Consider the following 143762-nt stretch of genomic DNA (forward strand, 5'->3'; position numbering starts at 1 on the left):
GTTTTCAAGAATTACAATGTAACTGTTATGTTGATGTGGAACCAGACTCACAGTAGACCCCAAGAATGATGAGTGCAACAACCAGGGAAACGCTCAGCAGAGTCAGAGAGAGAAGAACACCTGAATGGAAACTCCTCTTACAGCTCCTTGGATCTGAAAGAAAGAGAAATAAAGAGTTCAACAGTGACAGAAAAATATATATTATAAAAAAATATATTAAAATATTTCTGTTCCCGTTGTGTCACTTCCTCCTTACCTCGGCATTTTGTTGAAGGTATTGGGTTATTAGGTTTGACATGGTCAACGTTGACATAAATGTCCTCCATCATTCGTAAGAACCCAGTGTAATTATAACATGTTCAGCTCTGCAGCACAGAATATACTTGTGTCACAGTTTCTCCTTTTCTCAACTCTAGAGGAAGTCACATGACTAAGATGTTATTAATATAATAAGAGGAAATTACATAAAACTAAGAAATTAGTATGAAGTATGAAGTATAGCTTCTGTGTTCCTCCGGTAGCAATCTCCCCTCTCTGACCCCGGCCGCTACTGAAATAGGGAAGGCATGATTAGAAGATGTTCACCGTCTGTGCCAAACCAGCCTCTCCAACACCATGCCCTGAACCTGCTACTCCACTCCTCCCCTGCAGCTGAGCTGCCAATCACACCCCGTCACAGGACTACTGTGACTATGTCCTGGAGCTTAAAAATGTCAACAAATTGCAAATCCTACAAAAGGATGTTCATTCACTTTCTTTTAGTCGACCCAACTGGGGTTATCAAAACTAAAGTTAACGCCAAGTACCATAATCCAAATCTGACTGAGAGAGTTAGCAGGCAAGAATTTTTTTTAAAAAGCCGCAAGAAAGCACTGAGACACTGGCTGACACACAGATGAGGAATCTGAGACTAAGGAGAAAAGGGAAAATATATATGTGGCACAGGCAGAAATACAGACACCAGAAGAATATGCATTAAAACCATTTTTTCCTTAATGAATGCAAATGTCTGTCATACACCTGTAGAGAAAGATGTGTTTCAGTGAAAACGTGTTACTTTTAAAAAACAGAAAAAGTAAATTAGATTATTTTATGAATATAAAAAATTTAAAATAACACAGATAGTACCACATCCTTTTTTGCATCAGAAGGAGCTTTTGTCATTTTATGATTTTCATTCCATTTGTTCATTTAGCAGTGAAAATAGCAGAGGTGATAAGATTCATGCATGCACACAACTTGTGTCAGGAGTGATCTTGCTAAACTAAGTTGAGAAAGTGGTATTACTATTACTAAAGTGATATGATTAAAATATGTGATTATTGCATCAGAAAAGGAATCTGCCACCATACACCACACAGTGCAATGTCCAATATTAAACAGCGACTGGGTGATTTAGGTTCCTCACAGGAGTGTAACCTCAGAAATCTAGGTGTTATTTTTGATGAAGCTTTTTCTCTGGAGTGAAACTTAAATCAGATAGTAAGAACCTGCTTTTTTCATCCGAGGAATATCTCAAAACTTAGATCTATGGTGTCAACAACTGAACTTGAGATGATAATCCATGTTTTTGTCTCCACAAGACTCGACTATTGCAATAGTCTGTTTACCTGTCTAAACAAGAAAGGGCTAGCTCGTCTGTTGGTTGTTCAAAACTCTGCAGTGAAACTACTGACTCGCTCAAACAAAGGAGCTCATATTTAAGTCCTGTTTTAAATTCGCTACACTATCTACCAATCAGATTTAGGTTCCATTTTAAAATTCTAGTTTTAACCTTTAGAGCACTACAGGGACAGGCCCCTCCCTATATTGCTGATCTGATTTGTATACATACCTCTTCTTGTAACCTGAAGTCATCAAATCAAAACCTTTTAGTGGTCCCCCACACTCATTTTACAACTTGAGGGGACCGATCCTTCCAAGCTGTTGCACCCAGACTGTGGAATGCTCTATTTCTACGGTGCCTGGACTCGTTGGAGACCTTCAAAAAGCAGCTAAAGACAATTTTATTTCAAAAAGCTTTTAATGAGACCAGGGATTTTATGATGTATTTATGGTTGTATTGTGTTTTTGTTGCCTCCCTTGTTAAGCACTTTGTGACATCTATCTGTGAAAAGTGCTTTATGAATAAGCTTTTACTTCCTTACTTTGCGCATTGGTATTGCTACACAGGGCCGTGCAGACGTTTATAGGGGCGGGTGCTCAAAGCTAAAAAGGGGCACATTGAACCAGGCTGAATAACAACAACACACATTCATCAAGAATCTAATATGGAATCGCATCATACTATATCACTGTTGTGAGGCAAAGCAAACGTAGCCTATGTTTTACCTGATGGGTACAATGTTGCTGTTGAGGGGTTGCTGCTGCTCCTGCTGCTGATAGTGCTGGAGGGCAGGGCTGTGTTGATCTGAGACTGTAGACATTAAAAAGTCCATAGGAGAGATGGTAGCTGATTAAACAAGTGTCATGAGATAATAACAAAATGCAAAGATTGGTGACAGCGCTTGGAACCATAAGGCAACAAAAAACTGAGAAATAAACAAGGCTCTGCCTGTGATTCACTCTTTGCCTCTCTTCCTCCTTCTATTTCCTCATCTCATCTATCACTCTCCACTTGCTGTCCATCTGAGAACAAGGCACAACTTGCTATTGCAATAAACCATTATTTAATTATCCACACTTAACAACTCTTACACTTAATCTATAATAAAATGATGACAGAAAAATGTTATAGAAGCAAAACATTTCAGTTGTGCTTATTATTATTTTTATACTGGAATACCTCTCCAACAACTGGTACATGTGTTAATGTTACCTGTGCTCTTTGTAATCCAGCTGCTGAGGGATTCACTGCCTTTAGGGATTCACAGCTCCTACTGTTTCTTCCTCATGTCCTTACCAGCCATGTCTGGACAATGTTATATCATGAGTAATAATTTAAAAAATCCATATACATAAAACACACACATGCACGCACACACAGGGACATTTTAGACCTTCTTCAGAATACTGTATATACAGTGGGCACAAGTTTCCATCATGGTGCTGATCCAGAATCCCTCCCTTATTATTTATTACTAGAGCTACAATAATAATGCAATGAGGGGGAAAAAAGTAATAAATATGAAATAATGTATTTATGATGATTCCATTTGTTTCACTATCCACTCTGTGCAGGCAGAAAGCTTATTACATTTTTAAACTGTAGAGATACAATAATTTTGCTGCTGTAAAATCAGCATTTTGTCTTATTTAAAATATAAATCTAATATAATCCGTTTCTTAATGTATGTTCTTTAAAATACAGCGTGTTTTTAAATATTATAATTATAATAATCCATAATTATGTGGACATCCATATTAGATCGTTTTAAGTGAAATATAATCCCTCCAGAAAGGCAATATGTACCCTAAAACGGTGGACAGAGCTACAGACCCATGACAGCCTTACCCAGTGAGCCAGCAGCTATGACCAGCACTACTTGTGCAGTTAATAAAAGGACAGGTAATGTTTGTCGCGCTGTTACACACACAGCACGCTCATTTGTTTCAGTTCGTCAGTTGTCACAAGACAGCTTACCAACGTGTACATGATAAGCTAATACTCCTGTGTGCTATACACTACAGTGTACGCTGTACAGCTACTTACTGGTTTTGTCGCATCAGTCTGTGTGTCTGAGGTAATTTGTGTTCCCTTTCAGTCGATTCACTCGGTACAACACATAAGTATGGGATATCACGCCCTCGCGTGTCCTGGCTGAAGAAACCTTTATTCACGCCTTTAAGGCAGATGACGTGTGATGACACACGCACGGCCCCGCCCGCACATATAGCCGCTGTCATCACAGTCATCCCTCAGTTCTTACGCTCTTCACCTCGCTGAGAACACCTCTGCTGAGTTGGGCTAGCTAGCTGCTGCTAGTTAGCTCCGTTGTCTGCCAACTTGAACTTAGCTTAACTGCCCCTGTTGGTGTTAGCCTCCACCGCCCAGTTGGTGCGTAGGCTGCCCGCGGAGCGCTATTTTCAAGTTTTTCTTGTGCAGCGTTTCGCTTTGCGTTTTGGAATGGACTCCAAACCGAAGCGAGCAAAGCAGAAATCTTCTGTTCGCCCCTGTCCTCAGGGATGCGGTTTCTCTTTGCACGACAGCGACCAGCACGATGCCTGCCCTGTCTGCCTGGGGATCGTCCACGCTAGGAGAGCGTTGACGGAGCCCGAAGCCTGTGCGTTTTGTCGCCAGCTCCGGCGCTCGACCCTGGAAAGACGGGTGACGTTTGTGGAAAGAGTGCTGGGACGCTCGGCTGTCGCACGGCATGACCCTCTCCTTTCCGAGTCTGGAGCCCCGGCTTCGTCCGAGTCCGAAGACGAGGATTTTCCGGTCGATGTCCCCGCGATTAGCTGGGCTGACCACATGGAATATGTTGACGGGTTAGCCGATGACGAGCCGGAACCATGCAGGAGCGCTGACGGGCTTCAGCCTGGGTTGAAGCCCGCCAGCGCTCCCCAGGAAGACGATGACGTGCTGGACATCGGCCTGGACATCCATGGTTTGTCGGAGGATGAGCAGGAGAGCTCATTGTCGGCCCAATGTGCCGCCGCTGCTGCGCCGGTCGGCCACGATGACACCTCTCTTTTCTCCCTGTTTCGCCGTGCTGCTGAGAAGCTGCAGGTGGACTGGCCCTCTCCTCCACCAGCTCGGAAGCCGTCGCGGTTCGCGGGTTTTTTCCTCCCACCGGAGCCCGCAACGGCCAAAAACTGCCTTCCCATGTTCCCAGACTTTCTCTGCGAGCTAACAGCGTCATGGGACAAACCTCTGTCTACCCGCGTCACTGTGCCCGGCTATGGACAGTACATGGAATTGGACGGCGCCGAGGGGGCTGGCTTAGCTAACCCACCCCCTATGGAGCCGTCTCTGGCTGCTTATCTGGCCCCGTCCCATAACCATGGTGTCGGTGGCCCCGCAACTCTGCCGTCCAAGCACTGCAGATTCTCTGCCTCGCAGCTGGAGAAGATTTATCGGGCTCAGGCCGGCACTGCTCGCGCCATGAGCTCCGTCACCATGCTCCAGACGTACCAGGCAATGTGCCTGGCGGAGCTTGGATCGCTGGTTCCTGATGACAGCCCGCTGGCACCTCTTCTTAACGAGGTCAGAGTCACCACGGATTACATCCTCCGTGCGTCTCGCTGTGCAGCGCTCTCCCTGGGCAGAGGGATGGCTTCGACAGTAGTGGCGCAGAGGCACCTGTGGCTGACCCTCTCCGACGTCCCGGATAGGGACAGAGCTGTGTATCTGGACGCACCAGTGTCTGCGGCTGGGTTATTCGGACATTCACTTGAAGCCATTCAGGCTAGATTCGATCTGAGGAAGAAGCAGACGGAAGCTCTGCGCGACATCATCCCCAGACGTCAGCTCCAGCCCAAGCCCGCAGCTAGCTCTCACAGGCCCGCCGCTCCTCTGACGACTGGCCAAAGATCGGCGCCCACTGCTGGAGTGGGTGTGCCGCCGGCGAGAGCACGTCCTCCGGCCCGAGCTCCACGCCAGTCGGCCTGGGGCAAAGGCCCACCCTCGGGCCCCCGACGGGACCCGACGCCCAGGAGGAAGAAGCCTCAGCCCTCCTAGCTGTGGTTTCGAGTCGAGAAGGGGTCCAGCAGCAGGGAGACGCTGTTTTTACCCCTCTGTTGCCGCACAAGAGGTGCCGCTTAAGTTCTGTTCAGGTTGTCAGCCCCAGAAGGCGATGCACTTTCCTATCACCGTCTCCCAAGCACAAAACCCCTGCACACAAATTGCCTCAGGTAACTCCCTGTTCAGGTGTGTTAAATGTTCAAGTGACCACATCGAGTGTTCCCGCTGTTTTTCATTGTTGTGCCCCAGAAAAGGTGCATCCAACAAAATGTATGAATGTACATGTTTCCATGTTACAATCAATAAAGAGTGTTGTTTATTCTCAAACAATCACAAATGCTCAGCCTGCAGGCAAAATGAGCCAGGTCAGGCAGGTGATGCAGTCCCCTGCAGACACACTGGGGGGCGACGACGTCCCGCCGACGGTGCTGCAGGTCAGCCGGCTGGCTGCTCACTTCCCTCAGTGGCGCGCTTGCGCCCCCTCTCCGTGGGTGCTGCAAACCGTTGCCATGGGTTACCGGTTGCAGTTCCGGGTCAAGCCGCCTCGTTTCCAAAGAGTCGTAAACACGACTGTCAACACCGAGGCAGCCATGATACTCAGAGAGGAAATACAGGCGCTATTGCAGAAAAGAGCAATACGAGTGGTCCCTGCTTCGGAGACAGACAAAGGTTGGTACAGCCGTTATTTTGTCGTTCCGAAAAAAGGGGGAGGGCTTCGTCCCATCCTCGACCTGCGAGTCTTGAACACGTATCTACGAACGTACAGGTTCAAGATGCTAACACTCAGACAGCTCTTGAATGCAGTCGGCCCGAGAGATTGGTTTGCGACAATCGATCTAACAGATGCTTATTTTCATGTCGCTATACACCCGAAACACAGGCAGTTTCTGAGGTTTGCATTCGAGGGCGTAGCCTACGAATACCTAGTGCTGCCGTTCGGGCTGTCGCTCGCTCCCCGCACCTTTACGAAATGTGCCGAGGCAGCGCTAGCGCCCCTCAGAGAGAGAGGCATCCGCATCTTAGCCTACCTAGACGACTGGGCTCTCGTAGCTTGCTCCAGAGAGCAGGCGGAGACACAGCTGTCGCTGGTTCTGTCACACATTCAGACACTGGGGTTCTCTGTGAACTTTCAAAAGAGCTCGCTAATCCCGAGTCAACAGATTACTTTTCTCGGTCTGGAAATATGCTCTCTTTCCAGCCGCGCACGTTTGTCGGAGCACAGAGTGGCCGCGTTTCATCGCTGCCTCGCTCAGTTTCAGCTGGGACGCAGACTGCGTTTCCAGACGATATTGCGCTTGTTGGGCATGATGGCATCTATGATCGCCGTAGTGCCACTTGGACTGTTAAAAATGAGGGCGTTTCAACGCTGGACTCTCTCTCACCGTTTGTGTGCTTCGCGTCACCTCCGGAGGAGGCTGCCGGTAACCGCGTCTTGCATGCTAGCTCTCCGTCCTTGGAGTGAGCCCAGGCTGCTGCATCAGGGCTCTCGGATTGGGAGGGTGTTGTTTCGCAAGGTGGTGTCCACAGATGCTTCCCTAAGAGGGTGGGGAGCGCTGTGCGAGGGTGCGTCAGTGAGAGGGATCTGGTCCGCAGCTCAGCGCCAGCTGCACATCAACCACTTAGAGCTGTTAGCAGTGTTCTTAGCTCTAAAGCATTTCCGTCCAGTCCTGCAGGGCCAGCATGTCTTAGTCAGGACGGACAATTCAACAGTGGTGTCTTACATAAACAGGCAGGGAGGAACACGCTCTCTTCCCCTGTTGCAGCTGTCTCGCTCTCTGCTGTTATGGTGCAGTGTTCATTTTCTGACTCTAAGAGCCACCCATGTCCCGGGCCACCTGAACCTGGGGCCGGACCTTCTCTCCAGGGGGGGTCCTCTGGTGAGAGAATGGAGGTTACACCCTTCAATAGTGGCTCAGATTTGGGATCTATTTGGCGAGGCGCAAATAGATCTTTTTGCTTCCAGGGTAAATACTCACTGCCCCCTGTACTTCTCCATAATCGACCACGATGCACCCTTGGGCTTGGACGCGCTAGCGCACCAATGGCCAGACGTGCTCCTGTATGCATTTCCCCCAGTGGAAATGATATCTCCAGTTCTAGAGAGGGTGCGTCGGCATTCCCTCTCTCTGATCCTGGTGGCCCCTTGGTGGCCCGCGAGGTCGTGGTATGCAGAGATAATCAGCCTGCTAGCAGCGAGTCCTTGGCAGCTTCCTCTCCGCAGGGATCTCCTCTCTCAGGCGGGAGGAGAAGTGTTTCATCCGCGCCCGGATCTGTGGCGCCTTCATGCTTACCTGCTGAGAGGTTAAACTTGGTTGCTAAGGGTTTGCCACCTAGTGTGATAGTGACAATTCAGAGCGCTAGAGCCTCATCTACTAGAGGCTTGTACGCTTACAAATGGCGAGCCTTCGAGCAATGGTGCCAGGACCGCCATACTCTCCCATTTCAGTGCTCTATTGTGGATGTTTTGACATTCCTGCAGGAGCTGCTGTATAAAGGCCTTTCGTTTTCAACAATCAAGGTTTATTTAGCAGCTATATCTGCTTGTCATATTGGCTTTGACGGGGTGACACCAGGTGCTCATCCCCTCGCCATACGTTTTCTGAAAGGGGTTCGCCGGCTGAGGCCCGTGCTTAAGTCCAGTGTCCCTGCTTGGGACTTGTCTTTGGTGCTGGAGGCCCTTTGTAGCCCCCGTTTGAACCCATTGAGTCTGTGGATATGAAATTTCTTTCATATAAGACTGCATTACTTCTCGCTTTGGCTTCAGCGAAGCGAGTGGGTGACCTTCATGCGCTGTCTGTGCATCCCGCCTGCACACAGTTTTCTCCTGATGGCCACAAGGTCGTATTGCGTCCAAATGCTGCCTATTTTCCCAAGATCATGCCTGCATCTTATAGCTCAATGGAGTTTGAGTTGCTGAGCTTTTGCTCCCCTCCTTTTGAATCTGAGGAGCAGAGGAGGATGCATTCTCTTTGTCCAGTGCGTGTGCTACGCACCTACATTGAGCGCACTCAGGATGTGCGTTTATGTGACCAGCTGTTTGTCTGCTTCGCTAATCCAAATAGAGGTAGAGCTCTGTCCAAACAGAGGCTGTCCCACTGGATTATAGAAGCTATCTCACTGGCATACGGCACCAGAGGTCTTGCGTTGCCCCACGGGGTGGGAGCTCATTCCACCAGGGGGATGGCGACCTCATGGGCTCTTTTTAGAGGGGTGCCTGTAGCTGATATTTGTGCAGCAGCTAGTTGGGCATCGCCGCACACTTTGTGCGGTTTTATCGGTTGGACGTTACAGCCCCTTCGGTGGCTCATGCTGTCCTTTCTGCTGGGTCTACCACTCACTAAGGATGTGGTGGTCCCATTCCGGTTCGGTGGCTGCTCTGCGGGGCGTGTATATATGTCCCATACTTATGTGTTGTACCGAGTGAATTGACTGAAAGGGAACGAATAGTTATGTCTATAACTTCTGTTCCCTGAAGGAGAGGAACGAGGTACAACACAGGGTGGCCCCACTGAGCAGTTGGCTCGGTGAAGAGCGGCTATCGAACTGAGGGATGACTGTGATGACAGCGGCTATATGTGCGGGCGGGGCCGTGCGCGTGTCATCACACGTCATCTGCCTTAAAGGCGTGAATAAAGGTTTCTTCAGCCAGGACACGCGAGGGCGTGATATCCCATACTTATGTGTTGTACCTCGTTCCTCTCCTTCAGGGAACAGAAGTTATAGACATAACTATTCGTTTCTCCTACAGCTCCGGACCGCAAAAAATGCGCGTGCTCTTTGTGAGCTCGTTCCCGGCTCGTAACCAGCGCGTTCTGCCGTCAAGGGCGATCATTGGTTAATGTTGATCATGTGACTGATGCAAGTCAGATCCTTTTATTTACCAAAACTGTGATTAATAGTTAAATATTATTGTTGAGGGGCACAGACAGGACTCCGCACGCACACACACATTTAAAAAAAATAATTAAAAATTTAAAAAAAATTGCCTCAACAAAAGGGCACTTTGGGCACCCATCAGGAAAGGGGCGGGTGCTCAAGCCCCTCCCCCCCCCGCACGTGCCTGTTGCTACAGTTCTACCAGATATGGTTTACCTTGAAATCGAAATTATTAAACAGTATCTTTGCTATCTTGTAAAAATTAAGGTATGATGGTCAAAAGTTTTATGAATTAATTTAAAGGTACAAATGAGCAAAATAGATTATTTAGACAAAAACACGATTTTACAGTAATTACTAGCTTGTGATGTTTTGGTATTTTTAGCATATTTTGCAAAAAAATAAATGTTTTTGCAGTAAAAATTTTTAATATCTAAATATTATGCCAGAAATGAAAGTTATTTATTACTTCTTAATTCACGACAATTAATTGTTTCCAATACAGAGACATGCATTTTGGAGCTGGCGGTCTATTGCTGTTGCCATTTGGCAGTTTTTCATTGTAATTCTTACACACAAACAAAACAAATGGAAGAAAATCCATTAATTAAATCAATTTTATTATACTGGTTATACCAGTGTTTTTTCAAACCACTGGTATAACCTGCCTCTCGTCCTAAGACAGCTGGGATAGGCTCCAGCTCCCCCTGCGACCCTGAAAGGAGAAGCGGAAGCGAATGGATTGATGGTTTGAAAAATGTGTGCAGGTGGTAGAAGCAAAAGAACAAAAAAATAAAAATAGAAATAAAAAACTGAAATGTGTGAGTTTTGTTGTTGTGCGCTTCCCATTTTAAAATAGTTCATATTTTCAATTTCTGAGACTTTGTTAGAGCTAAACATCAGTTTAATTCAGTATTAATTATATACTGCCAAATCACAGCAACAATCTCCTCAAGGCACTTTATATTTATATTGTAAGGTAAAGACCTTACAAGAGCAAAGGTTTGCTGCGGATTCTTTTTTTGTCTTTCAACTTAAGCGGTGCGCTGTGTTGGTTTAATGCATGTGTGATGTGACATTAAGGTTCCAGCACAGAAGTGATGCAAGATAATGCTAAAATAATTTAAAAAAATGATTGATTATCAACATTGATTATCAAAGTATTCTAAACTATAAACACACACATATAGTATTGTGCAAAAATCTTGGGTGACCTCACATTTCTTTATATTTTGAAAGGAAAATGGAAAATCTGTTAATTTACTGAAACAAGTCCAAATATACATAGAAATACACCATGTAAAGCAAAACCAGAATCTGACTGATTATAATGATGTTGAAAAGTAACATTTGGCATGGCAATGATTGCTCTTTAAACAGCCCAAACTCTCTTAAACTTTCATGTAATTAATTTAAGTAGTCTTCAGGAATAGTTTAGATTACTTGAAGGATTTTCCTATTGTCTGTAACGATGATCCCACACTGTATTGTGCTCTGGGAGGCTAATCCATGACTGATATGGCATGTTTTTACTACAATAAAAGTGTGTTTGGGATCACTGTCAAAAAATAACTTGTCAAATGCTTTCCAAATGGCATTACCTGGTGGACAGAAATCTGACGGTACTTTACCATCTTCACAATTCCCTCAGTGTTGACAAATTCGCCAACACCACTGGCTGAAGTGTAGCCCCAATTCATGACAAAGCCTCCACCATGTTTTACAGATAGCTGTAGACATTCACTGTTGTGGCTCTCCCCTGAATTAAATTTGGTTTCATCACTCCACTATACATACCACCACATATTTTAACTACAAACAGTAGATAGTAGATAGATCAATGGAAGGGCCAGATATAAGCTATCTATATGTGACACATACTCCTTTGCATCTTTTGACCACATGACATTTTCCACTAATGTCAAGGAACAATAATTTTTTAAAAAGGAGGCATGAGTTAACTTTTTGGACTATTCAACCAAGAATGCCAGAACTATGTATGCACTGATGGCTGATCTGGGGAGTTGCAAACAGGAGGGAAACAAGACACTGGTGAAAGTAGCACAGATGTGAACAGTCTTAAAATCAGGTGAAAACAGAATCAAGAAGTAAAACTAATACAGGACGCAAATGGAAAAGAGGAAACATGCAAACGAGAAGTAACACAGGCATCAATATAAACACTCAATAACACAGAAATCAAATGGAGAAAGGAACAGAGAAAAACTGCAGGAAATAAAACTACCTCTCAAACTACCTAATAAAAATCAATATTTGAAACAAATGTGACACAACTGAAAGAATAAAGTAAAAAAAAATTTAAAGACTAAATAATAGTGTCAAAATAAAATAATTTACTGGCATAACAACGAAATCAAAACAGGATTTCTTTTAATAAATACAAAATTCAGAACTGCAAAGCTGGAATAAAAATACAAAAATAAACAGAAAACATAACCACCTATATTTAGCTCTGCTTGTTTTGTGTAATGATATCCCTCTGACAGTCTCCACTGAAAGGAAAAATGCACATCAGCACATCAGCTACAACAAAATACCTCATCATTACAGAATACAACTAACCGAAATTAAAATATAGATTTATAATCACAGCTTAAACACAAAAACATTTATGAATAGATGATCTTTAAGAAACTGTACAGTGGTTTGGTGTTTTTTCACATATCCACTTCAGAGAAGTTGAACAGCAAAGATCATTCCAGGACTTTTTCTCATCGTTTCTGACATGTACACAGTCCTCTTTTCCACCACCATCATCAGGTTGAGCTTCTGCCCAGTACCTACCAAGCCAAACCAATAACATCAGCTTATTTTTTATCAAGTTTAAATTCAGATGTTTGGTGTGGGTATGGAGGGTTTCATTATAGTGATGGGTCGTTCGCGAACGAAATGGCTCTTAGAGCCGGATCTTTGACGTGAACGATGCGATCCGGCTCCTTATCGCGAGCCGTGGGTTTTTTTTTTTTTCTCTCTCTCTCTCGCACTTTTTTTCCGCTTCACTCTGCACGCGAGCCTTGTGCTTGCGCTGGGGGGAGGGCAGTAGCACAGGAACAGAGCAGGAGGGAGAGACAGAGAAAGAGAGCCAGGGACAACAACGTCACATTAGAAAGGTATAGTAATCATCCACAACTATTTTCAGTTGCGGATGATAAAGGATTCAGAAAGTTTATTCATGCAGGCCTATATGACAGAGAATGTGCATCTTCTTTTTGTTTTCATATTTTAATTTATATTTAATTGTGTTGTGGTTTGCAGTGTTTTGTGTTGTTTCACTTTAAATTGGTTTAAAAGGAAAAAGCTGAAAATTTAAATAGTTAAAAGTTGAAATGTGAATAGTTGGTTTTTGTATTATATGATTTATTTATTACATTTTATGTGGAGTGAATAAATAAAAGTATATTTACGGTGGCCCCTAGAGACAAAGCACGTACAAACTTCAAAACACGTAAAAACTCAGAAGCACGTAAAAACTCCAAAACACGTACAAAAGACAACAGAAGTGCTCCAGGATGCTAGGCGCAGTGTTGAGCTTTTGTTACCTCGTGGCTACACACGCCAGCAAGTACCAATGACCGGATTTGGTGTGTGGTAGTAACAGGTAAATGAACATTTTTTTTGAATTATTTGAATATATATGAGTGCATGTGTATAAATACACAAATAATACACATATGCTTTCAACTGTGTAATTTAAGTGATCTAGGTAGCTCTGTTTTGGAAGTTCAGTTAACGCTAGAAATGTGTTTTGGAGTTTGTACGTGCTTTTTGGAGTTTTGTACGTGCTTTGTCTCTAGGGGCCACCGCATATATTTATATATAAACATATATAAATAAAACCACTTTTTTTTACATTAGTAATTCCTTTTGTGCATAATTTTATATTGTTGTTAATAATAAATTAATTAAAGCAACAAAACAACCTGAAGAGCCGGTTCGGAGCCGAAAGAGCCGGCTCTTTTTAGTGAGCCGAGCCGAAAGAGCCGGTTCTCTAAAAAGAGCCGGAAATCCCATCACTATTTCATTAGGAAAATTTCATATAATGATGGAGATGACAACCATTTTCTTTTAAGGACATAGCATTTGTTAAACAGGTCTGTACAAAGTATACAGGCAGACAAACCCAGCAGGACATCAGGTGTGATATAATATCTTCTTCTGACTAAGGTTGCCAAAACAAGTCATCATTTAGCGTACACCTTTAAGCGTTTGGCCTTGTAGTTTGGCTCAACCCACTAATATGTTGACTCACCAATGAGGCATTGATGTGTAGTTTATCAAATAGATGAAATTTACTTTGGTAATAACTTAACCAAAGTGAAGACTTACGTCAGACTTAGTGGAGTTCCATCTACCCATTTCCATGTTCCCTCCTGTTCTTTGTCATTCAAACCAATCCAAACTCCTTCTGTGGTGATTGTAGAGAGGAAGTTCTGTTTAACATGAAGAAAAAACATGCTATTTTAGTCTTGAACCACAATTTTAGCCTATGTAGTTTATTCCAATTTTATCAAGCATCTCTTTTAAAAATGCCAAACCAGCAATAATTAAAACTGAGTTTTCTCGCAACATGTTTCTTTTTTTTTTTTTTTTTTTTTTTTTTTTAACCTGTCCCGTTTGGTTCTTTTGCCATCAGAATTATTGTCTAAAGGCGAAGAAAGATGCCCAACGGATTTACTTTACCAAATGGACCATCCCAGCCTTGCCGTAATGGTCCATTTGATTCAACTTTTTATTGTTTATTTTATTTTCACTTGCTGAATACGGGACAGACTTGACTGGAGGAGAGAATGTGGAGAAAGAAAGAGGGAAAGAAAAAAACCTGAGAAGAGGGACGGGGAAAAAGGGCAAAAAACAAAAACCAACAGAATAAGCAGACAAAAAATACATATATCGATCACCTGGATCACCTGTTGAGAAAGAAAAAAGAAAGCAAGCAGAAGAAAACGAGAGTAATAAACAAGATCACAATGATATATGGGAATATGACAGTAAATACTAAATATTAAACATTATTGTGCAGCACGTGAGATCGACAGCGCACAGTGTGCTTTGAGGTAGGAGCCAAAAAGGGTGTAATTTGTGTGTGTGATCACCCGTGTGTACACCTGTGAGCATGAACGCGCTTGTTTTTAAAAGGTTCCTTCATGTAATGATCTGCTAGAGGGTGTGGGGGGCCACTGCCCTGACCTCCAGGGCATGAAGCAGGTATGGAGGAGATCAAGACTCCAGACATCCAGAGGCCCCCAGAACACAAGAGACCAAGGAAGACCAACAGAGGGGCAGCCGCGCCACTATCCCAGAAAGAGCTGAGGAGAGTCCCAGATGAGGGGTCACTCAGCAGCCGCGGAGCAGAAGCCAGGGGGGGTTGCAGTGACGTGCCCGTGAGTTCCGCCGGCAGCCAGCTGTGCCTGAGTGGCCGAGCCCCGGGCCGTGAGGCCGAGGGCACCCCATCCCCAAAGTGGCCCGAGCGAGCCCCAGGCTCCAGGCCCCAATAAGCAGCCGCCAAGGAGTGAGCCGGTGGGTACCTGGGCGCCCACCCCCGGAGACAGAGAACCACCAACGCACCGATGTCTGAGGGCGTCCGCCACCGGCAGGGGAAGTGGTGGGGGGAGATGGGCCTCCAAACCTTGGAGGGCCTGAGATGTCCTCAGAGAGGTGGCGTCTGATACCCAACCTGACATATAGACACAGACAAACAGGCACACACAGATACAAACATCTATTCCCACCCTCATGCTCTCATATACAATTGCTCAACACTCACCCAACGTGGAGACAGACATAGAGAGACGCTGTACACACGATCACACTCCCCAAGCGTACTCTAAGCCCCGAGTCTAGGTACCCTTGCCCCTGGAGGGGGAAACTGCACCCAGACTCAGGTGGTGTAACCCTTTTCCCTGCGGTGGGGAGAAGCAGACCGCCCCGACTCCGCAGCAGCAGGGAGGCCCCATACACCAGACCCCAGTCGGACGGCCAACTCCTCCTCCTAGCCCCCCTGCTCCAGCAGGCCACAGAGAACGGGGGTGTAGGAAGACTCCAAACCTCCCTCCACCCGCTCATATGTACTGTTGATGTATGTGTGTTCTAAGGTGCGCAACATGTTTCTTGCAACATTCTTCCTCAGCAATAAATATAAATTTTCTTAAAAGCTCATATATTAACAAAACATTAGTTATAATTGTTGGGGTTATCTCTGTTTCATCTGTAGGTAAAAACATGTATATTATTATAATATCACTCAAAGGGTTCTTACAGGTTACTCTGGCCTTAAAAATTAACAGATACTACAGCCAGCTATGGCAGAACAGACCCCACACCCAGCACAGGCCCGACAAAGACAGGGGAGCCAGGACCTGCCAATCAGCCACCGGGAGTGAACCAGTAAACACCCAAGCACCCAGACACAGAGAACCACCAATGCACCTGTGTTGATATGTGTTTTTCTAAAGTACATTTAAAACAGGGGAGGAGCATGGCATCAACAACCCTCTGCCAGATTACAGCTGGTGTCAGCATGAGAACCCTCAATGTCTACATGTAAAATTGAGAGGTGGGCACCAGCACCATTTCATTTTCTTATTGTTGCCCAACATTATACCGGTATTACCGTGAACGGTATGATATGGCCCAGCCCTAGTGCCCACCCCCAAGCAATATATGTAAGTGTCATGATAGTGTAAGTAATGTGAGTGTCTAAGTTGTGGAAAGAACTGAGGCATAAGCGGCCAGGAGGGGAAAAGTAATTTTTAAGGGTTTCATTCAATAGCAATATAATTTATTTATTTATTTTTTTACACTAAAATGCAATTATAGTTGTTTCAGGGTTTCCTGTGTAAATATGTGCTAAGTTGAAGACTGAAAGGTTGATAGAAATGCTTATTTTTTATTGAATACTGGGCAAAGCTATTTACATAAAATAATAGGAGTATTAACTTCAATATTCATTTACAAACACAATAACTCACACATACATAAAAACTGTACCTGTTCTTCAGGGAAGTCAATAACCACCAGATCTGTTCCTCTGTCTCTGCAGTCCTTTCTGGCTGCATCCCAGGAAGCAGAGCTTTCAGACAGGAGATAGCAGCTATGGTTGAACCTGGTCCATCCCGCAGGACATTTTTTATCTGGAAGAAATTACCAACAAGTAATTTTTCAGCAAGTTAGTGAATGATCTTTTAGGAACTTTATAACAATGCTTATTTGATCTCTGTTTAATAAACTGGAATCCTGCAGTCTATTCACTTACTGACTGTTATATTTGTTTGTTTGGTTTATTTAACATAACCACAGTTAGTATGTTATCTCTTTTATTTCAACAGAAAACAACACCAGAAAAGTGTGCGCACCCACCGCACCAAGACAAAGTGGATTATGTCAACTTTATGAAAACACTGTAGCTTGATCGTTTGTGTGATCACTTTGTTGATGAAAGCTGGACCAGATATAGTTGATCACTGATGTGCTTTTTCATTTGCCAGATAAGACTGCCCACAAATATAATGCCTGCATACTTGGAAGATAATTCTCCTGCCTCTTTGTAATGCTGTTTAAGTGCTGAAGCACACCAAAAGGCTGTGGCTAATTTCTAAGCCTAACTACTGTCTTTAAAGTGACACGTTTATGTTTATTTGATCAGAAATAATTTTTCTTTATGTCTAAAGCTGAGTGGGAGATCAATATGTTACTGCAGCCAAAATATGAAAAGCAACACTGAAAATACAGCTGAACTAAATCTAAATAATGGGGAAGCAAAACAAAATATAACACTAGATTTACTTGTTGTGGATTCTTTTTTCTTTTTTTCTTTCTTTTTTTTCTAATTTTTTTTTTTTTTAAATAAGGTTTATGTGTGTTTGTAAGGTTATTTTACAGACACACAACAGCTCATACAAGGACTCACTTTGGTTGAACAAAAAATGCAGTCCCTCCAATTCTTTAGTCTTTTCAGTGAGATTGGCTTGAAGCAGTTCTCTCTCCTCAGTCATGGAAGAAAGCCTGTGACATTTAGGTCTCTCTCCTCACTCATTGAGAAAAAGAAAAGCTTGTGATCATTAGAACTGATATCAATGACCAACACAACTCACAGAGGAAACCAAGAGTAATAAGTCCAGCCAACAGGAAAACACTCAGCAGGCTCAGAGACAGAATAATAACCAAATACAAACTGCTCTTAGAGCTCCTTTGACCTGAAAAGAAAGGAAAAATAAACAAAATAGGGAACCTAATAAAATGTGCAACAGTTAAAACACCTCTGCTTTTTCCGATTTCTGCCACTTCTTTCTTACCTGTGCGATTTGTTGAATGTGTTGGGTTGTCATGTTTGAGATATTCAGTATTGACATAAATTTCCTCCATTGCATGAAAGGATCTGGATCATTTATGAGAGCTCTGCAGTGCAGGACATGTAAAACGTGAAAGCCTCAAAGGTTTCAGTTATACTCTTATTTTAGAATCAGAGGAAGTAAGCTATTGAATATGTGGTTTTGCAGCTATGCTACCACTGAAACTGGATCTGTTCCTTAGCTGTGTATAGAATAGAATAGCATTCTTTTGTCATTGTTCATGCACAGTGAAATTATGGCTGCCCCATGCCAACTTTGCAGGAGTAAAAGAAAAAATAGTAAAGAGGTCAAGGGGTCACCAGTGATGGCCCTGGTTTTTCTGAGACAGGAAGATGGCCAATTATTTTTTGGGCACTGTTAATTACCTTCCGTGTAGCCTTCCTGTTCTCACTAGTGGCCCCTGCGTACCCCGACCTGTTCTGCAATGTGTGCCTTTTCTATTTTTTTTTTTTTTTGTATACTATATCCCTCTTGATTGTATATGTTTGTTATTTATTCCTGTTGTCTTACTATTTATTCCGGCCCAGTTGGTGTGGAGCACCCACAATTTTGTTGTACATGTACAATGGCAATCCGGTGTTGTGCCAAAAAGTGATTGCCTGCCAAAAACTGATTTCCAATGTTTCCATGTGGTTTTTATGTGTAATATTGTTGCGTATGCTGCTAAATAGACTTTGGTGAACAGGTATTATAAAGGAGTTATATATAAAATTAAAAAAATTACCTGTTTCTCAAGTATCTTTGTAACTGTGTTATTATTAGTGGTGCAACGGATCACGGTTGATCCGAAATCCGAACCGATCCCACTCCACGGTTCGGTATGATCCGAAGATTCGAAAAAGAAAAGAAAAGTATGTGTATGGTGCGCGTGGTCAGTCTGTCAAGCGGTAGTTATGGCCAGCGCTAGCGGTCCAAGTGGCGGAGCAGAGGAGTTTGCGGCATTTAAGCAGCCCTTTGCTGCCCAATCCGACCGGGCTAAAGCTATTACAAAAGCTATTGGGGTGTTTAGCTGCAGATGGGAGGCTGTATTCAGTTGTGCAAAACAAGGGGTTTAAACTGTGATGAACGTGCTTGAGCCACGCTATGATATCTCGTTGCGCGTCCACTTCAGTGTGACAAGATTGTTCCAAGTGACTTAAAACCGTGATCTGATCCGAACTGTGAGATTTTTGATCCATTGCACCACTAGTTATTATACTTACATTATAATCAATCAGCTCCCTATTGTCCACTTAAAATATGTTTACAGAACTATTTTTGCATTTGTTGCAATTTAAGCTGTCCTCTTGGCCAGATTACTCTTAAAAGAGACATTTTTAAAGTCAACAATAATTTTTTTAACTGCATAAATAAATAAATAAAAGCCACTGTCAAAAACTGATTGCGGCTTCTACCTTGTTACAGGAATGTTGTTTGTTGCTCAAGATGACGTGATATCATTCATGAGAGATACATGTGACATATGTCTCACATATTATAGACCAACAAGTTATTTATAACAGTTTAAATACAAGCAATCAGTTTTTGGCAGACAATGGGCGTGTCCAAATTCATGGGCTGCATCCTCCTGAGGACACATTTGTAGACCGATTACGTCACAGTGACGCGCCGAAGGCTGTCCAAATTCGGAGACTCCTCCGAATGCAGCCGACAAATGCGTCCTCCTTTTCCTCGAATTTGAAGGTTGGGTCGGGTGTGTCCTTCGTGGCCCACCATATCCCAGAATTCATAGCGCGGCCCAGCCAAACTCCAGTTTCTGGCTGCTACTAAGTTTTAAAATTACTCTTATTAATCTTTCTGGGTCACAAAATAAACTTTTAACATATTTTCAGGCAAGAATGTGGGTGTGTAAACTTCAAATATCTGCTCGGTTTATCAAGATATCGCATATTTGCAAAAGTGCTTCGACGTTTTCGGAGACGTCTGTTACCCACTAGCTCGATAGCTAGCCGGGAGCTCGAGGGTCACTGAAGCCGCCGAGAACGGCACAACTCCCGGCACATCATTTTCAGATCACCGCGGACTTTAGCTACTCAGGTTAAACGTAATATATAGTCACTTAGACAACCTAAAAATGTTATTGTTTGGCTTTTTTCAGTGTTTTATTTGTTCGTGAGTAAATCGGTTTGGCTGAGATTAAAATTATTAGATTAGATTAGATAAAATAAAACTTTATTAATCACCCAGGTGGGTTCCTCCTTGGTTTTCACAGAGCTGACTAAACGTCAAACAAAAAACTGATTAAACAGAAGTGTGAGATGGTCGAGAATTTACACCAGTGTCCTGTTATATTTTAGCTAGCACGGAGCAGACAGCCGAGTTTATTAAACTCCACCGAGACAGTGGTGACGCTGATCAGAAGGCTAGACTGTCCAATTCCACAGCCGTTTACTTCCGGCCTACCTGACCTTCTGAGGGCCGGCCCACATAGACCGCAAAGGCCGGGTCCTCAGGAGGGTGCAGCCCATGAATTTGGACACGACCAATCACTTTTTGGCACAACACCAGTCTTTAAGTGATGACGTGACAAATCCTGCTTCCGGGCCTAAACTACCCTGCGTTTAATAAGGCTTTTGTGTTTTTAACATATTTTAATGCTTTGTATCTTGTTATATTTAATCTCCAAAAGCCCGTAAAAACAGTCAGTGATCACTGTCAGCCTCACTGTCGGTTTTTATTACCGCTATTCATTTTAAAGCTCAGTTTTTAAACCCTTACGATGTAACTACAGCCCAGCCCATGCAGCAGTTTATAAATGACTAACCTCATATTGCGGATGAATTATCTCAGTTGTTCTACTGACTGAAGTTTGGTCTGTTTACAGCACCCTGTCAAGCGATTGCATTTGTCCCTGACCGTTGAGAATCCTCACGTTAACTTTTATCGAGTGAGAAAAAGTTAGCGTTCACCCTCCAGCTTCACTGTTTATATTATGCTGCTAACAAAGCTGTGTCGCTAGTAGGGTTGCCAACTCCCTGAAAAATAAATAAGGGACACCTCGTGGCCAGGGCCGGGCAACCCAGTTGTCTTCACCCTTCCCAGTGTGGTGAATTTTGTAGCTCTTTTTTTTTGTGTGTGAAATTATTTTTTTAACCATTTGACTTGAATTTGATTTAAGTAGATGCATATTCTTTGTGATATGACCATATGGGAAACAAATGATCATTTAGCCATTTATCTTTAGCTCAAAATGACAACATTAACACAATAAAACAGGTCTCTTTCTTAAACAGAAGCCTGTCATGCTTAACTTTTGAGAATATAAGTAAATCTTTCTTTAAAAGAACTCTGTCCTGCTTAACTTAAAATTATATAAATTAATAGAAAACAACAGAACGAAAAACATTCTTGTAACAGTGCACATATAGTGCTTTTAGTACAATTGGCTTCAGTTGAGGTATTATTTCAGCTTTTCTAATGCTAATCAGCTGCTGCCGTTTGTAAACCCGCTTGTTCCCATGATTACGCATCATAACTCATCATCATTATTCATCTATGTATTACTTTTATGTATTAGTCATCTATTTGTTGTAATCATCTATCCTTGCAGTTGTTTATTACACAAAATAAATTATATTATCACACTTCTGGCCACATAGCGCTGATATTCACTGCACATGCCTATATTAACCTTAACCAGAGGGTTTAAAAAAACAAACCAGTGTTTACATACCATATCTGCTTCTGCCGTGGCCTGGTGGACAAAAAATTGGTTAAGGGTTCCCTGAGCTTTCACGCCCCTCATGTTCTTCATGTGCCCACCATTAGAAGCATGCCTATGGAAAAAGTGCGCCGGCACACAGTGCAGTGCGCTTTATAGGTGTTGTCGTGCACTTTTCCAGCCAGGTGTTTTCCTTTTCCCATTCCTCCCTGTACTTTTGCAGCCTTTTTTTTCTTTCTCTGAGGGGAACAAACATTGCTGGTCTAATGCTGGGCTTACACTGTGCGATTTTTGGCCCATTTTGAGCCGATTTTTGAGCCGTGCGACCGATTTGGTGATCGGCCCGATTTTGGCCTTCATCTTGTAGTATACGTGGGGTAACAAGATTAACACCTCACGACCAGCTCCCGATCATCAATCGCTCGTGAGGGTGTCACCGCAGCCGCTCACACTGCTCACGCGCAAACACGTAAACGTCAGTGAAAAAGACGGAGCAGCACAGCTGTGCAGCGTGTGATCTGAACACAAGTGATGGAGGCACAACTTGTAGAACTTTGGAAAGCTCATCCGAGCCTTTTCGATGTGGCCTCACAAAATTATCACGACCACAACAACCGTGAAAATAGTTGGATTTACATTGCTGCTCAATCACAGCTGCCTGATCAATGTTTTTCATTAGCAATTTAGCAAAGTTGATGGTGGTGATGTGTGTCTGTGTGAGTGAAAGACACAGAGGGAGAGTGAGCGACAGATTTTCTGTTATAACCTTCATTTTATGGAGGCACAGTGTGAGCACTCAGGTCGCATCAGAGCATCGGGCGGTATAGTGTGAGACCCTGCATCGTGACCTACGAACTTATAACCCCTGCGAGTCAATCGTGCAGTTTGAAAATCGCACAGTGTATACCCAGCTTTAAGTGTACAGTCGTCCGAGACTTGCACCGCAGTGTCGGCGTTTGTTTCCCTGTTGGCCATGCTTCTTGTTGTGGTCATCTGTTGTCTTCCGGTATTTTCTCCGTAAGCGACCTTTCCTCGACCAATGAGATAAGCGGTAATCTGAATTGTCATACTCGAATTTTCATAAGTGTGCTGTCAGCTCATTGGTCACAACGCAGGAGAGGGACTGGGAATTATGTTTTCAAACAAAGCATTAATTCCATTAACATTTATAGACTACTTTTGATTCTCACTGTATTAGGGGACAAAGTGCGTCCCTTATTAGCTCAATACGGGACGTGTACTTTTGTTTCTAAATACGGGACGATTCCGTTTTTTAAGGGACGGTTGGCAACCCTAGTCGCTAGCGATCGCGTATATATCGTTATATATCAGCTAGCCAAACTTTAGTAACCTTACAAAACATCACTGTTGTTTAGTTTTCTGTCTTTATTTAGGTCGGAAGTGATAGCAGAGCTGCAGGTTTTAATTCGTTTCAGAATTCCCTCAGTCAGGACATGCTATATTGTATTTAGATGGACGCTAGCGAGCTAACTCCCTGCTAACTTCTAACTCTGTTAAATGTCATAAATTCCATTTTCATGAGTGCCTGGATGTTAAACTTAATTGTTACACCTGGTAGAGCAGCCACACTGATCATTTTATTACAGATGAAAGAATTTAGACAGCTTTTCAACTCTGAGTGATGCCAGTGATCGTTTGACTTATGGACATGCACCAGAGTTTGGACCCAGACAAGGCTAATGACATCAGACTTAAAGACCACATAAAGGGTTATTCTATGCTATGTATTCCATTAGAAATCAGAATTAGCTCAAAATAGGAGTATTAGACAATATAGTAGGTTTCTTATGATTTTATTTGGCTTTTGTTCTGCTCCTGCTAAATTAATAAAAATATAGTAATAAAATATTACAAAAAGTCTAAATTGTGGACATTCCCCTTTTAACCATTGGTTTGTCACGGTCTGCTGGTGGAGAGAGTGAGGTGGACCCAGGAGCAGACACAGGCGGGGAGGTGGAACTGAACTTTAAACAAAAGGCGAGCCTTTATTGTAGCTGATACAAAGGCAAGACAAAACAACAGGAACAGTGGCTAAACTAAACTAGAACCTAAACTGGTGAAACTAAGAACTGTGAAAACTATGACGACTTTGACAACTATGAACAAGACTTTGTGCTGGGACATGAAACAACTATGAAACCTGCCATGACCTGAGGGATACGATGTGACACTGACGAAGAAACACGGGGCTTAAATACATTAAGGGATAACAAGGGGAATTAGACACAAGAGCAGAACACAGCTGTGAGTAATCTGACATGACAAGACCAAGAGGAAGCAAAACTCAATACACTGACATAGGACACAGACTTTCAAAGTAAAACAGGAAACATAACAGACTTGGACTTGACTAGGGGAGACAGCAACCATGGAACACAGAAACAGAAACCATAAGAGGATAAACGATGACAAAATCAAGGTTCAATAATGATACAAAACACAAAACACTGGGTCATCAACCCAGGACCATGACATGGTTAAACAGTAAAGGTAAAAATGTGTATTATCATAATATCACTCAAAGGGTTCTTACAGGTTACTCTGGCCTTACAAATTTACAGATGCTTGGGGATCGCAAGGCCACCCTGGCAAGCATGCCTTCATCTAGAGCTGGGCGAGTCTCCTACCAGGCTCCATCCAAGTTCTGTTTGCCTAATGGGTAAAACTCATAGGATCAGAGACTTTTTAAAAGGAGAGCTGGTTCCAGACCTTCCTGTACTCGGGGTGCGTGTGGATTTTGACCACACAAAAAACTCCATTAATAGTACAACTACTAAAATAACAATAAAAAGATTTTTTTAAAGTTATTAATGCCCCGAATAGAATAGAATAGCATAGAATAGCCCTTTATTGTGAATGTACATGTACAATAAAATAAAGCTTTAGAGAGTATTTTTGCTAGTTACTTCCTCTTTTCTTTGTCAGTGCTCCAAAATTTCCCTCAGCACTTCTTCAAGGGGTTTCTTACCACAACTACCACAAAGATATGTCATGGTGATCCTTTATTTTATTTCGACATGCTTTTGGTCTTGTATCACAGGTGCAAGTCGTGAATGGTATAAATAAACACAAGCGTATGTAGTATGACTTCACTATAGTCTGTACATTTTTTGGAATCATATTTTATTATGTATCATTTTGCTTTTCTTTGTTTCAGAAATCATATTCTGTAAAATTAAAAATAAATCCTTCACATTTCATTATTGTGCCTTACAGTTTTTTTTCTCTACATTTTTTGCAGTATTCAGTTAATCGATCTAACACCTTTGTTATTCTAGACACTGCCACTTTCAGGGGTTTAAATGAAGCATATCCGTAAGTTCAATAAGAAAGATCTGTAATTGTCATCTTCCGGCTTTCCTGGGTGTTTCTATTCTCCACATCACAACCTTGTTTCAACATTTGGAATCTCATTACTGTCATCATTACTCTAGCCCAATCACCTTCTTGCCTGCCTTCTTTGAATTAATCAGCCGCCAATTTGCATAGTTTAAATTTGCGCTCTCCATCATTCTCTCTTTCAGAATCTCATTCATGCAGCCCACCTCGTCCCCATCTTCACCTCACAGACACCTTAGTCAGAACTTCCAAACCTCAGTCTTTGTCTTCACCACCACCAGCGACTAGACTCTGGAGGGTGCTGTCCTGAATCCTGTCATCGCTGACTCTAATTGCCAAATACATTAATAAATCATGTTTGAATTAATCCAAGTGATTTCACCCTTTTGAAGTAAATTTGTCAGGGCAGTATATGGATCACAAGTCCGCAAAATTCATAAATTTTCTTCACATCTTGTTTTTTCTTTCATGGGTGGCTGATCTAAGTAGTCTTGTCTTGAAATAGATGACAAAAACAACACTGTTTTCCTGCAGTACTACCAACTGTACAATATCTGCAGTCATGATGCAGGTCACGAGATCAATTCTGTCACTGATTCTTGCTGGGTTGTCGTTGGCTCCATTTTGAAAGTCACCCCCATCGCTAAGCAGCATATCAAAGACATTAGATCTATGCAAATTAATTTTATGCTGTGTGGTCAAATGTTTGTGCTTGTTTGGGGGTATTTCCCCCTTTATTGTGATTAGTGTTGGGGTCACTACTCAAAAGAATGTAATTGCCACATACACAGAACACTTTTCTTAAAAGCAATGTAGTTCGTAACTTAATAACTCCCAGGGGTAAAGTAGTTAGTTACACTATTCAATACGTTACATTCATGTTTCTCGGTGTAATGCCTGAAACACTCTTCTACCTTAGAAACATGAACAGGTAGAAAATGAGACAGCAGCCTTACTGCTCATCAGTTTGTTACCTGTTGAAGTTCAGAATCTGGTTGCTGGGCTGAGGTCGGCATTCACTCAGCTTTAACATCACTCTGTGTTCTTGGCTAGATTATTGCTGACATGCTGTCTGTGCAGGTGCTTGCAAAGAGAGTTGTGTTAGCAACATAATGCAGTTGATTCTGTCATCCAGTTTGGACGTTACTCTCAGTCGTTTGTGGAATAAAAATAAATGTCCATATCCACTTGTAGACTGCACCATCATTTTCCTTCTCTGGGAAAAAAAGAATTCAACTGACTGTAGGTTTTTTGTTGTTGTTGTTTTTTTTGATTGTAGGGTAAGTACAAGCTTACTACCCTAACCCTAACACAATAGGCAGGATCAATAGGCAGACAGACAAACAATTCCAAGGAACTGGACAACTGGGAACTGTTCTAGATTCACATCCCAATTAAGAGTGGTGAGAATGATGTTCTGAATGATGTGACAACTGCATCAAATTGATGAAAATTAACTAAGTAAAAATTTTGTTCTTCAGTGAAATGGTATTCACTGAAATTTAACACAACAGTCCCCTCTAGTGGAAGCTCTTGTTATTACAGACTGTTTAAGAGGTACTAGATGTTCTTATGTAATAAACCAGCAGAAGTTTATCAAAAATTATTTTAAAAGTTTATTCTGTCATACTCTTTTATATTCTCTCTTACATGACTTTCTACAGAGAACTCTCTGTGCTGGTGTTTCGAAACTTTTGCCCTGTTAACAGACACCATTGAAGTAAACTGAAGTAGCTTCTGTAATGCTACAATAAGACAAAAGTGGGCCACCCTCTTTTTTAAAATTTGGTTTGTTTGTTTTTTACCAGCACTTAAAAAATACAATCTTTGTATGTTTCTTAATAAGGCCCTGTGCTTGATTCTCTGAATTAAATACTGTCTGCTGACCAAATAACATACAACCACTGGTTATTTTTGCCATGAATATAATTTTGCACATAATAATAATAATAATCATAATAATAATAATAACTTTATTTATAAAGCGCTTTCAAACAAAGTGCTGTACATCTATTTGAAACTAAAAAGATAAATAAATCAAAGCGACACATAGCAATACAAGTAAAAAAAAAAACAAGTTAAAAACAGTAAGAATTTAAAAACCTAAAAGTCATAGAATTAAAACATGTAGGATAGGGTGAACAAATGTGTCTTCAACTTAGTTTTAAATACCTCCACAGAGCATGCCTGCCTAATATCTTGAGGGAGGTTGTTCCACAGAAACGGGGCACAAAAAGAAAAAGCACGCTCTCTAATTGTCATTTTTCTGGCTCTAGGAACCTTTAGAAGGCCAGAGTCCTGAGATCGTGGAGCACGGGATGGAATATAAAGGTGTAAAAGGTTGGAGAGGTATGAAGGTGCCAATCCGTTTAAAGCCTTGTAGGTAAGCAGCAGAACCTTAAAATCTGCTCGAACCTGACAAGGTAGCCAATGAAGAGATCTCAGTACAGGGGTAATGTGCTCAAATTTCCCAGTTCTTGTTAAAATGCGAGTAGCTGCATTTAGCACCATCTGTAGATCTCTAAAACTTTTCTTTGGTAGTCCAGAAAGAAGAGCATTACAATAATCAATACATGAAGACACTAATGCATAGGAACCTCTGCAGTGTCGCTTGACAAAACTTATCTGATTCTGGCTATGTTCCTCAAATGATAAAAGGCGGTCTTTGTTATCTCTTTTACATGAGACTCGAAGGAGAGCACCATTTCGAACCACACGCCCAAGTTTTTTACCTTGTCCCTGCAATTTATGACACTGTCATCAATTTTCCAAGATGAAATTTTGGGACAAGTGCTGAAATTTTTGTGGCCCAATGACCATCAACTCTGTCTTATCAGTATTTAGGAGCAAGAAATTATCAGACAACCAGCCCTTAATTGCAGATAGACAAGATTCTAGTTTAGAGACTTCAGCACAATTTCCAATGGTCAAAGGAACATAAAGCTGCATGTCATCAGCGTAACAATGAAAGGTTACATTAAAAAACACAGTACAGTAAATGTACGCAGTCAGAACAGAGTACAACATTAAAATGGAAATGTAGAATAGAACAAGAATCACAGTTAAAATGTCAAAGCATGTAGAAATATATGCTCTCCAAGAAACTGTACAGTGGTGTCATGGTATTTTTTTGCAGATCCATTTCATAGAAGCTGTACATGAAATATCATTCCAAGTCCTCCAATCTTCAGCTCTTATATGCACACAGTCTTCTTCACTATTCGGTGAGCCTCCATTATTGGGTTCATTTGTCGCCCAGTTCCTAAAGAACAAAGGTTTTATATAAGAACATATCAGTAAGATGAAGAAATTGAGTGTGGGGATTTAATTCCCTATAAAAAATATGACAATGACCCCACTGTCTGGTGCAGTTGTCAACAGTGTTGCATGGATTCAAATCTACTGTGTCCTTTCTGTGTGCAGTTTGCATTTTCTCTGCCTGTGTGGGTTCTCTGTCACTTCATCCCACAGTCCAAAGACATGTGTGCTAGCTGAATGGTGGAGAAAATGGATGGATCAATGTATTTGTCATGAAATGTTCAAAAGGTCGTAACTGAGTTCTTCTGCCAAAAAGTCAGTAGCATCCATCTTTAACCCTTTGCCCTTATTTTGGCTCAACCACCTGACATGTAAGCTTACTGATGAGATTATTTTGCATACATCTATGTTCATGAAAAAACACATCTGCTGGAAATCCAGTAAATGTAATAAACTGAACCAAAGTGAAGACTTACGCCAGAGTCAGTGGAGTTCCATCTACCCATTTCCACTGTCCCTCCATTCCACTGTCAGTTAAACCAATCCAAGTGTTTCCTTTGATGATTGTAGTGAGAAAGTTCTGTTTAACATAAAAAAACATTTTATTTATTTTTTAACCAGAATTTGGAATGTGCTGTCTGTACTAGTTTTGTCTAAACATATCTATTGAATACATGAAAAGAAAATTCTTAATTTCTTTGACACATTTCTCACAATTAACTAAATTTATTTGCCTCTTGAAAACTAACACAGGTCACATTAGGGTGGAGAACCAGTGTGTACCTGCATTCATCTTCAGCTCCCTTGTTTGTTTGGTTTTTTTACATTTTGTTGTCCTCTCTTTTTTCTTCCTCCTCACTTCATGTTTCTGATTGTTCCATCATTAGCTGGCTGACTACATAAAATGTTTATTTAAGCAGACTGAGGGTTTCAATAAGTCATATGTACATTCACAGAAAATACCTGGTGCTAGCTAGAGTTATTATTTTTTTTTAATGAATTTTTATCTTTATTTCCTTTTATTTATTTAAATGTTAATAATTTTTAACCAAACTAACTAATCCTAAACTATCCTATAACTAAGCTTTATATATATATACTTTTTTATTTTAGTTGGTTTTCCAATTTCAAAAAATATTTCAGTTAGTTTTAATTTTCATTCTCCGTCCATCAGGGTATGTCCTGGACAGGTCGCCAGTCTGTCACAGGGCTAGGACAGAGAGACAACCATTCACACTCACGTTCACACCTTTAGGCAATTTAGAACGACTATTAATTAACCTAACATTTATTCTAGTTTTTATTTAATTTCAGTTAAGTAAAAAATAAAGTCACATCTATTTTTAGTTTTTTGTTTAGTTTTAGTTGACTATAATAACCCTGGTGCTATACAGAATAGCTCTCCACAGTGAGAATGAATAATAGATGTTTCTGGGTTTTATGTTCAGATATATTGAATGAACGTTGAAAGGTTAACAGAAACACATAAAATGAATGAATAAATTAACTGCAATATACATGCACTGTACCTGTTCTGTAGAACTCTCTATCACCACCAGATCTGCTCCTTTGTCTCTACAGTCCCGTCTAGCTTCCCCCCAGATACCAGAGGTTCCAGAGAGGAAATAACAGACACTGAACATTTTCCATCCTGTAGGACACGATTTCACTGGAAGAAACATCAAGGAAGAGACAATCCAGTGTTGTGGATTTTATCATGACATTTATACCTGTATGCACTGGACATGTAATCATAGTTCGTTTCATAAAGTGTGTAATCATATATACTCATAAATATACTATGCATGCTCACAATGTAGTGTTTTTATAGTGGAGTCACTGTGTTAAGCATTTAACCTGCATGTTCAAATCACATGACCCATATATTTAGGTTAAATATATCCACCATTGTATTAATGAAAAATATCTGTGCCACTTGTCGTATGAACAAATGTTGATTAATACTGTTTAACCTCCTAAGACCGGAACTCTTCCACGGCATGCATTTTTGATTTCTCTTTGATATTTGGGCTGATTGGGACCCAATGAATGTAAAAAAAAGAATGACCAGATTTTTTTTTTACCTGATTTTTGTTTCTAAGAAAAATGAGAGCCACATATGAAGATATTTGTTTAAAATTTCGATAGAACAGTAGCAGTATAATGTCCTCGTAAGTGGATATCAGGCCCTTGTAGAGCAAAATTGAGTATTTTGGTCTAAATAACCCAAAATGTGTGACGCCAGGTCCTAGGAGGTTAAAAATGTAACAGTGAGGATTAGTAAGAAACGTTCGATAGCTTTATGGCCTACTGTGACTAGTCCAACAAAGGGTTAATTCAACTTGGCACTGCTAAGGTATGTGCATGGGACACTTCTTGGCACGCAGCTGCATTTAATTCTACAGCAGAAGCATGCAGTGGTTTGAGATGGCTGTGCAGCAGGAGCATGCAGCTGTGTTTAACTGGACTGCTTTGCGGCGTGTGCCGCCCTTCAACTGGCTGTACAACAGAAGCATGCAGTTGTTTGGATGGCTGCAAAAGCAAGTTCTTGCAGCCTTTTCTGGGGCTATAAGCTAAAACACACGAGCCCCCCGCAACTAGCTATAAGATAAATGCATAGGCCCCTCTAACGGCTATAAGGAAAAAACATAGGGCTACTTAAGCTGCTGCCAGATAAAAGCATCCAGTTATGTGAACGGCTGTAAGGTAAAAGCAGACGGCTCTGTGAATGACTAAAGCCAGAAGCGTACAGCCTTTCAATACTTCTATAAGCAAAACAAACCTGGCCTCTGCAGCAGGCACCTGAAGTTCTTGCTCTCGCCTTAAACACCAAGAAGGTGATGAAATAACCCTTACTCAGCATGGATAGCAGCTTATGTCTATCATGTGCGCTCAACAAAGGTGTTAGATCGATTAACTGATTAACTGCCTTTCTGTAGACTTTCAGACTCACTTTGGCCATAAAGCTGACAAAGGGACCCTATGCAGTGATGGATGAGAGATTGGTTTTCAAGAAGTTATGGTGTAGGGTCATGTATATCATAAGTGGAAGATGAAAAGGGAAAAACAGAGGATGATAGTATACCTAAAATTGGGAGGGGGGGATCATTGTCCCTATATAAGATGAGTCCGATATGCATTGGGAAGCTTTTTTGTCCGCTATTGTCTGTTTTGTGTGATTTCTGATCTGCATGCGCAAACACCCCGGGGGAGCTTTTTGCTTTTTCCTATGTTATGCTGAACTTTATTGTTCAATAAAACAACTGGCATAGAATTCTGCTCTTCTCCTGTGATTTTTGTGTTTGGACTTTTAATTGGCATCTGAACACAGGAGCCTACTCCTTTTTAACCAGAGTGGCAGCTGAACCAGCTCTTCAATTTGCGACTTAACACCAGACCAGCAAATAACCTGTAATGATCATTAGATATCTATTTAATTAACTGGGATCTGGCAGAAAATTTTTTTAATTCCTCTGGACTTCTTTTTCAGCCTATTATCATATTCCATTGATTTTGTTTAGTGAGATCAAATTGTCACTCGCTTGACAGTGGCTCACAAATTACACCTTGACTGCGGTGATGGTGTGTTGCCAGCCATTACATCACCTAATGCCAAAGCCGAAATAAATAGTTAGATAAATACTCTAACAATTAAGGAGCTTCATTCCCCCGAAAATTTTTGTTTCTGGTGTTAGCTTGATCTGGGTTCATTCTCCAAAGTGCGATTAAAATCATGGTTATGGATAATCATGGCACAAAAAAGACACACACACATCAGCGCTGTAACTTATCACCTAAACGTCTGAGTGCCAAGTTATATTTGAAGCATTATAGCATGCCTGTGCGGACTAGGTCAGTTCAGTTTTGGCTGAGGAGTAGTTGCAAGGCTAAAATACTGAAAGACAAATGTAATACACATTTCATAACATAATATAATGGGGAAGTAAAACTGATCATAGGGCACATGTAAATAACAAAGGAAGTAACTAACACTGAGGCCAGGACTAAGACATACAAACCTGACACAACTAAACAGGGAAACTGGACAGACATGGAGATATGACTATGAGACAGAAAGAATAAATATTGCATAACCAAAGCACATAGACTCAGCTAGAATATCACCTATGAATATGAACTAGAATACAAAAGAAACTGTGAACAGAGAAAACAATACATAACCCGTGAAAATACCAACCGCTAATATTAAAACAAGAGCCCAGCTTAAACACAAGTGATTCTCAAAACCGAAAAGAAATGTATTCCAGGAATTAATGTGTTTTTTGTACGAGTCATATTTGTCTTGTAAATGTGAATTTACAAGAAACAGGAACACTCAGTAAACCCTTTTACAAAGACACACAACAGCTCAGACAAGGACTTACTCTGGTTGAACAAACTCTGCAGCCTTTCCAACTCTTTGGTCTTTTCAGTGAGGTCAGCTTGCAGCAGGTCTCTCTCCTCAGTCATGGAAGAAATTTGGTCACTCATGGCAGAGACATTTGCATTTAGGTCTCTCTCCTCACTCATTGAGGAAAATTGGTTATTCATAGCAGACAGAAGTTTGCTTGAATCATGATCTAAAACAGACATGTTTTTGAGACTCAAACAACACCAGGCATTTGTTCTTTGACTGCTTTGGACTTCTTCTGATTAATTTTATCCTAAAATGTTTTACTTATCTTACTTTGTGTAAACATTACCAAGTTTACCATATTTCATTAGAAATATGGTAAACTATGGGCTATCCAAAGAAAAAGAAAAGCTTGTGAACTTACAGAGGAAACCAAGAGTGACAAGTCCAGCCAACAGGAAGACACTCAGCAGGCTCAGACACAAAATAATAACCAAATACAAACTCCTCTTAGAGCTCCTTTGACCTGAAAAGACAGGAAAAATAAATAAATATATAAAATAAAACAGGGACCCCAACAAAGTGTAAAACAGTAGAGATGTTAAAACACCTATTATCTTTTTTTTTTTTTAATTAGCATTTTCCCCCCCAATTTGTGCCACTTCTTTCTTACCTGTGCGATTTGTTGAATGTGTTGGGTTGACACATTTGAGATTTTCAGTATTGACATAAATTTCTTCCATTGCATGAAAGGATGTGGATGTGGTTATGAGAGCTCAGCTGTGCAGCACAGGACATATTAAGTGTGAACGTCTCACTGTTTTTTTTTTACTCTCGGAGAAAATCACCTACTTAATATGTGGTTTGTGCAGCTGCTACCACTGAAACTGGATCTGTTCTTGGCCTGTGTATTTATATAGACATGTGAAAGGAAGAAGACAATCTGTAAAAGAAAAAAAGAGTTTTGAGAGGAACATTTATATAACATATATATATAAAATATGAAATACCGAGCTATTTACCCTATCTTCTGCACTTAACACTGTTGGGTTTTAACACGTGTTCACCTTAAGGGTTGTTTTTGATTTGATTGTTTGAAAGCCTTACACTGACAAGGTTAATAAATTTAAATAATTTTAAATAAAATTTAAATTTATTAACCTTGACCTCCCAGCCCATTGTTCCTTCAGTGGGCTGGTTTCAGTCATTATGTAAATGTACTGTTTATAAGATTTGGGGAAACCTGCAGTCAGCTGAGACTGAAGAAGTCACTTGGATGAGTGACGAAACGTTTCTCCCACAAAACGCTACGTCCAGATGAACAGAATCAACTTTTGGAAATTTAAATTTAGACATTATTAGAGTTCTACCAATTGAAGGAGGCAGTTTAGCCCAGAAAATGTTGTTTTGCATGCCTTACATATAGGCCAATGTGTGGTTTTGATGTGTGGTGACGTGTATTGGTAGAATGCTATTTATGACATGCTCTGTCGCTGCCTTGTAAACCATGCTGTCATTTCAGTCGTTGATCAACCTCATTCCTGTTTTGGTATATGTTTGTTTTAATTTGTTATCTTGTTTTATTTTTATTACTCATCAGCCATATTTGGGTTCACAGGGTTTAAGTAAATTATTTACATTGTTTTAAAACAAATTCTGTTTCACTTTGAAAAATAACCATGTTATGTTTCAAATGTTATGTACCATGTTATGTACCATCAGCTGAAAACTTATCATATCCCAGCAGGGTGTGCACGACAAAATCCTTACCAAGTCTCGCAGTGGTGCCTCTCAGTGGTGCAAAGAGGTTTGAAAGTCCTACCTTATTATTGCATTCTCAAACTTGAGTGTCCATGCCACCCGCCCGGCATGATCACAACACCTTGGCAGCCTTTTTGGCTAAGAAGTAAAAACCATCAAAGTTTGAAGTGGTATGTGACCTTATAATGATGGCACCAAGTCTATCTTAATTTTTTGTTTTTCACAATCACTTTTCAAATATAAATTTGAAAAAGAGTGTACAGAAAAGGCATGTCTCCTTTCCTGTATACTAGTTATGGGAATTCCGGGTCTTTTTAGAGAGTCGGCTCTTTCGGCTCCCAACTGGCTCTTCAGGTTGTTTTGTTGCTTTAATTAATTTATTATCAACAACAATATAAAATTATGCACAAAATGAATTACTTATGTAAAAAAATTGGTTTTTACTTATATATGTTTATTATATGCTTTTATTTATTCACTTTACTAATACTAATGTATTAGTAATACTAATACTAATGTTACTAATGTAAAAAATAAATTATAAAATACAAAAAACAACTATTTACAATTCAACTTTTAACTATTTAAATTTTCAGTGTTTTCCTTTTACACAAATTTAAAGTGAAACAAAACAAAACATGGCAAACCACAACACAATAAAATATAAATTAAAATATGCAAAACATATTTTCATGTAGGCCTGGGATGATTTTTTGGGACAGTGTTTTCCTGCCTGGAATTGTTTAGCATTCAGCGCATGAATAAACTTTCTGAATCCTTTATCATCCACAACTGAAAATAGTTGGAAATCAAGTGCAATCATTTTTGCCAGGTCTTTATCAATTGAGTTCTGTTTTGCTGGCATCACAGAATTCTGCAAAAACTGTCTAATAGAGCTCTGGGTTGGTTTAGGTGGTTGTGGTGGTATACTGCAAGATGCTGTAGATGCAGCAGCAGCAACAGTTGTAATAGACACACTAGCACCTTCATTAATATCACACTCAACTGACTGTGTTTTATCTTCCATTGCACTGATGGGTGGACAGTTCTCAGGTGCCTGTGCAGGTTGTTTATGGAGCCGGCTCTGTATGATATCCTTTTCTAGCAGACTCTACACTCTGCCTATGTATTACCAGCAAAATTGAAATGGTTCCAGATTTTGCTTCTTTTCGTGGTGTCACTCATTTTCTTTACTGTACCTTTCTAATGTGACGATGTTGTCTCTGTTGTGTTGGGCTCTTGAATAAACTCCCGCTCAAGCGATAACGTGGAGAAACAACCATCCATTTTATTTTAGCTTACTCACGTGCCGTTTACATAACACACATTTCCTGTTTAGTGGGTAAGTACTGCCGCCTAGTGGCGCACGCATGTATATCAATATAGATTACACCACAACCCCTTACTGAAGTTAGGCTGGTACATTCTTTTGCTCTTCAAACAAAACATAACGGCATAATATCTTTTTTTTCAATACAGACATACCCCAGCATTTCAGGAAACATAAACTCGGTATTTTCATAAACACTTTCTTTTCTCTTGTAACACATGTCAAACCGTTTTCCCTTTTGAACATGCTATTCTCATAAACAAAACTTAGCATTTCAAAATACAACTTTGTCCTTTCCAAACAATTAGCTTCACAGATCAAGTCTTTTTGGTTTAATCACTTCCCTACCAGACCGGGTTCTAACCACACCTGGTGTATGGGGTGCGCTTGGCTCAGAAACAGTCTCTGTAGGAGTGGACTGGATCTGTTTTGCTTCGGTTTGAGTCTCTGTTTGTGGGATCGGCACAAGATGACTGCGGTTCCTTCTGATTGTCCCTTGGGGTCCACTGATGATGTACGATCGTGGAGTTGGGTGGACTGATGTCACTGTGCCTTGTGCTTTTGCATCCGTGATCCAGACTGGTTGCCCTGGCAACAATTTATCCAGTTCTCTTGTTCTGTGTCTTTTGTTAAAACATTCGGTTTGTCTCAGCCTTTTCTCTCTCTCAGAACGACAAATCTGCTGAAAATCAGGCAGACATGGCTCTAAGGTTTCAGGAAGCATTGGTAAAGTAGTACGAAGTCTGCGCCCCATGAGAAGTTGAGCCGGGCTGTAGCCATTCGCCAGTGCTGTTGTTCTGTATGCCAGCAATGCCTTGTATGGATCGCTGGCTTTTTTGAGGAGATTTTTGATGGTCTGGACACCTCTCTCCGCCTTGCCGCTGCTCTGTGGGTACCTGGGACTACTGGTGACATGCTCAAAACAGTAGTCCTTTGCAAAGTCTTTCATTTCTTGACACGCAAATTGTGGGCCATTATCAGTAATCAATGTTTCAGGTATTCCATGGCGCGCAAATATTGACTTTAAATGCACAATCACATTGGCTGAACGAGTTGGGCTGAGTTGAGCAATCTCGACATATCTCGAGAAATAATCTACTACCAACAGATAGTTTTTGTCTTTTAGTGTGAACAAATCAGCTCCTAAATTCTGCCATGGCCTCTCAGGTAAACGTGTGGGCATAAGAGGTTCCCTCACATTAACTCTCTCTTGTATGCACAGCCTGCACTTAAGGACAAGTTCACTGATCTGATTACTCAAGCCTGGCCACCACACTGCTTGTCGGGCGCGTTCTCGACACTTAACTACCCCTTGGTGACCCTTGTGTATTTTGTCCAAAACTGCATTTCTGCATGACCAACCTTGTGCCTCGCAGTAGCAGTCCATTGTGTACACTCAAAACTGCTCTTTCCGATCAGTAGTGTTTTACTACACCCTGCAGCTGGTTCCTGTCAGGCCAGCCCTCTGCACAGAACTTCATGACTTGGGAACAGACGCTGTCAGACTGTAGCTGCTCACGGAGATCTGCAAGGTATTTGCTGCTAGTAGGAAGGCCCTCCAGCACTGCGTCAACGTAAATATCGGTGTCCTCCATAAGATCATTGTCTCTGGGCATCACACTGTGTGTCAGCGGTAACCGTGACAGCGTGTCAGCTGTGGTGAGGCTTTTGCCTGGAATGTGCCTTATAGTGTAAGAATACCTCATTAGGCGCATGCGGAATCTCTGTATCCACGGTGGAAGCAAATCCAAGGCTTGCCCTCCGAGTAGGCTCACGAGTGGCTTATGGTCGGTCTCAAGCTCAAAGTGTAGCCCTAGAATAAAGTCACTGAATCTTTCACAGGCCCAGGTGAGCGCCAGCGCTTCTTTTTCCAGCTGAGCATAGCGCTGCTCTGTGGGTGTCAATGATCGTGAGGCATACGCCACTGGTGACCAGTAGTGTTTTACTACACCCTGCAGCTGGTTCCTGTCAGGCCAGCCCTCTGCACAGAATCCACTGTCTTTCTGTAGCAAAACTGCCCCCAACCCGTATGAAGAGGCATCTGCTGAGATCTTTTGGGGTTTGTTTGGGTCGTAAAGCTGCAGTACTGGAGCGGATGACAGTTCTTCTTTTAAACTGCTAAAGACGTTTTGTTGCTCGTGCCCCCAGTACCACATGTTTTTAGTTGAAAGCAAGTCTCTCAGTGGTTTGTCTTTTTCGGAGAGATTTGGGATGAATTTCCCCAGCTGATTCACCATTCCTAAGAAGCTTCTAAGCTCACTCACGGTGCTTGGCTCTTTCATATTCTGCACCGCACTAGTTTTGTCAGGGTCAGGACTCATGCCTTCAGATGACACAATAAAGCCTAAGAATTTCACTGCTTTTTTGCCAAACTCACATTTTGACATGTTCAGGGTGACGCCCGCCTTCTCTGCACGGTCGAGGACAGCGTGGAGTCTCATGTCGTGCTCCTCTTTCGTGGATCCCCAGACCAGGATGTCGTCCATGTGGCACACAACTCCCGCGAGGCCGTCTGTCACTTCCGTCGCCATCATGTTTTGGAAATGCTCTGGTGCACTGGAAATACCAAATGGCAAACGATTGAAATGGTATCTACCAAATGGCGTAATAAATGTGGTGAGGAGAGCAGATTCTTTGGACAGCGGTATTTGCCAAAAGCCCATGTTAGCATCGAGCTTGGAGAAATACTGCGCACCTGTGAGCATGCCTAGTGTTTGGTCTACAGAGGGGAGGATATATCTTTCACGACACACTGACTCATTTATTGGTGTCATGTCCACACAGATGCGGACTTCCTCTTTGTCCTTTTTGGGGGCTACGACCATGCCGCAACACCAGTCTGTGGGCTCTTCCACACGACTGATTACTCCCAACTGTTCCATCCTCTCCAGCTCTGTTTTGACTTTGCCCAGTAGTGGCAGTGGAACACGCCTTGGCACTTTTAGTGAATAAGGTTTAGCGTCAGGCTTCAGCTTAATCGTGTATGGTTTTTGAACAAGCCCGAGATCATCATATAGTTTCGGGTACGCTTCTTCACTGTCTCAAGGTCAACATTGTCCATTCGGGCAATTAGTTTCAGTCTCACAGAAGCTGTCCTAGTTAAGAGAGCTACACGCAGATTTCTGACTATATAGATTGTCTCTGTAGTGCTCCTGTCACAGTAGGAAATGTCCTCCTTTGTAGACCCAAATACGGTCAGTGCTGCACCTCCTGGTCCATACAGTGGCTTTTCAGCTTTTTGCAAATGTTCAGTTGGCTGCTTAATGTCTTTGAATGTCTCCTCTGAGATAGCTGTGACATCTGCCCCTGAGTCTAATTTAAATGTCATGCTTTTGCCTCTCACGCAGATGTTAGCAAGCCACGGGTCTTCTCCTGAATCCAGTTCACCTAGGAAGAGTCCATCTGCACTGTCTGCCACCTCATGCACAGTTGTAGACCTACAAACTCTCCCGTAGTGTTCACGTTTCCCACAGTTGTGGCATTCTGCATTTTTGGCTGGGCACTGTGCTGCTGGGTGCATCGGTGCTTTTCCACATTTAGAACATGTTTTATTCTCTTGTTTTGTTATTTGTGGTTTATGTGGCTGGAACTGCTTTTGGTCTCTGCTTCTGAATTTATTTGGCTGTGATTTTCTGACATGCACGGCATCCACTGCTGTTTTGCCAGTGCTGCTTTCACCTCTTAGGTCAGTTTGCTGTCTTTTTATTTCCTCAGATTGTCTCGCCATTGTGATAGCTTTAGCTAGGGTCAAATCTTTGTTGAGCTGCATTCTCTCCGACAGCGATGAATCTTTAAGACCCACAACGAGCCTATCCCTCAAAAGTTCATCGTGAAGTTCACCATATTCACAGTTTTCAGCGAGAGCATATAGAGCTGTTATGAAGGAGTCAACTGTTTCTGCTGGCTGTTGTGCTCGCTTATTAAACTTTGCTCTTTCATAGATCACATTCTTTCTGGGGACAAAGTGTCTATCAAATGCGTTTCTGACTGAATCGTACTGCTGGCGCTGCCCGTCTGTTAGGTCAAGTCCCCTTAGCACGTCGTCAGCCTCGTCTCCCATGCAGTAAACTAATGTGTTCACTTGGTTAGCATCTGTTGAGCTGTTCAGATTACTTGCCATTCTAAAACGCTCGAAACGTCTGATCCACTTCTCCCACTCCTGGGGCTTTGCGAAGTCGAACGGTTCCGGTGGCTTGATGGTGAAAGTAGCCGCTGGTGGAGCTGCCATAACCGGGCCAGGTGTCGCTGCTGCCGCCGGTAGAGCCGCTGCTTGCTCCGTCATGTTTGTTGCTAGCCGATCGCCAAGCTGACTTCCTTTTCAGTTTTCTCAGTTCACCGCTTAGAGCGAGTGCACTTCTGACACCATGTTGTGTTGGGCTCTTGAATAAACTCCTGCTCAAGCGATAACGTGGAGAAACAACCATCCATTTTATTTTAGCTTACTCACGTGCCGTTTACATAACACACATTTCCTGTTTAGTGGGTAAGTACTGCCGCCTAGTGGCGCACGCATGTATATCAATATAGATTACACCACAGTCTCTTGTTGTTGTCCCTGGCTCTCACTCTCCCTCTCCCTCCTGCTCTGTTCCTGTGCTACTGCGAGTGTAACTACCACCCCTCCCCATCTGCTCACCGCAAACACAAGGCTTATGTGCTGCGTGAAGCGAAAAAAAAGTGTGAGAGAGAGAGTGAGAGAAAAAACAAACAAACCACGGCTCCCAATAAGGAGGTACTTGAAATTATTAATGCCACAAGTTGTGTTTCCTTTCCTGTAGAATACCCAGAATTTATGTATTCTTTAAAAATGAAAAAAAGAAAAGAAAAGCTTTTCTTTTTCTTTTTTTGTTTTGGCTAAACAGTTATTGTTTCACACCTGGTTCTTCCTGGTCTTGGACACTTTCTCTCTATCCTCTCTCCTTCCTCATTCTTCTTTCTTTGCACTGACAATTACACAAACATACTGTATTCATTAAGATGTTTTTTCTTTCTCTGTCCTTATGCTGCCCTTGCAAAGGTAATTGTACCAATTAAAAAGAATTTACAACAGATAAAAGATATAAAGTGATTCAGATCAATTTAAAACAATTTTCTAATTAAATATCGACTCTTTCATTTGACTTGTACTCACTTTTTCTTCTTTAAACAAATATGTCCAAGTTTGGAAAAAAAGGAATTAAACATAATTTATTCTGTTTGGTTCTGTGCTTCAACACACTGTCAATAAATGTACTGTAGATAAACAATTAATAGGAAACGTTAACAAACTGAATTCACAAAGTACATTAACTCCTTGGATGGCAAGAAGCAATATGGCTCTGAAAGCTAAAATAGATTTCAATATCTAGCAATCTAGCCTATGTTCGCTAATATTAACAATTAATAATTTAGGAACTATTACTTACAAACTACTTACATTTACTTACAACTGTTTTGTTTGCTGTAAAAACTGACTTTTTACCATCTTAGTACTTTTAAGCAAATCCAACTATCAGAACCAACAAACAAAGTTAGAATATTAGTTGTGAGGTACTTGCAAAACTCTGGTGTTTGATCATTTTTGTCAGTTTTTATTAGTTATATGCTTTTCTCCCTTCCTGGAAAGAGAAAAGTGAAAAAAATATATATGCAATGTGACTGATTCAAAAACTTTATAACTATGGAGACTTCGAGTAAATCAAGCTCATAGTAATGCTGAATAACAACAATTAAATATTATCACTTTTTAACCAATTAGTCATTTTACTTGTTTTTACAAACTTACGTGATAGTTGTTGTATCCAAAAACAACCATGTATGAGAAAGCGTGCTTTTTTACACCTGCTTTTTTTGTCTGTTACAGCTCGAGCCAATCAGCAGACCGTATATTGAGACGTTGGTGAGTGTGTTGCCACGACAACGAACCAAGACAACATTGACTTGCGAGCTGGTAACTTGCTGACAGAGGGCTTGATGTGAAGTAAAAAGTTCTTCGACACAGCGGTGAGTTTTTATTAAGATGCTTGTTTGTGTAGTCTTTTAAACGATCCATTGTTATCGTTAAAGTGAACGCAGAGAGTTCTTACAGCCTGTACTGATCCACGGTTTAAGTATTGTGAAGTGCTTAAAAGAGTGAGAATATAATGAAGTGCAAAACTCAGCGAACAGTACAACTGTTAACATAAAAACAATGTAAACATGAATAAAACAGCTAGGCTTTAGAGACCATTTATGCTCCTTTTCTTCGTCAGTGCTCCAAAATGTTCTTATTCACACGGAGAACTGCACTTCGTTTGGGGGTTTCTTAAACTTACCAGCTAACACAAAGACTTCTGAATAAATGTGATGTCGTGGTCTCTCTCTCTCTCTCTCTCTCTCTCTCTCTCTATATATATATATATATATGTATGTATGTATACACACACACACACACATACACACACACACACAGATATATATATACCCCATTTTTTTTCTTTTTAGTTAATCAAATGTTTCTACGGTCACATCAATGACAAATTTCCTTTTACTGATTCAAAAAACCCATATTTCATTAAACAGTCATGAGGCCATGCTGAGAAAGCACTTTATTTCTGAAACTGAATCTAAATCTTCAAATTACGGTACCATAAGTATGTATGACATAAACTGAAGTGGACATGGTATACAGCATATAGATTTCAGTTGTTAAAGACACACCCTAATGCTACTTCTGAACCTGATACGATAAATGAAACATAAAAAAATGAATGTCTAGCTTATGACTCCATGTGTTCTCTTGTGTTCTTCTGTTTCCTTTCTTGCAGGTGATTTTTCCATACAACATATTCAGAATGAGCTTCACTCAGGTGAAGAAAAAGGCGTCCCTGCTATGCAACAATAAGCGTGTGAAGGAGGGGAAAACAAGAAGGGTGAGGTTCTAACTTGCGTTTTTTTCCTTTTATCTCTGTAATTTTGAAGCTGCTTGCCAGTTATGTTGTGAAATATAGCCATATGACAGCTTTCAGGTGACAAGGAAATGAAGATGTTACAGCAGATGTCAGAAGTGGGATTTTCTGACAAATAAACAGCTTTCTATTTTCTTGTGACCTACTTGTTGGACACTGTCCCATTCTTTTTAACCCTTTATTGACCGGCCCTTCAAATTTACCTGTAAAATGGGCCCGCCGGTGGGCCCATAGTCAATAAAGGGTTAAAATACTGCTTGAAATGACACGTTGTCCTAATAATCACTTTGGCTTTTCATAATGAACAAAATGAATTACATGACTACAGTGTTTTGTTGCATTGACCTCAGCGTAACCATTTTAGCTCTCTTCCACTTCACTTACAATTTTCTCAGGTCAGAATGTGGAATATTGAAGTCCATACTTGCTCACTTATTTGGTAAGATTGTTAAAAAGAAGAAATTAGGCTCATCATCAGTGTGAGCTGCGCTGTTACACACCTGACAGAAACTAGGTACAATGTTCAGGGACGCAGTGGAGTGATTAACATTTTCTACTCTGCATTAGTTGTTATTTCATCTCATGCTCTAAAAAAAATTATATTTTCAAAATAAGTGCATCCAGATAGTCTTTAGATTTTATAAAGACTCTTTAAATCTGTGATATTTTGAAACTAAAAGACTTAGTTTGTTATGAGAAGCCACCAGTTTGCTTTGTTTCCGTTTAGATATTGGAATCTATCAAGATTTAAAATAGTCAGATTTCCAAAATAAAAGCTCCCTCATTAGATATGGAAAATAACATGTTCAGAAATATAAGATAGGTAATGACAGATAATAAAATCAAATTGTAAAAAATATTCTATCTGCTGCAGATGCTTGTTTTTACAATCTTGTGGCATTTATCTCTCTTCAGCTTTTTTAACCAATATATTTAACTGAAGCAAGTAGCAGTGAAAACAGTCCCACTGCAGTTTCTTCAGAAATTCAACAGCCTATCTGTTTGTTCTCAACATTTATTTCTTCATACCTCATAATTCCACAATAAACAGTTTGCTTAACTGCATAATAAAAATAATAATAATTATTATAATTATTAATAATAAAAGCATAAATATTGCATAAGCAGTTTTGCTATTATGTTATTAATTTAGATTTAGAATTAAGCTAAAATCATTTTCCTTCAGAGAGACTAAGTGCAAGTAGTTGTTTATTTGCTTTAGGTGCACCAATGAAAAGGTACCAGAGGATTATGTAGAAAATATTATACCCAAAAAATGATGCACAAAATTAACATTATTTGAGTTTATGTATATGCATGCATTAGAGCTGTAAGCTGAGCTGTTTCAAGAGCAACAGCCTACAGCTCAGCGCCTCATTACTGCTGATTAGGAGACCGTAAATAGGCCTGTGTTGCTGTGTGTTTGCAGGTGACTCCATCAGTTTTCACCCAGGAGATGTTGCAGTCCACAGAGGAGCGCCTGAGTAACACAGCTGAGGTGCACCCACCTCGCATCCTGGAGTTGCTTGACCTGAGTGCCGCTCCACATCACAAAGTAAATTCCAGCTAATTCTGTGATATCACACTAGTTTAAAAGCTTCCTATTACACACAGTGATGCGGTATAACATTAACTGGGAACCAACAATGACAGTGGCAACAATCTACCGTAAAAGATGCAAATTGAAAGCGAGTTCTTATTTTTAAATATTTTCTTTGATATCACTTCCTCCTGCCTAGCCTATTGCCTAGCAATATGTAGAGACTCTTGTGCTGCAAAAACAGCTCAGACCCTTCAGGTGAAGAACTGTAGAAAGGCCGAGGTTGAAATAATCAGGAATTTGACTCAATCACAACACATTTGGCTGATCACCAGTCTGGTGATTTTTCACGCTCATCATTTGTAGGGTTGTCGAGACATTATATTTTCTCCCCATAATTGATTGTATATTTTAAAATTGCATCTGCACAAAAGCTAGGACTGCATAAAAAAGAGATGATTAATATTATTGGCATCATACTGTGTGTCCATCTTTTCACTGTTAATTAGGAAAAACATGTTTTCTTTTTACTGCTGATCATTACATCAATATGAATAAAAAGCTTGTTTAAAAATTTACAAATATTATCATGTGTTTGTGCTCACAAACCAGCAAAGCAAATGCAATGTTCAATACATATTTATTACAAAGTACGAGGTGAATTTGGTAAGAAATTCTGTTGCTAGAGCCAAAGTACCTGTACCCAGGAAATCTAAAGCATTGCCTCTGTATGTGTGTTTGGCTAGGGTTCTTTTCCAGATATAGATCAGCCGCTTTTTCAGCCCTACCCTTCTGAGTTGGTCTTCCAGAATTTCACTCCTGGACAGACCTACAAGTTACCACTGCTGCTTCTCAACAATGACAAGGTATATTAATCAATAAGAGTAATGAAGATCAAATAATTTTGAAATCAGCATGACTGTCAAGCCTATATTTGAATCAGAAACATTTGTGAAACAACACAGCCGCAGCATGACTATTTGAAAAAGAGAAAATGTGGGGAGTGTGACGAAAAGGTCATTGCTGACTGGAGGAAATCTGTATAAGATACCATCAAGAATTGATTAATAATCACTACATTTCTCCTTGTTGCTGTGCTGGGTTTATACACTTTTCTATAGTTTATGTTTATTTTTTTTGTTCAGGTTTCACGGCAAGTGAAGCTGGAGCAGCAGAACTCCGTGTATTTCAGCGTTTTGCCTTCAAGTGATGCACGTAGCAACGTTGCACCAGGAATGTCTGCCACTTTCACAGTCTTCTTCACCCCACACGAAAACAAGGTACAAGAGACGTTTGTGTTTCATTGGACTGTGCAGCACAAAAACAAAGAAGGCTAGACTGAGAGAACAAAACACAAAGTCACAATAACCACATATAGGATGAGGATAACCTCATATGATCTTGTATAGCCTTTACCAGACTTTATGCATAAATGTTTCATGAAGTCTCAGTTAGAATCATAATTCACTAAAAAAAATTGTCCTAAATGTTGAATTTAACTAATTTAATTACGCATAAATTTTCTGTGTAATTTTGGTACAGAAGTACAATATGAAATCAATCAAGCGAGAATACTTGATTTGTATACATTTTCCTTAATGATTAATTATTTCAACAAACAACCTTCTGATTTTGTCAGATATTTAATTAGCATTTTTTTTTCAAAATTATTGGTTCATGTTTATTAAGGAAATAATCTTTTTTTTTTTATTGTATTAAGGGTTAGGACTCAAGTATGATATTTTTGGTTTGTTTGTTATTTACATTTGAATAACTGAGCAGCTAATGGAATAAACAGCTTGTTTCTCTCACCCCAAACCTGTAGCGTCGGATGGCTGCCACTTTCCGAGCCTCATTCTGTCCGTGGTTTCTTCCTGTTGGAAGGGAATTTTTCCTCCCCACTGTCACAAAGTGCTTGCTGATGGGGATTTCTCTATATTACTGTAGGGTCTTTGGTGCCTTGAGGTGACTGTTGTTGTGAATTGGTGCTATAAAAATTGAATTGAACTGAACTGAATTGAACTGAATTAAATTGAATGGAACTGAATTGAATGGAACTGAATTGAATCAAACTGGATAAAATTTAACTGCTTGTGTGCCCAAATTCAGTGGCACAAAATTATTTAACAACTGATATAATAAAGTATATAGAGTTTGTGTGGTTGCAGCAGGCTTTTCTCCTTGTCTACACAGGACTACCACCATAGACTGGTTTGTGTGACAGAGAGGGAAAGGTTTGAGATTCCAATCCAGGCCATTGGGCCACGTGCCATTCTTGACTTTCGAGACAAGCTTGACTTGCCCGTGTGTCCCGTGAAAGCTTCAACTGAGAAGACTCAACTTGTTTGTAATGTAGGAAACAGCAAAGCCAAATTCAGGCTCCACACAGAGAGGTGAGAGTCAGCACAAGAAGGGCTTATGTCTATTGTTTTGGAGTAATTTTCTATGTTTTACTGTACAACATTAAAACAGTCATTCTTGTGCCCAATGAATAGTTATTTTTAACCTTCAGTTTGTGAAAACTGAACTGAAAAGCTCAGTTAAATACATAAAAATAGAAAAAATTCAGAATCATAAGTGAACAGAAAACATTTTTTTACCTACTTAGCAAAAATTACATAATGGAGTCTTGGGTATACCTTTAATTAGTACTTATTGAGTCTAGTTAAAAGTTTGCTTTTCTTCTGTCAGTTTCTAAAACAGTAACCTATAATTGCAGGCCTTTTTCAGTGACACCCGAGTTTGGTACGCTTGATGTTGGCGAGATTATGCAGGTGACTGTGGTTTTCCACCCAATGAACACAGGAAACCACAGGCAGGATCTGTTGCTGCACTACCATACTGGTGAGAAAAGAAAACTGTGACACCAATGAGACTTGTGCTGAAGGCTCTTCAACCTAAGATGTAACAGATAAATACACACTAATAAGGGGCTTGTGAGAGGGGTGCGTATGTGTTTGTTGGTTAGGGGGCCAGTGAAGTCAAAGGTGACATACTGTAGGTGATGAAAGAGAATATAGCCAGTCCTTAGGGAATGAAGATTCAGCTCATAATAGCTGTATTAAATCATATTTCCTGCTCGGTATGGCTAGCTCCGAGGGGTTGTTTTCTCTTCTTCCTGATTTCTTCTCATAGTACATGTTACATCTTAGTGGCTTTGGTGGACTGCCAGAATTTGGTATTTAGGAATCTCCTGTTGTCTTTTAATTACACAGGAGCAACACTGTTAAATTTTACTGAAATCCCGACAGTATTCCTCCATATTTTTACAAATGACTAATCAAAACAAAAGTAGAGAAAAAAAAAGATCTCTTGATACCTATACTCCACCACTTATGTTACCCTCTGGTAACCAGTTACTAGGTCATAAGCACCATGATGTCTTCTGCTCAGGTGAAGATGTGTACATTAGCCTGCATGGGTCTTGTGAGGAACTGAACATCCACCTTGAACCTGACTCCATCTGGATGGAGAATACTTATGTCTCCCTGATCAGTACACGCACAGTGTCCCTCACCAACCACAGTGACATCCCTCTTCAGTACTGCTGGACTGTGTGGCCCAGCCAACAAGAAGAGGACCTGAGCTTATTGAGGTATTTATGCATGCATACAAAATGTATTTATTAGAGCATGTGTTGCCAGAAATGAGCTTGGGTACCCATCACATTCTTTCTGTCGTGCAGATCTTTGTCCTTCTACTGGCCTCTTTTTCTCTCTGACCCTCATTTGCTATTTGTTATACTTTTCACTGTCTGTCCCTGCTTGTCTCTAGGGAGGGCTCAGTGCTCCAGCAGACGGAAGAAGTCGAGCTAGGACAGTTGCTTAAGTCTGACCCTGCAGAGATCCATTACCTCCCGCTGCAGTCCAGAGCCCCACAGGAACACAGAAGTCAGGATGCAAACAACTACCTCTTGGCCCTTTCACACAGCTGTATAACTGTGGAGCCTGCGGTGTGTTTGTGTTTCATTGTCTTGTCGTGTGTTCACGTGATTTTCCTCTTGCCAGACTGATTAGTTGAATACTTAAATGTCATTACACTGCCCATTGTTTTTTTTCCATCAACTCTAGAGGCAACAATGTCTCCTATAGTATGTCTGCATAATGTAATCGTTTTAAGTGGGGAGAAGGAACAGGGATCCAGCTCCATGTCTAACAGCACTTGAAATTTGTTGATGTTTCTGTGAATCATTTCTTGCAGCATGGTCTACCCTCAGAGCTGTATTATTGCTGTGAGAACAGAATTCTGAAAAGGTTGATCAGATCTGATGTTAAAACTGTCACACAGACTTTGTGATCAGGTCTGTTTGCATATAACTTCTGTCTGATTCTTCTGTGACATTAGAACTACAGATTAGGGTCTTTCTGTCCAAAGACCTTTAGATAGTATGAGCTGCTCTGTCTTCTGTCCACAACTCAGCCCCATTCCCTGGACAAAGAGATAGACAACACAGGGAGGTTAGGGAGGTCACCTGCGTGTGTGTGTGTGTGTGTGTGTGTGTGTGTGTGTGTGTGTGTGTGTGCAGAGTAAAGCCTGACCAAAGAATCAGTTGTTTTCTTCTTCTCACGGTTTTGTAATGTTTGCATTTTGTTTCACTATAATAATTATTGTTGTCTTCACATGATTCAGGAGGGGGAAATATGGCCCAGCACAACAGCAAAGTTCACCATCATCTTCAAGCCTGAGGAGGCCAGACTTTATCAACAAACCATATACTGCGAGGTCACAGGTCAGTGCATGGCTGGAAGAAAATTATGCTTATTCAGGTTTCACAAACACACACACATACAGCAGCAAAAGATAATAATTAATAATGTTATCAGTTTAATCAGTACTTTTTTGTCCATTTCAGTCATGTTTACATTGTTAAAAAATAGAGCAAAATCACAGAAACAAAGAGGCAACTTTTAAACTTCACCTTCACACGCATAAAATCTGTGTGATGTTTGCTTTCCTGTGGCCCTACAGTTTTCCTTTCTCTGTCTTTAGCTCTATTATAACTCTTTCATCATGGCTATTTGTCATCTTAGGATGTAAATCACCGTTACCCCTCACAGTCAAGGGCAAAGGCATGGGCCCTCAACTTGTGCTTAACTATGATGGGATGAACTTAAAAGATTTATTCATAGGTGAAAGATTTCGTCAAGAGGTAAGAAAAACCAAGCCAGTGTGAACACGTTATGTTATTGCCAGCATGGCTCTAATGTAGAATGCTTGAGCTACAACTTTGTGTGAGTTGAATTCAGCCTTGGTGGGTGCACTGCAAGGTTATAGTTCTTATCCACAAGCAAACAAAACAGCATATATTGTTAAAAAAGCTGTAAAATAAAATCAAACAAAATCAAAAGTTTTTCTTTTGACAGTTTTAATGCACAAATGTAATGCTGAAAGATTCTACCACCTTTTATCGATTCATCTACTCCATGAAACACATTTTGTATTTAGATGATCATTGTTGGGTATTTGTTCTCATACAAGAATTCTTTCTTCAGGTGCAGTTGTCAAACAAAGGGCCAATTGATGCCCCTTTCAGGTGGTCAAGTCCTGACACCACTTTTGGCCGCTGTTTTTCCTTCAATCCCGAGGAAGGTGTTGTTCCCTCTGGCGCCCTCTGCCAGATAGTGGAAGTATCCTTCCGCAGTCCCATTCTGGGTTCATTCTTTGAGGAGTTGCTGCTAACTGTGGCAGGACAACCTCAACCACTGACCTTCACTGTTGGGTAAAGTTAGCAAGCAGCGAGCCAGTTCTCTGCCAGGATATTTACATGTAACACAGCACAAATAAAAGCTGACCCAGCTGTAGTAGTGGGTCTATTACACTCTCAGTGCGTATTTTCAAATCTTATTGTTCCCGAGGTTTCAAGGTTTCTTTGTCTCTTCTTTGCAGGGGTTCCGTCATTTGTCCCACAATCCACTTCAGTGTTTCAGACCTTAATTTTGGGGATGTAGCCTTTGGTACATCACTTTTGCTCTTCTAGTTCTTATAACATATATCCAGAGAATAATGACAGACATCATCTTACTATTTTCACATTTTCTCATATTGGCTTCTTTTAATCTCCCTGCATAGGTTTTCCAGTAACAGTTGGTTGTACGCTCTTCAACCCTTCCTTTGTACCCGTGAACTTCATCCTGCGTGTCTTGGGAGACGGGCTGGGCTCTCCTAGTGTTAGCTCATTCAAACAGATTTCGGATGAGTCACTAAAAGATTGGCAAGGTCATACTGCTAGAGATCTTCATCCATGCCCTGTGGAGTTCACGGTCAGCCCGGCAGCAGGCTCAGTGCGTAGTGTGTCCGATGTTGACATTAAGGTACAGTTTATTAACACCATCCCCGCCACTGACAGAATATTCCAGCAATCAGTGTTTTCATGTTATGAAATAGTAGGAAAAAACCTCAAATATTCTGTTTTTATTTTTATATACATGTAAATTATGTAGATTATTTACATAATATAAAAAAATATCTGGGGAATCTTGAAGGATTAGTAAATCTCAATGACATATTTTGCTGGTTTAGAAAATAATCAAATCTCTAGCCAGCAGTCATCATCATGGGGGTTACCCTGTCGATACTGGGGTCTTTAAAGCTGAAGGTGACATTAATGAACTTTATTTTTTTCCTTTTAACCTTAGACACTTGTTGTCCTGTCTGTGTATTGGTGTATTTGTGGTCTTGTTGTATGTCTGTGTGATGTTTGTACAGGTCACACTGTGCTCCAACACAGTCAGGACATACCAGCTGTCACTGGTGGTGGATGTTGAAGGTGTTGGGGAGGAAATTCTGACTCTGCCTATAAAAGCTAGGTACATAAACATGCTTAATGTCCAGACGTACTCAAATAAACAGCTATTGAAGTCATTTCTGTCACAGCAAAATGAATCTAACATGTCATACTGGGCCCATGTACACAGATCTTTATTCTCTATTAGCCTAAGACTGAAGATCTTTTTCCCTTTGAAAAGGGAAACTTAATAAAAAATGATGAATAAAAATGAATGACCATCCATCTGATATAGGAAAATGGAATAAAATCTCTTTGTTGTGGTGTCTTGGTTGGTGGATGAGACCCATAAAATCCATGAAATGACATACATTACTATATTTTTTCTTTAAAACCATTCAAAGTATTGTAGTTTTTACTCAGCTGTATTTGTCATTAGAGATTAAATGGAACATAATATGTTCATTACCAACTCTTCAAGTTGAGCATCACTTAAGGATCCCAATTAGTAGGATGAGTGTTAAGTAATCTCTTTTATCATCTTTTTTCCTAAAGCAATGTAGCTTTTTTCTACCAGTAGTCTCTGTTGCACTTTTGTTTGTTTGCATCCATTGAACTTGTATATATAGTTGGTAAATATTCTGGAGGACTAATAGAGTTTAGGCATGATGAAGTGCAGTTACACATCTTTTATTCTCCTCCCCTTTTCCTTGTTTTTCTCCCGATTGTCTGACTTGCTTTTTTCCTCTTTGTTGATAGGTGTGTTGTGCCTCAGATTTTGGTGGATACTCCAGTGCTAGACTTTGAAAAGTGTTTCCTCAATCAACCCTATGAACAGAAAGTGCGGTTGACCAACCCCAGCAATTTGCCTGCCTGCTACGGCATGCTTGATCAGGTTGGATGGATCACTGGAGCAACAAAAATTATAGAGTTTACATGTTTTTGGCAGCCACGAAAGTGTTTTACACTGTACTTTTCCTTTTCAATCAATATGAAGTTGGAGCCAGGAGAAAGTTAGCTTAGCGTAAAAATTAGAAATACGCTTCTCACAAGGGGTCACCACAGGTAGCTCCACAAATTTGGTTTGGCAAATTTCTATATCAGATGCTGTTCCTGATGCAACTGCTAAGGGATTTGTGTCTTTTCCTTAGAACAAACTGGGATCTTTCACTTGTTAGGCAAATGTGTAAACAGTTACACTGTGGAGCCATGAGCATAAAGATTGGAAATGAGCAAATAAAAGAACTGGCTTTGTCTAAATATAAAGCAGATATTTATACCAGCTTAATAATCAACACAATAATCAACACTCTGTCTGATTTGATTTAGTCTTCTCAGCCTAATAAACAGCTCACTCTTCTTATTTTGGAACTCTGCGTCAGTTTCTTGCATTTCACTCAAAAAATGTTTATTTGGGATTAAGTTTAGAAAGTTATGTTAGGTGGTTCCACAAAACTGTGTCATGTAACTGCTAAGAAAGCGTTTAAGTTTTATTTGTGTTATTTTGCTTTGGATTGATTTGGATTTTTGAGACAAAGGGCAACAAAAGCTTTCCTTATATAATCGGTGACTGTGCTTCATGTATATATAAAGCAGAGATGGATACTTTGTGTACACATGCACTGAGGCAACTTGTGGGCGACCGTGGTTCAGGGGGTTAGGAAGCTCATCTGTAACCATCTGTAACCGGAAGGTTGCCAGTTCGATCCCCCAGCTCTCTCTGTCCTGGTTGTTGTGTCCTTGGGCAAGACACTTTACCCTACCGCCTACTGGTGATGGCCGATGGCGCGATATGGCAGCCTCGCTTCTGTCAGTCTGCCCCAGGGCAGCTGTGGCTACAACTGTGGTTTGCCTGCACCAGTGTGTGAGAGTGGATGAATAGTAGAATTGTAAAGCGCTTTGGGTGCCTAGAAAAGCGCTATATAAATGCAATCTGTTATTACACATGCACTGAGGTAACTTAGCTAAACACATTTTGTGCCAGATCTGTATGCTGACATTAAAACGTATAATTTAGTTTTTCTTTTTGCTCTCCCTGTTTTCAGGAATATGAGGAGAATTCTTCACTGCTTTTAGGCAGTTCTGCACCCAGAGGAGTGATTCATCCGGGCAGCTCAGAGGAGCTTCCTGTGCGTCTCCTAGCTAAGGCCCCTGGAATGCTGCATCACACGATACGTATTGCTGTATTTGGGAGCCCCCAGCCACCCCTGGTAAGTGGAAGTGTATGTGTGGGAGTGCAAGTTGTGTGTAGGTCTGAATACTGGCATGGTGTTTATTCTCTAATCCTTCTACTTCTGTTCTGTTTCAGGAGGTGGCCTTATCATGTATTGGGCACGGGCCACTAGTTCACATTCAAACCACTCAGCTACACTTTGGCAAAATCCCAGTTCTGATAGACATTGGCAAAACCCTGCTCCTGTCAAACCACTCACCTATTCCAGCTCACTTTACTACTCTAATGGTACAAACACTCACCCAACAAAATAAAAATACCATTTGTGACTTAGACAGGCAGGCGCATACTATTTACTTCATATCTGTCCAACCATAGATCTGTTTACGTATTGGCAGTCTGACTTTCTTAACTCCTGTGATTGATCAATTATCAGTCTAATTGGATATGTAATTTATGAGGTAATGATTTCACTGCTATGGTAACTCTTGAAATAATTAGTTGCTGCTTAAATTTGAGAATGAGAATAAGGGGCTTCCTTTGCACTAGTCATTTTAAACCAAATTGTGACATTTTGCAATTTAGATAGACTTTAATGATAAAATTATGTAGTCTCACTGTTTGGTATAACATTTATGCACAAAAAATGCTGTTAACCTTTACTGTTGACTAGACTTCAACTTTCATCTCTTGCTCTCTCTTAATCTCTTATCTCTCAGAGTTCATTCATAGCAAACTTTTGCAGCACAGTTATAGAAAATGCTCCCACTTGATATTTTCATACATCACATTTTAGTGCTGGAACGACCTATTGGAGCTTCTACGCTGCTTTGTTTTTTTCCTCAGCTCATGATGTTCACACTATGAATAGACTCAGATTTTTGTTTCTGCTTCCTTAGACCATCAGAAAGCCCTTTTGGCGTATTGAGCCCAGTGAGGGGGAGGTGCCACCATGGAGCCAGGTGGAGCTCAAGGTCGTGGTGCATCTGAAGGACACAGTTCAGTTTGAGGGCAAGTTAGAGGTTTCCATACAGGACAGTCAGCCACTCACTGTCCTCCTGTCTGCCACTGGCACTGGAACTACAATTGTCAGTGACAGGCCTTTTGGTCCCAGCCTTGACCTGGGCACCCACTTCAGGTAGAAATCCCATTTTCATAGACTAAAATGGAGCTTTTCCTAGCTATTAATTCACGATGTAGATGTGAATAATATCACACTGATACTATCCTTCATCTTTATTGTACTTTGTAAGTCATGAACCATACCAGTACCACTTCAAGCTCTGCAACCATGGCAAGCGAGTACACCGGATGTACTGGAAGGTCAATACCTCACAGCCCACTGCAAAACTCTGCAAAGGTGGCAGCTTGCCCGACCAAAGCTTCCTACCCCCTATCTGCACTCCTAAACAGAGAGATGATGCAAGACGTGGATCTTCACTCCCTTCCAGCAGGGAGAAGTCGATGGTCAGCCTTAGACCGTCTCGTCTGGAACTTTTTCCAGGTGGCTCTGCTGACATGGTGCTGACAGTCTCTGCAGACTCCCCGAAGGTGAAATAGTTTGTTGCAAGTTAAAGGTTTGCGCATGCACTAAATGACATGATGTAGCATAGTAAGCAGCATAGAACATGTAAATAATGCTTCTTTTCGACAACGCAGGTTGTACGTGAACGTCTGGTGTGCTACGCTATAGTTGGCCAGCAAGGGTATCAGGAGAAAATCATGTCTGTAGACATTACTTGTCGCTTTGTGGCTCCGCTGCTCAGCATTTCCTCTAAGCAGCTGAACTTCTACATAAAGAAGGTTAGTCTTGAGCAAAACTTAGAAACAGTGCCTTGTCTAGAATAAACGCATATACTGAATGCTCTCTATTGTAATGCTCTGTAAGTTGTATGTATTTTTAAAAATTATCTAAAGCCTAGTTAAAGGCTAAAGTTAAATATCCATAAGCTACAACTTTGATAGATAGCTATGTCAGTCTTACAGGTGTCCTTAATGCATTTCAAGATTCACAACCAAATGCCACATAGATGTTGTGTAGTTTAGGGATATTGTGACAGGATGTCTAGCATATTCCAAACTCTGTATAGTTTAGTGAAAGCATTTAGATTATTTTAACATTCAGATTTTTTGGAAATTACAAAAGTTTAACCTTGTTAAAGACATCATTAGCTAACAGTTAACAGCTAGTTGTCGGGTTAGCTTGCAGCAGCTTCATTTCTGTCCTTTATTGTGGTTCATTTAATTAAAGATTTGTATGTGTGTTACAGGTCAAAGGGGAGAGTGTGCGGCCCCTGTATGAGAAGCTGATCTTGAAGAACGTGTCCTCTCTGCCTGTATCCATGAAGCTGTCGCTCATAGAACCTTTCTCTCTGTGTGAGGCCCCAGGGGAGCACAGTACAGCCACCACTAAGGTGCACATTGTTGTTTGCTAGTTGTTTTCGTTTCAAGTTCCAGGAAAGCAGATTTCCTGGATACTCACTATTCTGTGATATAGCCATGCATTAATGTTTGTGAACATTTTTGTGGAAACATGTTGTGTTCTTACTGTCTTGTAGAGACAGTTTGTTTCTTTGTTTTTGTTATTGTGTGTCTGTATGTGGTAGTGGGACTTCACTGTATGTGCACTTCAAACAGCTCCATTCAAGATATACAGATATAGTAGTGCAAATTAGAGTATCCATAATATGCAATTCGAATTTGAATTTGAGGAATTGCACTTTTCTGTAGTGATGATTGAATGATCCTGATTAGAAGGATAATTCTGATAAACTTGGGTCCCGTGGCAGAATTATAATAAATATTTTATTAAATGATTTCCTTCTTCCAGGTGCAAGACCATGCTCTGTGAAAGAAGTGCTCTTACACTGATTTGATATACTGAAGTGCTATAACTCCAATAATAGCGTTGTGTATTTTTTCCAGTCTGTGGTTTTAGGCGACAAGTGTGAGGCTGAGTTGTGGGTATGCTTTAATCCAGCTTTCTATAAGGGTCGAGTGTCTCACATTGTGGATGAGGTAACTATGATACAGCCTCTTTCGATATATCATGCTGTTATCTTCTTTCAGTTGTGCATTTTTGAGCAGTGGCTTATTCACCTGGATTTACATTGAAATTAAATAGGCTGGATAGAAGTAAGATTTACTTTTGTTTATTTTTTTTACTCATTTAATGATCTAAAACTAATGTCTTAATTAAGCTATCAGATAATCCTTGGCTTTGAATAAATGTTCACTTACTAACATAATTTATCCCTCTTTCTTGAAATGGTTTTCAGTATCTTGAGGTAAATTACTTGGGACACCCACAGCAGGATGTAGTGGACCTGCATGCAGAGGTCCACTACCCCAACCTCGACTTCCCCTCCAACACTGTAGATTTTGACTGTGTGTTAAACTGCACAGAGACTCACAAAGTCCTGACCATCACAAACTGTTCCCTGCTTCCTGTGTCCTATCACTGGACCTTTCTGGATGACCACACTAACATCAGGTATAGTCACACAAAATCTGCCCAAACAGTATTAGAACATGTATCACATTTATAAACCAGACACTGCAGTTTCATATTGTGTAATTGTGAAGTGATTGTGTGGTAAGTCTTTTAAACCCAGATTTGTTCTGTTTTAAATGCTATGTGGGTCAGAAACAGCCAGCCACATCACTTAAGAAAGACATTATTGTGCTATTACAGTGTTAATACAGAACCTATTTGAAGATTTATTTTGACCAAGTATTCTAGTGTCAAGTTTGAGATCAAATATCTGACAGCTAAAGCTTGACCAAAAGTGGGTCATGTAACAGGACAAGAATTCCAAGCTCACCAGCAAATCCACAACAGAATCATGTGTGTTTGTATAAACATGACCAAAACATTTCAGTGAGTTAACTAATTTCTAATATCTGTACTTTTAAAAGAAAAAAAAATCTTGGATCTGTGAGATGCCAAAGTGAGGAAATATCCTAAATATTTTAACTTCAGATCTGAGTAAAGTTCTCTTAAAGAGAGAGGAAATACAACTGCACGATCAACTGATTCTGATTTTAAAAAATGAAATAACAGGTCCACTTCAAGAAGATCTTGAATTTGTTTGGGTTTTTTTCCACCAAGATGCTAAAAGACAGTATCATATTTTGCCTTCTTTGCAGAGAATTTTTCATATGTTCCATTTATTGTAAGATTTCAATGCATTGATTATGAAAAATTTTAACTTTAGGGATGCTTTATTTGACTATTTTGCTCTTATAGAAAAACAGAGATGCTGAAAGGAAAAAAGAAAAAGAAGCAGAAACTTTCAGAAAGTCAATTGGAAGAATGGAGGCTCTCCTCTGCAACTCTTTCACCTGCCTTTTCAGCTCCTCAAACCCCCCTGCTAGCTGCAGATCAACAGAGCAGCACACAAGGTTCTGTTCGTGTGGAGGAGGTAAGCAAATATTTCCAAGTAGGAAATTTCTTCTTTTCTTTAAGGTGCACGAAACATAAGCAGATTTGTTATCAAAAGAAACTAGACATAACATTTATGTCCAGTTACTTATGAGTCCTTGCTAAAATAATACAACAATGCCCTTTAAAAAGATAAACTAGTTTTATTGTCACAGGCCAGTTGTGTTGTGTTGTGGCGTTCCAAACAGATACCAACAGTGCCCTCTGGTGGACAATCCATGCAACATGAATAATGGTTGAAGCATTTCTTCTGTCCCTTCTTTACTTTAAAATTTTTATAGTAGATTCATGGATGTAGTGAAACAAGGAATGCACAGGGTTGGTGAGATGGTCCGCTGTGATGATGCTTAAAGCAAGCAGCTGAAAAAAAGAATAAATCATTTGGGCTGTAGTTGCAGCTATGATTATGTTCTTCACTGATTCAATCATAGAGTATTTTTTTTATAATCAAATTTCATTAGATTCTTGTCTATACATTGTAAATATTTTAAATGTGTTGTCCACCATCTTTCAAAACTGAGATTCAGAACATCGCTGAGAGTAAAACCTAAATAACATCTGGTTTTCTCGTTGTGTGTGTAGGTATTTGATATCTTGCCGATACATGGTCACCTGCAACCTGGGGATCAGCAGGCAGTCACGTTCTCTTTCTACGGCCACGAAAATATCAGCAGACAGGTGGTCGCGCAGTGCCGTGTAGAGGACGGGCCTACATATGAAATCATTCTCAGAGGACACGCATCAGAAATCAGCTACACCCTTGACACCACCCATTTGGACTTTGGCCAGCAGGTACGTATACAAGGCACCTTAATTCTTACGTTTAGCCCCGGGTATCTTTATTCCAGCCAGCTCCATCTGTCCAGTGGTTAAAGTTCAAAGTGTAAGTATTTGGACTCTCAGCTTAAACACATTCAATTTAAAATAAAATAATGAAAACTACATTAAGGTACCAAATCTCAGATTTAATTTTAGTACATTTATATTAATATAGAAAGAACTGTGTGGGGATGGAGCAGTTTTAACATGAAGATAACGATAAAAGAGCTACCATTTGACTCAGAGCCTTATAATTCACAATAGTTTACATTTAAACTGAGGTGCAAAGGGTACAAATTATTAAAGGTAATAATGAGAATACAATTCAAAACTGCTCAGATCCAAAGCATATTGCTAAGCAAATTGCTGTTAGACCCTTCAAGAAGTGAGTTGGGTTGACCTCTGTGAATGCCTAAGAAAGGGAGGAAGGGTCAAATGATATTCACTGAAACATTCAAAATGACACCATGTGCATCTCTCAGCTTAATTTTGAACACTTAGAAAGTTAAACACTGTATAGAAAGACTTACATTTGCCATATTTCTATACACCAATAAGGCCTAACATTATGACCACTGACAAGTGAAGTGAATAACACTTTTAATTTTTTTACATCATGGCATCTGTTAGTAGATTGGATTTGATTCAGAGTAACATGTTTTTGCTTGCCCTGCTTGTGCCCTTATGTGTAAAACTATCCTTTCTCATATTTTCATAAACTTTGAGATTAAAAAAAATGTCCATTACAGTCAATGCTTTTTTTAAAAAAAAACAACAACAAATTGATTTCTCTACCAAATACAGTATACTAGGTCACTAGGTGGAGTACTTTGTCTGTTTGCAGTAAGCGGCTTGACATGATCATTAATAAAAGTAAAGGTACAGTTAACTTTAAAAGGCAGAACAGTGTTTCCTCTCTCCTCTTAGTCTTTGTCCTTTGCTTCTAGCTTTTTCATTGTGTAGGTGAAGTTGATGTAACCCTGACAAATACGGGCAAGGTGGGCTTCAAATATGGTATACACCCTCATAGAGAGGAGGAGGAGGAAGGGGTTGGTGAGAAGGAAGTACGGCAGATGAAGGTCTTTGAACATGAGGTCAGACCTGGTCGGCCTACAGTTATTCCTGCTCAGGTGAGCTTTGAGTTTGCCATTTCAATTGTGGATGTTCAAAGCTATTTTATCATGAAAAGGATGGCTTTCCTTATGTGTGTGTGTGTGTTTGAGACAGGGTTACCTTGATGCTGGTATGGTACAGGTTCTCCGTGTACTCTACCTTCCGGGCATTCCTGAAGTGTTTAAGAAGAAGCTTCAGATGCAGGTGGCTTTCCTACCACTGGAGGAGATCACTCTGACTGGTTTGGGAGTGTTCCCCAGGATCAGCCTGAATTTACCACGAAACCTGTGTATGCACACACACACACACACATACACAAAGATATATTCAATCCAAAATCAATGAGCTAAAAGATGAATATTTAGATCATTAAAATTTACTTTAAAATAGTGCTTTTGCTCAAAATAAATAAATGATTCTGCATCAGACAAAAGGGCTGAAACACAGTCAGCATAAAGTAGGACTTGTAAATACATATGATTGCATCAGTGTGTTACCATCTTATAGAACTATATAAGGATGTTGTCAGTTATCCTTGTGAACTCATATTTCCCTCTTTTTCTCTTTAAACCAGTTTTGTTGAAAAGCATCAAGCTCAAACGGTCCATAATAGACCTCTATTGTGATAACAGTTCTTGAGACACAAATTCAACTTATTTCTGCACTGTGATTTCTCTTGCAGCGGAGGAGTGTTATAGTGACGTGTTACAGCAGGCCAGAACAGCTGTGGAGAGAGATGGAGTCAAAGAGAAGCTTATGAATGAAATTACTGTTTGGGAAGGAGCAGCAACAGAGGCGATGCGCACACTCACAGTCAGTAACTTCATATTAGTGACACCTCACATTTTCTATGATTTTGTTGAGGATTAAAAAAAAAAAAACCTATTAATATGTATGCTGAATTGATATTGTGGACATGTAGGGAATTTATGAGGATTTGTAGGGAAAATTAAGCACAAATAAAATCCCTTATTGCAGAGGTATTTACAATTGTAGAATGGTAAGGTTTGTTTGTTTCCTCTGTTGAGTTTTAAGTGTTTTTACCACTTCTTGCATCCCCTGCTATTCTCTGTTCTCTCTTTGACCTGAAGTATGAAGATCTGCTTCACATGGAAATCGAACGATTGTTGGTCAAAAAAAATGCTCTTGCTGTGGCTAATAACTTGCTGGAGACTGAAGAACCACAAGAGTCCTTCAGAAAGTGGAACAAGCTAATAAAGTATGTAAACACAACTCTACACAGGCATTTTGGTGGAACAGATGGTGACTCTGTTTTGAAGTGAGAACTTTGTCAAACTGTGCTGAGAAGTTTGTGACTGTTTAGCTTTTTTTTACTTTGTGCACTCTTGATACGATGTCATTATATCTCGTTGAAAGTCCACAAATCTATAATATAATGTATAAGATACTTAAGTTCAGTATACAAAGCAAAATTACATTTAGTAAAATTATAATACATATATTCTAAACATTTTTACAGACTTTAGTCTATAACAATAAATTATATTGCTAACATGCTTGTTTGTGCCCAGTGTTTTATTCTTATTATTTAAATTTTTTCCCCAGGTTCCAACTCCCAGAATACATTCTGGATTTTGGTTTTGTCATTCCTGGGAAAGCCGTGAGTCGTGCTGTAAAAGTCAGCAATAATGGATCAATACCTGTGTCTTTCCATCCCACTAGCAAACATCTTGGGGACACAGGTAATGCAATGTCCTCTGACTTTTTCAGGTCATCATCGCTCAACAAAAGGAAATTAAACTTGATCTCTGATAACTCTAGAACAAAGATTAGGTAGCTAAACAAGTGACAGTTTTACCTAAAACCCTTAGATCGTTAAAGAAAGATTACAACAAGACACAAGGTTACAATCTTGGATCGGGATAGTTTGTTAAAGGCAGGCAAAGACAACTTGTGTTTTTTAAAATGGTTGAAATAAGGATTAGTGGGGTTAGGTTCATTGCTGAATCTAAATTGTCCGTAGGTGTGAATGTGAGTGTGAATGGTTGTCTGTCTCTCTGCGTTAGCCCTGCATCAGGCTGGGAACCTGTCCAGGGTGTACCCTGCATCTCACCCTGTGGTAGCTGGGATAGGCTCTCCAGCACCCCTGCAACCTTGACAAGGATAAGCAGAAGAGAATGGATAGATGGATGGATGGATGGATGGATGGATGGATGGATGGATGGATGGATGGATGGATGGATGGAATAAGGATATGTTTGGAAGTGTATTTAAGACAACTGGTGCTGCTTTAAAGCAACATCAAGTATTGATTTCTCATAGTTGTTTTTTTCTGGCTTAGTGTGTTCTGAATGAAGATAATAGAAAATGTAGATTTGTAGCAGTTTTTAAACCATCTTCATGCCTAAAGCTTTTGTACACAGTGGTGAATTTAAGTATTCACCTCAAGTAAAAGTATCATTTTTTTAATTTCTCTTTAATTTAAATGATTTTAAAATAATTTATGACTCTTTTTGGTTCCTCACAGGTTTCACAGTAGACTTTGAAAGCATGAAGAACCAACCCCGTGATGAGACGAAGAGTTTCACAGTTAAATTTGACCCTCAAGGAGTCAACCTGGATTTGGGTTATAAGAGTGCTATTCTCCCGATCCAGGTATACACAGGCTTACACCTGTATATGTCCAGAAACTTAATTTGTGTCTTTTCACTCTCCCTCTATAAGTCATTTTGGATCTAAGATGATTTTCTTTGCTGTTACAGGTTGCAGGTGGCCCAACGGTGCAGGTGCGACTGTGTGCAGTGGTAACAATGCCAGCTGTCACCGTTTCCAGTGATATGATTCAATTTGATACTCTGCAGTGTGGCATGTGTCAGGTACACTATGATAACAATGGATGATGACTGTGTGAAAGTTCTTTTCTCTTCCTATTCTTTTCTCGTCTAATATTTAATTTGAAATACTTAGTAAGTCACAAATTGCTGTGCCTTGAAAATATTTTCCAAGGCACAGCAATTTTCCCCCATTCTTTCTTCTAATTCCACCATAATAAGCAAAAAACAATAAAAAAAAAAAGAGTACAAACAATATTTGTAGTGTATACAAAATTATTACAAAAATCCAGCAAACAATGATAGCGATTCATTTTCACCATCTAAGTGTATAAATAAGGCTCAAATATTTATATTACCTCTCTGTCTGCGTTTTTTTGTTTTTAAGCTCTACTGTTATTCCATTGCATACTGTTTTTTAGATAAAAATTAATGATACAAAAACAAAATTCACAACTTTAACTCATGTTTCATCTTTTTAATCCATCTTTTATATACTTTGTGTATAAATTGGATTTATTTTCTTCATTTGTGATTGGACTGAAAGATGTAGGTAGAATCATATAACCATCCACAGTCAGATGATACAGAGAACCAGTGGGTACTTTCATTCAAATATAGCACCTTTCAAGACAAAGATCACAAAGTGCTTCAAAAAATCAATAAAAATGTAAAAATTAAAAAACAAAAACAGAATAAAGAACAAGGTAACTAAATGCAAATCAGAAAGTAGAGTTGGTTTTTTTTTTTTATTAAAAGAGACCACTGAGTCCACAGATCTAAAACTCAAAGGGAGAGACTTCCAGCGTCTGTGGCCTATTCTGGCAAAAACGCTGTGTCCTTTAGTTTTCAGCTTGTATGATGTACAGTAACTGTGTCCTGATCAGAAGACCTCAGGGACCTCTTGGGGAGGTATTGCTGCAAAAGTTTAATGATTTAAGCTGGTGCTTGACCATTAAGAGCTCTAAAAGTCAGAACCAGATGTCACAGTCTGTGCTTGCTGACCGTGTGGAGTGAGAATAGTGGACCCAAACGCAGACAAAATGAAGCGTGGAACGTAATTTGGTTTTAACAAAAACCGAGCTGTTTAATATAGCTGATGGAAAAAATACAAAACAAAGGGCAAGGTATGAAACTAAACAATAACTTAAACTGGGTAAACTAGAATTAAACATGAAAAACCCTGAACATGGCAATGGAAAAATCTGGACACGAGGAACATGAATACCTGGAACATGAAACATGGAAAGCAGGTGACCTGACAACAAATGACAGAAAACTCACACACTAAAGACACAGAGAGGTGACGAGGAGAGTGGAAACACATGGGGAACGCAGCTGAAATGAACATGACCCCACAAGCAAAACTAAACACACTGAACAGGGAACATGAGACTGTCAAAATAAAAAAGGAAACATAGAGAGACATAGACTGGGACACGCGAGCTTGACACAAGGGTCGAGGTAAGGCAGACATGAGAGCCAGAGAGAGGGAGCGAGGGAACACGAGAGAGAGGGAGGAGGAACATAACTCAGACACACAAAGGATGAGGAAGACCTAAACACAGGGGACACGACAGACTCATACACCAAAGACATGACACAAGTGGACAAGGTAGTGGGGAGACACAGACATGGGAGGAATCTAAACAGACAAGAACTAAATAGAGAAACATAGGGTTCAAACATAGAACTAATAAATGCATGGATAACAATTTCCAGTTTAGAGCATGATACAATGGTACTTAACCTAGCAATATTTCTTAAGTGATAAAAACAAGAGCCTACCAGAGATCTGACATGCAAATCTAAAGTGAATGCAGAGTCAAGACTTACCCTTAGATTCCTGACAGATGATTTCACAAATGACGAAAGAGGGCCAAGAGCTTTCATTAAACTGGCCACAAATCTATCAGTGGACAGACAAAGACTTCTGTTTTATCTTCCTTAAGTTGGAGAAAGTCAGCCATCCAGCCATTAATGGAGTCTAAGCACCTATCCAGGATCTGCAGCTTAGAAGTATATTGGGGATTAAAAGAGATACAAATTGAATATCATCTGCATAGCAGTGATAGCAAAACCTCTTAAAGGTACTAAGAATGTGCTCAGGTGGGAGCAGGTATGTATGTTTACAGTCTTTTTATTACACCTCTGTGTAATTTAAGACATTCTAGGCTTAAAATGATTGCATTTTGAAAAACAATAGTTAATTCATTTTAACCAGGTGAACATAAATTGAGCTGATGTGCAACTTAAAAAATCAGTCGAGACAAGAATCTTTTTGTTTCAGTGAACAGTGAAAATCAGAAATGGTTCCACCAGGTACAGGTGCTTAAGCCTCAGGCTGGCTGAAACAGACAGAAAAACCTGAAAAAATTTACAACATGCGTGATTGACTTCAGAATGCGAAGGAAGGCATATTTTTCTCCAAAACATAGACTAAGAGATAATAGATCCTGACTGAGTTAGAACAGATACTAAAATAAAGTAAGTAGATGCTGTGTGTGTAAAACAGTTATTAACAGTTAATGAAAGTGGTTATTTTTATGTATTTAACAAATATATTGGGTCTGCTACTTTTGTTAGTGTTTGTTTTGAAAACATTAATGAGTTCAAACATGTTTGAATTACAGTGCGTTCCACTGAGATGAAAAAAATATATGCAATTACAGTAAAATCTATTATTCAAAGCTAACCACGTTTGCAAATTTCTCATCTCTATATTTCTTTTCTTGGACTTGAGCATCTTTATATAATTCACAGTCCTTAGTTATCATTACTGGGCCATGGTGCAGCCTTTCACATCATCTTTTATTTTAAATTTGCCTTTTTTTACCAGTTCTCCCTTTAATTCAAGTTTCTTCTGATTGGCTGTTCCTCACAATTAACAGTTTTGAACAGCAGGTAGGTACAGCTGTCAAGCACAGAGCTCTAACTGGGCTCACTGTGGTTTCCCTCTTACATATGGTTACCAAGAAATCCGGTAAATCAGTGAATTGTCAGACCTATACATTCGAACCTTTGGTATTCTAAAGGCATGAGTAAATCTCTTTAATTGAAACCAGTTTTGACTTGCAGTAATGCGTTGTCATTATATTTAATGACATATTGTTGTGCAAAATGTAAGAATTTCTTTATAACCCAACAGATGAAGGCAATACAGCTGCTGAACCATGAGTCTGTGCCATGTCACTGGAGCATAACTGAGGAGGTTAAGCCTTTTAAAAAGGTATGACTGTTGTTATTTTATGGATAATATAAAAAATGGAATCCACAGGCCATCTGTGTCATGCCAAGAAAGATATCAGAGAGAGAGAAATACAGTAAATGTGATGCCTGCATTTGTTCTTGTTCTCACTCAGATCGATAAGTTCCTGCCCCTCTACAAGCGTAAAAAAGCCTTGCAGGAGCAGCGTCCACCTCCAGTGGTGTTTGAGATGGTTCCCTCCTCTGGTGTGCTGTCCCCTGGTGAACGGGTCAATGTCCACATAAAGTTCAAGCCTGCTGATGGGGTGAACTGCTTTTAATATTAGAACAATAACTGTTAGATATAATTAGTAGCATAACATCATACTGCTTAATCATGAAAAATTAGCAAGAGAACGTGATATAAAATATGACAAAAGACGTACTGTTTTGCTCTATTTGTCTTTCAGTGTCCTTACAACAGACGGCTAGTGGTGCGAGTCGCTGACAGCACCCAGGAGGTGTTCATCACAGCTCAGGGTCAGGGTGAGGATCCACATCTCGAGTTCTGCCCTTCGGTACTCGAGCTGGGCCCTCGTCTCCCTGCCAGCACTGACGTTGAAGCTGAGGTTACAGTGAAAAACCCCTGTTCTTTCCCCATTGAGTTTTACTCCCTGGAGTTTGACACACAGTATCTCCAGGAAGAAGAGGTAGCACTTTTTTTCTAAAGTTTCAGAAATATTGTTGCAAATTTACTTTAAAATGAAGTGCATGATTTTTAAAGGCAAAGCCACAAGTGGTGTAGTAATATGAAGAGATTATGTGATTTCCTTTCATTGATAAAATACAGCATGATTAAAAAGGCATCAGAAAAAGAGACAAAGTAGAAATGGTGTGCAATGCAATTCTGATTGGGTAGTTTTCTTCCACTACAGTTAATCTCACACAGCTTTCCTGAATTAAATTATTTGTTTTTGTCTTTTGCATTATGTGGTGTCTCTAATAAGACATTTTTTTCTGGGTTTTTAACTGCCCTCTCTTCTCATGGTCACATGCAGATTCTGCATTTGATGCAGGATTATAAAGACAACAGTGTGTTACTACTTCCTCCACGTGCCCCGGGAGAAGGGCTTCCCTCAGAACTGCTGGAAAATTACAAGGAGTATTGCTCCAAGATGAAAGATGAAGGTATCTTTAAAGATACCTAAGCAGCTATTGATAATATACACACAGTTGTGTCAGCACATATTTGTTTTAATGTCTGTCATAATGTCACTTTTAATCGATCTGTGTGCCCCAGAGCTGAAGGCAGGTACGGATCATGACGATCAAAATGAAGACACACAGGGAGGAAAAAATAAGGCTAAACTAGATGAAGACCACCCAGAAATTAGAACTACAAGTGTGAAACCGCCTGAAATGTGTAAGTACAACAAGTTTCTTCTTTGTTGGTTCTCAGTCATCCAGGCTATGATCACCTTGAGTTGAAAGCAACAGGACTTCTTTGTAATGTCCTTTAAGATGTTTCACTTCTCATCTAGCAGTTCATAAAAAAATGCCATCAATTTTCAGACTTGTGTAATTTTCTTTGCAAACATTATTTTGCTTGTAAAATTAACATTTAAATTCAAATTCAGTTTTCTCAGAATTGACCAGATTGGCGAGCAGCGAGAGTCTAAGACAGTTCGAGATGACCCCTGTCTGCAGAGCAGTTGCCCGACACATGGGTGTTGACCTGTCACCCGAGGCTCTCGTTGCACGCAACTGCAGAGGCATTGCTATTATCGTATATGGAGCCCCACTGACAGGTTTAAAAACACATTCTGCAATGAAAGAATTTAAATGACAATAGTGTATAAAACAATCATCCCCTGCTAGAGTCAGTTAACTTGATATAAAAGGTGTGTGTGTATGTGTGTGTATCTCTTTTTTTTTCCAGATAAGAGCAGCATAACAGCTGCTCTGACACTTCGGTATGGAGCAGCATGCCTCTGTGTTGATGATGTGGTTACAGATATGCTTTTAAATGGCACTTCACCAGTTAGCCTGACAGCCAGACAACTCTTTGACTTTGCTGCTACAGAGCATGCTCAGAAAAATGCTAAGGAAGCTGGTAAGCTGGAAGCTAAAGAAGTAGCTTTTGATGGAAAAATGAGTAACACCTTTAACTGGTCATTTTCAGTTTTAAGTAAACGGTTAAGAGCTGGGCTGCAGCGTGATTCAGCTGTCAAAGGAAAAGAGGGTGCGACCTGGGCAGATTGCCAGTTTATTGCATGGTCTGAAAAAAGCATAATCTTTAAAAACCATCCCAAAACACAGATACATGTTTTGAAATCAGAAAGGTTTTAATATTGTTAGAAAACTGAAATTAAATTATGAATTTATTGTTGGTGTGAACAGGTCCAAACAAAAGACACAAAAATAGCCTGATATCAGGCAGCAATGCCAACTCTTTATAGCCTGACTCTCACATCTGCAGCCAGAAGAGTAAACCTTCTCTATATGTGATTGTTGATTTTTATTAAACTGTTTTGTTTGTTTTTTCATTTAGCTAAACACATCTTAATAGTTGTACTATAAAGTGATGAAGAAAATGTACACGGCAGTATAAAAACTCACCAGAATTTAGAAAATGGTCTAAAAATGAAAATTTCCTTGGGACTAAACCATTAGAACCTACACTTACTGTATCCTCTGCAGTAAATTAAATGAAGCTTAGCCCCATCCTTACAGATATTTCAGATCTTTTACAGTAAGGCAGGATACCATAGCAGAAGACTAACTAAAAATTACCCACCTGCTACCAGGTCTGGTCATTGAGGAAACGTCTGGATCAGGACCCACAGCACCTCTTGAAGCCTCAGATCCAGATTCATCGCCTTTTATACTAAATACAGCCAACAACTGCGAGGACAACAGTAGTGAAAATGACTCCAAGGCTCCCCTGATGACTGAAAATCAACACATTGTCCATTGTCTGGTACATTTTCTCGAAGTATCTCCGTATCTGTTGTCTTTGAGCTTTTCACAGGACTTTATTTTGTTTGATTTTACGTTTTCTTTCTGTTTTAATGTATTTCTTTTCTCTATGAATTGGTGGCCTGATCCTTGCTTTGCAGTTAAATAATTCATTTAAATTTCATTTCCTTTACACCTCCATACAAAACTATTGTATAAACTGTGAATACAAAGTAATTGTTACTCATAGAAAACCAATTTATTTAGTGTGATTTTGCTTCAGGGAGGAGATGTGACCACACTGAGGAGTCTGTTGCCTGAGTATTTACTGGTTGATATCCTAGCAGAAAGATTTCAGGTGAGGTGAAACATCATATTACATGGTGTAAACATTGTGTGTATATACAGAAAAGTGCAAACTGAAGAAGTCTTAGCCAGTGCTGTGCATTAAATTGGCGCAAATAAGGAATGTTTTCTCTCATGTTTCTCTATTTATTTTGTAATTCTCTCTAATGTTGGTGCTTATGTTGTGATTACAGTTAAGCGATTGTTATCGTGGAATAGTGATTGATGGCCTGGACTCAGCGTACACTCGGGTTCCAGCGAGCACTCTGCAGGTTGTTCTCAAGGCCTTAAGTAACCGCAAACACATCTATTTGGTCAACTTATCTGACTCTTATACAGCCCTGAAGGCACGGGAAAGAGCTCAAAGAGAAGCTGAAGGTAAAATATTTACAGACAGAAATTCTTATACCTTTGAACAGAATTTATAGTTGTCATGTTTATCTATTGAATTAGATAAATGACCAAAACTGTGTGTGTGTGTGTTTCAGAGGCTCTGCAGAAGGAGAAAGCTGCCAGGGAGGAACAATGGCTGCAGGACATGGATGAGGAGGAGTATAATGCTCTGCCACAGGAGGTGAAGGAGCGCATTAACAAAAAACACAGAGAGGAATTCCGACAGCAGAAGTTCAGGTACTGACAATATTTTTTTTTCAGTGAGGTTTTCATTTCTAGTTTTAACAAACTGCACAAAGTCAAAACTGATGTTTTAGCTTGATGAAATGGACACAGTCATCAATGGTATGATCAACATGCCTAGTGAGGCTCAGTTCTTTGGGTGAAAATGCCTTGTTGATGCCAGAGGTCAGAGGAGGCTGTCCAAACTGCTTCAAGCTGATAGGAAGGCAACAATAATTCAGATAACCACTTATTACAACCCAAGGTATGTAGAAAGCGTGGGTCCGTCCTGCCTTGTATCAAGGGTTCAGGCTGACGGTGGTGTAATGGTATCAGGGGTATTTTCTCTTGTTCCCTAAGTACCAGCTGAGCATTGTTTAAACACCACGCACACACACGCCTACCTGAGTGCTGTAGCTGTCCATGTCCATCCCTTTATGACCACAGTGACCACATCTGCTGAGGGCTGTTTCCAGCAGGATAACACACCATGTCACAGATCGTAGATCGTCTCAAACTGGTTTCTTGATGGTCTCCATGAAATTCATTTCATTTTACTCAAATAACTTTCCTAGTCACACAGTCTCTATCCAATATAGCAGCTTTGGAGTGAAAGCCGAATCAGATATGCAGCTGACAAATCTGCAGCAACTGTTTAATTCTGTCATGTCAGTATGGACCAGGATCTCTGAGGAATGTCCCCGGATCCTTGTTTACTATGTTATGAAGAATTTAGGCACTTCTGAAAGCAAAAGGGAGCCCAACCCAGTGATAGCATTACATGCCTAATAAAGTCATCATAAATGATAAGGGAGGTACAGAGTGGTTAATCCATGGAATACAGATGATTAAAATAAATTTCATATTTAAGTTGTTAAGAAGAAAAAGAAAATATAAACACAAATTATGAAAAATAGCACATTGGACTGATTAAGTTCTGCAGTGAACACTTCCAGTTTTTAACATTCGTCTGAAAGGTGAATTTTTAATCAAAATGGCGTATTCAAATAATACAAACAAGCATAATAAATACGTAATATGTGCTTTAACAATTTTATAAATAATGGTTTAGAACATGGCATAAGCCACTATAACCACATTTTGAGGTATTTGATGTCATTCATTTTCTGCTTAAACCAGTTATAGACTTAGATTTACTATATCTACCATGTAATAAAAGCCCTCATAGTGATCATAAATATAGAGACTTGAAACTAGTTCTTGTTTCCTTCTACGTCTAGGAATATTGTCCACAGTTTTATTTATGCTGAGCATGCACAGTTTCACTCAAATACCAGGAATATATTCAAGTTCAAATGAAAGTAACTAAAAACAATTCACTTGTGTGTAAGGGAGCAGATGGCGAAAGAGCTGGAAGAAAAGAGGCAACAGGAAGAGAACCAAAGGTTAAAAGAGGTGGGAGGAAAGAAGGAAATTAAAGAACCATCAAGGAAGAAGAGCTTGCTGGGGATAAAGCAGGTCTGTATCCAGTCTGAAGACCAGCAAATACAGAGAAAAAATTAGAGCACTGAATTAATTTGTCCCATTTCCTCTGTAGTCAACAGGGGCATTGAATGTGCTAAGGGCGTCTTCTGTTAATGACTCCAAAGAGTCACTAGGGAACACAAAAGAGCAATTTCATCTAAATGAAGGTGCAGACAAGTGTAAAAAAACAAAACAAAAAAAACCATGTAATGTTTTATATAGAGTAAAAAATGAAACAGTTTATAGAGTGCAGCATAATCAGTTACTGAGTGACTTCTGGTCGTTATTCCTACAGAGCATCATAGCAAAGAGGCTGATGAGCCACAGAAGCAGACAGAAGGAACCAAAGGAACCACAGGTTCTCCTCAACCCACAGACACACTGGAGAAAGACAAGGTAGATTAGAGCTTAGCAACGATGTCAACACACTCAACCCCAGTGCATTATTTAAAATGGTAGATATGTATAGTAGACTAATTACCTACTTTGTAACTTACTGGAGTTTTTATACTGCATGTTTGGGATACATTATTTCATAAGATTGTGTAATGTTATACAACAAATCAGATATGAGGAATGATGGAATAATAAATTGAGATGAGTTTTTACTATTTTAACAACATGTCTGATTTTTTTCAAGTATGTTTTGAATACTTACTTGATTTTAATTTGAGAAAAAAGACATTCAAGAAACGAAAGTACTTCTTGTAGGCCTATCTGTTACTGTGTGTGCTGTGAAATCTTCAGCTTCTCTTACTTTAGTTTTTAAAACCACTCAATGAAGAATTAATGATTTACTCTGCAAGCCAGTGTCTTGCATTCTGCACAGGATCTAATTACATTAAAGTATTTAATTGTACTTTTATATCTAACATGAATCACGTTTGTTGCCAGAATACAGAAACTGTAAATGTGAAGAGTGCAGGAGAAGAAAAAGAGTTGAAAGATGGAAAACAAGCAGGGGAGAGGAATCAAAAAGACAGAGCAAGAAGACAGAGCTTACCTGCTGGGAAGGTTTGTACAAATATGCCATTTAAGGGCTCTTTGTTAAGTCAATAACATAAAAAAAAAGCCTGTATTACAAAGCAGGATTTAGCCCAAGTAACTTCGGGTCCAATCCTGGGTTTTCCGTACTTCTTATTCAGATGCTTCTTACTCGCCTTGGTAACTTATGCTGTAAACCTAACCTGTTCTGGTGCACATTATGTTCTACATTAGAGGTTAACAGACTCACATCATTGCCTACTAACCATTCAAGTGCCACCATTCCTTCATTCTCCATTCTCCATTGCTCACCATACCCCCATTCAGTCCCGGGTGGAGAACCTGCAGTCTCAGTTCTGTCAATATGAGGAGAGCCAAGCCCTGGTGGAGCATATCCTGCAGCACTGGGACCGGCGCCGGGGATTGTTGTTGGTCCCACTCCCCACTGAAGATGCTTTAGGGTCAACTGAAGTTATAACAGAGAAGCAGGTGTGTTAGCTGGCCAACACACCTTGTGGTCCTCCACCAGGTGGCCCTCCAATCCCTCCTTTTTTTTAACTTAAACGTAAGACTGCTTGGAAAATTGGAAAGGTGTGCTATAATTCTTTATCCTTGTTTGAATCCAAAATATTTTTTCCATCTACACAGTCCTCTGCTGATAAGAAGAGCAGGAGAGTTGGTAACAAGCTCATATCACCTTTGCACAGTCAAATAGCAGGACTGTCAGAAGCAGAGAAGGCAGAAGACAAGGCATCTCCTCTGGACATTCCATATATTGTGTTAAATGTAACAGAAAAAGACTACATGAGCATCATAAGCAGCTCTTTGCCTCCCCTAGATGAGGTATAGCATCATTTCACAGATCTTTCATTTTTATAAAATTATTAATTATGTTTCTGTTGTAAATTTTCCCTCATGGAATTGTTCTTTCATAAGTTTAAGATGAATTCCTAATCTATTTTCTTTTCTACTTTGGTCTCATTAGGTGTTGGATGATTTAGGGATAGGTCCTAGTGGCCCTCCAATCCCTCCTCCTGTCACCTTCTCTGTCGTTCCTTTTCCCAAAAAAAGAGAGCAAGCTAAACTAGAACAGACCTGTTTCACCTTCCTGATTCCTTCAGGGCTGGATGAAAAGGACAAGGACAAAAAAGAGGACGAGCTGCAAGCATCCATTGTAAAGTTATCGGTAATGTCTATACAAAAAAATCATTCTTAATTTGAGGCATAATCTGAAATACAAGCAACTTGGACCTCATGTCCATTTAACCCACACAAGCTTATTTTGGTGTTAAAAGCATGAAATTTTAGATTTTTAAGGCAGAACACTGTTTGTCTGCTGTTTTTGTAAAGGAAGAGGCAACAGGCTCTAAAAGTCATGGCAAGGCCACCATTAAGGACAGTGCAATGGCGAAGGACAAGGATAAAACGGGCCGAGAGATTCACAGGAGCAAGAAACAAACTCCCGCCAAGACAAAAGCACAGGGACCAGACCGTCTCGGGTCACGTTCACATGCCTCCTTCCTCCCCGAGGACACTGACCAAGAAGAACATCAAGCAAACTTGGAACAAAAACGCAGCCATATGTAAGACGTACTGCAGAATCACTAATGTTCATTAGTGTTTTTTAATTTGTTGTTGGTGCTGCTTTTCTGAATGTGTGCTTGTATGCATTTAGCCTGACAGCATTTCGCTGGGTTGTGCCAGCTGGCGGTGAGGTGGTACTCAAGATCTGGTTCTACTCAGAGTCACCAGGAACTTTTAAACATACCTTCAACTTTGAGATAGTCGGGACCCGGAGACTCAACCAGCTCATCTGCAGAGGAGTTTCTACCTATCCTTCCATCTGCAGCGATTACACGTCAGTCTGCATAGTGTGATGAACTAATGTAGTGAAATAACTGCAAACAGAGAGGTTGTAGTTGGCGTGTTGTGTTCTGCCTCACTTTGTAAAAATCTAGATCTATTTTTCACAGATGAATTAAGTTTGAAGCTTTTTAGTAGTCTGATGTTTTGTGTGTGATTTCCACAGGACTGTGTTTCCCCACAGTAAGAAAGTCACTCAAAGTAAAGAAGGGCTTCTGAAGACCTATGTAATTAAACCTGGATACTTTGAGTTTGGACCTTTGCTCTGTGGCAAGACCAGAGACAGGTGAGAGGCAGAACGATGGCTGTAAATGGTTTCATCTGGTTGTGGCTTTCTTTGTATTGACAGATTCATGTGTGTGTTTTCTAGATACAAGGAAAACAGGTACCCTGAGAACTCAGAGAAGCTGGTGATTCACAATAACTCATGTCTGGAGGCTGAGGTCCAATTCAGTTTCAAGCATGATACGCAGGCCACCACATATCTGTTGGACCCACCAGCCATGACCCTCAAACCGAACCAGAAACAGGTAGAATAGCACTAATGCTGTCTGATAATTTTACTCTACTTTCTCTACTTACATTTAAATATATTTCCACCCTACAAGGAGTTGACGCTTTGGTCATACCCAACAAAAGTAGGACAAATGAAGGACAGCTTGATTTGCCAGATCAAAGACAATCCTGAGCTTGTGGTCATTGAGCTTTCGTGCTGGGGCGTTCGGCCAGAGTTGGAGTTGGAAAGCAAGCATTTGCACTTTGACAGGATTTTGCTGCACAGGTACCAACATATACTGCAGTAATTCAGGGAACACGCATAACTATTGCTCAGATTCAAAAGTGAATTTGAAAAAGAAGAAGAATTTTCTCAAAAGAAAGGAGCATCATGATAAAATCCAAATATGCCACAGTGGATAATTTGGGATTTCTCTCTCTTCACCCAACCTTCTTTTTTTATCCTGCCCAGGAGGGACAGCCGCAGCATTATGATGTATAATAAGACAGCTCTGCCAGTGTCCTGGAGACTGCAGGGTGTAGAAGAGTTGGGTGATGAGGTCACTGTGCCACAAGATCAGGGCATCATCTCACCTAACTCTTCTTTCCCTTTGAGCTTGCGCTTCAGAGCCCGAAGGCCACTCAATATTAAGAGAATCTTACGTCTGGAGGTAGAGTATAACCAGAGCAGTACTCATGCTGTAGTTAATAAATAACATGAAATACATGAATATATTATAGACATGTTATACACACAGAAGTACATCATGTGGGTTTTTTTTCCAGGTATCCGATGTGGATAAAATTCTAGGTGTTGTATACACTGAAAATATTCAGGTTACTGCCGAAGCCTATGATGTGGACCTGGAAATCAGTCCAGGTACAAATGAAACAGCTTTTTGTTTAAATGTGAAAGTGAATTTGGGCCTTTTATTGATTTAAATGCAGTAAACGATCCGATTTTGACCATTTTGAACCTGCACTTCCATTCTCCGCATTTTATGCAAAAGAAGGAGTCACATAAAAATGATATTTGAGTTGAAAAAATGTAACAAGGATGTTACAGTAACTGAAAATCCATCATACAGACATTGTTATATACATTTATATTTTCCTTAAATAATGAAAATTAAGTAGAGCTGCCTTTTTATCATGAGGAAATATTTTTGTCACAGAGAACTGGCATCTAACGCAGTTAAGGACCATTAACAGATAGCACTGCAAAATGACTGACTGAGTGGGTGGGAGGATATAATAACGACCAATAATGTACTACATGCTCATGTTTCTATGTCAGATGGCTGTCTTAATTTTGGAACCATCAGAGTCTTTGAGGAGGTCAGACTGTCTCTCAGATTGAAAAACCAAGGAAAATATGAAGTATCTTACAAGTGAGCTTAAACTGATAGTTTTTGCAATATTTTATTCATATAAAGGTTTTCATGGAATGGTCATTTAATTTTATTGTTCTCTTATCACAAGGTTTAATGTTGAGCAGACAGACCCAGCACAGCCAGACCTAAACTCCATTTTCAAAGTGTCTCCTCAGTGTGGTAGTCTGATGCCCAACAAGCCCACAACAGTGAACATCCTCTTCAAACCTGATGTGGAAGTGTTCATTAAAGACCAACCTATCCTGCCTTGCCAGGTTTGATCCATAAAAAGTAAAAACTTTATTTAAAAGATTGAAATAATTGATAGCTGACACTGAGTGAGCTAATCTTTTGCAGGTGATTGAACCGAGCATTGGGACAGGAGGAGAAACTGTAGCTATCGTGGCGATCAGGGTATCAGCCCGATCTGTTTTCACCAGGTGAAGGCCGATTCATGCTCTCATTAATTCTGCACTATTAATATATTATTTATTAATAGTGCAGAAACATTATTGTATTATTGTATTATAGTAGAGAATTTGAAAACCTGTGTTTCTTTCATCTCATTTCTAGCCTCCTATTTTGTTCATATGAAGCAGCTTAGTAGTTGTTTTTTTGTTTTTGGTGTTTTATGTTCGTCTCTCTTCAGGTACAAGATCACACCTTCATCTGACTTGAACTTTGGTCCTCTGATCTATGGCAACAAGAAAAGCCAATGCTTCACCATTGAAAACAATGGGGTCTTTGAGGCCTCTTTCACCATCTGCCGCATGATCACAGATCCCGTGAGGACAGGGTAGGCCAACAGAACGCACAAAAACAACACATCCAGCACATGTTGTTTTAAAGATATTTTATTTGCTCCACCATTTTTAGTTTTAGTTTTCACAAAACAAAATTTTGTAACATTTATTGTTAATAAATTGTGTTTTTTTTCTCTTTACATTCTGGTCTCAGGGGTCCAGGTAAGACAATATCAAGAGAGACCCTTTCAGGGAGGCCTAATGCTGCCAAAATACCACCAGAATCCTTTCAGAGTTTTCTTCAGGTGAGAGAACGCTGGTGAATTTCACACCAGTGACAGTGCCTGTTTGTGGTTTTACAGTCATTGGGCTCTTCATTAATTTTCTTAGAGTTACATTTTCTGTTTATTTTGAGGTTAGTCAAACTAATAATTAACACATGAATAATCACAAAACAGTCCTGACATTTTGTCTTTCAGTTCCTTTGAGTTGTTATGGATTTACAAAAGTAAAACAGACAACATAGACATTGAAAAGGTCTATAAAGTGAATTAATAAGAAACATGATAAAACCCCTTAATTTTAACAGGGAGGCAATACAAAAAATGGTCATGATGGTCACGAAATAAAATTGTGTATAATTTTGTGTCTTTGATTTTTATGCTTAAGAATTTTTAAAGCAAAATAAACTAAATTCTGCTCTTTGACATTAAATTTGATTTATTTTTGTAAGTACTCCTTTCAGTATTCTCATCACCTCTCCTTGCTTCTTCTGATTTTCCTGAATTCTTCCAGAATCGCCTCAGCGTGGGTATGTTCTCAGTGTCTCCCTGCATTGGGAGCCTACAGCCAGGGTCTCAGCAGCTGGTGACAGTGGACTGTGCAGCTGAACAGCTGGGCAGGTGGAGCCAGGGTCTGCACATTGACATCATTGGGCGTGACCCCTCAGACCATCCTGATGGCATACCCTACACACTGCTGGCTGAAGTCTGCAAGCCAGGTGAGAGCTGTATGATTCTTTTTTGATCAGTAAACCTGGCCAGGTTCAGCTCTACAGTCCTGAAATTACCAAAGGCATATTAAAAAGGTTTTTGATCAAAGATCAAATTCTGTTCTAAACTTACTGCTAGCTGTTCTTTGACTTAAATCATATTATATCTAGCTCTTTTTTTTGTTTCTAGGCATAGTATTGGATATGGCCTCCATCTTTGAGGAACACCATCTGTGCTGCAGCACGAGTCAGCTTTCTTCAGAGCAGTTTTGCAATGCTGAAGGGATTTTTGTGCTGGATGAAAATAAGTTTATCTTCAACAAAATCCTTGTGGGTCAAACCAGCCAAGCTCGCTTCAAACTCACCAACAGCAGCAAGGTCCCCTGCATGCTCAGCTTGGCCATCAGAAGTGCTGGGCCTAAGGTGAAGTGTTTAAAGTCACAAGGATAAATGTATATAGGACTGTTTCTGTCTATCATAATGTAGGTAGAAGTTTGAGTCTAAAATATGTATGTTTTACAGTCATCCCGACACATTGAGGTCTTTGACTTGCCTGTGACAACGCTGAACATTCCCAGCCTCTCGCACGCGTTTGCTGTTGTCACCTTCACACCTCAGGCAATGCAGCATTACAGTGCTGTGTTTGAGGCCAAGGTGGAGGGAAGTGGAAGGTAAAGAAGCAAATGATTGTGTATGCCACTGCGGTGTTGTCTTTAGTTTTTCTATGCCTTTTTTATCCCTGTTACTACTGTATATAATAACAGAGTAACAGCACCGGTTGTTTTCTGCTGCTGACTTCTCCCACCCTGCTTTCTTCTCTCTGCTGGATTAAGAGTGACACCCACAATTAAGACCAGCGTGCTGGAGTTTGACCTTTTGGGACAAGGCACTCTGCCCAGTGTTTGTGTGGTACGTCCAGGTCTGAGAGGCAGTAAAGGAAGCCCAGTGCTGCACTTCAGACGGGTACCGTTAGGGCGCAGACATATCCGGCCCCTGGTGCTGCTAAATAATGGAAATGTTCCAGCTGAGGTGAGAGGAGGGAAAAATTCCAAATTTCGTCTGTTTACCCATTTTAAATTCAGTAAAACCAAATTATACCAAAATATAAATATTATTATTTACAATGCATTCGTAAACATAACAAACGGTCTAGGTAGAATTTCATGAATAATGAATGTATTTTCTGAAAATGTGTATAGGTCCAGATGGACATGCTGGATGAGCATGGTGTGTTCACCCTAAAAGCTGCGTCTGACAACGTTAACACCTCCGTGGACTCCACACATGCTTCAGGTAAATAAAACTTGTATTTGTGAAACTACGCCTACAGAAAAATGTACTGTAATTTTAACTGTAATGTTTTAACGCTCATTTTATTACAGCACGCTGAAAGTAAAGCTGACATTTCTTTAATCTAAGCACACACTGAATCCTTCATGCAGTGAAGCTTGCCTGCTCACTATTGTCTAACTCATGATCAAATCAGCCAGTTTGATGAAGTAGACTCCCTGACACATTGCAGAAACTGACTTCTTAAGGCTGTAGTGTGACTTTCTCTCCTAAGTGGCCATCTTAACATTGCTGGGTACTGTCTTACATATTGTTGTAATGATTCATTGCATTAGCTGGCAGTTTTTCATGGTCCATGAGCATCAACGTGACCTTATTGCAAGAACTTCCTATTCAATTTATGTCCCAGTTTATGATTTATGGATCCTAACCGATATGACTCGGTTTAACCCTGTCTTTTCTTTGAGGTCAAGTGTGATCTTGTTTTAGTTTAACAAATGCACTGAAAACTAGTGGGTGAGGCTTTAACCCTCTCAAGGCAGGCGTTGCAGATTTGCAACAGTTAAAAACTAACAACCTGATTACCCCACATACATATTTTATGAGTTTTTTATTTTTTATTTTTGATAATTTTCCCCAAATATCAGATTTTTCCTGTAACTAAAACTTAATTTGAGCCTGAGAGGGTTAAACCATTCACACTTCCCACTCCTCAGTGATTTCTGACATTTTTCCTTCTCCACAGAGCACAAACCGGTGCACAGAGTAAACCTAAAGCTGAAGATTAATGAACCAGTGGAGATTGAGGTTGGCTTCTGCTCTGATAAACCCTTGAGTGTCAAGGCAAAAATGTCACTGCAAGTGAAGGACAATCAGCAGAGCAACACTACAATAGAAGTAACAGGAGAGGCTTACCAGCCAATCATCTCTCTAGATCACATCAGCAGGTTGTTGCAGGACATAGATCATGAAGGTGAAGAAGGTATGGCAAGAGATTTTTTTACAAAACCTCCTAATCCAGTGATTTAGTTCAACAGAAGCTCGAGTCTTTTATTAAAGAACTAATTTCTCGTTTATAGGTAATTATGATGTGCTGAATTTTGGTGACTGCCATGTAAACGTTCCATACAAAGAAAGTTTTACTATGACCAACCACAGCAGCAGCCAGGTGCTGAGGTTTGAGTGGCCCCCTAGTGGACCTCATGTCAGCTTTTCACCACAGGTAAAATATCAACAAAGTGGCAGAGACTTTAAAACTGTTAAATGGTGAAGCCAAAAAATACTTTTTCATAGCAGTGATAAAATGTGCATTGTCAAAAGTTGCTGGTTAGTTTGGCATTATTTTTGAAACAAAATAATGCCTCAGTGCAATCAGCATTTCTCTTGTGCAATAATTAAATAATTTGTGGTTTTAAATATGTACCAATGACTTTATATTCATTTATTTATTATACTTGCTCTTTTTAAACTTTGTATTGATGGTTTTTTTGTTTTTATGTGAGCTTGTGCAACATAATTTCGTTCTGCGTTACATATTTGAGGTAGTGCTGACAATGACAATAAAAAAAATCTTGAATCAAACCAGCGTCAACAAATAGTCACATATGGGGGTATATGCTATTAACTCCTAATACAGCCATAGACATTATTTCTGAACACACGCAGTTCCTTTCCTAAGACTTTATTGATTCGGCTCAGGAAAACATTTAGCTGCTTGTTGTTACAGGTGGGACACCTTCATGCTGGTTGCTCTAAGGAAGTGATTGTCACATTTACCTCCAGCGAGCCAGTGACTCTGTCTCAGCTGCAAATGAGATGTAAGGTTTGCCAGGTGGAGTTCCAGCAGCCTGTAGAGGAGGTAGCTGACTGGGATGACCGACACAAGACGGTACACTGGCTGAATTCTTCAGAGAAAGCTTCAGATGTATCCAAACAGGCTGTAAAGGACAAGGTACATGTGGTGCCTAGCTTATTGTGCTAGAGAGACAAGTGGTGTCAAATGCTGTATAGGTAGACAAGTTAATAAATCACATTCTTTTATCCAGGTGATAAGAACAGATCCTGAGCCTTGCTGCTCTGTGGTCGACGGCTGTCAGGTGGAGCTTGAATTACGCGTCAGTGCTGTCTGCGACTATGTGAAGTTAAGCTGCAGCACAGACACCATCTGCTTTGAGAACACCATGCTTTTCCAAACCAGACTGCAGCAGTAAGTCAGGCTTTGTGTACAACATATTCCAAGTCATCAAACCTAATAATATGTAATATGACATTCTTGTGAAACATTATTTGGGGTTTCTTATTCATCAGATAGAAATGAAAATACTAAAGATCAAAAAGATATCCACTAAAGGCTTATATGTGATGTATATCTAACATTACATTCCTCAACAGTGGGCACCGTAAATCTAAATTCAAAAATATATCTTTCTTTCTGAGTATTGTGCTACTTTTTTTGTTGTCTGCACACACGCACGTAGACTGCAGGTAGTGAATGAGGGAAGTATGAAGGTGGAATTCTCCTGGGAAGTTCTCATGGATCCAAGCAGCAATATTGTCAGCTGTGACCAAGAAGGTACGACAGAAATATTATATCCTTAATATTATTGGGTCAACTTGTCATTGTTGGATTTGATCCTGAAAATAAGTGCTATTTTTTTCTGTACCTACACATGAATACTTTAAAACCGGGGCTTGACTCTGTGTAAATGTCTACATGTGGTGTTTAACAGAGGGGACCTCGACTTCTCGACCTGGCAGCAGATCAGCAGGATCGCTGACTGAAGCCCGTCCTCTAGCGAACTTGTTGTCACTTCTAATGTTGAACCCTGAGCTGCCTCCTTTCAGCGTTGAACCCAGCGTAGGGACCATGAACCTGGGTGCCAGGCAGAACTTCACTGTTCGCTTTTTACCCCTGCAGGTGTCCACTTTTCAGGGAAAGCTGTTTTGCAGGTAAAGGAAGTGTAACATTTCCATGCAGGTAAACGTTTAACTAGGTATTTTCTTCAAGGTTTTTTGAAAATGGCATCAATGGTTTGGATGCTTTTCTTTCCTTTTTGTGAGTATGCACATTTCTTCCAGTATTCAGAACTTGCAGGATGGGGAACAGGCCCCGTGTATCTCAGTGTGTGGCCGCAGCCTGTTGCCCCAATTCCACTTTGACCTGGAAGATTCAGACTACATCAGTGGGAACCGTCGTAACTCTGAATTCAGTGGCACTCTGGACCCAAACACCAGAATTTTGGAGATTCATGCCATTGGTTTGTCTGTGCCATCAACAAGGTAACATGTAAGGTTAGAACTTCTATCTCTGTCAGTGTAACCCGGAATGTTTCATGCTCTCGGTTGACTCTTTAGGTCTTTTAGTGTGGTGAACCCAACCAGTAAGCCCTACTCATTCAAATGGAGGTGTGAGGACAAAAGTAGGAGCCATTTCCACTGTCTCGTTCCATCTGGCGTCATTCCCCCTGGGAACAAAGCAGAAGTAAGAATAGACAGAGTGCACCCCCCATAACAATGATGGTCTTTTCGTTGTAAAGTATCTCACAGAGTGTGCTACCTCATTCCCATCTTGATTTCATTTTCTCCATTAGTCAGTCTTGGGTTCTCTTCTTTTACCTTTATCTGTCTTTATTCATCTCACTCACTGCACTAGTTTTTCTTGAAGTAACAGTATATAGCATTATGATCACCTGCCTGATATCTAGCCCCCCACCCCCACCACCACCACCTCTCTTTTGCCATGAAAATACCAAATAACTGTGATGCACTGGGTATTCTGATACCTTTCTATCAGAACCACCATTAACTTTTTTGGCAATTTGAGCTCCAGTAACTCGTCTGTTTTCATGAATGAGTCTTGGCCACCCCTGAACCTGCTTTGTCTGCTTTATTTGCAGGTGTGTTTTGAGTATGTTGCCAAGCAGCTGGATGCAGTGGAGTCCTTCTGGACCTTCACTGTTGACACTCTATTGCTGTCTGTTCCCTTCCTGTGTGTGGGCACTGCTAGAGAACCACTCACCTATCTTGACAGACCTCACTTTGACTTTGGGGAACTGCTTCTTGGTAATGTAGTTTTAATATATACAAACGCAAACGTTCAAATAATCCCTTATACTTATACTTTGTGCGTATTTGCTTCTTTTGATGGTGAGATTAGATGAATTTTTGTCTTCAACTGTATATATCTTTTGTGATCTATTTAATCTTAAGCTTGGCTAATGAAATGCAACAAAGAATACATGTCATTCAATACAATCTTGCAATTGAGCACAGATTTACTGCAGGTATGATGATGTCCTGCTCTGCCAACTCAGCCCCTGCCTGCATCAGCTGATGGCTCTACGAATGCCAATTGGCACAAATCCAATTGGCAGCTCTCACACAGGGCATGCTACCTAAGTTGCTTTAGCCTGCCCACGGTTGGTGTGCATCGGCAAGCTGCTTTGCAACCCACTTCCAACACAGCTCCTCTTTCAGTTTATGCCTTAAGATTAGTAAATATACTGTCTCTAATGATAGGATGGTGTTAATGGCAGATGTGTTGCTACAATAGGTTTTTTTAAGAATAAATGAATCTATCACATTCTGATTCAGATTACTTTGAATTTTTCCATGTACTCTTAAAGGACAAAAAGTGGAACAGGCAGTTAATTTTGTGAATGAAGAGGACGAGCCCTTCCATTTCTCTGTGGTTCCTTCATCTCTTTTCTGTGAAGACCAGCAATCAAGGCTCATATTGGAGCCCATGACTGGCACAGTGGCACCCAAAAACAGGTTAATGACACTATAATCTTCATTAGAAAATGATGAAATATGCTCCCCAATGGCATGTTATAGAAAGTCTAAGCAAAAACTGCATGAGATAATTGTTGTTGTTTTGTGCAGGTTGCCATTATTGGTGTCGTTCACACCTTCCTGTGAAGGTTATGTGAATTTCAAAGTGGTTCTGAGGGTAAAGAAGAAGTCAGAGCCACTCACACTGATCATTAAGGCTAATTGTTTCACCCTAAGCACTTCTGTACAAGTTGAGAAGCCAGAGGGGGGCCTCAAAATGATTGCCCCCAACCACCAAGAAACTCTGGACTTTGGGGAGGTCGGCACGGTTTGATGATACAGACAAAAATATTCATATGTATATATGTACAGTCACCTTCCTTTACATGACAACTTAGAGCTTCCTGTGTGTCTGTCTGTACAGGTCGGGATTTCAGAGCAATCCACTTTTACTTTTCTGGTGTCCAATCTGTCAAGATTCATCCTGGAAGTGAACTTTGAACTAACGGGTCCCAAAGCACTGCAACAGCACTTAGTCACAAAAACACAAAATGCTGCCATCGATGCTGGGAAGCAGCTGCAGTCTTCACTGTGTTTTTTCCCCCAATGCATTTGCAACCTCAAAGACGTCAAACTAAATATCAAGGTAATAGGCTAGTGTGGATTTTTACAGAGGTAACATGCTTTAAAGGATCAGCGAGGCTTTTAAGTCTAAAGGAAAACATCATGCTTGTAGTTCTCTTTTAAGACAAGCTCATGTAGGCAGTTTGGCTGAAGTTATCATTTTCATTAGCAGTTATTGTTATACCATAAAAATAGATCATCTTTTAGAACTAAGTCTTTCTATCTGAGTATTGTGTGATGGGTTTTTTTGTTTCCTTGCTGACAGTTTAACCAAAAGGCATTTCCAGTGGAAATGGGCTGACATATCCTGAGCATAACCATGTATAATATCCACAAAAATTAAAAGGAGGTTATACACACAAAATGTGGTAATATTATGTTAAAGCACAGTACGTATCACTCCGCGAGGCTCCTGCCTACGGTAGCCATAATGCTCCGACAATCCGTCAAGCGGTGTGGCTTTGTAGCTTATCAAAAGTTGTACCAAAACATTTTTTGACAGATTTTCGAGCGCCGTGTACCACATAAAATCGGTTTGAGGTCTGTAAGCACAACCAGAATACATACATAAGGCGCACAGGATTATAAGGGGCACTGTCCATTTTTCAGACAATCAAAGGATTTTAAGAGCGACTTATTTTCCAAAAAACACGGTAATAGCGACGGCCCGCTTGCATGCCCTACCAAAAAATGTGCTTTGGTGTGTATCTGACGGATGAAAGCCAAACCAGTTCCACATCACTGAAGTTGGACCATTTTTACAAACCAATTCTGGTTCATCTGTTTTATTTGACGATCCACTTTCGCCTTCTCATTCTCTGTCGCCGCCATGCTTTTTCTGCCATGTGCGTATGAAAACAAAGGCACTGCGCATGCGCGTTTTAGCCATATTCTATCGCGACATTTTATTTTCTTATCATTGCCTAACATTATACCGGTATTACCATGAACGGTATGATATCGCCCAGCCCTAGGTGTGAAAGATAATAATTATCGAATTTTACTTTCTGGGCATTCCCCTTTCTGATGTAAATTTCTTCTTGATTCATCTCATCAGGTGAAACGTGGGCCAACATTTGCCTTTGATATAAAAGGCAAGGCTGTATCACCCAGTCTCGAATTCTCCTCTACCAAGCTTAACTTCGGGAAGTGCTTCTTGTACTGTCCTGGTATGGAACCGGCAACTCAGACCCTAGTGTTAAGGAACAACGGCAAAAGGGACATCAGGTGTGTTTAAGTCACAGAACCATAAGTATGATTTTTTATGAATTAGTGGATTAGAGTTCTCATATTTATTAATATAATATGATATAATATTAATATTATACTTATACATAATGTTTTGCTGCAAATATCATCAAAGCAGAACAGATTTATTTTAAAATGTAAGGTAACTGACATTTGATATTTCTTATCTCCAAACTAGTTTTCTGGATTTATGGTAACTTAATGTTAAACAGTTGTTGTCATAGTTTGAATTCCAGTTTTTCAAGGTTTCAAGGTTCTTCAAACATTCAAGTGATGTTACTGGTTTTACTCTTATCTGGCTCGTTGGCTGGTCCTGTCCTGCCCAACTCTGCATGATGCGTGGGAAGAAGAGGGAGACACTGCTGTAACTTTGCATGAAGCAGATCTTTAATTCTTTTCAACCAGGGCAGCAACAGTGCATGACAATATCAGTTACACTCAAACATGTGCACATTCACACACTTTACAGTTGATTACAGTAACTTAATGACTGTGTCAGCTCTTCATGGTGGTTGCAGCTCACTGTCACATAATCTTGTCCCAGGCTTCCTGCAACAGGAAGCAACATCACACAGAAGGTCCAGAAACAAGAGGCTCATTTAGAGCCTGATTGATAAATTGCTTTTAATTCAATTTCAAATTTTTACTCAGCATTTTTTCAGTGTCGCAGTTTAAAAATAAGCTTTTTTTTAACTGCTGCAGCAAACCATGGATTACTCATTTACATTCTGCACGAATCAGCCAGTTGTTGTATATGTTGCAGTTTATATGTTGCCACTGGGAAACTGCAGATTTTGATGTTGCATAGTTTATTTCTGTTTGGCAAACTTTGCAAAATCAACACTCAGAACATCGTAGAAGGATGTTTCTCCTTCCTCTTCTTTACTTTTTTAATTTGTGTTTATCATTCGTCTCAAATACAAATACTAGCATATCGCTAATATCGCTGATAGTGACGCCACCAATATATCAGTCAGGCTCTAGTATCATTCAGATTTTTGTTTTTTTGTGTCAGGTAACTCTGAGAACAGCACATTGCTGTGTAGATAAACAAAAATTTGACTCACAGAATCTGATCCTTCAAAGCTTGTGCTTTCAGCAGGATGCCTCGGTTCTGTTTCTCTCCACGACTCAGTTGTTACTATAATCAGAATAAATGAGATTTTGAGAGTCTAAAATTAGATTCCTGTCTTCTACTCCTCAGCATCCAGTGCCAGTTCAAGAACACTGCTTTCTTGGAGATGGACTTCCATGCAGATATTTTGTCACCTGGTGGTGTAAAAGAGATACCATTCACCTTTTATCCTCGTGAGCCATGTCAGTATCACGAGAAGCTCACCTTCATCTTAAACAGCTGTGTCACAAAACAGGTGGAGATACTGGGGCAGGGCATTGAGATGAAGGTGAGAATCACTGTGCATGTGCTGGACTCAACAGCTATATTTAGGTTTTTCGTCAAAATACAATTTTGTCGTAAAAAAAAATTAGATAATAATTAAAATGATATTTAAAATAATAAAATTAGCACAAATAGCAAAAAAAATAAAATAAAAGAGTATAAAATGATAATTAGAATTACATTTAATACAATAAAATCAGCACATTAGATTAAAACAATAAAATCAGGGTCAGACTGTGTCATAAGCCAAGGAGTAAAAATGGGTTTTAAGACATGTTTTAAAAGTGGACAGTGAAGGGGCCTCTCCAATGTGCTGGGGCAGATTGTTCCACAGATTAGGAGCAGCAATAGAGAAGGCCCTGTCCCCTCTGAGCTTTCTCTTGGACCTGGGTATCTCCAGGAGCAGCTTGTCAGCCTAGACCTAGAACATAGATTGAATACTCACCTCACAGTGGTTATGGATGGATTAAAAGGCATCTTTTAGATCTAATATAGGCTTATATCAATATAGCATTTAACTGTATTATGTGTTTGAAAAAGCAACTTGAACACATGTAAGATTTATAAAATCAAGCTACATATTTAATAATTTTATTGATATCAGATTTTCAAAAACCTGGATCCAATGTGAAGATGCTCTCATGTCCACTGGCTTCATAATTTGACCATAAAATGTATCAAAATCAGTATGTTTTTAATATCATATCCTGACTTTGTGTCCTGGAAGCTGGAAGTTGAGCATCCAAGGCAGAAGAAGGTGAAATTGGGACCTCTGAAACTGGGTCAGAAGATGAAAAAACAGGTGGTTCTAGTAAATCGCAGCAGTATCGACCTTTCTTGCACCCTAATGCTCAGCACAGATACACCAATTGATCAAAAGGTATGCAGACAGACAAAACAGGCAAGATATGCAGCAGTCCACTGGAGCACCACTTCATGTCACCCTCTCTCCCAGGATCTGTCTTTCAGTCCAGAAGGTGAGCTGAAGCTGAAGTCTAGTGGCGGGTCATGTAATGTTCAGATCCATTTCTCACCTCATCAGCGCATTCGTCCCTTCATTGCTGAGCTGCAGGCAAAGTGTTTAGGCTTGATCCAACCCCTGCTGACCATCCAAGGCTCTTGCCAGGTACATAAATTTCACTGTGAAACAGATAATCTGTTTTTTTATGTGTCTTGATCAGCATCAGCTTCTAATCAGGAGTAAATTGTCACATAAAATATTTTTAATAAACCTTTCCTTCAGACTTCCTTTAAAAAGTTCTGACTATATACAGTATTACTAATATGAATTAAACTGAATGCTATGATCTTATAACAACGATTACCGTTAACATAATTCACAAAAAACTACCAGGGTGTCGAAGTTCAGCTGGACCAGGACTGCCTTTCCTTTGGAGCTGTGGTCCAGCACTGCCAGGTCAAGAAGAAGATTATCATGACAAATACTGGCGACAGTAGTGCCAGGTAAGGTTAGACGCTACCAGCAAACAAATCTCTACACAGACACACAGTATTGTGTTATTGCAATCAGGTGTCACATGCACAGGATTATATCCTCCTATTTGCTTTTTACTTTTCAATCCACCTTCTTACAGGTTTAACTGGAAAACAGAGGATTTTCCTGCAGAGTTGTCCATTGTGCCATTAAAAGGATTTATCAACCCAGGGATGGAAGTTCCCTTTCAAGTGACGTTTGCCCCTGTGGAGCTGCGTAATGACACAAGATATGAGAATCTGTCCTGCTTTGTGGAGGGTTCCTCCTCACCCATCACCCTTACTGTCACTGGCTCCTGCATCGCCACCTCCACCAGCAGAGAGGTTTGACTGAAGCACATTTTCAGACAAATACAGTGTTGAGTAATAAAGTAAACAAACAAAACAAAAAAACAAACATCTGATTGATCATTGGATAGTTACTTGTTAAGAGCTATTTCAGGTTAACTGAATGCTTTTGAAGACCAGTGAGGATGAGAATCTGTCATATTTACATGATGCATGTATGTGATCTAACTTTTAACCCCTGACTTACATGTGTAAGTGATGCATTATTTGTGCTATTGAGTTAAAAGTGAGAGACTTTAATCTTACCTTTCAGTATTCACATGCAGAGCAGCAGTGCTGTATGTATTCAATAAACTAACAATGCATTTCTGTTTCCATTTAATTATTTTAAATAACCACATGGCATAGTTTCAGGTTTCTAATAAGGATCTGCTCACTCACATGGGACAGTGTTTCCAGTAACCAGTCAATAAATTCAGCGTTGGCTACATCATATCTATTAAGAATAATACTAATATGTAAATGAACTAATTGAAACCAGATGATGGCACAATAGTAAAGATGACTGTGAGTGTTTCAGATTGTAGGGATGGTTAGAGGTCAACATCAGGCGATGTGAAACATATATACACTTCAATTAGCTCTGTAACACTAATGGCTATAAGAAGTCTATCTAGAGATTGAGTTGAAGGTAATCTAATTTTTTACCATAACGCAGGAATTAATTTCTCATATCAGCAAATGTAGCTCAGATGTGGCAAGATTATGTTTTGACATCAGAAGTTTAAACTTCACACATCATCTGTTCTTTGTAATGTCAGCGCCTTTGAGCTATCTGTCACTGAACTGTTGCTGCCATCTCTCTGTGTGCAGGTGGTGAATTTTGTTTGCCCAGTTCGTGGCTCTCACACTCAGACCCTGTCTGTGCTCAACCCCACAAACCAGTGTTGCAGCATCGCAGCTGTCATTGAGGGTGAGCACTGGAGTGCTGCACTCTCTGTGAACTTCAAGCCCCACCAGAACACGGCATTCACAATCACCTACCGACCTATGACCATGACTGCTTCTGGAAAAAAACATCAGGTAGAGGAGCAATGCCATTTTAGTGGCACTGAGTTAAATATGAAATGTATATAGATATGATTGATTGATTAAATGGATTTAATCCCTGAAAATTGTACATTTCTCCTTCCTTTTGCCTCAGGGATCAGTCTTTTTTGCTTTTCCCGATGGGACAGGCATGCTGTACTCCTTGCAGGGAACTGCTGATCCTCCTAAAGCAGAGGACACTATTGTGCACGAGCTGCCGGCAAAAACTAGCCACACCGTGCTGCTTCCTGTGCACAACTGGCTCTCTAGGCAACAGCGGTAAAACACTAAGGCCACATTTACTAATCAGGGTAAAAACACTGAAAGGTGTGGTTATACTTATGGGGAAGTTGCACTGCTTTCTTTTGACTCAAACTTTATTACATTTTAATAATAATAATAATAAATAAAAAAAAGACAAAAACAAGATAACAGGATGGACATTCCCAGTAACAACAACACAACAAATTGATAATCAATGCATATTTCCATCAAAAAAACAAACAAAAAAACCCCAAAAAAAACCAACAACACAAAACCCAACCTAAATACACACTGATGCCAATATTTCACATAGACCCTATTACAGCTATCCTATTTAGTCCGACCTTAACTACTTTAGCCGGATACGTCACTGACCTGTATGTAAAAAGTAGTTAGCCCACTTATCATTATAATCGTCCAGTCTATTCAGCAGTCTATATGATAATTTTTCATAAGCTGCCACTTGTCCCAAAGAGGTAGTCCCACTGTCCCACTGAGAGAAGGTAGGAGTTGATGAGGCCTTCCACTCTTTCACCAGCAGCTTCCTCCCTAGCATAATAGCCATTTGTATCCAGTGAACAAGAGGAGTGGGTAAGTGACTTAAAGCTGAAGGGTCTCCTAATACATAAAGGCTGTTCATAAATGGGACCCTTTGACCTACCACCTTCTCTACTATCGTGTGAATATGGGTCCAATAATCTTGGACTTTGGAGCACCCCCAAAGCAGATGTAAGAGTGTGCCACTTCCCTGCTGGCACTTGCATCATCAGTCGCTAGACCCACCCTGTGCAACCGTGAGGGTGTCCAGTATACTCTATTTAAAATCTTAAATTGGACCAATCTTGAACGCAATTCGCGTGACATTTTTTTCAAATTCCTGAGAATGCCATTCCATTCCTCCACTGTAAAGCTGAGACTTAAGTCCATTTCCCACGTTCTTTTGAGGGACAGTGTGTTAGGATCAGAGGCTAATAAAAGCATTTTGTAATAAGCTGATGCCTCTTGTCCACGCCCAAAGGTTTTTTTTTTTTTCCTCCAGAAAGTCGCAGCTTAAAGGGAACTTTGCGGATGAACTAAATGTATTGGCCATCAAGTGTCTTAGTTGCAGGTATTTCCAAAATTCCTGCCTGGGTAAATCAAATTCCTCTGCAAGTTTTTCAAATGATTTAAATGTACTGTTTTCGTAAAGATCCCCCAAAACTGTTATGCCTCTCTGAAACCAGAGCTTCCAAAAGAAGGGTAGTTTAGCAATATAAAGTTTGGGATTATACCAAATGCCAGCAGACTGGTTAAGATATGGATCAAATTTGAATAATTTGGACATTCTTTTCCATACTTCTTTCAAATGAGAGAATACCGGATGTGATTGGATGTGGGGGGACAGATTAGTTGATAAGCTATATAATGATGTAAATGGCGAGCAAGCAGTACTTTCAATGGAAAACCAAGGAGGCGCTTTCTCAGGGGGTAAGAACCAATGTGCCAAATGCCGAAGAGAAAAAGCATAATGATATAAAAGTAAATTAGGCATCCCTAACCCACCTCTGTCCACTGGTTTCTGCAATTTTCTCAGATTCAATCTAGGTTTTTTATTATTCCATATAAATGCTTTACAAAGCTGGTCAAATTGTTTGGTGTATTTCAAGGGAACATGAATTGGTAGAGCCTGCAACAAATAATTGAACTTAGGTGTACATACCATTTTGATTACATTGACCTTTCCCCACATTGAGAGATACATCTGAGACCAGCGATCAATATTAATTTTCATATCGCTGAGTAAAGGTTCAAAATTTATCTTTATCAGGTCTGACAGATGAGGTGGGAAGGTGATGCCTAAATACTTAATGCCCTTCTGAGGCCAGGAAAACATACCGGTTTGAAAAAGTGACCTGGGACAATAACTAGCTAACGGAAGGGCCTCTGATTTGGTCCAGTTCACCTTATAACCAGAAATAGCTGAAAACGTATTTATTATTGCCTGCAAGGAGTTTAAAGACTTTTCTGGGTCTGATATAAAAAGCAAGATGTCATCGGCGTACAACAACAGCTTATGACAGTCTCTCCCTATATTGACACCTGGAAAATTGGGCTCCCTACGAATAGCCACTGCCAGCGGCTCAAGGGCCAGAGCAAAAAGAAGTGGGGAGAGGGGATCCCCCTGCCTGTTTCCTCTACCTAGTTCAAAAGAAGGCCCTATTATTCCATTTGTAAGTACTGATGCCTTGGGGTGTACATATATAAGCTGAATCCAATTAATAAAGCTTTTGGTAAAACCGAAACATTCCAAAGTGGCGAATAGATATCTCCACTTGACTCTGTTGAATGCCTTTTCGGCATCCAGCGAAATCGCAGCTATGGGAGAATGACTGTCCTGAACCGCCCACATAATGTCAATTAACCTCCTAATATTGTCAACTGAAGAGCGTGAGCTTATGAAACCAACTTGATCTACATGTACAAGAGAGGTTATTACCCGGTTTAATCGATTAGCCAGAATTTTAGATAAAATCTTACTATCATAGGAGGTCAGGCTTATCGGAGTGGAGTCCTTATCCTTCTTTAGGATAAGTGTAATGATGGCTTCAGATAGTGAAGGTGGGAGCATACCCTCTTGAAAAGATTCGTTGTAAGTGTTTAAGAGCAGTGGCGCTAGATCTTCTGGAAAGGATTTATAAAATACAGCCGTATAGCCATCCAGGCCTGGTGCTTTATCAGAGGGTAGGTGTTTAATAACTCCCACTATCTCTTCAACGGTAATGGGAGCGTCCAAATATCTCAGTTGATCCACTGTCACCCTAAGAAGATTTAAAGATAACAAAAATTTCTTTATTTCACTCTCTGAAATGCTTGATTCCGAGCTATAAAGATCTTTATAAAAGTTGCTAAATATTGTATTAATTTCTTTAGGTTTAAAGAAGAGACGTCCATTATTATCTTTAACAGCTGAGATCATAGCCATAGCCTCTCTCTGTTTAATATATCTCGCTAAGAGCCTTCCAGCCTTATCCCCTTCCTCGAAGTGTTTTTGTCTGGCACGAAATAGAGAAAATTCAGCTTTTTGTGACAGTATTGCATTAAATTCATATTTTAACTTGGTCAATTCATTCAAATTTAATGAAGAACAATCATTTTTAAATTTTAAATCAGCAAGTTTAATCTGACGTTCTAGATTTTTAAGTTTAGTTATATTTTCCCTCTTTTTAAATGAGGCATGCTGTATTATATACAGTGTTGGGAAGGTTACTTTTAAAATGTATTCCAGTACAGAATACAGAATACATGCCCCAAAATGTATTTTGTAACGTATTCCGTTAAGTTACTCAATGTGAGTAACGTATTCTGAATACTTTGGATTACTTAATATATTGTCATGCTTTTTACAACTACATGAATGTTGCTATCACATCCTGCAAATCCTTGTTTGTTTTTCTTTACCAATTAACTGTTAAGCCCAACTTAAGATAATATATGTAATGTAGAGGAGCAAAGACTTGGGTATGTTTGTATAAGCTGTTTTGTCTTCTTAAAGATAATAAAAAAGCACAGTCTTTCCTTAACATTTTTTTTTATTTATAAAGCTGACAAGTGGAAGAGTATTAGACAAACATAAAATATGCCATTGAAAAGTATTTACTGTTATGGTCACCAACATCACTTAGTTAAAACAAAAAGTAGCCTTGCACAAGGAGAAAAAATATCAGCATTTTCAATGACTGTTTTCTTATTAGGACAGAAAAAGGCAATATATAAAATTATACTCAAAAATGAAAAATATATTATTTTGGCATTTACTGTCAATATTATTCTTCCACCAATAATTTTAAATTACAAAAGATTTTTCAATACAACTCAGATATTCAAACTCAATGTAACAATGAGAAATTACATTTTAAACCTTACCCCTAGATATAATTTTTAAAACAAGACAATATATGTTTTAATGCAACTCAGCAACATTACCTTATGGCCATTTAACAAAGGCCTGCAACAAAGAACTGTCCAAGGTGTCAGTGCTGAACTGCTTGGTTGAAAACCTTAATTGGCCACAAAAATCAAATAATTGGCGCTGCTTTTTGAATGCATGCCAAAAACAAATACTAAAGACTACAAAATACTGAGGTTGCAAGCCCTATCTGTGAACAATACCAAGATAGTTTCAGCAGACTACCTACATCTGTTTCGCCTAGTCTACAGTCCAGTAAAGGCGGTTGTAACGCAGCAAGAGCACCTGTTCAAAGTGTTTGTCTGTCATGCGGTTACGGTGTGGGGTGAAAACAAGTCCTCCGTGGCTAAAGAGACGCTCGACAGGAGCACTTGACGGCAGAGTTGTATTGTATTTTAAGAAGAGGGCTCTGACCAATGGATATCCCTTTAATGAGGTCAATGTCTTATCTGAATCTTGAAGATACCTCTGTACCTCATCCTCCGCTGTAGAACAGGTCACCTGTGTACTCTGAAAACTGAAGAAGCTGTCGTCATCATCTTCCGGCTCATTTCCCACTGAGGCATGTCCAGTTGTGCTCGTGTCATTAGAAGGTTCTGTGTTGAGGAGACGGGCCTCTTGGACCATTGTTCTTCTCATGGATTCTCTCTCATCATCAGCAAGCCACCAGAGTCGAAATTTTGGGATGGTGGATGCTGCCATCCTTGCTTCATGGGAGGCTAATAAAGCTGCAAATCGAGTGTCTATTGCTTTGATGATTGCTAAGAGGATGTGAGTTGAAAATTGCACTTGTGTCAACTTTTCAGATAATTTGGCTTTCAGACTGAGAAGGGTGGGAATCACATATCCGAAATAGCAGTTCTTTTCCCCCTGGAGCAGGTTGACTGAGTAGGCAAGTGGTTTCAGAATGGCTGCATACTCTTTGAGAAACACTGTCTCTTGAGGATGCAGTTTTGCCACCTTCAGTTGTTCACAGATTTCATTGAGCTGACTTTCAGGTAGATTCATTAGCTTCTCGATTGCATGGTACTCTGAGCTCCACCTAGTCACTGAAGGTACAACACATCTCATTTGGGCAATTTCTTCAATTACATCAGAAGCACCTGATGAGCAATGAGCCTTATTCCAGATGGCTGCACATTTTGCCTTTGCACTCCTATATAATTTTCTGGAAACACCCTGCTGTGAAGCAGCTTTATCAAGGTCAGTCGTGGCAATGAGATTTAGTGTGTGCGCAGCACATCGATGGTGTGGTGGCAAAAAGAAGGTCACCTCCTCGTGTTCTTGCTCCTCCTCAAGTACTGTAGTGACATCATCAAATTGTACATCATCTGTGTCTTCCAGATGTTTCTGAATCTCCATATTCATTGAAAGCTTTTACAAAATTGCTCCCATTGTCTGTGACTGTAGCACTAACCTTGCCTTGGATTTGGAATTCAGCATGAACCTGACTTATTTTGGCGGCAATAACATCATAAGTGTGATGGCCTCTTATCCTCTCACATGCCAGTGCAGCAGACTTGCGATCCAATGTGTCTGACTCGATCCAGTGACATGTGATGCCAATGAAACTTCTGTGATGCGCAGTCCAGATATCTGCTGTTGTGCACACATTTTGAGTATGTAGAAGAATTTCAGTTATTGCTTCCTTCATTTTTGGAAAGGTTTTCTCAATGTGAATCATCAATGTTTTTCTGCAAACAGGACTCCTGCCCCCACTTAGTCCTTCAACCATCTTACGGAATGAGGTGTTCTCAACGGTAGAAAAGGGCTGCACTTCATTGACTATGAAGTCAAATATCAAGGAATTTACTGTCCTTTGGGTGATGGCTGGAGTGCTAAGGATGGCTTGTTTGAGAGGAGGAGGGGCTGTGTCTTTGCCATCATCACCATGATCCGATGTATTTGCTTTGGGTAAACTGTGTATAACCCTGGGATGCATCCTCTGAAAAAAAAGAAAAAAAGAAAAAAGAGAGAGAGCGACCAAAAGATAAAATATTACTGATGAGGAAATTGTTTTGTATTCGAGATCACTGCAAAAAGGTTGGGCAATTGGACGAATATCTCGACTATCAACAATAAGTTGAGCTTTTCGCCGATTGTTTTTACAAGAGGATTTTTTTAAATTTTTTTTGCCCATGAGTAAGTATAATAATAATGTTGGTTGAAGGTAAGAAAGGCAGTAAATGGAAAATATAATAGTGGTGTTTTAACGGCATGAACAAATGCAGTGATTCATTTACTCAAACTCATAACAGAATGAAAGAAAAGCAATAGTCTATGTTCAGGAAAAAACAAAACATTTAATTTAAATAAAAAAACCACAATGGTGGGGAGGGATACAAAGAAACTAACTTCTTTTTCCACTTTAACTGTGTTCCAGTGTTTATGTCTTAGATACTCGACCAAAAAACAAATAAGTTAAAAACCAAAATGTCACTTCCAGCGACCATAAAAAAAATATCAGAGGTAAAGTTAAGTTTTTTGTGCAATTTGGTGCATGTCGAATAAATAAATGAATAATCCAAAGAGTAGCTATGTTAATACAGAAACTCCAAAAAGAGAAAAAGAAAAAATATCCCCCCCCAAACTAAACTTTCTATTTATGTTCTAAATGCGCAAATGAGTCCGTGCATTATTACATTGCTCCACCCATTAACAAGTCACCTGCACGATTATGTTGGTTATCGTTTCACTGACGATTGTCGGTTGGAAAATTTTTAAATCTCGCCCAACCTTAATGTCGACCCTACTGTTAATCATTTTGGGATGGCTTTCACAACTGCACATGATAATTTACAGCTCGTTAATGCTATCTATCAAGTTTACCAGCTAAAATCACAGCAATATTATATCGAAGCTACTGAAGTGGCACATAGCCTAGGTAGTTTCCACAACTAAAATAAGATATTTGCAGTATGTTAACTTTAGTTTTTTAAAATAACTTACTTTCAGATGTTTTGTTAGGTTGGAGGTGGAGTCTTTTGACGCAGAGAGCATCTTCTTTGCTGGCAAGCAGAGTTTGCATTGCACTGTGAAATTCCGCCCATCCCTTTCTTCTTTGAATATGAAATGGTGTTGGAACTTCCAACTCTGAAATGCATTCCTGTCCGACGTGCACTGCTGACTCTGTTGGCTGACTGTTGCTGGCTCCGGCTCCATTGTTTGACTAACGCCACCAACAGGACGCTTTTTTTTTTTTTTTCTTTTAACAGCCTCTTCTCGTGTGTTTTGTTTGGGTTTCGAGCCGCAATGCGCGGTGTGGAATGACCAAAATTACAGAGGACCGCAATGTAATCCATTTATTTCAACAAAGTAACTGTATTCTAAATACCACTTTTTAAAACGGTAACTGTAACGGAATACAGTTACTCATATTTTGTATTTTAAATACGTAACGGCGGTACATGTATTCCGTTACTCCCCAACACTGATTATATAACCTCTCAGGAAAGCTTTTAGTGCTTCCCATGCTACTCCTGCTGAGGGGGCGGTAGGGACATTCGTCTCTATATACAGGTTGATTTGTGATCGAAGAGACTCTTTGAATGTTGCATCTAATAGAAGGGTGGAATTAAGTCTCCATCTAGGCGTCCTAGCTATAGCATTAGATAGTAACATGAGGAGATAAACAGGGCTATGATCCGAGAGGATTATGGTACCAATATTACTCGATACAACAGCAGGCATTAGTGATTGGGATACCAAAAAAAAATCTATCCTTGAAAAGGAGTGGTGAGGGGGGGGGAGAAAAAAGTATAGTCCCTTCCAGAGGGGTTTTGTAACCTCCACACATCTGTGAGGCCACACGCCTCAGTCAGCCCTTTTAGGGCCCTATGAGCCCTAGAAGCATAGATTGATCTGGAACTCCAATCCAGTACCGGGTCCATAACCTCATTAAAGTCCCCCCCCCATAATGATAGGATAGTCCCCCATATCAGATATTTTTTTCTCTAATTGTCCAAAAAAGGATGGATCGTCTACATTAGGAGCATATACGTTAGCTAAAATGACCGCCTTCCCTTGAATTTCACACAACATTAACATCATTCTCCCAGCATCATCCTTACTCTTTTGGATACATTTAAACTGTAAGTGTTTACCAATCAAAGTGGCCACTCCTCTACTTTTACTAGTACCACTAGCTGCCCCTACATATCCCACCCAACCCATGCATAGCTTCTGAGAATCTTGAGGCAACAGGTGGGTCTCTTGAACAAATGCAATGTCACACTTCTTAGATTTTATAAAGGACAATATTTTGTTTTTCTTAATAGCATTATTGAGGTCCTTGACGTTCCAGTTCATAATACTCAAATTATTACTACTAATAGATAATTTTTAAGGTACATATAAAGCAAGATATTCAGAAACCTGTAATAATGAAATTTGGCATCAAAAATTAATAAAAAAAACCCCCATATAGAACAAAACTATTAAAACAATACCTCAACCATGCCGGGGATCCTCTGGCAATGGTTCCTCCCTTACCAAAGTCCGTGATCATACACTTAACTACCACTGCCTTGAGCCCTGCTCTCCCATACCCCGTTAGTCCAGGCCAAACCCATAATTTAGTCTGAGGAGGAAAAAAACAAACAAACCACAATCGAATGTACTGGCTCTACAGTCTTATATATAAAAAATACCTTCCAAACCAATCTTTGTTCTAATTTAATGCTTATAATACAATTTAACAAACAGAACACTGAGAGTGAACACAGTACAATAGATCCCCTAAGGGTATGAACTCACCGCTCCACCTTGTGTCCATTTCAGTTAGAGAAGAGGTCCGAGTTAACCTCCAGAATAGTCCTTAATACGAAAATGAAACGAGCATGTAATATTCATCATTTGTATCTCTATCTAAACATAATCAAAACTCCATTAATAAAACCAGGAGCCACGGGCTGTTCCAGTACTTCGGGGTTAATTAACCGGAGAATATTACTACCCAGAAAATAAGCAGAAACAACAGGTAAAAGGAAAAACAACAACAACAAAAAAAAACCAAACAAACAAGCAAACAAACCGGTTTTATACCATGGAGCGAATGAAAGTCATTGCTTTTTTATGGTCCTCGAAGCGACGGGATCCCTGAGGAGCTTTCACAACAAGCACTGCTGGGTAGATTAAGGAGAAACCAATACGTTTGTTGTGCAGAAGCTTCTTGCACTCGTTGAACTTATTCCGCTTCTCACTCAGCAACCTTGAGTAGTCCAGGAAGATCATTATGCGGTGACCTTCCCATACGACATCCCCCAGGCGACGGGCAGCCTCGGCGACCTGATTACGATCTTGGAATCTCAAGAATCTGGCTATAAGTGGTCTCGCTCGCGGAGGTTGATCGCCTTCGTACCTCTTTGGTGGAGCCCCAACTCTATGTGCTCTTTCTATTTCCAGGCCCCGTGAAAGGACCAGATTCAAAATCTTCGGTAAGATTCCCTCCAGAAACTTCCCCGCGTCCATCTCCTCGCAGCCTTCGGGGAACCCCACAAAACGCAGATTATTCCTCCGTTCCCTATTTTCCATATCATCTAACTTCTGCTGAAGTACTGCAACTTCGTCCACCGTAGCCGCGGGGTTAGCTTTTTGTCTCTCATGTTCGTCTTCTAAGAAACAAAGCCGATTTTCCACCTCACCGATCCTGTTGACTATGTCTGCCAGCTTACTCTCTGTGGCGCTTGTGCTAATTCGTATTTCTTCCAGTTTCTTATCATGGACGTCGGATTTTTCCACTATAAGGGCTGAAAGTCGGGCCAGTTCCTTCGCCACCTCCCCAGGGATACCATGTGAGTGAAGTTGGCCCCCCCACCTTCTTCAAATCCAACAAAAGTGGTATCAAACGTTTGTGCTACGTTTGTGCTGCAAAAATTTTCGTTTGTGCTGCTATCATTTTAAAGATATTAATAAAAATTTCTAGAGGTCATCAGAGGTCAACCAGCCCCCCCACATGAATTAAATCAAACAAAATGGGTGTCAATCAACTGTGCTACGTTTGTGCTGCTAAAATTGTTGTTTGTGCTGCTTCTGTTTTAAAGATATTAATGAAAATGTGAAGGTCAAAAGGTCAACCAGCCCCCCCACATTACCCAAATCAAACAAAATTGATGTCAAACGTTTGTGCTACGTTTGTGCTGGTTTGTGCTGCAAAAATTTTCGTTTGTGCTGCTATCATTTTAAAGATAATAATAAAAATTTCTAGAGGTCATCAAAGGTCAACCAGCCCCCCCACATTACCCAAATCAAACAAAATTGATGTCAAACGTTTGTGCTACGTTTGTGCTGGTTTGTGCTGCAAAAATTTTCGTTTGTGCTGCTTCTGTTTTAAAGATATTAATGAAAATTTCTAGAGGTCATCAGAGGTCAACCAGCCCCCGCACATTAATTAAATCAAACAAAATTGGTGTCAATCAGTTGTGCTATGTTTGTGCTGGTTTGTGCTGCTAAAATTGTCATTTGCGCTGCTTCTGTTTTAAAGATATTAATGAAAATGTAAAGGTCAACAGAGGTCAACCAGCCCCCCCACATTAATTAAATCAAACAAAATTGATGTTAAATGTTTGTGCTACGTTTGTGCTGGTTTGTGCTGCAAAAAATTTTGTTTGTGCCGCTATCATTTTAAAAATTTTAATAAAATAACGTCTTGATGCGTGCTTAATCATCCGGGTAAGTAAATCCCAAAAGGTTGATTCTGTTCATCTGGACATTTTCAGTTGGAGAAACGTTTCGTCACTCATCCAAGTGACTTCTTCAGTCTCAGCTGACTGCAGGTTTCCCCAACCTTATAAACACATGTGAGTGAAGTTGGCCCCCCTACCTTCTTCAAATCGAACAAAATTGATGTCAAACATTTGTCCTGGAAATTATTTTGTTTGTGCAGGTTATGTTTCCCTAATTTTATAAACAGTACATGTACAGTGAGAGAGAGATGTTACATCTGTCTTCACTTGCATCCCAGTCATAGAAGCGTTGGAGGTAGTTCATAAGAGATTACAGGATCACCCCAACCTCAGCAACAGGACCACTCTCAGCACTGATAAGTTGTGTTTGCTTTTGGAACTGTGTCTTAATTCCACCTATTTTGCATAAGGGTCAGTACTACAGGCAGAAACCTAGGTGTGCCATGGGTTCCCCCAGGCCCCTGGTCAAAGTCACCAAACCAGTTCGTAAGCAGGTACAGGTGTGGCCAGAAGGGTCCTCAGAGGCACTGCAAGACTGCTTTTCCACCACAGGCTGCCACACACGACAACACCACAGACTTTCAGGAATATACAGAAACTGTCATTGCCTACATCCCAAAATGCATCGATGATGTCACAGAGACCAGGACTATCACTGTCCGGGCCAACAGAAACCATGGCTCACAGGTCAGGTTTAAATGCGCCTAAGGTTGAAAAATGCAAGCCTTCAGAGCCGGGAATTAGGTGAGCCTAAGATCAGCAAGAGCAAACCTGTCACGTGGCATCAGCTACAGCAAAGCTTCAGCGACAGCAGAGATACTTGGAGGCAGTTGCAAGGAATACAAACCATCACAGACTACAAGCCCACTCTGCAGACCGTGGTGAACAAATCCCCAGACAGTGTGTGGAGATCCCTTGCCAAAATCAGTACACACAAAGCTCCAGGTCCCAATAACATCCTTGGACGAGCACTGACGGTGTCATGGCCCTGGGTCATGTGACCCAGTATTCTGAGTTTCTTGGTGTTTTGTTATTCTTTTTAGTCTAGTTTCATTTCAGCTTATCTAGTGACATTCTGCCATGTTTTGTGTCCAAGTTTTCTTTGTTTGTCAAGTTCAAGTCATGTCTGGGTCTCCTTATGTTTCCTGTTTTATTTTGAAAGAGCTTTGAGTTTTGTGGTTATTGTATTTAGTTTCACGTGTCCTGTCATTATGTTAATTGTTGTCAGCTGTTTTCCCCATGTGATTCTACTTCCTTTGATCATTCCTTATGTGTATTTAGTCTGTGTGTTTCCGCCCAGTCAGCATCAGATCGTCTGTTAACCTCACCACAGTTTTCATAGGTTTACTCCATTGTTTCTCTGTGTTTTCTAGTTTACTCAGTGTTCATAGTTTGTCATAGTTTTTCACTGAGTGTCACAGCCTTCTGTTAACACAGAGTTCATAGCCTCCTTAGTTTCCCTAGTTCCATGTTTTTCTTCTGCAATCAGCCAATAAAGGCTCGCTTTATTTTTTGAATCTACGTTTTGTCTCCACCGTGTCTGCATCTGGGTCTACCTCTTTCCTCACACCGGCGCACCCTGCCGTGACAGACGGACTATGCTGTGGAACTCACAAATGTCTTCACAGACATCTTTAACACATCACTAGGGTCAGGCCGTCGTTCCCACATGCCTCAAAGCCTCCACCATCATTACTGTACCCAAGAAGTCATCTACCTCCTGCTTTAAGGACTACTGTCCTGTCAAACTCACCTCCATCATTATGAAGTGCTTTGAACGTTTAGTCATGCATCAAATCAAATTATCGCTTTCCCCCAACCTGGATCCATTTGAGTTTGCATACCAGTCAAAACGCTCAACCGATGATGGCCCCTTACTCAGCCATCACACATCTGAACACTAGAGACTCATATGTCAGAGTGCTGTTCATAGACTTCAGTTCAGCCTTCAGCATCATCATTCCCCAGCAACTCATTCACAAACTGGATCTGCTGGGGATCAGCACCTTGCTGTATAACTGGCTGCTAGATTTCTTGACAGGAAGACAGCAGACAGTACGGGTCGACAGCAACACCTCCAGCCCAAGAACACTGAATACGGGGGCTCCCCAAGGATGTGAGTTGAGCCCTCTTCTCTTCACTCTGCTGACCCACGACGAGATCTACTACAGGGGTGAAGTTAACCATCTGGCAGAGTGGTACAGCAACAACAACCTGTCCCTGAATGTGGAGAAGACCAACAGCGACTCTACTTCCTCTGCAAACTGAGAAGCACAAGAGATTCAACCCCCATTATGAGCACCTTCTACAGAGGCACAGTTGAGAGTATCCTCACCAGCTGCATCACTGTGTGGTATGACTCCTGCACTGGGTTCTGCAGGAAAAAATGACAACGGGTAGTGAGAGCAGCTGCACCTGCCTCATCTGGAAGGTCCTCTCCATTACAGGTGACTCCACTCATCCCTTCAGCAGCGTCTTCAGTTTGCTGCCATCAGGAAGGATACTGAAGAGCCTCCGGGCCAGAACACACAGACTAAGAGACAGCTTTGTCCATCGGGCTGTCAGGATGCTGACCATCTCTGAATCGAGAAGGGGGCCCAAGGGTAAATCTTTTGCCATCCTACAATGCTGTGATTGTAGCCATTCCCCACTTTCTGTGAATGGTAATCATGGCCATTGATCAGTAGGCTTTGATTAGTTGTCATAAGAATTTGCATACTAACAATCATGGAACTAACCCCCCAGCACTTTGTTCATTCAGTGGTGCTAGTTTCCTTCTCAATGCAAATGTACTGTTTATAAGATTGGGGAAACCTGCAGTCAGCTGAGACTGAAGAAGTCACTTGGATGAGTGACGAAACGTTTCTCCAACTGAAATCTGTCCAGATGAACAGAATCAACCTTTTGGGATTTACTTACCTGGATGATTAAGCACGCATCAGGACATTATTTTATTAATGATTAATAATTTTTAAAATGATAGCAGCACAAACAAAACTTTTTGCAGCACAAACCAGCACAAACGTTTGACATAAATTTTGTTTGATTTAATTAATGTGGGGGGGCTGGTTGACCTCTAGAAATTTGTGTTAATATCTTTAAAATGATAGCGGCACAAACAAAATTTTTGCAGCACAAACCAGCACAAACGTAGCACAAACGTTTGACATCAATTTTGTTTGATTTGGGTAATGTGGGGGGGCTGGTTGACCTTTTGACCTTTACATTTTCATTAATATCTTTAAAACAGAAGCAGCACAAACAACAATTTTAGCAGCACAAACCAGCACAAACGTAGCACAGTTGATTGACACCCATTTTGTTTGATTTAATTAATGTGGGGGGGCTGGTTGACCTCTGATGACCTCTAGAAAATTTTATTAATATCTTTAAAATGATAGTAGCACAAACGAAAATTTTTGCAGCACAAACGTAGCACAAACGTTTGATACCACTTTTGTTGGATTTGAAGAAGGTGGGGGGGGCAACTTCACTCACATAGGGATACCCCACGCTGGCTCAGACTCTTCCGTGTCTTCGTATGTAGGTGAAGCCTTCTGGCTAGCACAGCTAGTGGTAACTGATTCAGATGGTTTGCTCGCCCCGGCTCCAGAGCTGGATTTAACGGAGTTCCTAGTAACATTTGGCATATTAGCACTAGGCAACTTTATCAGCGTATTATGGTGCAATTTGAAGCTCTGGATTGCAATTTAAGCTCAAGTATATACGGGGTTTGGGCGCAGTGTGCTCTCAGGCAGCCATCTTAGCCAAGCGCGTCACGTGACCCTCACTTAGAAAGAAGTTGCACTGCTTTCTAAGTACATTCTGAATCAGCAAGGTTAGCACAAGGTCAAGAGATGATATTCAGCTAATTTACTAACAGGAGAAGTTTGTTAATGGCACCACCAAATATTGTTTATTTATGTGTAATAAAACTTTATTAATGAAAAATGTGTTTTGCAGGTTAATAATGTAATTGCATTGATCAGAACAAACAGAAACAACCGCTTCAAACTAACAAACAAATACAAAACATCAAAATAAGAAATGGGCTGCTATTAAAACTTCTCGAGGCATGATTACTGTCAGGATAAGGTCCAAATTCAGCATCATCATCCTTGCATTCTCTTTTTTCTTCAGCCGTATTTGTTGAAATTCCTGCCACAGAAGCCACAGAATGTTGAAAAGAACCTAATGCCAACAATTGAAATTGAAGTTTTGTTGCTGCTGATATTGCGTGTCTCCTTTAGTTTGGAGGTCCCAGGTGGCTTGGTATAAGTTTTTATCACATCTTTGTCTCGATTTCCAAATAAAGTGACACGAGTGCAGAAACTTCTCCTAAATCTCTGCAGCAGTTTTCTCCTACTTTAAATTGCATGTTGCCAATGTTATAAATCTGTTATTAAATATTTAGCAGCAAAATATACCGCTGTCTTTACCAGCTAGTTTTTTTTTTTTTTTTTAAATATGTGTATGCTGCCTAAACTGACCCAGAGATAAAAACTGTAGCTGGGTGAAGTGGAAATAGAAAATTTAAATAGTGAAGGAAATGATCTCAGTCATGTCATGAATGTTGTCATCTGTGTTCTCAGGTTCCTTGTGCAGCTAGAGATAGTGAAGCCTGATAAACCAGATGCTACAGTGTCCCTCAGGGGCATCAAGTTCATCGATGTCCCCGCCCATGCTAACAGGGACTATGAAATGTCTTTCTTTACATATACAGAGGGACAGTTTAACACCAAGGTTTGATCAAACATTACACATTTCCAGATCTGAACTGACATTTGTTACCCATCATGACATCCTTTGATCTTTTTCTTCAGGTGACATTCCGTAACCATGAGACAGGTGAGTACTTGTTCTACCTCGTTACCTTCAAAGCCACGTCTCCAGGAGTCCTGTCCACCATAGAGTTAGTGACAGCAGTTCGCCGCACGGCCTCAGCCACCGTTCAAGTAGAGAACCCCCTGACCACAGCTTCCTGCCTCACCACTGAGTGTAAAAGCCGTGATATCATTGTCCCACCTCAGCACACAGTGCCAGGCCAGTCCAAGGTGAATACTGAATATGTCTTCCATCATACTTGGAAAACAAACAAACAAACAAAAAAAACCCAAACTATGTTTCCATAAACAAACTCTTATTGGCACTGTCTGTGAATGGCTGCCTTTCCTTTTAGGGTGTTTTGCCTTTCGAGTACAAGCCTCTGCAAGCAGGCGAGTATACAGCACGGCTAACTTTGTTCAGCAGTGAGCTGGGCCACTTCCACTACGATTTGTTTCTCAGAGCTCTGCCTCCAGCACCAGAGAAAACTGTGCACTTTAACGCTTTACTGGGCCGCAGCCACACCGTCACTGTAAAGTTTATCAACTATGCCCGCTTCAAAACCTCATACTTCTGTAAGGTAAAAAAAAAAAACAAAGAAGAAGAAATAGCCCTCTTCTGTCTTTGTATGCATTCATGCTAGGATGACTTTATATGCATTCAGTGTCAGCCTTTCTTAAGACACCTTTTTATGTGTTCTTTATAATTTGTCAACACACAACTCAGTGTCTGTATCTTTCTGTCAGTTTTAAACAGGAATTTTCTTGTGTTATCTCTCTCCTCAAGACTGATTACCCAGACTTTATCGTGGACAAGAGTGTGAGTGTAACTCCGGGTTTCCACGCGGGCTCAGAGGCCAGCGTGGACGTCTGTTTTGAGCCTTCTCAGCTGGGAGAAGTGAAAGGCCAGCTCAGCCTGTCTTCGGGAGTTGGTGGAGAATACATATTTCCCTTACATGGGTTATGCTTACCCCCCCAGTCTCAGGGCCCGTTCAGCATTAAAGCTGGTGGGAACATCATCATCCCCTTCAAGAATATGTTCCTGCAAACTACAGCTTTCTCTTTTCTGGTAAGACCAAGTAGAATTTTTGAAAATGGGTACAGTGAGAAAACCAGATCAAGCAGTGGCGTGAAGCTAAAAATGTCTTATCGACATAATATTAAGTGATTTCCAGCATACTAATTCAAACACATCAAAAACAGTCAATGTTATTTAAAACAGGGATGTTTTACTGAGGACTATTTACACTGTGTTCACTGCGACACCATGAAACATATTAAATTTAGCCTGGAACAGATGGCAGAATTGTGCAACTCTGTTGTGCAACCCTATGTTTCAACAGATTTGACTCCTGCTTCTCTCTGATACAACTTTCACTTTAGCATCTTTTTTTAGCATTGATAAATGCTTCAGTTTATGTGCTTCACTTAATAGTGCAGCTTATTTTGATTTTATGTAACCTGAACCCTGTTTAATGCCTATAGGTTGACAACCACCATTTTACAGTCAAAGGAGGGGGAAGCATCAAATCCAAAGAGATTCAGAACATCCAGGTGTCCTTTGAGGCTCCTCCAGATGGCTCTCCAGGACCGTGGTTTGGCACCTTGACCATCTCCAGTCAGTGCTCTGAGGGCCACAGGAAGCCCTACTCATGGGTCTATTACCTGAAGGGCCACCGCCCCGAGTCATAGAAACATGTAAATATAGAAGAACAGAGATGCCAACATGGGTGCAATGAAAAAGGCATTGATTGCCAGAATGTACGATGGTCCAGTTGCATGTGCTGACAAATGCCTTATGTGAAGCTTTAATAATATTGTATTGCCAAAATGTGTATTGTGTATTGTGTGATTCAAGTAATTAGCTGACAAACCTGTCAATAAATATTTAACAATTGACTGAATAAATTCTGCAAAGAAAACTTGGAGATGCCTGTTACTACACATTTATTACCACATGGGGGGAATCATGAGTTCATTTGAGCAGTACATGTGGTCCACTGATAGGTCCAGTTAGATCACTTGACTTCCTTTTTGTATCATAATGACCCATATGTTAACTTTTCACCTAAGTGAATTTATCAAAACTGGCCTGTTTGCTGTTAGACACATGGCACATTATGGGGAAACTAGCTATACAGCAGTAACTTTCTTATTACCCAAAGTTAGATCTATCACATCACACATGATGAGGAGCTGCAGTGTATATGCAAAATTCACCCTTTTTACTTCACCCTTTGTCAGATTGTTCCGGTGGCCCACTCTTCCTCTTTTCACAGTGGAAAGAACAAACTTAATTAATTAAACCAAAGTGCACATAAGATGTAATTTACAGACGTATGCATAATCATTTATTAATCATGAACAATCAGCCCAGCTTTACTGCTTGCAACAATAAGCCAGAAAAAACAACAGAAAAACCCACACAAAACAAAAATGCAATAGCCCTGTACTGCAGTAAGTCACATGGTACAGTTGTAGCAAAAAGTTTTGACAATGACACAAATATTGGTTTTCACAAAGTTTGCTGCCTTTGTTTTTATGATAGCAATTTGCTCATACTGCAAATTGTTTAGAAGAGTGATCAGGTGAATTGAAAAGTCCTTCTTTGCCATGAAAAACTTAATCCCAAAAAACCCATTTCCACTGCATTTCATTGCTGTGTTCAAAGGAGGGTGATGCTTGAAATCATTGTTCTTTCTGTTAACCATGGTTACCTGCAAAGAAACACGTGCAGCCATCATTGCGTTGCATAAAAAGGGCATCACGGGCAAGGATGTTGTTGGTACTAAGACTGCACCTAAATTAACCATTTATCGGTTCATCAAGAACTTAAAGGAAAAAGATTCAATTGTTGTGAAGAAGGCTTCAGGGTGCCCAAGAAACTCCAGTCTCCTAAAGATGATTCAGCTGCGGCTTCAGGGTGTCACGAGTAGTGATGGGATTTCTGGCTTTTTAGAGAGCCGGCTCTTTCGGCTCCCCTCACTAAAAAGAGCCGGGTCTTTCGGCTCTGAACCGGCTCTTCAGGTTATTTTGTTGCTTTAATTAATTTATTATTAACAATAATATAAAATTATGCACAAAAGGAATTACTCATGTAAAAAAAAAGTGGTTTTATTTATATATGTTTATCTATAAATATATGCGGTGGCCTCTAGAGACAAAGCACGTACAAACTCCAAAACACATTTCACACACCAAATCCGGTCGTTGGTACTTCCTGGGTTGTGTAGCCACTAGGTAACAAAAGCTCAACACTGCGCCTAGCATCCTGGAGCACTTCTGTTGTCTTTTGTACATGTTTTGGAGTTTGTACGTGTTTTGGAGATTTTACGTGTTTTGAAGTTTGTACATGCTTTGTCTCTAGGGGCCACCGTAAATATACTTTTATTTATTCACTCCACATAAAATGTAATAAATAAATCATATAATACAAAAACCAACTATTCACATTTCAACTTTTAACTATTTAAATTTTCAGCTTTTTCCTTTTAAACCAATTTAAAGTGAAACAACACAAAACACTGCAAACCACAACACAATTAAATATAAATTAAAATATGAAAACAAAAAGAAGATGCACATTCTCTGTCATATGGGCCTACATGAATAAACTTTCTGAATTCTTTATCAACCGCAACTGAAAATAGTTGTGGATGATTACTATACCTTTCTAATGTGACGTTGTTGAAAAAAAAAGAGAAAAAACCCCCCACGGCTCCCAATATGGATCCGGCTCGCGTCGTTCACTTCAAAGAGTTGGCTCTAAGAGCTGTTTCGTTCACGACCAACACATCACTACAAACGAGGCAGTGGCGGAGGAACACAGAGTGGTGGAGTTTGAAATATTACTCTTTCTGGGTCACAAAATAAACTTTTAAGATATTTTCATGCGAGAATGGTGCTGTGTGAATTTCAGATGTCTGCTTGATTTATCAAGACATCACATATTTGTAAAAGGGCTCTAACGATTTCGGAGATGCCTGTTACCCACCAGCTGACCGGGTGGTCACTCGGGTTAAACATAATATATAAGGCTGAACTGACAAAAAATCGGCCGACTGCACCACCAGGTATTATAGCAAAAACCATAAAGCCTTTGAACTAAAACAAACGCTGTTGTGACCGTGATGTACACTGTCTTGTTGGTATATATGTATGATTTGTATCACCTTCATGTTTCCCTCTCACCACATATCCAAACCGATATCATGAGCAGCAGCTTTTACAGCTGTGGCTCCAGAAAACATCAGCTGATACTAGAAATTAATATTAAATAAATTCTAACAACAGCTTATCAAGCTTGAACGTGCTGCTGTTGTTTAGCGCACCATCCGCTGGTTTCCTCTTTCTGGTGCAAAGTGGGCGATAAACAAACAAGAGAGACAATCAGCTGATCATTGATCAGTTTCATGATTGAAGTAGCAACAGGAGAGAGAGAGGAGAGAATGAGAGAAGAGGCAGCTGACAGCGTAAAGACAGAATAACTCCAGCTTTGTGTCTTTTTTTTCATTGTAGCTGAAGTACGGGACGAATCGCGTTCCTTTTCCCCTCAATATGGATGCATTGTAATTGGTCCAGCCCAGAGTTGACCATGACCAATGGGCTAATCCACCACCTTTCATTGTTTATACCGTTACAAAAACAAACAAACATAAAAACGAAAAATCATCATCGGCGCACCGGGCAAATGCCCAGTATGCCCAATGGCCAGTCCAGCTATGCGGTCAGCTGGTGGGTAACAGGCATCTCCGAAAACGTTAGAGCACTTATGCAAATATGTGATGTCTTGATAAATCGAGCAGATATTTGAAGTTTACACAGCACCATTCTCGCATGAAAATATCTTAAAAGTTTATTTTGTGATTCAGAAAGAGTAATATTTCAAACTCTGTGTTCCTCCGCCACTGCCTCGTTTGAGTTTTGGACGAAATGGATTCTGGGATATTGCATTTCGTCATTTCGAGCTGATTGGAGACCAAAACAGCCAATCAGATTTTTTGCATCCAAGTCTGTGATTGGCTGGTTTTGTGGCACAAATATAACGGTGTCCAGAAAGAGTTGAACGCGCACGGGCAGAAATGTTGAGAGCGCAAGCAACACATTGCGAGCAAGCGCAAACGCAAAAACTGAGCGAGAGGGGCTGCTATTGTGTATGTGTGTGTGTATGGATAATAGCAAACACTGAAATACAGTTTTTGCACGCAGCAATGAATTTTGTTCACTCAAATTTAGCTTTTCTTCGCTCAAAATAAATTTCTCCTCAAAATGCAACACTTGCACCTGCAATTTTTTTTTACATGCGCTCAGAATAGTGGCACAAAAATAACGCCATACCATCAGGGACAGACTGATATTCTGCAAAAAGTACAGCGAGTGGACTGCTGAGGACTGGGGTAAAGTCTCTAATAAAGCCCCTTTCTGATTGTTTGGGGCATCTGGAAAAAGGATTGTCCAGAGAAGAAAAGATGAGTGCTACCATCAGTTCTGTATCACTCCAACAGTAAAGGATCATGACACCATTCATGTATGGAACTGCTTCTTAAGCAAGGGAGGGGGCTCTCTCACAATTTTGCCAAAGAACACAGCCATGAAAAAAGAATGGCACCAAAACATCCTCTGACAGCAACTTCTTCCAACCATCCAAGAACAGTTTGATGAAGAACAATGTCTTTTCCAGCATGATGGAGCACTGTGCCATAAGGCCAAAGGGATAACTAAGTGGCTTGGGGTCCATGGCCAGGAAACTCTCCAGACCTGAATGCAAATGAGAACCTGTGGTCAATCCTCAAGAGGCGGGTGGACAAACAAAAACCCACTGTTTCTGACAAACTCCAAGCATTGATTATGAAGAAATGGGTTGCCATCAGCCAGAAGTTGATTGACAGCATGCCAGGGCGAATTGCAGAGGTGAAAGAGAAGAGGCAACACTGCAAATATTCACTCTTTGCATAAACGTGATGTAATTGTCAATAAAAGCGTTTGAAACTTATGAAGTGCTTGTAGTTATACTTCAGTGCGTCACAGAAAAAAACTGACATAGATCTAAAAACAATGTAGAAGCAAACTGCTAACATTTGTGTCATTCTCAAAACTTTTGGCCACAACTGTAGTACACTGACTGAGGGCAATGTCCTGACATCAGTACAACTACTAACTTATTGTGACAACTTCTGATTATCCATAAACATATGACTAATATGTGGTGGTGTTCTGCTTTGTCCACTGGTTCTCTTAAAATGTAAAATTAACTGATATATCAGAAAAGGCAGTCAGCAGTTGGACCTCAGTTCATGTGCTAAATTAAGTTTTCTTATTTTACAACATGAAGTAAATCTTTTTATAAAAGTGAACAGTATAGAGCTATAGCTACAACTCAGCACTGCAATGCTTTAGCTAAATAGTTATTCAGAGAGGAATAAAACAAAAATAAAACAATAAAGGATCAGGAGTGGGTATTATGGTATTTTTTCACAGATCCACGGCAGAGAATTTGTGCATGAAAGATCATTCCACAAAGTGTTTTCAAATGTCCTGATATGAGCACAGTCCTCTTCACCCCACTGTGGGTCTCCACCGCCATTATCAGGTTGGCGATCTGCCCAGTACCTGACAGATCAGTGAGCACAATTGTTATCTTTGAGAAAAGAATTAGATCTGAAACATTTATAAAAGCAAGAAAAAGATGAAAACATTTTTATAACATCAATGATTACAGATGATAAAATCAATTTCCTGGCTTGATTAATCCACTGAATTTATGGATCTACAAACTCTGTAGCTTCGAAGAACAAATTGCAACTAAATGCAAAACAAAACTTGGTGAAAAAAAATAAGCTACTCTGTGTTTTTTGTTTGTTTGTTTGTTTTTCCCTGTCAGGAGATGATGGTAGTGTTGGCTGGTGTCTCCTATATGTGCTTTTTTTCTGCTATTCATTTTTAACTGTGTAGTTAACACATTTGACTTACACAAATAATATCCCCAGTTTAATTCCAGGAGATACTTACCCAGGTTAAAATCTGTGCTAAATCAAAACCCTGTATTTCACGTGCTGTGGTAACCCCATGGGAAATAAGGAAGCAGCTAAAAGTACATTCTTCATTCTAAAATGCTTAGTTAATATCATGTATGACCACCACGAGGCTATCAAAATAAGTCAATTTTTATGATTTTCAGCGACTGACATCTAAGTCTATTAGTGAGTTTATTTCTGAGCAGCATGTATTATAAATATAATTAATATAATCTGCCAAAATGACAGCTTACGTCGGATTAAGAGGAGTTCCGTCTACCCATTTCCATTTTCCCTCTTCTTCTTCATCATTTAAACCAATCCAAGTCGGTCTTTTGGTGAACCTAGTAAGGTACTCCTGTTCAGAAAGAACAAAAACATGAATTCCCATTTGGATTTATACATACATTTTAATGAAATTTGCAGATTGTCTCGGTGGAGTTTAATAAACTCACCCGTCTGCTCTTTGCTCCCTAAAATATAACAGGACACTGGAGTAAAATCTCGACCATCTCACACTTCTGTTTAATCAGTTAATCTGTTTGACGTTTATTCAGCTGTGTGAAAACTTTAATCTCAGCCAAACCGATTTACTCACGAACAAATAAAACACTGACAAAAGCCAAACAATAACATTTTTAAGTTATCTAAGTGACTTATATATCATGTTTAACCTGAGTAGCGAAAGACTGCGGGGGGTTTGATAACAATGTGCTGGGAGTTCACTCTAGTGAGCCATTCATTTCCTCCTTTGGCCAACTTATTATCCCTGCAGGGTACCTGATCACAGGCAGGGCGTAGGTGTTGACAGCCCAGATCTTGTTCTTACCTTTCAGCTGACTCCTCGGGACTTGCAGCTTTCCTAGTGGTCTCCTTATGGTTCCCATTTGCCTTTGAGTACCCCAGGTACTTGTAACTGTCCTGTATGTCTGCAATGTTGCCTTCTTGTAGTTTGATCCCCTCAGTTCTACCTTCCCCCTCTTTGTTATCATCCAACTACACTTCTCCAGTCCGAACAACATTCCGATGTCATTGCTGTGTATCCTGGTGGTGTGGATCAGTGAATCGATGTCACATTCACTCTTGGCATACAGCTTGATGTCATCCACGTAGAGGAGGTGGCTGACGATTGGCCCATTCCGTAGTCAGTATCCGTAGCCAATCTTGTCAATGATCTCACTGAGCAGTTTCAGGCCTATGCAGAACAGCAGTGGAGACAGTGCATTTTCTTGGTAGAACCTGCACTTGATGGTAGACTTGTAGTCAAGACCGCCTAATCCGAGACCAAGACAAGACCAAGACCAGAGGGTATCGAGACCAAGAAAAGACCAAGACCAAGACCAAGACTGAGACAAAAAAAGTCTTTAAACTGCAGCCAGATGGTGCTTCGTTTACGGGTGTCAGGCATATTTATGTGTTTTTGCTTTCGCACAGCCCTCCTCACCGCTGTCTACTGTCTACTGTCTCACTCACTTACTGAGAGGACAGACGCACGCTCCACTTGACTGTCGCGTCTCTCATCCTCACTGTTTTTCACATAATGATATTATCCTATATCCTCACATGTGATTGGCCACAATATGGAGGGATTGGAGCATAGCTGAGCCACTGTGTGAGAGCTGAGCAGCGAAAGGAAATTAAGTGAGGGTAGAAATGACTGAAAGATTATTAGGCTCTGTTTTGAGTTTTGTTCAAAAAAGAATGACTTCATATAGGAAAAAAAATAAATATCACATATGCAGGACACCTTAAACTAGTTTTTTAATTAAGCAGCAAGGCAGAACAAAGTCGGGGCTGTATCAAGACACAGGGACTAAACCCCAATTCAACCAGACCCAGAACTGATCCGGAATTAAAACAGGACTACAACAGTGCAAAATCAGGACAACTTAGGACTTAACCAAAACAGAACCAGAATCAAAACTAGATGATAGTAGCACTAAAAATCATTATAGACCTGCACTACACTTATTTTTTAATTCTACCAAAGTCCACTATTTAGATTCAGAAAAGTTTATATAATTATTTAGCCTTGTTGTGCAAACAAGCCTGCATAACTTAATAAATATAGAATTTGAAAAGTAACAAATGGTATCTAAAAAGTTACACTAGGCACTAGATACATGTTCTGATGAGTTTTGGCAAACAACCATGTGACTAACATGTGTGTCTCACCTGGCTCTTGTTCCATTTCTGTTCTGTCCTCATTCTCCATCTCCCTCTCTCTCCCTCTCTGTTCCTCTCTCCCCCTCTCTGTTCCTCTCACTCCCTCTTTGTGCTGACAATCAAGCCAAACACCAACATCATCAAATATACAGTTGAAACCAGACATTTACATACTCTTCAGATAAAAACACAAACACTTTTTTAATTGTAACATCAAATCAGACTAAATGTTTATTTTTTTAGATTGATAAATATAAAAACATATTTGTTAACTTTAAGAGTAAAGAGATAAATTGTCTGTATTTCTTAATTGCAAATGGCACCAAATTGTATTCAAAATTGAGCCACAATTATGGAGTTCCACAATTCTTTTCCTGGTGTTTTGGTTGATATCTTTTGATTTTTCCCATGTCAAAGAAACAGGCTCTGTGTGTTGGGGGTGTCTTGTATGCATCCACAGGTGTGCCACCAATTTACTCACATGGACTCTACTAACCTATCAGAAGCTTCTTAAGCTCAGAATGGAATCGTCTGGAGTTTTCTTATTAATTAACAATAAACTTAGTGTATATGTACTCCAAAATTTGATGAAAGTGATAAAAATAGACAGCTCCCTCTTTTTATTCTGACATTTAACTAATTCAAAAGATATTTCAACATTTATTTATCTAAAACAAAACAAGTTTACTCTAAATTGATGTTTAACAGTAAAAAAAGAAAGAAGCTCCTTATGTCCATTGTTGTGTTCATCAGTACACAATTTAATCCGATTTAGAGAGTTTGTTTAGCCGTGGAGGGTAACAACTGAAAATATGAAATGTAAGCCAAGACTCTCTAAAAAAACAGCATTGTTGTTCGGCTTTTTATTTATCCATTTGTTGATTCACTCGAAGAGCAAGTAACGCAACCACGTGATCAGTTTGATATCAATCTTTTGTGATACACCGTCATATTTACATTATTTGTACAGTACGAATGATTTGCTTTGGTACCTGGTCAAACTTAAGCTCTCCTCTGTCTGCAGCAAACTCGCAGGCATCAGCTTCTCCCACCTCGCTCACATGGGTGCTGTGCTCAGTCGCCTAGTACCTGAGCTCGGATCATACCAAAATTAGGGGGAATTTACGACGGTGCGCTCTGTGCTTCGTGTGTTGTTTTTGTTTTATACAGTTGTCAGTCAGGCATCTAACTAACAAATTACACTCCAAAAGACCCCATGCTTCTGAAAAAATGACCCTGGCTTAAGCCCAGTAAGCCACCCCCCCACTCCACTGATGGTTGACTCCAAATATCCACTATGTCGATTTGAGAACGCAAGACCGAAACAGCGAGACCAAAGACCGAGACCAAAGTCAGTCGAGACCAAGACAAGACCAAGACAAAAGTCCGTCGAGACCAAGACGAGACCAAGACCACGTAAAAGTGGTCTCGAGACATCCAACTCTACTTGATGGTGACTTGTGCTATGGGCTTGAAGTTGGCCTCTAATGTATGGGCTCTAGTGTTGTACGCCACATACACATTGAGTTCCTGATGAAGGCTCTTAGGGTCCTGTTGATCTTGTATAGTTCTAGGCATTCCAGGAACCCAGGTGTGGGGCATCAATCCAGGCAGCGCACAGGTTGCTGAGCCTAGTCTTGCAGTCTCAGACAACTGCTCGGTCTACCAGTAGCTTCCTTTCTGTGCCCCGCTCATGTAATGAGCCATAGCTTACCCGCTATGATGCCTGACAAAAGCGTCCATTTGGTACCAAGGCTAGGACCAGTCCCTTCTGGGGGTATTTGGGGATCAGGACTCTCCGGCCTTCAGTCATCCATTCCGAGTGTCTCTCATCGACTCAGTGAATACTCAGCCTCTTCAGCCAGTAGGTGTGGCCATGTCGAGGCCTGGTGCTATCTAACTCTTCACTATGATAATTACTAGACCATGTTCAGGGTCTGTGATAATCACTGCGATGGTTAAATCGCAGTGATGGGTACTGGACTTTGATGGATATCATCCATCTAAGATCAGGGAGCAGCCCACTTCTCATCAGGGTGTTCTGGTACCTCAACACCTGACGCAGGCCTTGTTAATCCGGTCACTTCCTTGCCTGTATGACTCCATATTTACTTTTTTTTTGCTCATATCTGCGGTAAGCTATACCACTATACTATACACACACACACACACTAGACTTCTTCCACAGTGTCCAGAGTGAGATGAAGTAATAGCTGTTTCAGGGTTTAATAATTGCTGGGACATAAAAATATGTATAGTATGTTTGTTTGCTTTGATGTAAAATTTCAGTTTTTATAGTTTTTCTCCTGCTTTGACCCACCCTCTAGTTCTCATCTAAAGATGTATTTGACAAAACAGCTCAATTGTAGTTTCATATGTCAATTATTATAGGTCTGTCAGTATTTGGGAGCTGAATCTTCAGCCCTGCTGAGAATCCATGCTGAAAGCCTAAATGGAAGCCTGTCAAGTAAAAGTGAAGAAAGGAGCAAAAACGAGATGAGCAGCATACCGGAGACCGCAAAGCTGAGTGCAGAATTGATCAAATTAGGAGTTAAAATAAAAGACTAAAGGGACAGCCATTTTTATTTTCAGCAATTTTCCATTTTTACGGACAAAAGGTTTCAAACTTGTCCACGCCTTGAACCTCATGTGTGTTTAATCTAGTAGTAGCAAATGCATACCAATAAGGGATTTATGAAGACACTGAATAAAAAATTGCTTCCTTGAAAACAGCATTAACAATTTAGTATTGAATGAAAATAATCTATATACAAAGTGTCTGTGAATGGCAGAGATGCATGTAGCACAGTGCTATTGCTCAGTGTCTGAGTGGTAGAACGCCAGAATCTCAGGTAAAAGCTCACAAAACCATTTCAACAACCACCACACCGTTTATCCGGTCGCTAAAAGTAGACATTTCACAAATTCCAAACCTGCAGGTTTCATCACACTCAAAAGTAATGAATGAGGGGCATGAAGATGAATATTCATGTATAAACACAATAAGACACATAAATATGAACTGTACCTGTTCTTTAGTGAAGTCAATAACCACCAGATCTGCTCCTCTGTCTCTGCAGTCCTTTCTGGCTTGATTCCAGGAACCAGACCTTTCAGAGAGGAGATAGCAGCTACAGCTGAAACTACTCCATCCTGCAGGACATCGTATAACTAGAAGAAATTAAAAACAAGTAATATTTCAGTAAGGTTAATGAAAACTCTTTAATGAACCTTACAACAATGATCTGTTTAATTAATTAAGGAGCTCCAAAAGCTTGATCACACAGATTTATCTAGAGTTTATTCACCTCCGTGCTTTTATATTTGTTTGCCTGTGTATATTTACTATGGTGACAGTTTTTGTACCTAATCTATTTTAGCTTCTAATAACTTGGTGAAACTGATAGAAGGTTGTGTTTAGAGACTCAGTTATTTGTGAGTCTCTAAACAAACCTGTAGATCAGAAAGTGATGTCTCAGTGAAAAGATGCATCACAACTGAATCAAACATGACCACTCGATGAAACAAGTAAAATAACAGTTAAAAAAAGATTTAAAGGATATTGAGATAAAAATAAGTATATGTCAGTGTAAGGGCTATCAGCTTCCTTTTCAGCTTCCTTAATGAAAATACATTAAGCGTACTTGTTGTGGATTCAATCATTTTATAAGTTACTAAACACCATTAAATAAGTTTCATAAGTTTTTTTTGTTGATGAAATATATCCCTTAAAATATATTAGTACCATTCAGACTTGTAAATGTAAATTTGTGATAAGCATAAGGTACACTGCTGCACTGCAGCTTTATAGTGACAAGCTGCGATACTGATAATGGTTCATATGATATTTTCCTAATGACTGAAATTTGATTTCTTAAAAATATGGTAAATCAGAAGAAGCTAATTCATTCACTTGTTTGGAAATGGAATCACTAAATTCCTGAGAAAAACCTTTTAGAGACGCAAGGACTCACTCTGGTTGTAAAAGCACAGCAGTTTTTTAGTCAGCAGATATCGCTCCTCAGTCATGGAAGAAAGTTGGTTACTGACTGCAGAGAAGTTTTTATTCGCAAGGTCTCGCTCCTCAGTCATGGAAGAAAGTTGGTTACTGAGTTCAAAGAAGTTTTTATTCAGAAAGTCTCGCTCCTCAGTCATGGAAGAAAGTTGGTTACTGACTGCAAAGAAGTTTTTATTCGCAAGGTCTCGCTCCTCAGTCATGGAAGAAAGTTGGTTACTGAGTTCAAAGAAGTTTTTATTCAGAAAGTCTCGCTCCTCAGTCATGGAAGAAAGTTGGTTACTGACAGCAGAGATGTTTTTATTCAGAAGGTCTCTCTTCTCAGCCTCCGCCGACACATGTCCAGCTAAATTATGGTCTGAAATAAAAAAAATTGAATAGATTAAATTAAGTAAAAAAAAAAAGCTGTTAATCATTAATATAGTGCCTGATGATCAGTAGAACAACTATCCATGAAAAACCCAACTCACAGAAGAAACTAAGTGTGATAATTCCAATCAGCAGGAAAACAGTAAGCAGGCTCAGGGAGAGAATAACACCCAAATAGAAACTTCTCTTAGAGCTCCTCTGACCTGAAAAGAAGATAAAAAAAAGTTACCCAAACAAATGTGCAGTAGTAATAAGAAATGTTATAACCTCCTTGTTCTATCACTTCCTTTTTACCTGTGTAATTTGTTGAAGGTGTTGGGTTGTCAAGTTTAACACATTCAACATTGTCATATATTGCCTCCATTGCATACATGGATTTGGTTTATTTCAGAGAGATCAGCTCTGCAGCACAGGATGAGTGAAGTGTGAAAGTCTCACTGGTTTCAGTTTACTCTCCTTTTAAATTCAGAGGAAGTCGCATATTTCAGAGGTTTGTGCAGCTATGCAACCACTGAAACTTGATATGTTCTTAATTAAGCTGTGTATATATGTGATAGTCATACGCAAGATACAGAAGTCAAACTGCTTTTCATGATTGTGTGAAAAAATTACAATTTTGCTTAAGTGTAAGTAAAACAATGTATGAATATGTGTGTGATTAATTCATTTGTAGAGATTAGTTTTGAAAGCATTGTGAATACTCAAATTGAGTAGAAAGTTTCAATACAAGCACCAGTTCATTCACCATCAGAAATGGACAAATCGTCTCCATTAAGCAGATTTGTAAAGGTCAGCTGCTACACAGTCCTGAGGAATAACACCAGAACAACAAATAACAACAAGCAGGTCATGGCTTTTAGATTATGAAAATCAATAAATTGCTGCAGACCAAAACTATAAAGGCAAAAGAAGAAGTCCCTCACTAGAGCACCAGTGACAGTGTCACGAACTAAATTGGCAAACTCAGAAAATTAATTTAAAAAGACTATAGCAAATAAAGTAAGACTAGGTTAATTCAACAAGCTCCAAAGACAGACTCGCGTGGACACACACACGCATACACACAGCATAACCCTCAGTGAAAAAGGTGAAAACCAGCTTTTACTCTTATAATATAGTTTAAAAAAAAAAGAAAGTTACATTAAGATTACTTCTAAAGTTGCCATCCATCCATTCATCCATCGTCTTCCGCTTTATCCGGGGCTGGGTCGCAGGGGCAGCAGCCTAAGCAGAGAAGCCCAGACCTCCCTCTCCCCAGTCACCTCCTGTAGCTTATCCGGGGGAACACCAAGGCGTTCCCAGGCCAGCCGAAAGATATAATCTCTCCAGCGTGTCCTGTGTCTGCCCCGGGGCCTCCTCCTGGTGGGACATTCCTGGAACACCTCACCCAGGAGGCGCCCAGGAGGCATCCTTGTCAGATGCCCGAACCACCACAGCTGGCTCCTTTTGATGTGGAGGAGCAGCGGCTCTACTCTGAGCCCCTCCCGGATGGCTGAACTTTTCACCCTATCTCTAAGGGAGAGGCCAGCCACCCTTCGGAGGAAGCTCATTTCCGCCGCTTGTATCTGCGATCTCGTACTTTCGGTCACTACCCACAGCTCGTGGCCATAGGTGAGGGTAGGGACATAGATCCACTGGTAAATTGAGAACTTCACTTTTATGTTCAGCTCTCTCTTCACCACGACGGACCAGTGCAGCATCCGCATCACTGCGGCTGCAGCACCAATCCATCTGTTGATCTCCGGCTCCCTTCTCCCATCACTCGCGAACAAGACCCCGAGATACTTGAACTCCTCCACTTGGGGCAGGAACTCATCCCCGACCTAGAGTGGGCACTCCACCCTTTTCCTGCTGAGAACCATGGCCTCAGATTTGGAGGTGCTGATCCTCATTCCCGCTGCTTCACACTCGGCTGCGAACCGTTCCAAAGCAAGCTGGAGGCCATCACCCGATGAAGCCAGCAGAACCACATCATCTGCGAAAAGCAGAGATGAGATTCTGAGGCCACCTAAGTGAAAGCCTTCCACCACTTAATTACACTGTCCTGGCGGGGCAGTGCTGGTGGAGTCCGACTTACTGCCGGCTATGCGGACCAAGCTCTTGCAATGGTTGTATAAGGATTGAATGGCCTGTAGCAACATCCCATACTCCCGTAAAATCCCCCACAGGACACCTCGAGGGACACGGTTGAATGCCTTCTGAAAGTCCACAAAACACATGTAGACTGGTTGGGCAAACTCCCATGCACCCTCAAATATCCTTGAGAAGATAAAGACCTGATTCAGTGTTCCACAACCGGGATGAAAACTGCATTGTTCCTCCTGTATCCGAGGTTTGGACAGACTCTCTTTTCCAGCACCCTGGCATAGACTTTCCCAGGGAGGCTGAGGAGTGTGATCCCCCTGTAGTTGGAACACACCCTCCAGTCCCCTTCTTAAAAATGGGGACCACCACCCCGGTCTGCCAGTCCAGGGGTACTGCCCCTGAGCTCCACGCAACATTGTAGAGGCATGTCAGCCAGGACAGCCCTACAACGTCCAGAGCCTTCAGGAACTCAGGGCGGACATCAGCCACACCAGGGGCTCTGCCACCAAGGAGTTGTTTAACTGACTCAGTGACCTCGCCCCCAGAAATTGGTGGGTCACCCCCCTCATCCCCAGACTCTGCTTCCTCCTCGGAAGACGTGTCAGTGGAATTAAGGAGGTCCTCGAAGTATTCCTTCCACCGCTCGACAATTTTCTCAGTCGAAGTCAGTAGCGCTCCACCAGCACTATATACAGTGCAGGTAGAGCACCGCTTCCCCCTCCTTAGATGCCTGACGGTTTGTCAGAATCTCTTCGAGGCAGTCCGAAAGTCTTTTTCCATGCCCTCTCCGAACTCCTCCCACATCCAGGTTTTTGCTTCAGCCACTGCCCGAGCCGCATTCCGCTCGGAATGCTGTTAAAGCTCTGCCGGAGGTGTGCGCTGAAGATCTCACGGACTGGAGCCTCTGCTAGGTGTTCCCAGCACACACTCACTCCACGTTTAGGTGCACCGGGTCGGACCAGCATCCTTCCCCGCCACCTGATCCAACTCACCACCAGGTGGTGATCAGTTGACAGCTCAGCCCCTCTCTTTACCTGAGTGTCCAGAACATATGGTCGCAGGTCTGGTGATATGATATGATAGGGCCCCGATAACCCTATCCCGGGCAGGGTAAACTGTTCCCTCGATATTTTCCTCATAAGGGTCTTCTGAATCGCTCTTTGTGTGGTCCCTCACCCTGGACCAATTTGCCATGGGAGGCCCTACCAGGGGGCAAAAGCCCCCGGACAACATAGCCCCTGGGATCCCTGGGACACACAAACCCCTCCACCATGATAAGGTAGCGATTCACTGAGGGGTTCTAAAGTTGCAATTTAGAAATTACTGTGCTATATATTTGCATAAGTGTGATGTGTAGCTGTGAGGTACTTGCATAGCATAATTTCTATGACCATTTTTTGTTAGTAATATATATTTTCCCCTCTCACTGAATGACAATAATATTAATATCATATTCAAATACTGCAGTGTCAGTATGGGTCAACTCAAATGGGTACACAAACAAACAACCAAACACACACACACACACACACACACACACACACACACACAAACGTTTTATGTCATTTTTTATGTGTATGTGGTTTTAAGTTAGTAATTTCCACATTTCTATAGGGCTTATAGTACCCAAGTTGAACATAAAAACACTTTTTACATAAAATAATAAATTATTTTGGCCTGCACTGTATTTAGTATTTTGTACCCTGCCTCTTGCCCTATGACAGCTGGGATAAGCTAAAGCTCATGAATTGGGTAAGAAGAATACTGAATGGATTTATTCCTAATTACCTGAGGTCTGACAAATGGCAGCCAAAAACTGTAGTGTCTTTCTCCACTGTCAATTGACTTTCTTACACAATAAAGCCAGCATATGCTACCCTGTGCAAAAAGTTCTGCAGTGTAATAGTTCTGCAATGTAATACCACAAATTTAGAAGAATAAGGAAGTATTACTGCTGTGCTCTTACCATTCTAAAATGGTACACAAGGCTTGTGCAACAATGACTGTGTGAAAAATAACAGAAGTCAAACTTTTTTTTCTGTTCAGTTTTGAAGGAGACAGTCAGTTCTTTATTTCCACAAAGATAGAGAGCCCTGCAAGGGACATTGGAGAAGATTGGAGAAGAAAAAAAAAGAAAAAAGGAAGATGTACTTTTGTGAGATTCCGCAAAAGTTTTAAGTCCATGCACCTCCAGGTCAGCATTGAAACCTTAGTGTTAGGTTTATATTGTTGGATTGTCATTTATGCTTAGAAATATATAGTTATATATGCTTAGAAGTATATAATCATTTGTAGATTGAAAGAATGTCTCATCCTAGGGGGTCTGTAACAAGTCTGTGTAGCGTGAAGACGGGAGTGCGTTCACTCCTCTTCAGAGTATATTGGCATAGATCACACACCTCCTAGGGTCATGAGAGAGGTCATATCTTCTCTTGCTGATATATGATATGGTAAACACATGTAAGTGCCTTTTGTTTAGATGAACTGCTGGACTTCCAGGCCAGCAGGTTTAGGGAAGTCGTTCACGGGGTCACATCTTCACTCACAAAGCGTACTCTGACCTGGCAGTCTTGGTTGAATTCATTGGCAACCAATTGCAGTACTCTGCGCAGGTTCATGGGTACCAATGAATCCACGCTAGATGCAGGGAACATGGACTACATGTGACGAAAAAGAATGTGGGCTTGGTGTTGAAGGAGCTGGATTCCTGAGGTGGCACTGAGACAAGCAAGACGTCTCAGGCGAAGGAACTATTTTTCTAAAGGGCCGAACTTCATCTGGCACCTGGACTCGTGATAAACCGAAGCCATATGGCATCTCTATCAATGGGGTTATTGATGGTTTCTCAAGAAAAATAACCTGGTTTAATGCCTACACAAGGAATAGTAATCCGAAAGTGATCGGGGGGTATTACATAGAAGCAGTGCAGTGCTTTAAGGGCTGCCCTAGAGTTATGAGGGATGATCTTGAAACTGAAAATGGCCACGTTAGAGGCTTTCAGCGTTTCCTTGTGCCCATGGCTCCAAACGACACCCTTGAGAGTTACTTGGAGGGAGCAAGTACCGCCAATCAGAGAATTGAATACTGGTGGCATTTTCTTCGCAGCCAGTGTCTGGAGTTCTGGTTGTCCTTATTTCCAGACATCAGAGACCACGGGTACTTTGATGGTGGGTTTCTGGACAAAAAACACTTTCAGTTTTGTTGCATGGGACTTATCCAGGTGAGTTAATAAATTATGTTTTCTTGTGTGTATGGATGCATGCATGTGTGAGTGAGAGATAAAGGGAACGTAGGAAGTGATAGAGTGGGAGTAGATGAAGTATAGTGAGAGATGAGAGCAGGGCCAGGTTTTGGGAACAGAGAGGCTTGCAGGAATAAAGACAAGAGAGGGAGAAGAGGTGGAGAGGAGCAGGAAGTAAATGAAATGAAAATTGTGTAAATACTATAATTTAGGCAACTATTTTTTTAGGCAGGCATGTATGCACATTTGTTAAATTTATGTATTCTTTTTAACAGGATCAGCTGGATGACACTGCACAGGTTTGGAATACACACTCCATCATGCCATCGAAAAACATCAATATCCCCAGTGGTCGGCCTAATCTAATGCATTACTTGAGTTCTATGGGACAAGAGACTTCCTTTGCCCCACTGAAGAACATGTTGAACTGTGTAAAAACGAGTGTGTTTTTTCGACTGACCAAACTATGTGATCCAGATGTATATGAACTGTGCTATAGCCTCCAGCAACAGGCCCATATCAGGCTGTGAACTTGTACATGCATCTATGAGAGACCATCATGGCACTTGCCACCTGCACTTTTGCCTGTGGCCTTCTTTGTCTCATACAGTGCCAACACACTTTCCTTATCTGACAGTTTCAGATGCAGACATGCCATGAGTGTGGAGAAGTAATCCATAACATACTTTGGCTCTTGGAGAATGGCCTTGTGAGCCATTGTTCCAATGGCAGGCTGCATGTTGTTCTTAGGTGGTAGGAAGTGGGAACCCATCCTTGTAAAGCGGTCAAGCAAGTCTTCTTCATCATTATCCAATGTGCCCTGGAGCGCCTTCAACAGCTGATCTATCAACAGGAGAGAGATAGTTGAGTGATCAGGATGTCTACATCAACTGAGTCCATTCCATGGATGCAGACTAAAATGAAATCCTGAATGAAATCCTTTGATAGCCTCACCACAATGACACAATGGTCTAGTAATTCTTTCGCCCAAATCTGTCCAGCTGCTTGCCATTCAGTCTCACAAAAGGCAAATCTTGTGCAATGAAATTCAGTCCATAGTCCTGGGTACAAGAAAAAACATGCACATTGCATAAGAAATGTAAATTAATTATATAGACTCAAAAATGTCTTGAATATTTTCTACAGCTATTTGTCCAATATTAGTTGTCTCTACATTCCCAAACCATGGTTGCCTTGACAATTTATATATAACATTATCATACTTACGTCTTGATTCTTGCTCAATCACCCAAGTAAGTAAATCCCAAAAGGTTGATTCTGTTCATCTGGATGTAGCATTTTCAGTGGGAGAAATGTTTTGCCACTCATCCAAGTGACTTCTTCAGTCTCAGCTGACTGCAGGTTTCCCCAATCTTATAAACAGTACATTGCACAATGACTGAAACTAGCACCACTGAATAAAATCTTCTACCTTAGCCTTATTTAAAATCATGAATGTTCTTAACAAAGTCTGTAAAATATGTCAATTAGATTTTAAGAAATGGAAAAAAAGACACACCTCTTTAATTTCGGCCTACATGTCTCACTTACAAGCGTATAAGGACATAATACAGTGGAATTCCACAGGTTTATATCAGCTCTTGCTTTACTTCATGCTATTTAAAATGTGTTTTATAATTACTGCAACAAAATCAAGCTTTAAACAAACAAGATATGAATTGTAATTAGTGTAAATACAGCAAATGTTTCACAGTACTGTAGGTTATTTCATTTGCGATCCCAAAGAATAATAGTACAAAAAATTTCAGACATGGTTACATTTTGTTAAAGCAGGAATGCATGACCTTTTTAAATTCAGAGAATCCAAAACTATGCAAGTTATTGAATTTGAGTATAAATACATTTTCATATTTTTTTTAACACTTAAGTATCTAAACCACCTCACCCACAACTATCCATGGACTTGCCTGTGTGAGATCTTTGTTGTTGACATAACTCAGGGTTGTCACGTTTGTGTCATCACCATCTGCTCTGACAAGGTCCTCTTCAAGATTCCATAAAACCGTATCCACTTCGTCTATGTCTGGAACAAATTCAAAAGCTTCTGGACAGGTGTGCTGGGACTCTAAGAACTCTCCTCAGAATAATAACTTCAGAGCAGCTGTCATGATAGTTTTTTTAATGTCTGTTGGGGTTGAATGCATGTGATGTGATTTACCTGGACTTTGTGCTGTCACTGTCTCACATAGTGATTTCAGATTTTTTGGTTTTGGTTCCATCTGGAAATTCTGAATCTGCGAACCAGAAAACAAAGCCGAAAAACAAATAGAATTTAATTGTTTTCAGCAGCCAATCATTTAGTATATGTTAATGAATACAATGCAGCAAGTCTTTCACAGTATTAAATGTACCTTACCACACAAGTCAACAACAAAATCCTGGAATAATTTCACACTACAGAAGTGCAAGTATTTGTAGATTTACAGAAAGCACTTGGATAAGACAACTCTTTTTTGTGGTTGCACAGTTATCACTAGTACAATAGTACAACAAAATTGGAAACTGTCCCATGTCACCACCAAGCACAACTAAACACAACACAACACAGTAACCTTAAAGTGATTGTTATTTGAAATAATATTATCTTTCTTATTGTCATGTAAAGACACTTATTGCTACAAACCTGTTTGCCAGTGTCACTGTCAGATGAATCCCCATGGTCAGCTAGATCTGTGACAAAATCATCTGTCTCACTGCGCGATCCAAGTTTGGTCAACTGTGAATCTTCTTCAGTTATGCTAACAGAAAAATTCTCCCATAAGAAATCTTCCCTGCATTCATCCACTTGAGATGAGGACAGAACTGTTGAAGGCGTTTCGTCTTTTGTGCAAATGTAAGATCTCAGAAGCTTCAATTTGGTTTGTTCATAATGTTTACCAACAGTGTAATCTAAAGGAATCTGATTTCTTTTAAAATCATAGACATCAATGATAAAATCTTCCACTCTCCCTTTTGGCGAGTTCCTATCTTGAAATAACAGGTCATTTCCTATTTTGTAAATCTGAGCTAGATTTGCAGTTTTTTCCACTGTTGCATGTCTTGTTCCTCCACCATTTCTGGTTCTCACTTGATGGTATTCATTACTGCTTAAATGAAGCCATCCGATTTCAATGTCTGTCTCGCCATCCCTTCACCTTGCTTTTGGAACACACCTGATGTACCACACAGCGCTCCTTTAGTCATTGATCTCATTTTCCGTGGTCCAATTTTATCTCTTAGGTTCTGCAGAAGAGTCTCATTATCCATGCTATACTTAGTTTGTTGACAGAAGGACAGGACAGCTACTTGGTCATCATATGAAGTTATATATTTTGCCATTTGTTCATCAGTCATGACGGATAGCACTGCCTTATCCATGAAGCATTAGAGAAATGCTATTAATGAAAGTGAACTTCTAGTTTTATTCTAGCAAGCCACACTAGTGCACATTTATAAATATATTATTTATATGTATTCATGCTAATGATTGAGCAAAAGATAGGGTTCTATCAGTGATCTGTTGGTAGATTCAAAGCATCTTTAGTTATTTTGGTTAGTATAGAGTTAGTTTCTGTTGGGTTTATTAAGGCACAAACCCCGCTGGAACAAGAGACCACTAACTGCATGACAAACAAGGCAAGAAGGCGCTCTCCGTGTTGGTGGCTCGAGAGGGAAGTCAGCCAAAGTTGAGGAAAAGATTCCTTCACCTGAGCTCAGCTCACCTTGACTGATTCCTTCGCTACAGCCCTTTTTATTGTCAGCCAGCAATCATTCATGAATATGCAATTACAAATACGTGTGAGATTCTTAAGCAGGCATATCTGAACAACATCAGTGTCTATATTCTGTGTGTGTGTGTGTGTGTCTAGGTGCATGTGTGTGTGTGTTTCCAGCTATACCATACATAGACATACGACCTTTCAATGAACTTAAACTGTGTGTATGAGGTATGCAGAAAAGCAGAAGTAAGCGTCTCGCTAAATGATAAGAACAGGAACTTGCAATAGGTCATAAGAAACAGAACAGTCTAGTTCCTAAAACTATAATGGAAATTATAACATCAAGGCTGCTTCCTCTCATCTCATGGTACACAAGTGCACACAGACTCTTATCAGACCTAATAAGGATATGATTTTTATCAGCATACAGATGATTATATATTTCTAAGCATAAATGATTATATGTTCCTAAGCACAAATGACAATATAAAAAATATCAATTCCAACAGTATTATTTAACACTTGCCAACAATTGGTAATTAAACAGTTTGTAAATGGAGTACTAACTGTATTAGAAATAGAGTTCTTGACCACTGTTCAGGATCACTGTCAAAAGTTATTTATTAGTCTTATTCAATTACTGTTGCTGTAGTGGTATTAGTATTGTAGTAGTGGTAGATATTTATATACCACATTACTAAAAACTATTTTGTGAAGTAAGGTATAAGGGAGATAATTTCCACCAAGTATTTCATGCCATGGTGTCTATGTTGCCATGGTAATGGCACAGACAGATAACAATATGAAATGTCAAAACATATGTACACTTAACGAGATATGTTTAATGAACCTGAAGATAATTGCAAGAGTTAACATTAAATGCTTGCAAATACTACTTCTGTTTTTCACCAAGTTTGTCGCCTTCTCAACCCCAGTGTTTTATGCTATCTTGTTCTTTCTCTTACTGAATTTTATAAGTACCTTGTGTTGTTGCATGTGCATGATGTCCTCTTGTGGGACCTCTCTTGACCGCAGGAAATGTCCTAAATCTTCCTCCATGTCTACTCCGTGGGCCCTTCTGACTCTGGAATGGACAGAAACAGAACCGCTATGAAAATGTAGCAGGATCTCACAAAAGTAACTCGGGATCTTGCAAAAGCACAGTTCATTTTTTTTCTCCAATGTCCCTCCGTACAAAGACAATAGGTTATCTGGATAAGAAGTTTTTGGGCTTCCTGAATAAATCCTCCCTCTCTCCACTTGCTACTACTACTTCCTTCATTCATCTGAACATTTAACCACTGAGGTACATTTCTCTTTTAATTAGTAGGCCTTCTCTCCATGCAATAAGTTTTTTTTTTGATCAGAAAAAAAAAGAAGATTGCCACTAAAGTTTATTTCTTTGCTTTTGCCTTTGTTATTTCATGTTCATCATACTTCTCACTGTCCTTAAACCACTTTGATATATATCCTTTATTTGCAATATAGTGTTTTAAGCTTTCATTTATCATTCACCACATGTTTTTTTTTACAGATGTTGGACAGTAATGCTGGTCTGTAATCTCCTGGTTCTGTATCATCCTTCTCTGGTTTATGTATCGTTACAATGAGTAATTCATTCTAGCTATGTACCAATTTCCCACCCTCCCAAACTCTGTTATAGAATTAATAAAATGTCTATGGGTGACTAAGATGACTTACCATTATATAGAAATTGATCTTTTCTTGGTGCTTAGAGTTTGGATTTCCTAAGTGACCGGTTCAACTCTGTCTTTGTAAACATTATATTCAATACATCACTTGTGTCCTCTACTTGCTGGAAAATCCCAATTTTCTAACATGAAACAGCTAAGAGGGAGACAAAAGCTATGGATACACACACACACATAAGGTCATTAGGGAAACACCACAACACAGCTGAAACTAATCACAAAAGATGAGACAAGGGAAGCAAAACTACACACAGTGCACACAAGACAAGAGAATATCACAATACTACAGAAAATAACCAAACAGGAACATCTAAAACAGAAACACTGACTTGATTGCTTTTGTATTGGCGCCCACTGCAATCACTGGAATGCCCTTCATCTTAAGCTTTCAAGGTCATTCAACAACATCAACAAAGATATTCAACAAAGACTTTAACTTACAGGTTTGCCGAATGGCAGAGAAACTTGACCCAGTCTACAGCACTTCCTGAACAGCTACCGTGAGTTTATTTACAGTGAAAAAAAACAATGATTTCCACTGTGGGGATAGTCCCAGCTCCCGGTGCGGTGATTCCTCCCAAACACACTCTCCACAGTTCCTTCCAAAATATTTTTTAAAAACCTTAGTGCTCCCTCCAAAACTCTACATCAGGTCTCGAACTCCAGGCCTCAAGGGGTGGTGTCTTGCAGGTTTTAGATGTTTCCTTGATCCAACACAGCTGATTTAGACAGTTAAATTACCTCCTCAACATGTCTTGAAGTTCTCCAGAGGCCTGGTAATGAACTAACCATTTGATTCAGCTGTGTTGACCCAGAGTGATATATACCTGCAGGACACTAGTCCTCGAGGCTTGGAGTTCGAGACCCCTGCTCTACATGGTTTTCCTGGAAACAAAGAGAACAGAGGTTTAGTTTCCTTCACTAAGAGAAACACTACTTCACATGAGCCAGGGTTGCACTGACTATTGCCACACAACAGCTGTCAAGAGCCGTAGTTCTAGATCGGGACCGTGGGAGGCTGCAGCAGAGAAGGGAAGAGAGTTACTGGGAAGCAGGGAGACATCGGCATACAACGGGGTAGAGCTATTTATCTTACAATCAGGGCTGGGCCGTGGGAACCGGAGGGAGGGGTGGGGGTCCGCGGGAGAGGGCTCCAGGAAGGTGCAGGAGATGATGACTGGTGGCTAATCTGAACTCCAGGCGGGCAGGAGGACGGGCAGGTGTATGGTTAAAAGACGCCGAACGATAACCTGGGCACACAGTAGAACAGGAGTGGGCAATCTCAGTTCACGAGGGCCGGTGTCCCTGCAGGTTTAGATGTCACCTTGGGTCAACACACCTGAATCACATGATTAGTTCGTTACCAGGTCTCTGGAGAATTTCAGGACATGTTGAGGAGCTAATTTAGCCATTTAAATCAGCTGTGTTGGTTCGAGGACACATCTAAAACCTGCAGGGACACCGGCCCTCGTGGACTGAGATTGCCCACCCCTGCAGTAGAAGGATTAACATAGTTCAAAAGAAACCAGAAATTCCATATCCACCTTCACGTGAGGGCCAAGTTACCGCTGAATGGTGACTAACGGACTGGCGTGGAGCAGCCGGTCATGCGGGGTTAAATAGTCCTCCTGATGATCGCCTGGAATGGGATGCAGGTGTGGAGACAACAGCCACACCCGTAGGTGTGGGCATCCCATCCGCTCCTCAGGCACAAGGCCGCGGACCATGACAGCACCCCAACCCTCAAGGGGGCTGTCCGGCCGGACTGCTGCCTGTGGAGAGAAGCATGGAAGGCAGAGATGAGACGAGGGTCGAGAATGAAGGAACGCGGAACCCAGAGGCGGTCCTCAGGGCCGTACCCCTCCCAATCCACGAGATACTGCCAACCCCGCCCACGCCGGCACGCATCCAGGATCCGCCGGACCCCATAGGCCGGGTGACCGCCGATGAGCCGGGCAGGAGGAGAGGGCACGGAAGGAGCGCACAGAGGGCTGTGGCGGACCAGTTTAATCTGAGAGACGTGGAACGTGTGATGCATCCGCCAGGAAGCCGGAAGCCTGAGCCTGACTGCCACCGGATTGATGACCTTTTCCACTTCATACGGCCCAATGAAGCGGGGCGCCAGCTTCCAAGACGAGCCCCGAAGCGGGATGTTTCCAGCTGCCAGCCAGACTTTCTGTCCTGGCCGATATTCCAGGGCCGGGGCGCGGTGGCGATTGGCATAGTGTGCGTGCCATTCCTTGGCACGGAGGAGCGCTCAGGGAATGCTGCGCCACACTCGTTGACAACGCCGGAGGTGATGTGGAGCTGAGGGGACAGCAAGATTTAGATCCTCTTCAGGAAAGAGTGGAGGATGTTAACCGAGGGAAGCTTCAAATGGAGACAAACCGGTGGAGGACGAGGTGAGAGTGTTATGAGCATACTCCGCCCAGGGCAGAGTGACCAAAGTGGAGGGATTTTGACTCGCCACGCACCTTAGCATGGTCTCCAGCTCCTGATTCAGCCGTTCTGTTTGCCCGTTGGATTGTGGGTGAAAACCGGAGCTCAGATTAACTTTTGCGCCCAAAATAGAACAGAAGGTTTTCCATACCTGTGAAGTGAACTGGGGGCCTCGATCGGAGACTATTTCGTGGGGAATTCCGTGGAGTTGAAAAACATCATTGACCAAGGTTTGGGCCGTTTCAGTGGCGGAGGGCTGTGCCAAATATCGCCACTTTTCCAACCCGTTTGGTTAAGAAATGGCGTAAAATTAATTATTTAAATTAATTATTTAAAACGCCGAAAAAAACGGCGTTTGTCCCGACAGAACGCCGTTTTTTCCGCCACTCATATGGAGCCTTGAACGCACCATCCAAGTGGCGGGAAAAAACGGCGTTTTCGTCTGTCTTTGAACGCCGCTTTTTACGTCACTCGGCAGAAAACGCCGTTCAAAGACACATAAAAACGGCGTTTTCTATGGCGTTCCGTGTCAGCTGTAACGGCGTTTAAAACGGCGTTTTATTGAAATTATGCAGGGCACTCCCCATTGTTCCCTCATCCAATTACTTTCAACTCATTTCACCCAATCAAAGAAGAGGAAGTGCAGACCACATCACCGATTCACCTTGCTGCTAAGTGATTGCCTATTCAGTACCAGTGCTTGTCACAGTATTGACTTGTATTATAATCCCACTGTGCATTTTGATGTGTTTAAAGCATGATCAAGCAAACAAACGACAGAATGCTTTTTCTGAAACCTTAACTGTGTTACCTGTTATGGCAGCTCTGCTCATTTCTGAGCTTCTTTCTTATTTTCCTCTTTACTTCTCTTAACCTTTAACTTATGTCTTAGCAATCAGATTCTGCCATCATACATTACCGCTTCATGCTAGTTATGTTGACTTTTCTCTTCTTTTGTCTCCACTTTTTTCACCCGTATTTGGACACTCGGCGCATAGCTCCTTTGTTGACTTTAGGGATCAGCTGTTAGCGCTGCGCCCTACAGCTGCGCTACCGGCAGACAGACCCGACATCCCCAGTGAGGGAAGAGACGGGGTGATGTCTCCCGAGAAGAACACCTTACACACCATCTCTCCTTCCTGTAATCACTGTAAATGTGAGATCGCTCCCTGATATGATTGAGGAGCTAATGACGCTAACCCGGTCACAGTGGCAGTACCCCGGCACTCCCTCTGTGAGTAGGCTGCCCGGCTTCCAGCTGCTGCGGGCGGACAAGACGAGAGACAGCGGTGAGAGGAAAGGAGGGGGACTGGCAGTGTTTGTTAAAGACAGTTGTGGTATCCCTGGGCACATCGCTGTGAAAGAACAACTCTGCAACAGAGACATTGAGCTATTAGCCGTTAGCATCCGTGGAGGCAGCCTGTGACTCTCTGTGGTCCGCAGACTCCAAACGCAATCTCCAAGAGCTCTTCTTCTAATATCAGGTGACTTTAATCATGTCTCGCTGGACTCCACACTGCCCACCTTCACCCAGTATGTGACCTGCCCCACCGTAGGCAATAAAACATTGTACTTAATGTATGCCAATGAAAAAGTGGCATACAGTTCATCACCTCTCCCTGCCCAGGGAAGATCTGATCGTAACCTAGTGCGCCTTGTCCCTGTGTGCAGCCCTTAGTGTGCACGGAGCCACTAATCACCCACGCAGTGCAGAGATGGTCCGCGGAGGGCATATAAATAAATAATAAAAGCAAATAAATGACAGAATGCTTTTTCTGAAACAAACGGAGACCTTAACATTTATCAAAATACCGTTTTACTCAGTTTAAATTAATATCACTGTATAATAGCCTTCAAATTTAATAATGTTAACAGTATCTTGGGAATATTTTTGCCCTTTCAACATGCATTAAAAAATAGATAGGCAGTTTTGAATCAGACCTGTATGTACGTTTTCTGAAAAGTGATGTAAATAAGTAATCTCAAGAACATGAAATAATTGTTTCCCATGTAAACTGGAGATGTCCTTGTCAATGTCATTAGAGTACTCTGGATGTCTTACACGAATTTGAAACATAACACCAGAGAGTGGCACATGACAGCGTTGCACATAACATAACTAGTTTACCTGTATGACATGAAGTTATAAAAAAAAGAATCCATGTAACTTGGTTATGGCTTCTTTCTGATAACTGTAGATACAAATCGGCTGCAGTGTGCATTATCTTGACAAAAGTATAAGATACTGAACCTGCTGATATGATGTGGTGGAGGAGTACAAATACCTGGACACCCACATATATACATTTGCTGAACTGGAAGATCAAACTAGAGGCTGTACACAAGAAGTGGATGGGCAGGCTGTTTTTTGTGAGCAAGCTTGTGTGTGCATCAAAATGGTAATGACAGATGTTCTGTCAGGTCAGGTGAGTGCAGTGCACTTTGATGTGTTCTTCTTGGATCAGGAGAGCAAGCTCTGTGATTGGCTGCACTTCGGAAGCTGTGGTGGAGAGGAAGTGAGTGAACAAACTGCCATGCATCATGGATATTCCTCTCAATCCACCTCACCAGGTACTTCTCTGTAAGTGTGACTCAGGTCTGTTGCCCCAAAGGATACAGGAAATGCACTGATTTCCATAACAGAATATGTCTGTTTAAGGCTCCATGATGATAACTTTCCTATGAGCATTTGAAGATCACTGACATCATGGCTTTTAGCCTCATTGTTTCTGCAAAGAGATTTCTCCAGTCACTGAATCTTTTGATAAAATATATTTTTATGCCTCTAGAGGATGGAATATTTTAAGTCTTTACAACTTTACACTTGGGAACATTATTCTGAAATTGTTGCACAATTTGTTAATGGAGTTTTTTTGCAGCTTGATCAACCTCTGCCCATATTTTCTCCAGAGCAACTCTGCTTCTCTAAGATGCTCTTTTAATATCTAATCATGTAACTGACCTGTTACTTTTAAAATATCCCTGCAGCTGTTTCTTTTTAGTACCACTTTTTCCAGCCTTCTCTTGCCCCATCCCAACTGTTTTGAAACATATTGCTGCCATCAAATTAAAATGGACTTATTTTTAACGACGTAGTCTCGGTGTAAACATTTGACATGTTTTCTATGTTCTACTGTGAATAAACTTTGCCTTTGACATTTGCAAATCACTGCTTGCTCTTTTTTTATTCACATTTTACACCAGAGTCCAGTATTTTCAGAACTATGTTTGTACAAAGCATAATCTGTACAAAGTAAAACATAATCTGCTCGCTAATGTTAACACTTTTTCCTCTTTCTTCTGTGAACTGTCACAACATCAAACACACGCTAAACCACTTTATATATACTACACTATACTGAGCCACTTCAAGACCTACTATACAGTTTTTTAATTTTTAATTATTTACTGTCAATGCTTTATAGTTGTATTTATCAATATCAACAGCTGTAACTTTTAGATTAATCAAGTTGACTTTATCGAGATTCAGTTTCAGTTGTAAACTTTCCACTTCACAACTTCCATCTTATACACTTTAAAAATCACTCAACATTTTTTATTTTCAGTGTCACACAGCTCGTTCTTGTATCTCCACTACTCAATGGTACATAGTAAACATGTATTATAACTTTTCACATTACATGTATCCAGTCACCTAGATATTTTGTTCATCAAGTCTTTCCACTTGCTGCTATTATGTTTCAGTCATTAATTGAACTGTCTCAGTGATATGTGGAGTCCAGAAAGTATATTAAGCCAGTGATGAGTTCAATACCATGACTCCCTCTGGTGCCACTTAGTGGATTAAATAGTTCTACCACTTGCTCCATCATCGGTCCGTCCAGAGTAAATTCAATGTCTGGCACAGTAATCCTCTCAGGCCAGTTGACCAGCAATCCCAGCTCATCTGTACCATGGGCACCACCACCACCAGAATCAGTACCTAAGCCCTGAGCAGCAGTCATCTCACTCTCAGTGGCTGTCACACTCCCATCAGCAGCAGCTGCTCTAGTCTGAAAGATGTCCTGCATGGCAGTTGAGGCTCGGCCCTGTTGCTGGAGGCTGCTTCGGACAAAAATCTGTAATGGGCTCAAGTGTCTCTCTGTCTGCAAGTCATGATTGTTCCACTGTTGAGTGAAGTCTTTCAAATCTCTGTTGATCCTTGGGAGATAGATGTAATGGAGAGCCCAAAGGTGCATTTCATTGTCAATGTCAATGATGCCTTTCTCCTCCAGGTGGTGAAATAAATCACAGTAAACATTGGTCATTCCTCGCCACAGATCACCCCAGAGCCTCTCAATTCTCTGATTATGGGTACTCCTTCCTCTTAGGGAACTTCCACGATCAAAGCCTCTGAAAATGTTCATCATCAGGCAGACAGCATTGTTTCCCCTCCTCTGTCTGTCCGGACCCTCGAGGGTACACCATAGGATACCATGGCTCTGATGAAACTTGATAAAACGGTACTGGTACGGTTTGTCACGGTTCTGGGTCATTCTGACCCAGCTTCTTCAGTTCTTTATATTTTGGTATATTTCTATAGTATTGATTATTATTCTAGATTAAGTGCAGTGTCTGTCTGCCTCCTTGTAAGTTGTTTCTTGTTTCCTGTTTTACTTTGGAGGTTCGTGTCTGTTGTCAGTGTGTTCGGTTTACTATTCCCCTGTCTCGTCAGCTGTGATTTCTCCCAGGTGTGCTCCCCTTCTGTGCCTCATTCCTTGATTACTGCCGTGTGTATATTAGCCCTGTGTTACCTTTGTTCTCTGTCGCATCGTCAACGTCTACTCACCCTCAGTTTCTGCTGTGTGTCCTGTTACCTGTTTTTGCCTGCCTGTTAGTTTATATTTTCCAGTTTAGTTAGTCTTCTGTTTGGTAAGCAGCCTGCAATAAAGCAGTTCATTCTGAGTTACTTTCGCTTCCGTGAGTCCTGCGTTTTGGGTCCTTCCTCTCTGCCTGCCTGCACACAGCCATGACACGGTTGTTGTTTAAGGCATGAGGGAAGACCACAAGACGACTGTATCCATCAATAGCCCCATGAATGACTATCCTCCACCTAAAACCGTGGTCCATAAGAAGAAAAATATCATTTCTGCTTTGTTATTGAAACAATGGAAAACACACTCTTAATTGATTTACATGGCACTATTGCATGTCAAGTTTGAATTGTTCTCTGTATGTTGCTTGCGCTGTCTGTGTTCTCTCATCTTCCCCTTTAAACATAACCAGTTGTGTTAGAGGACTGCCCATCCCAGGGCCTGGCTCTATTGGACGTGTCTTACTGTTCAACAATTATATTTGATGTAATGCTGAATTTCACTTTGGTCAAAATAGGTGTTCAACAAATCAGTGTGGTTGGTTACCTTATCAGCTTGTGATTTCCATCAATGTGCCACAATGAGTTTGGACCTGCAACCTGATATGTCCTTCGTTCTGGTCTCCGCAAAACTGCTCTAAGGGCAGCTGCTCCAGGATTTATCCGTAACATGCTTGCTCGAACCCTCCTTCGCTGTACACGTATCCACGTACTCGCAGGGAGGCTCTGACAGCCTCAGGACCAATTTGTTCATTGCCAGTGACAATGTCCTGCACATGTTCATCCAAGGCACTGTCAGTCAGTTCCGCATACATTGATGCACGGGTGAAATGATACTGTCTGAAATCAGAGAAAAAAACATGAGTAATTTATCACTACCATAACAACACACTTCATTATTTGAGTAGTGGTGCACAATCAAATATACTTATTTTTACAATTTCACAATACCATTTAATTTGAATAAACAGTGAGTGTGTGTCACAAAGAACTGGAAGTCACACTGGTTTCAAAAGTCACTGACCGCAGACGTCTTCGAATTGTATGAAGTGAAACATTCAAAATATCAGCCATCTGAGGTGCAGTGAATCCACATGACTTCAGGAATGAAAGCTGTTCCCGAGTGATAAGGTAAAGGGGTCTACCTCTACCTCTGTTGAAAACCACTGGTGCCTGGTATCCAAAACAGCCTGAAAATATATAAACGTTTGGTGTATTTTGAAAATAGGTTAAGACAGAGTCATAATTTATTTCACACTTTTGATGAGTCAAGGAATCGACACAATATGTGCTTACCTTGTTGGCCATGCTGAGTAGACAGTTCGACCTCCTGAATCAATTCAGCCAAGTCACGCAGAAGTTGATCTGCCGCAGTTACATTGATCAGTCTTCCTCTTGCCCACCGAAGGCTTCTCTGCATTGTCTCCCCAAGATATCAAAAAATTACTTCTTAATTCATTTTATATTTTCAGGCCATATTCCCCTTAAACATTTTATGCAAGTTTAAATGTTAAATGCTTTCAATCATGCTTTGATCATACCTCCTTAACGCTAACTGTAGCACATCTGGCCCAACATTGTCCATCAGCAGCCGCCGTGTACAGTCATTAAGAATGTTCTTGCACCTTGAGATGAAAATCCTCCAGTCCATACTTTGTAATGGTCTGGTTGAGTCACAACTATTTTTCCACAGTGCCTGCTCTACTCGGGGTGCTAGCTGCTCTACTTCATCGCTCCTCTGAGGATCACCACCTGAGACAAATCAAGCCAGCTTTATTTAAGACCACCGTTCACAACCAGTCTTTGCCATATTATCTGTTAACCTATGTTAGTTATTGGCCTCACATTGCTCAAAGCTCTAGTACTTACCTACTTCATGTCTTCTTAGTTACTTCCTGGACAACCTTTCACACTCGCAATAGCCTCACTCCCCTGGACGCGGATCTCCATTTGCTCCTCAACAGCTGATAACCTCTCACTCTTTGTTATCCATTCGTGCATTACTCCACATGCAAACAAGTAAGACTGTTCAGACTGCCTATTTGGATCTTTTCTGAACTTCTTCCAAGACCCTCCTGACTCTGCTCTCCCTCTGTTGCAGTACCTGTAGAGGCTATGCCTACACTTGAAGCCACTGAAGTGTTTGATGGCAGGGGTGAGGCAATGTAACTGTTATGAATTAAACTTGTAACAGCCCAACTCAAGCTATACTTGTCTTGTATGGTTAAGATTGTTTTTGTATTCATCAGTTTTATTTGCTTCTCTTTATCCAATGTCATTTATCATAACAGCACAGAGTTTACAAACTGTTTGCTTGTTCTGACCAAAAACACCTGGCTTCAGTTACGTTTATCTTAAATACATTTCCATAAACACACCATACGTAAAAAAACAAAAGGTGACCCGTAGCAGCACACATAAGGTAACAACACAAAAATGGGTCCCACAGTGCCGCTCCACTATCAACTCTCACACCACTGTTTCACTTGCCAAGCTCCGGCAGCCACAGATCATGTTACTGTTCCCTTGAGTATGAACTACCGTAGTCCATGTTCATAGCATTTTGCTCCTAGTTGTAGAACTCAAAGTTAACATTCACGCATTCTAGCCTTGTTTTTAATTTTACCTTTTGGATCACATACACATACTTGTCTGGTTTTTGCTATTTTATTACTATATTTAAATTTCTATTGTACAGCACTTTGGTCTACCAGGTGCTATATAAATAAATGATAATGATGATGTAACGAACGTTTTCTGTTAACTTCACTCTGAGCCTGTGCTCGAATCTGCTCCTGAGTACACTTCATGCTTCTCGTTGTTTAAGGAAGAGAGTTCGATTATAGCCTTAGTCATTTACAGTGATACGATAGTTGTAGGACATACCCTGCTTGCTGGTGTTTTTTCGTAGACAAACTTGGACTGTATTAGAAATCTATACATTACTGCCCCGTCCCCCAGGGCATGAAGCAGGCATGGAGGAGATCCAGGCCCCAGACATCCAGAGGCCCCAGAGTGCGAGAGCCCAAGGAGGACCAACGGAGGGGCATCCGTGCCACCCTCCTGGGAAGAGCTGAGGAGAGCCCCAGATGAGGGGTCACCCAGTAGCCACGGAGCAGAAGCCAGAGGGGGCTGCACTGGCGTGCCTGCCGGCTCTGCCGGCAGCCAGCTGTGCCAGAGTGAACCGAGCTGCAGTCCAGAGGCCGGAGGCCCGAGGGCCCCCTTTGCCTCGGAAGAGGCCTGAAGAAGCAACAGGCACCAGGCCCTGCCAAGTAGTCACTGGGAGTGAGCTGGTACATACCTGAGCGCCCAGCCCCGGACACCAAGAACCACCAATGCACCGACCCCTGAGGGCATCAGTTACCGGCAGGGAGTGTGGTGAGGGGAGATAGGCCTTCTATCTTTTAAATCCTTTGTCCTCCACAATGCTAAATGGCTGGGAGTCCTCAATCACCATGCTAACCAGGTCTTCATCTATTTGAGATTGTTCTCCTGAGGAAAGACAATATAAACAAAGCACAAATATAAATATCACACACGTAACTTATTACAGTTGTATAATATTGTTATATCATTTAGTAACATTACGGCATACTATATTATCATGGCATTTGATGGTTTACAAAAGTAAAGACAGCTTAACATAAATTGTATTGCACCATCAGTATTATGAAAATACATCTTCTGTAGAAATTTACATACCTTGTTGCGAGGAATAAGATCAAAATGTTCCCACACAGGGGAGGACATCCTCCTCTTCTTAGCTGGCTCCATTCTCTCCTGACTTTCTCTCCTCACTCTCCTAAACCTCCAAACTCTCCAATCTGTCTCCAAACTCTCACTAACCGCAACTCTCCATCAAACACCCACATTTTGAATGAAGTCTGAGGGGTTTATATCGCTGTCATAGCTCGCGGCAAAGCTCGAACCACTTCCTGAACCAGTCACGTGGTACAGCCGGGCAGCGAGGCTTCGGACGTCATCATTTTCAGCTCCTCCCATAAATTAAGCAAGCCTCGTTACGCGCATCGCGGAAACGCCCCCTCCATTACTCGATACAAGCTTTGAAGCCTCGATACAGAACGTCACATCACTAGTTTCAAGCTGTACACTTTGTTTGTCTACCTTGTAGATTCCTGTGCCTTAGTTTTGGATTCTTGAAACTTTCTAAATAATCAATATTATTATCTCTCTTCACTGTGGATTTGCCGCACTCATATTTAAGGTCAGTTTTCAGTTCATGGAGTTTGTCTTTCAGTCTGCAGTGTCAGGTTTACTGACTGCTTAACAGTCTCATTTGGCTCTTTGTATACCCCACTGTGTAACTAAATCCTGGTATTGTAGATACAACTACATGCGTTTAAAAAGGCACATGCGTGCTTATCAGGATGGACATCAAAAGCTGAAAATTCGGAACATCTGTCACGATCTAATTCAGATGAGTTTACTGAAATTACAACTCGGTGTTGCACTATGACTTCATGGTTTGACAGTCTGTTATAGTGATGTGTCGGTCGCGAACGAAACGGCTCTTAGAGCCGGCTCTTTTGAGTGAGCCGAGCCGAAAGAGCTGGTTCTCTAAAAAGAGCCGGAAATCCCATCACTACTTTACTGTGTATTTTTTGTGGTGTTTGCTGCAGTTTTCCTGTTGTGTGTGTGTAAAAGCTTCAATATGGACCTTGAAAGTGCTTAAAAAGTGCTTGAAATTGACCCTGAAGAAGGTGTATGAACCCTGAGAACCCTAAGAACCCAAACCTGGAACACAAACTTAAGTTTAACATCATAATGATGCCTGAATGACAACAATACAAAATACAGAACTATAATATAGGAATAACAAACTAGAAAACTCCTAAACATTCCAAAAACTCAAAACTCTGGGTCACACGCCCAGCACTATGACATTCTTAGTTTTAGATTAGTTGGCTGGTCTATTTTTTTTCTCCCTTGTTTAGTCGACTAAGAAATTAGTTGGCAGGAACATCTAAGTTTATATTGCTAAATGGTAATTATGACATGATGTGTTTCTGGCCATTTTACAGAGAACAAATTGCTTTCTCCTGGGAGGAATTAAATAACATATTATATTACTTTTAAAAAAATAAATTCCCATCAATAGGTGTTGCCTTATGTGGAGAACATAGGGTCTTATAAGCTCTCAAAGTTAATATTATGAGCTATATTAAGAGATCAAAGTGTATTTAGGGTTTATAGTATTAGTATTAGTATTATAGCATTATTATCACAAATTAATTTTTATTTCTAGTTTTTTTTTGGTTGACAATGACTGGAGGGAATTTTATTTTGGTCACTGAAATCTTAAATAACTCTTCAGCCTTTTCTCTGGTGCTCCATAACAAGAAGTTGTTTTTAGTAAGATGGGCATTGTGTAGTCTGTCTTCTGATAATTGGAGTTTCAGTATGGCAGACATCACACGGTTAAAGGCCCTGAACAGTGATACGAAAAGGATGTAGGAGTGAACTATTAAGATGCAGTCACTGAGTGTAGAAACTGATGAGGAGTAAGAGGGAGAGAAGACTATTTATTGATGACTGATTGGGGAGTGACAAACAGGAGAGAAATGAGAAACCTGTGAAAGTAACAACACAGATGAAAACAATGTTCAAATCAGGGGAAAACAGATGCAGGAATTACAATTAATGCAGGTCAGAAACAGACATTTGTTTCAAAGTAAATACAGTAAATAAGTCCAATAATTAATACAGACATAAATATAAACACCCAATTACGAAGAAATAAGAATAAGGGAGGAACTGAGAAACCCTGCAGGAAGTAAAACTAGACTTGAACCTTGGAACAGAAGAAAGGATCACAAACTGACACTTACTAGCAGATCAAATAAAAAAATAAACACTTAATAACAATAATAATATGATAATAAAAACAATATCACAGGAAAAAAAGAATAAAAATGCTAACTCGAACACTAGAATAAAAACCAAACAGGAAACCAAAACTTAACTAGTTACCATATTTTTCAGGCCATAAAGCGCATTAAGCGAAACAAAACAGTCAGATAAGTCAAACTTTACTCAGCTAATTCTTCTTGCTTCCTCCAGTTCTGTACCATTGATTTACTAATATTGAATTCTCTCATAGCTGCTCTATTCCCATGTTGTTGCAGTATATTAATGACTAACCTCGTATTGTGAATGAATTATCTCAGTTGTTCTCCTGACTGAAGTTTGGTCCATTTACAGCATCCTGCCATGCAATTGCATTTGTCCCTAACCATCGGGAAAGTTAGCGTTCATCCTCCAGCTTTATATACTAGCTAGCCCAACTTCAGTAACCCTTTAGACAGTTTTTAACTCTCAGTGATGCCGCAGTGTTCGTTTGACTTTGGGACCTGAAGCAGACAGAGTTTTTGGACCCAGATTACTCTGCGAGGCTCCTGACTATTGTAGCTGTAATGCTCCGACAATCCATCAAACGGTGCGGCTTCGTACCTTACCAAAGTCGAACTAAAGCATTTTTTGACAGATGTTTGAGCGTCGTGTACAACATAAAATCGGTTCGAGGCCAGTAAGCACTACCAGAATTCAAACATAATGCACACCGGATTATAAGGTGCACTGTTGATTTTTGAGAAAATTAAAGGATTTTAAGTGCGTCCAATAGTGCAGAAAATACAGTATATTATAAAATTAAACATCTATATTAAAAAAACAACAACAAAAACCACACCTAGAAACCAAACTCCTAATCATTTTAGGCTAAACTTGAAATACAGAATTATACTTATTGCTGTCAAAGATAAAACTGTAAAACATTTATGAATAGGTCATCTTTCTGAAATCAGTTGTTTTCTGGAACTTTTTCACAGATCCACTGATAAGAATATGAACACCGAAGATCATTCCAAGATTTTTGTTTATCCCTTTTGACATGAACACAGTCTTCTTCTCCACCATTATTAGGCTGGCCTGTTGCCCAGTACCTAGCAAGTCAGCAACAACAACATTATCTTATTATTTTTAAGAAGAAATTAAGATGTTTGTTGCTTGGGTGTGTGTGTGGTGGGGGGTCAGAGCAGCTGTAATTAATTTTGCTGAGTATAAATACACTACAAATACACTGTACATT

The 143762-nt window shown here is 40.5% G+C and overlaps 2 protein-coding genes and 1 long non-coding RNA gene across 3 annotated transcripts in view; 1 reads left to right on the forward strand and 2 right to left on the reverse strand.

Moving 5' to 3' along the window:
* The window catches only part of LOC134644484 (C-type lectin domain family 10 member A-like), a 6025-nt gene extending 5699 nt beyond the window's left edge, over positions 1-326 (reverse strand). The window contains exons 1-2 of the mRNA XM_063497568.1: positions 257-326; positions 52-153 (exon numbers count right to left, since the gene is read on the reverse strand). Coding sequence (XP_063353638.1) covers positions 52-153; positions 257-326 — 172 coding nt within the window. The remainder of the gene's footprint in view (positions 1-51; positions 154-256) is intronic.
* A 42078-nt stretch (positions 327-42404) lies between these two features.
* On the forward strand, positions 42405-106774 carry LOC134644485 (hydrocephalus-inducing protein homolog). Its single transcript, XM_063497570.1, has 90 exons — positions 42405-42482; positions 43948-44073; positions 44805-44924; positions 45204-45338; positions 46252-46451; positions 46778-46902; positions 47452-47653; positions 47833-48010; positions 48688-48787; positions 49089-49207; positions 49551-49777; positions 49945-50012; positions 50128-50369; positions 50764-50864; positions 51542-51677; positions 52828-52992; positions 53091-53243; positions 53855-54093; positions 54209-54506; positions 54615-54758; positions 55226-55369; positions 55881-55973; positions 56234-56448; positions 57205-57379; positions 57982-58191; positions 59166-59348; positions 59446-59620; positions 60014-60162; positions 60423-60550; positions 60898-61034; positions 61820-61947; positions 62055-62168; positions 65272-65352; positions 65486-65635; positions 65780-66019; positions 66368-66497; positions 66610-66621; positions 66947-67117; positions 67249-67442; positions 68551-68625; positions 68807-68990; positions 69101-69242; positions 70580-70706; positions 70786-70879; positions 71008-71108; positions 72024-72185; positions 72345-72539; positions 72682-72882; positions 73047-73279; positions 73372-73554; positions 73726-73845; positions 73930-74089; positions 74168-74340; positions 74527-74725; positions 74841-74934; positions 75352-75445; positions 75537-75702; positions 75785-75867; positions 76077-76223; positions 76385-76475; positions 76966-77179; positions 77358-77584; positions 77684-77832; positions 77995-78190; positions 78361-78454; positions 79197-79433; positions 79531-79673; positions 80178-80402; positions 80497-80657; positions 80929-81023; positions 81181-81400; positions 81530-81730; positions 81806-81932; positions 82348-82513; positions 83077-83224; positions 83336-83543; positions 83649-83870; positions 84906-85075; positions 86301-86499; positions 87223-87375; positions 87451-87621; positions 87850-87959; positions 88091-88313; positions 89151-89360; positions 89482-89645; positions 104852-105002; positions 105083-105313; positions 105439-105663; positions 105870-106151; positions 106568-106774. The coding sequence occupies exons 1-90, from the start codon at positions 42405-42407 to the stop codon at positions 106772-106774; spliced, it is 14538 nt and encodes a 4845-aa protein (XP_063353640.1).
* Positions 106775-125917: 19143 nt separating this feature from the next.
* On the reverse strand, positions 125918-128933 carry LOC135933826 (uncharacterized). Its single transcript, XR_010573952.1, has 3 exons — positions 128672-128933; positions 126151-126226; positions 125918-126015 (listed from the first exon to the last, which is right to left on the reverse strand). It is a non-coding gene; the product is annotated as an uncharacterized LOC135933826 (long non-coding RNA).
* Positions 128934-143762: the final 14829 nt, after the last annotated feature.

Source organism: Pelmatolapia mariae, linkage group LG16_19 (genome assembly GCF_036321145.2).
Source record: "Pelmatolapia mariae isolate MD_Pm_ZW linkage group LG16_19, Pm_UMD_F_2, whole genome shotgun sequence".
Lineage (NCBI taxonomy): Eukaryota > Metazoa > Chordata > Actinopteri > Cichliformes > Cichlidae > Pelmatolapia > Pelmatolapia mariae.

Bases quoted from the DNA above. Each gene is read 5' to 3' on its own strand.
- LOC134644485 (XM_063497570.1), top strand. From the start codon at position 42,405: ATGAGCTTCACTCAGGTGAAGAAAAAGGCGTCCCTGCTATGCAACAAT. The intron at 75,868-76,076 runs GTGAAGGCCGAT...GTCTCTCTTCAG, and splicing joins GCCCGATCTGTTTTCACCAG to GTACAAGATCACACCTTCAT. The intron at 80,658-80,928 runs GTAAGTCAGGCT...ACACGCACGTAG, and splicing joins TTCCAAACCAGACTGCAGCA to ACTGCAGGTAGTGAATGAGG.